Here is a 121,896-nt window from a genome sequence, read left to right as displayed (position 1 = left end):
GGACTAAAAAATGTTTTTTTTGTGTGATTTTTGTACTCGTGCATTTATCTTTGTAATTATGTAGTACATCTCCCTAAATAGTCTTAACATAATTTATTTTCTGTAAATATATAAGTAATATGATTTGTAATAAAATTTTCATTTCATAACATGTTTTTAAATAAGTACCTAAACTCATAAGTTTTTTTTATGCTAATAGCAAGTTAGGGCACATGGCAATAGTTTATAAAATTTTGATGTTATGTTCTGCTGATCTTTGTACTCTGCTCAAAATGTTTCACACCATGTAAACATGTCATCATTTTATTTATATTATAATATACTTATGTAAGTATCTTAAGATTATGTAAAATATTATTTTAATTGATAACATGTATTATTTGATGTATGTTTAATTGTAAAACGTGGCTTCTCCAATACCATTGTGTATATTTCACTATACAGGAATAATCTGGATTTGATGCAAATAAACAAAATAGCAAACCAAAACCTAACTGAATTAGCCCTCATTTCCTGCTCCTAAGACTGTTCAAGCACGTGTTTAATCACACACATTATGTCTCGTGCATGATTACAGCTCACTCTCATTGTATGCATAAAAAAATTATTTAGAAGAATACACAACACATATTCATTCCACAAATGATACATTTGACAGACTGTGTAATAGCATGCCATGAAGGATGATATCTACACAATTTTTCAAGAAGTTTACATATATGGATTTTAAAATATTTATTTGTACTTACTTGCTATTAAGTTACGTAATTCCATTAGTTATATTAAAATCCCTACATTGCAAATTAGAGTTACTGGACATTACATACTGAACATTGACTTGTGAGTAATGCAATACGCTGTGTTTTTGTACCAATGTTCAGCGGGGAAAACTTTTTCAGTTCAGTTAAAATTTATTGTTCAAAAGAGCAGTTACCGTTACATGCTATAGAACTGGTCTATTTTTCTGAAATTCGGTGGTGGTGTTCCTGATTTGGTGGTAATGCTAAAGTGCATAACTTAGTATAGTATTATGGGCATGGTCATAATTTCAACCTTTCTCATTATTCAAACAATAGTCGCAAATGATTTAGCATTGTTTGTTAATTTGTTATAAATTTGTTTTACAGACAATATTTTGTACCTATGCGTGGTGACTGTGGACTAGTGATGAGTTGATGTAATTATGGTTCAGAAATTATTTTAAAACACTTTAAGTAACTTTTCCTTTCAGCTTTAAATACCACTCTGACATGAACAAATAAGTTAGTAACAATTTTGCCCTGCATTAATTGTAGAGGGGGAAAATAGTGTTAGGTGCATCAGAATATTTTTTTGCTCCAGATATGGTTTTTTATTACCAGTTAGTACTGCAAAATAACTGCACTTCCTAGGTGTATTTCCACCTTTCCCCTTCCATTTTGTAAAATTTTTACAGTTTCCTTTGTAATTTCGGTTAAAGACCATTAAGATGTTTAATATTTTCTGTAGATCATAAATTATATATTAACCAAGTAGGGGAACCACACATAACTTAGAAAGTCACAACTTAGAACTGTCATAACTTAGAAAACTTGAAAAAATCCACGTAACTTAGAAACACACAACTTAGAACGATCATAACTTAGAAACACGTAACTTAGAAACACGCAACTTAGAAACACGCAACGCAGAACCACGCAGCTTAGAAACGTCATAACGTAGAACTGTCATAACTTAGAAAATTCTAAGTTATGTGTTTCTAAGTTGCGTGTTTCTAAGTTGTGTGTTTCTAAGTTATGACAGCACCCCACCAAGTAGTATGTATAAATGTGTGACAAAGGCCACTAGGAAACTAATTACGTATTAAAAATAAGACAGACATACATATACAGATCGGTACTTGTAGAAACTAAACACACGCACACAGTTTGGTTGACATTTTTGTGCGGAAGCGCGGTCGCAATGGTTTTGCTAGCTTAAGTGAGCTTCATCTGTTGAGTACCTAAATGTGTTGTACAAACTATGTGTTTTTGCTTTCTACAAGTCTGTGAGTACTTGTGTGTCTGTCTTATTTTTATTATGAAAGTAGTATGTTTGTTTTTCATGAAGATATTGTGACTGCTTGGAAAAAAGAAATCCTAGGTAACAACATACCTAGTTATCGTTGAAACAAGCAAACTGCATCTGTGTTATTGAAACTATACTGAAGTTCCTTTATTATGTCTTGATTTTCAAAAGTGAAAAGGTTATGAAATGGGAGGAAATGTGTTATCTCAATATATGCAAAATACAATCTAAATATAATGAAATGAAGTACGATGTTAAAAGGTTGCAGTGAATGCCAAATCTAAAACAGTAAGGGAAACTGTTAAGTCCAGGAAAATAGCTAGCGGATTGTAAGAACAATTTATTTGTGTCACTCTGCTTCCCAAAGGGTCACACTGAGTCAATGAACAAAATTTTTAAACCTTGCACCCACATGCTTGCACCTACAAATTTTGAAGAAATCTTAATACTTTTTTTACAGCTGCATTCTTACTTATAAGTGTTTTAAAAACAAACATCAATGTTGATTATTAATATTATTTTTTTTATCACATTACTTGGTAAGTTTTATAATTCTACTTTTTCTGATCAACCAGGCATTCTAGGTGGTGGTGGTCTGGAGCTAAACATTTTTGGGGACCTAATTTGGACAAAAAGTACTTTGGGTGGCAGCTTAGATAAAAACGTAATAAATATTTGGTATAAAAATTACAAGTTCAGAAGAAGAGTGCGGGAAAAGTAGGGCGAATGCTTGCCACCGGGCACTTCTGTACCCAATTGCAGCTATGATAATAATAATAATAATAATAATCATCCACAGCCTGGAACACTCCCCGGCATTCATTTGCTGATCATCCAAAGTACTACAAATAAGAGGAATGGAGGAATGAAATGGCCTGTAGCCACTGTTAAACAATTTTTTACTAGGCAAACTTTTCACTGCAATTTTATTTTGCGACATAGTTTAAGCTCTTGTTATAATTAGTTTCACAGAAATTGGTACTTTTACACAAACTGTTACTTTATTTTCGTAGCGGAAATTTTGTATATAGGAGAGTAATTAGACTACTGTGTCTAATTAAACACTACATATATAACTCCCAAAAAAAAAGCATTAAAATATTAGCATTACGAATCACGATTTTCAATAGCGCGTAGTTGACCGACGTTATAAAGTTATGAAAATAATCTTTCAAAACAATAACAAACATAACCTATCAAACATCAACATTAGCCATTTTCTTGAACTGTGCACATAAATTCTTTATAACGTTGGAAAAATGTTTTATAATACCTACATCTCTCATTGAGTTTTTAAAAAACGCTGCCAAGTATGTGTAATTATCATTTAAATGCAATTAACTAAAAAAAGGTTCATAAAGCACAATGTTAAAACCGGACCACTGTCTTGTGGCGCCAACGGCAGTTTTATGAACTAAATCCGTCAATAAGGGGGTCAAGAAAATACGCTTGTGTCCAGACCACGGCCTAAGAAGGGGAGGTCTGGACACTCCCCAACCCGGCCAGCATGCAAAAGTGGCACACCTAATGTCTCCGTAGTTCCGCTCCGCTCCACCAGCTGACCTGTAGCGCTGCTTGTTCTGCGGTGGTATTTTAACCTTTGTTGTTATGAACAACTCTACATAATAATCATTTAAATTTTCATTTAAATGTTAAAAATGCATTAATCTCCAGATATCGATACAGTATTAAATTGGATGTGTTTTTGTTTTATAAGTTTGGGAATTATTTCATAAATGAGGTACTTAAATTAGGTTACGTAGTATTGTTTCCACATTAGCATTGGCGGGAAGACGGGAACTTCATTGTGAGCAAGGAGCATTGATTGTTAGTAAAGAGAATAAGTGTGTATTATTGTAATTGTGAAAATGCTTAACCATTGTGTTGCACCTGGATGCAAAACAAATTATCAGGCAAAGTCGGACGAGAAAGTTGCGATATTCCGAGTTCCCAATGATGACAATGTTAGGCAATTGTGGCAGAAAGCAATTCCACGAGACAAGTTTGTCCTTAAAAGATCCCATTATGTATGCGAAAAACATTTTGTGGAAGACGACATTCTCACAAAAAAGGATCACAAAGATCAGTTCGGAAACGTCATTGGAATAGTAAGTTAAATTTTATTATTTGTATGAATGTAGTCTAAAGAATACCTACTTATTTTTGTATAGGCCCGACTTTTTAAAAAATGGAATGTATGATGAATTTTATTAATGACCAGCAAAACCCTGATAATGCCTGTTTGTAAGTAGTTTGACAATACACCATTTTTTATTAAAATACAAAATTTGCAAAACGAGTGCGGTCTCTTCCTTAAAAAAATTATAAAAATCCCAAAATACTTTTATTCAGTGCTCTAAACTTTCCTTTGTTATTTCAAAAGGCGGAGATACGAAATTCCAACTAGTTTAGGAGTAATCGCCGTTTGTAATTTACATTTCAATACCTGACGATGGCACTTATTTGTGTAGTAAGTAAATAATGTATTGTAAATGCAGGTTTGGTATTGTTATTCAAATTTAAATGTTAAAATATAGTGTAATTATTATTATTCGATGAATTTTAAAACTTACGTTTTAAAGAACGATGTTTGTTTATTAAGTAAAGTATAATTTATTTATTTATTTATTTATTTATTTATTCATTTCATTCCGTAGACCCCTTACAAACTGCTGGAGTTCTGGGATATGGAACATGTCAGTTTTATATACATTAAAAAATAACATATCTAAGATCAGCGCTTACACATAAACCCACAGCAATACATAAATACAGTAATCTATGTACAAAAGAATAACAAAAGTATGTATAGTATTTGATTACATATTTAGACACCATTTCACATATACATTTAGCTTGAGACTTTATTATATTTGACAGATTTATTAATTTTTTAATAGTGGATCTTCTTATTATATTATACAATATCAAATGTGAGATAAAAGTTATTGTGTTACAAGAAGTAGAATAAAATGTCAAACAGTTAGTATGTGAGAAATTCATCCACTGTATAGAATGTCTGAGATAAAAGAAATATTTTAAGGTTCTTCTGGAATTTTTTATTATTTTGTTTGCTTAGCTCTTTCAGACTCTCAGGTAACTTATTAAATAGTTTTATGCCTGAGAAAATTGCACCCTTCTGACTTAGCTTGAGTCTGTTAAGTGGCAAGTGGAGGTCATTTCTATTTCTGGTATTGTATGTGTGCACATCTGAGCTTTTTAAAAAGTAGTCAAAATTCTTTACTACAAATTTAATTGTAGAATATATATATTGTGAAGGAAAAGTAAGAATGTTAAGTTTTTTGAATAATGGTCTGCAAGAGTCCAGTTTTTTTGCTCCCGTCATAATTCTGATGACTCTCTTCTGTATAATGAAAATGTGCTTGCTATGGGAAGATTGTGCCCAGAAAATTATACCAAATGACATTATTGAATGAAAGTATGCAAAGTAGGCCTATACTTGCTTAAGTGACTCTAGGTTCATATAATGAGCCAAAGTACGTAATGAAAAGCAGGCTGCATTTAGTTTAGGTATAATGTTGTGTATGTGTGTGTTCCCATTCAAACAACTATCTAAATGAAGACCTAAGAATTTGGTATTCATGCATCCCTTTATGACTGTAACTCCGTAATTAACTTGCAAGTCATTATTCTGCACGTAGCTTGTGTTAAATTTAAGAAATGCTGTTTTTTCTAGATTTAATGTTAATTTGTTTGCTTCGAACCATATTTTTAAGTTGCGAAGCGTTTCATGTATATTGTTAGTTAGAGTCTGATGGTTAGCTTGAGTGAAAAGTATGCTGGTATCATCAGCAAAGAGAACTGCATTAGCTTTATCAGCTATATAACAAGGCAAGTCATTTATATACAAGATAAAAAGCAATGGACCAAGAATAGACCCTTGTGGGACACCACATTTGTTTACACCTACTTCCGAGAATATTTCACCGTTGTCTTGATCCGTTATGGCTACTTGTTGATATCGTTGAGTTAGATAGGATGTGAACCATTGTAATTCAGTGCCTTGAATACCATAATGATACAGTTTGTCTAGAAGTATCTTGTGGTCCACACAGTCGAAAGCTTTGGTTAAGTCGCAAAAAAGACCCACAGCCTTCTCTCTCTTATCTAGGGATTTTAGTACTATTGATGTTAATTTAAACGCTGCGTCATCAATGGATTTACCACTGCGAAATCCATACTGATCTTTAGTCAATAGGTTATTTGACTCAAGGTATTTAGACAGTCTTTTATGTACTAATTTCTCCATTATCTTAGCAAATGTTGATATAAGTGAAATGGGTCTGTAGTTTGACATTAAATTCGCATCATTCTTTTTATGGAGAGGTTTAACAATGGTAAATTTTAATCGTTCTGGAAAGATACCTGTTGAAAATGATTTATTAAATATGTTACTAAGAGGGGCACTGATCTTGTTGATACATTTCTTGAGTAGTACACTTGATATTTGATCATAGCCTGTAGAAGTTTTAGGAGCTAAAGAGTGTACAATTTCACAAATTTCTGTAGGTGTTGTGGGGGTAAATACAAAATTACACGTTTTTCTAGGCAGAGTTTGCTGCATAAGTTTTATGGGGTTATTTTTTGTCGACAGATTTTTGAATAGCATATCAACTATTTCTAAGAAGTAGGTGTTAAAAGCATTTGCTACATTTGTTGCTTCTACTAACGATTTCCCATTTACTATTACAGTAATAGGGTAGTTTGACTTAGGCTTGTTACTTTTACCAGTCATATGTTTAATTATATCCCAAGTAGTTTTAGCCTTGTTTTTTGATTTTGATACTAAATTTTGAAGGTGGAACTGCTTAGCTTTATCAATGACTCTGCTTAGTATTTTGCTATAATTCTTATAGTAAGATTTGAGTACAGCGTCATTTGACGTCCTGCAAAGCAAATACAGCTCTCTTTTCCTTTTACACGACGTTTTTATGCCTTTGGTTAACCACAGATTTTGATATCCCTCCCTCACCTGAACTAATTTTGGAGGGAAATTTGCTTCAAAAAGCCTTAAGAAGGTTGAGTGAAATAAATTAAACTGTAAATTTGTATCATTATCAGTGGATGTATTAATCCAGTTTTCCTTTTTTAAATCAGCTATAAAATGTATTACTGATATGTTATCTATTGCCCTTATTTTTTTAAGTTTGTTTTGTTTATTCCTTTTTTCCATTGTAAGTTCAATATTGTGCAGCTGTATAACCTGAGCATCATGATCAGATAACGCATTTATCAGTGGAATAACAATATATTTATCCAAATTTTGTTTTTCAATAAATATATTGTCAATTATAGTAGCAGAAGTTGATTGTATTCTGGTGGCAAACTGAACAGTGGGAGTAAGATTAAAGGATCCTAATAAGGAGTTTAAACGTTGTTTATAATGACTGTCTTCTAAATAGTTTATATTAAAATCCCCACAAATAATAGTTTCAATATTTGTCCTGATCTTTTTTAATAACAGCAGTTCTAATTGCTTTAAAAATATCTCAAATATTCCTGTTGGGGATCTGTAAACAGAAATTATCAGAACTCTCTTGGAAAGTAATTTCACTAAGGCTACAGTACATTCAAAATCTTTTTCAGCACAATATTTATCAACATTAACAGTTTCGGTTTTGATGTTGTCTTGTATAAAGATACATACTCCGCCTCCCGAGAATTTATTCCTACAATAGTGTGACACCAGTTTAAATCCTGGAATTCTAATTTGTGGAACTTGAATAGACTTTAGATGGTGTTCAGATAGACATACTATATTAACCTTAGTCTTATTTTCTACCTCAAACATGTCTAAGGCTTCAATAAACAAGTCAACTTTATTTACAATACTTCGAATGTTTTGATGGAAAATAGTGAGATGACTTTCAGGGGTCAGTCTGTTGTAGATCTGGCATTGACTGGTTTCATTTGTACATATTCCCGGCCTAAAAAATGTTTACTATTTTCATTTGACTTCTTTCTTATCACCCACTTATCGAGTAAGGTAGCCCTACAGGTTATTTTTTCTTTATCTAACACATCGTTGTTATTCTCCCTTATTACCCATCTATCTAAAAAGGTACACTGTTTGACATGTACTTTATTTTGTATACTGCACAACTGATTGTAGATCAATGATGCAATGTGTTGTTTTCCTCTGTTGTTTAGATGCTGACCATGCCTAGTATGAAGTGCTCTATCTAATTTACTTATATCAACATATTTTACATTGTTGAACTGCATGCATAAGTTTTGAATATTTGTATTTGTAACACTAATAGCAGCATTTACACAAGATGAGCTATCTAAATCATATCTAATGGGAAGACTCACTACAACTATAGTTTTGTTGCTCAAGGCTTTGAGTGACTCACTGAGGGTATGAACTGCTTCCATGCCTTGATTTTTGGCCACATCGTTCGAGCCACCAATTATCACCACATAGTCATAATTTTTTACAGATGCTGAATCTTCAAGAAAACCTTTCATTGCTTCTTTTAGAGGGGCCCCTGGTTTAGTTACACCAAATGCATTGATGTTATTACTGTAGTCAGATATCAGTTCAGATAAGCCTCTGGCATGACTGTCGCCGACAATTAATACAATTAATAATTTGGAAATTCGTCGTACAAGTTTTTTACTGTGTAGACAAAGTTTCAGATTGGAACAGAAACGTAAGAAAGAATTTTTTACAAATTAGAAATAGGTATGTGTTTTTGTTTTTTATCATCGCGTATTTTCACGTTTTTTTGTTATCTTAAAATAGATAATATAATAAAGCCGCTCTAATGAGATTTAATTGTTTCTTGGTTAACAAAAACTGTTAATTATCAAATATTGTTAAATGTTAATATTCGATTTATTATTATTTACGCGACGTCATACTGTACGCGTATGCAATACGACTCGATTCCTTGCTGTAACATAACATAGCAGGTTATGCGTTATCATAAGTAATGAGTACTGTAACGATACGAAAGTAACGAGTACTAATTGTTATAGTAACGAATATATACGGGTACATTTTATTCGTTACTTTTACACCTCTAGATTTTAAACTATCGTTGTATCGTATATGTATTATTTACCTCTTGTTTGTTTTTCAAGAGAATTGACAAATTCATAATAACGTCTAGTGATATATTTCCACCGCAAGACACCTAGCGCTAGAGTTGAATAGCGGACGTCGAATGAACTATGGAGACAGTAAGTGGTCACTTTTATCTGGCGAGTGTCCAGACCTCCCCTTCTTAGGGCCGGTTTCACCAAGCAGGTTTAATTTTGTTACAAAACGAGATTTACAAAACTAGATTAAGTATAATCGTAAGTTTAATTCCGACGTGTGTTTCACCATCGTTACACAAGTTTAAATTAATCGAGATTTCTAAAACTCGATTTATAAATGCCTTCCACATAAAAACACCCATTACCTAGCTAATATACCCGAATATCTGTCGGAGATACCCGAATATGTATTTTTTCCCCTCTTGTAGATGCAGCTTTTGGCCGAGCGTAATTTATGGTGGCCGCATTAACCTAAAAAAAAACTTTTTATTTTTTTGAAAAATTAGTAATATCGTGGAAATTGTCATATCGCATATAAACATGATTGGCAATGATGCAGCTTCAGCTGTAATTAAAGAAAAGCTACAAATAAGTCGAAATCTTTCGCCACATGAGAAGTCAGTTTTGTTAGATCAGTCTATGTGCAGACTGTTTCGACAGACGGAAATGGGTTCTGAAGTCAACTTCATCATAGTTTTCAAAATAATTACTCCTTTCGCGAATTGTACGAGGTCGACGCAAAAGAATAAAATCATCTCCATCCGAATCTTCTTCAAATATAACATTGTAAGCTGCTCGAGCCATTTGTTTACATACGTTAAGCGAGATTAGCTGCGCAAACTGGAAGAACTTGGACAGTTAATATAAAATCTCGCTTTACTCTGGAAAATCGAGATTACGCATGTGGTGAAACGCACAATCGACTAAACGAGTTTATATTGAAACTAATCGAGATTAATTTGCTTAAACTACTTTGGTGTAACCGGCCCTTAGACCGTGGTCCAGACCTGGTTTCTAAGACCGTGGTGAAGAGATAACATGTCGGCGCGCGCAAGACGCCGAGAGACAAAAAATACCACAATGTCCGAAACATTTACGAACAATCTACTCTACTTTTTATTTATTATCAGAAGAAATATATATTTTTTTTCAATTTTCAATTTAATTATAAGTTTCACTGTACCGTAACATTAATGTTTATTTTATTTTATTTCCAAAATTCGTTCAACAGATTCTTAAAAGAATATAGAACATGTCAATAAAGTCAACAAAAGTGAACAATACAAACAATCAAATTAATTAAATCATAATATCACATCAAATTAGTACTAATTAAAAACAAAAATATTAAATACATCAATATACAAACAAATCATCATAAGTTATTCTAAACATTATTATAATATTCATTTAATGTATAAAATGAATTTTCTAATAAATAGTTTTTGAGTAGAACTTTAAATAGGCTTGGGTTTTGCAACATGCTATTTTTTTTCTTTTAATTTAAAACCATTACTCAATATTTAACATTAATTTAATACTTTTTAATTTGTAATCTGATAATAATATTAAATAATGAACAATTACCTATTATTCTTTTAAGATTATAATTTTACGTAATTGTTTTACACTTACTAGCAGACAATTGGGTCGTATTTAACACGAACGCCAAAGGTTTTATTTCAGGGTTCGTAGGAGTAGGAGATGCAGCCCACGCGAACAGACCGTATGACACGATTTTTTTTTTTTAGAACATTTGGTGCTGTTTAATACATAAACAATTGTAATTTTACTTTTATATTCATCCTTGAATCCCATTTCTGAAGAATTAGATTCGTCATAGTTATGTTAAGTGTACACTTTCAAATAATCACCTTTCCCTGTGCTTAAAAATATGTTTTACTGAATGTTCTATGAGTAACTGTAATGTTCCGTTATGTCCCCGAGGGTAGGGATAATGACCTTACATGATTATGCTTTCGTTTGTGATGGGTGGAGTGTGAAGTCAACATTCCAAAGGCTTTCAATAAGTATTTATATTTGCTTAATCAGCTTAATATGAATTATTAACAGTGAAGCTTCTTTCTAGAATGGGCAGCTGAAAAGTTCACTATGTTAGAGATGACGCTTAGGAAAAGTAGTCTCTTCTGTTTGTTTTGTTCCGCGCTAAAAATTTGACTACCGGTACGTTAAAGTAATGTAGTTACGATGGAATCAGATAAGCGTATTAGTTGTACATTACCTAACAAACAGAGAAGTCGTATAAACATTCAGTCGGGAAGGAAAGAAGCCGGATCATCAGTTGCTGAATCCGCATCTCTAACCAAAATCGGTCAAGAAACGTCTGACGAAAGCACAGGCAACAGCAACCAGGTAAAATGCTGCATTCATATTAGTTTTATATAGTGCAACCTTTACTGCTTGTAAATGCCAATAACTCAGAGGTTCCCATGTTCCACTGAATAGATACTTAATTTCAAATAGGGACCTACAATACAATACAATACAATAGAGATTCAACTACCCACAGTGAAGAGTTGAACAGCCAGAAGGCTGGCTTGTTTTGTCAGCAATTGCCAGGGGAAGATGACCTCCGCAATTCTACATTGGTTTGCTTTTGCCTTTCATAACAACCAGGTAAAGGGACAATACAAAACTCATGGACCCGGAAAGGAAATTTTCCACAGACTCTGGCGAGAATTGATCGAGTGACCCTTAACTTATCAGCCAGAACCACTAACGGGACAACTGAGAGGGGTTACGGGGGTTTTGTAGTCAAATCACTTGCCTCGTGCCAAGGCAATCCAGGTTGTATTCCCAGAAATATTGAACTAGAATTTTTCGTATGTGGGAAATGTGTCGGATGTTGCCTTGAGCTGATGAATTTTGTCTTATGTTCTCCCATTCATTTATCTTACCAATGCATTCTATTAATGCTCAAATCACATCTCATCATACCTCATGGTCTCAAATGACACCAATGTTGATGAGACATTAAACCATAATCCATACATCCAATCTAACCACTGAGTTAACAGGTCAATCAGTAAATATTGCTAGAGAAGAGCATTGTTATAATTTGGCTACAGTACCTGTAGCTTCCAAAGAGTGTTATGATGGTGGGGTTGCGAGAGATTTCAGTTATTTGATCTCTGATTATGAAGTTAAGTGTTTTCCCAAAACTAGTCACATCAGTTCTTTTTTACATAATATGTTATACTGATAAGGTTTTCTTCTAATAGGGAGTTAATCAGTCATTCTTAAAGTCAATAACATTTCATACCTAAGTACCTAGAGAATTCTATGAAAATAATTGAAATTGTGAAGTTAAAGCAAAGAAAAACATTAAATTTTCACCTATTAAAAACATTTCATTCAGCTTCCATGGCAAGCATATGTTCAGCAGGCTATGACAGACGACAGGCCCAGTTTGAAACCAATCCGATGCTTCTAGGTGAATGAAACTGCAGCAAGCGATGTCCCAAAGTGCAAGATGTTACGCAAGAGATTCAGGGTCAGCGTGGAGATTGACATGATGTCCATCACGTTATTCCTCATGGGACTGGCGACCAGAATGTACAGGCTGGAGGAACCTAGAAGCATCGTGTGAGTAGTTTCCATGTGACGCTGTACTTAATCAATTCTTCGAAGTTGTTTCCCTCTAACTGTATTTATTTATTTATTTCCTTTTCAGTTTCGATGAGCTCCACTACGGGAAGTACGTTAGTCTTTACATGAAAAGGACTTTTTTCTTTGATTCACATCCACCACTAGGGAAGCAGTTGATTGCTCTTGTTGCATATTTGGCAAGTTTTGATGGTAAGTACGATATAATAATAAATTATGCCTGTTAGTAATTAAAAATTTAAGTATTATAATTTATTAGTATTAATATTTGGAAAGTATTTAAGAAATTCAATGTGAACTTCTAGTGACAACTGTTCTTTTCCTCAGATAATGTTCAAGCTTTATGGAATAAAGTGCATGACTCTTAATAGATTTTTTTTACCTGAAGTGTCCCTTCGTAATATGTTCTTAAAAAAATTGTTAATCAAGAGTATGTTTGGGTAAGTTAGTTGTGTTCGTGAAAGTCAGGTAAATTTTGTATGTTGTATTGAGGATTTCTTTGGCCTTAGTGTGAGGCCTCTTGTGGATCTGAATGTGTAGAGTATAGATCAATAAATTATTGTAATGCTAGACAATTTTTTAATGCGTAGGCCAGTTCAAGTTTGATCGCATCGGCAGCTCCTACCCGGACTCAGTTCCTCTGTTCGCACTGAGGTTCGTCCCGGCTCTGTGCGGGAGCGTGGTGATCCCCGTGGCGTATCACCTGATGCTGGAGTTGGGGCTGTCCCAGTGGACCGCGGTGCTCGCCGGCTTCCTCCTGCTGTGTGGTGGGTCACATCATCATCATCATCATCATCTCTTCCTCTTGATTTTCATCTTTATTTGTTATCAGATTCATCATCTTCACTATCATCATCATCATTATTGTAGAATATCCCGTCACCAAAAATGTAAATGGACACAATAACACCTATCTACACAGGAGAGGAATATTGAGGAAGGAATCAACTATTGCCGATAGTAAGAAACCACCCCAGTATTTACCTTTGGAGTGATCTCAGTAAATCGTGGAGAACTGAAATCAGGATGGCTGGCTCGGGAAAAGAACCTGCTGCAGCCTCTCCAGAGTGCGAGTCTATTGCCATGCCCACTCCGCCGCCTCGCTCCGTAGGGTGTTGCTGAAATCACGTATGCTAGCCATGGTTGCTTCCGTTGTTAGACCGTTCGCCTCCACACCAGGTGGAATCTTGGCTGTAAACCTGAAGGATCGGCACCTAGGAATGGGGTGGGTAATGATGCGAGCCTTGGTTTTTTTTTTTTTTTTTTTTGCTGGATGCTCCTGTTTCACCCAAAAATGCATTTTGTTACTGCTGTATCTCACCTTTTATACTCTCAGCCTTCTCTAATGAACTCTCTTGCCAATGTGACATTGAACCCAGTTCATCAAATGTCATCCGCAATCGGTTACACATTTGATTACTTACATTCAGCCACATATTTGGCTTTGGGCATCAATGCATAGCATGCGATAGCTACACCCATAATTCATATACTATTTACATTTATCTTTGCATGTACTAATTGTGCCACTTTGTTTTGCATAATTGATCAAATGATGATTGGTTTCAAAGCAGTTTCTTGAAAAATTCAATTGAAAAATGTGTGTATCTGATTAATGTAAATGAAGTTGAAAAATGAAAACTGTACCAATTTAATTTTTTTCAGTGTTAAATTTGTTTTTTTTTTTTTTCAAATAGATATTTAAATCATTTTTATAAATTATCAGCTGTATTAACTTTGTTGTATGATAACTTGTATTTGTATGGTATATTGTGTATTTACTTGAATTTCAATATTATATGGCTTATTAACTTGCATTTCCTTGTTACATGACTCATAACTGGCCTTTTGGTGTCATTTTAGTTCCATCACTATTCAATCCACTGTAATAAAGTCATGTGCTTTAACATCATTTGTAAGTGCAAAGTCTACTGAGTGGATTTGAAGGGAAAATTTTTTGGTTTTCAGACAATGCCTTGCTCACACAGTCACGCTTCATTCTCATGGAATCGATGCTGCTCATGTTCGCACTCTTTGGATTGTTGTGCGTGATGAAGTTTCGCCGTTATCACGCACGGCCGTACTGCTTCCAGTGGTGGGGGTGGTTGAGTCTGGGGGCGGCGTCCCTGACGTGTGCTCTTTGGTGAGTACTCTCGCGTCAGGCGAGACTAAATCAAATCCTCACTGTATGTGAAAAATGAACAGAAGAAGGTGTCTCATTTGTGGTTATTTTGCTTGACTGTACTAGTTTAACATACCACTGTGAAGGGTAAAAATTGGTTAGAGATACATCCGAACTTTAGCAAAATACTTGTTTCAGGACTACTGTTTTTACCTTTTAACATTTAAAATGTATGTGAGCTGTAATTGGTCACTGTGTTGAGTTGCCTGTGGGCTGCGAATGGCCCTGTGTAAATACTGTGTCAGAACACCTCGCCTTCAGTTGTTAATTGTTCTTCAGGATGGCTGCAACTAGGCTCACCAAAACGTCAGGCTTAACGCTCATTTCCAAGGGCATGATCTAACTCCTGAAGCCAAGAGGTAGTTGCACTTTATTCATCAGCTTTAACTCTCGTGTGGCAGGTGACATAGTTTAAAGATGTATGTATAATCAGTTTCCCAGTTGATGTTGAGATAATGGCTGTAATTTGAATGAAACAGTTACCTGAACTTTGTAGACTCCTTATCATTGGCTGTATGATAGCGTCTGTGGCCACGGTGGTCGAATGGTCAGACCATGAGCCTTTCAACAAGGCAATTAGGGTTAGATTTCTTGATTGTCCCGTAAGTGGCGAGCGTAGAGGACGTAACCCCGTGTTCTGGGGGGTTTTCTCCGACACTCCCGTTTTTCTCTGATGTATTCTGTCAGTGTACCGTCACACTAGTTGACATCTTATCCTTCTTAAATGGCAGGTTCTCGATGGCTGTGATTTTTAATGTGTTATGCTTATGTGGCGGTGGTATTGAGTTAAATCCCAACAGTTCGGCATGACTAAAGTTTACGAGCAATAAGTCGGTACCCAAGTGGTTCGGAGCCTACTAAAATCTTGGAGGAGATCTCGTCACTTTGAAGGCTAGGCTACATTTATAACAGCACACACACAGCGCACGCATACTGAAGTTGAATGTACACAAACAGATAGCAGAAGCCACATTGGAAAATAGTAAATAGCTGAAGCTTATGAAAATGGCATGCACACGGCACATAGACGGTTGTAGAACTTCTAACTTTTCTCTGTGTTGTGGACCCCTTCTTGTTCTTGGCCAGTCAGCTCATGCTACATAAGTGGTACAGTAGCTAATGATTATTTTAATCTGTGCATTTTAAATTTATAAAGTAAAATTAATTTGGAGGTGGTTTTTATTTGCCACACAATGCTTATCATTCGTAGTCGTTAAAAACTAAATAAAGAAATTAAATGCTTATATTAAGTAAATAATAAGTGACATCTGACAAAATTCAAACATTTCAAACTGAAAATTTGGACAGAAATAAGAGGGAAAAAACAGTTGGAATGTTTAAAAGTGCTTTGTTGTGTGCGATTTCAACTTCGATCTTTGTGCTATGCATGAGCAACCATGCTATGTAAATACTGTTTGCATACTTTCGCGAATGTAGCCTAAGCTTGAGCCTTTGTGCATAATGGGGTGATGTAAATCCCTGCCAAAAAGAAACAGTTTCTAGTAGAACTGTTCAGATACCTTTTTTTCCGACACCAATTCCCGATACCCCAATACCACTATGATACTACAATCTGCATTTACAATTAATTACTGGCAACACTACATGAATATATAATTGAAAAATAATTTTTTCATAAATATGTTTCTAATTTCATTTTTTATCAAAAAATAAAATTCAAAATAATTTTATTGAAAATTTTGCAACCCTTATTTATTAGGTAAATATTGTAATTTATATTTACTTGTAGTTAAATAATGCTAAGGTATTAATTTTTATGATATGCCTTTTAAAATGTAATTAAAACAATTCAATAGATATAAAAATATTATTAAAACTACGACTATTAATAATAATTCAACGTTCTGAGTATGTACTTTCTGATACTTCCAATACCTTGGCAATTCCTTGGTATTGGCCAGTATCGGGTGTCGGAACGGCCATAGTTTCCAGTGATGTAAATGATGAGGCTTCAGGTGGTAGCTCACGCGGTGGTTTGTTTCTCCAGCGTGAAGTACGTCGGGTTCTTCTCGTGCTGCCTTGGCCTGGCGCTGGTGGGGCAGGACTTCTGGCAGGTCCTGGGCAGCAGGCAGCTGTCGGACGGCGCGGTGCTGCGCGACTTCCTGGCCCGGGCGGCCGTGGTGGCGGCCGTGCCCGCCTCCATCTACCTCGCCGTGTTCTACGTCCACCTGTCCGTCCTCGGCCGCGCCGGGCCTCACGACAGCATCATGACGAGCGCGTTCCAAGCCAGCCTCGAGGTGATGCTAGAGAACAAGAAGTAGGGGTCTGCAAGTTAACATGCGAGTGGGAAAGTTTTCCTTTTTTTTCCATTACCAACATAGGTTTCCACAATTTAGGATTGATTCATATATGTTATACAATAATTTAATTTCTCCAGATTGGTAGGTACAGTACAACCCGGTTATAACATTCCCGTTTTTAACATTTTCCCGCCTATAACACCATAATTTCATGGTCCCGTCATTTCTCCATTTATCACAATGCTTTAATTTCCCGCCTGTAACAATATTAAAATTTCTACATTCCCGCCTTTAACGTTCAAATTTGCTTTGATAACTGCCACAATTTGCAGTATCCCTTCCTTCAAAGTCATAATTTAAAGTGAAACCATAGCTAGAAAATACAGCACGCATATACAAACATCAGATGTTTACATTTGAGTAGTTCACCATAGACGTGGTACACACGCACTCCACAACTTGCACCGGATCGACTATCAATATGGCGTCCTGTTCGCGCTTGTTAGCCTATGACTTGTTCCTTTATACTTATGATGCGCATTTTGTGCACTGATACATGGTCGGAAACAGTGCTACTGTAGTCTATGGTGCTGGTTTTTGTTTCAAAGGTTTAACACCTTGAGATGGTTAACTGTTCTTTGGATATATTCACGGCTTTTGTTTGTGGTTAACCTTTGCCGTAATTATTTTTTATTTATTGTAGTCACGGTCGTATTTAATTAAAATACGCTGTATTGAAATTTTATTCAGGTTTTTGTACGGCTATGATGGCCGATAAATATAAGCGAAAATATATTCTGTAGCTGAAAAAATTCAGTTTATTAACCAAGTGGACAGGAACCCCAACAAAACGCGTGTTGTGATTGCAAAAGAGTTGAATATTTCTGTTTAGACTCTGAACTGTATCGTACAAAACATTTTTTTTTTCTTTAGCATATTATTAGGTATTATCTATAAATAAAATTAACCAATTTTCCACTCTATTGCTGTACTTAGTGTATTACTCCTGTATTTTGTGTTGTTTTACCTATACTTTTTAATTTAATCAATCCACGCGTAATTTTTACAAAGTGAAGATGACTTCCTGCTTATAACATTTTCCTGCTTATAACATTTTTTTATGTTGGTCCCTTGGAGAATGTTATAACAGGGTTGTACTTTACTTTGAAACAGCAACCGTTTGTTCCTGTTAGTTGGTAGAAGGTAGCTTGGGTCCTACCCAACTCTCAAATGTAAAGTGAGCCATTACGCTATAAAGAAAGATCAAATGTATTTTTTATTTGGTTTTCTTCATGTAAAATTTGATTGTTTCTGTGAAAGTATAAATCATTGGGAAATTTTCTTGTTTTGCTGAAAAATTTCCTGTAAATTACTGGAAAATTCACATCTCTGTCTGCAAGTATTCTAAATATATTCGTAAATAATTTTATATTAAAATCAAAATTTTAAATCAAATATTTATATTATTATTACCAATGGATACATTTGGAGCACTTGGAGCCATTAATGCAGTTGGTGCAAGTGATACTCATTTGTAAACAAAACAAAAATTAAAAAAAAAAGTAACTTTTATGAAGCTTTTTATCCCGCTGCCTACCCGGTAGTTGAACTGGTGTGCTGATGTGCCAGGGTGCTAACTAATGCTATACACGATGCGCTAGTTCACTCAAGAGTTCTATTCTCAGCATTGTGATGTAGCCAAATGGCTGGGAGGCAGCAGCATTGTGATACGGCAGAGATACCCAGGGTATTGTAGCCTCCCAGGACATGGTATGCTAATGAACTACACATGATTTTCTGGTAGGAGTGTGGTTATTGAGACAGCACTCATACATGTGCTACTTGTGGACCTGGCATGTTCCGATATGGGACCGTCTTTCTGGTCGTTACTAACAGCATGAAGTATGCTTCACACGACTCACAATTGCGTTACTGCATGACCTAGGCCAGAGTGGCCTTAAATTAAAATTACAGAGGTGACTTTGACTAGCGTTGCGGCGACACGCTACATTGAATGAAAACACATGTGCGCATTATAATACCCTACAGAGCACGTAGCACCATGTGGTTACAAATTACTCTGAATAACATGTGCTGGGCACGCCTTGCCCAAGACACACAAAGGAATAGTAACAGTCACTAAAAGGCTGCATGCCATAAATTAAGGTAAAGCCACATGAGCTAAAACATGCCCTCTTTTTAAGATGGATGAAAGGCTTGCTTCTAGCTTCTGACGTAACCATTTTACAAAAGACACTTAAAATAGACTGTTACCTATTTGAACTTGACCAACATTCCCTGGACCCAGAAAAGTGACCTTCAGGCAGCTGAAATGATTTTGTCTTCAAATGACAAGAAAAGGTGAATAAAGACGAATACCTGATAAGTTGGGATTCGGTGGGAGTCCTTATATAATGTTGGAACTGTGCACATCATAACCGTTCAGGATACAAGTTGACATGTGATGAGTGAGGAGAGCTGGGGTTTGCACAGGGCGGGCTGGCGTCCATCACGCGTGGCCAGCCGCTGGAGGTGGCCCACGGCTCGCAGGTGACGCTGCGCCACACGCATGGTCGCGCCTGCTGGCTGCACTCGCACGCCCACATGTACCCCCTGCGCTACCCGGACAAGCGGGGCTCCTCCCATCAGCAGCAGGTCACCTGCTACTCCTTCAAGGACGTCAACAACTGGTGGATCGTGAAGCGGCCCCACCGGGACGACCTGGCCGTGTCGCTGCCCGTCGACGCCGTGCGGCACGGAGACGTGGTGCAGCTGGTGCACGGCCTCACCAGCCGCGCGCTCAACTCGCACGACGTCGCCGCACCCGTGTCCCCTCAGAACCAGGTGCGGCCCGATGGCACCGCATTCACCCACGATGAGGTTGTCTCTTAGGCTGTGTTCCAAATAATCCACTCACGCACTTGCACTCGTGCTCATACTCACACCCACAATTCCTTGCGTGCAAAGTGCATGCTCCATGCGTGCTCGCCATTTGGAACACAACCATACTCCAAAGTAAACACACCCATGTGGTAGACGGCGATGTGTGTTTATGTGTGGGTTTTGATTTGTGACAATGGAACACGCAGTAAGAGCGATTGCAGCCCTAATGGTAGTAGACCAACAACAGAGACGTTTACGACGGCAACGGTGTCAGTCACCGAGATGAACAGACAGATTTATGGATCTAGCCCCTTTGTTAGTCACCAGTTCAATAGGCGCAGACCTACAAAGTAACTACAATTATTACCTGCAGTTGATACACCGAATCTATGGAAACTAATATATAGAGATGAAGATATCCAAGTATACATGTACTTTAATTAATTTCTCTCTTCTAAGGGCTGAATCCACGAATAAGATCTTTTTGCAAAAACAATATCTTATCTTTAACGTTATTCATTAATTAGTCCAGTATAGTAGTTCAAAACATCTGTAAGCTGTGAAGTGGTCATGAACATCAGTGTAACAGAGATGCTGAAAATGAAAGGTGTATTGAAATTTGAATTTTTACTACCAACGTAATTAATTGTGACGCTGGTGACAATACACATTTACACAGACATACCCATTTACACTGCGTACTAAAATAATGAAAACGTGACAAGTGATTATCATTTACAAATATTCCAGATCAATATAGCTCATCATCTTTTTATTGATGATATTCGTAGTATTTAAGTTTGGTAGTTTGTTTATGTTAGATTTCAAACCAAAGATGTTTATAATACTCAGTCGAAGAGCAAGAGTTATAGGAACCTTTGGACTTAGAACTAATAGTAGCATACAAACTCAGTTTACAATTGGAGAGTGGACATTTATATAATTACTTTTATGAATAGCATTATTGGATTGAACTTATGACATTTCAAATCTGTGAGATAACACTTAATTCACCATAGTTTCTTTTGAACAAATTTGACTAATTATTTGTGGGTCAAATAATAAAACCATTATAAATCTTGTGACTGTTCAGTATCAAAGGTTAACACGAACTTTATGCAGTTTGGGATACCTTTGGTTGGGGAAACAAACCTCGTCGAACTGCTACACGATTTGGAATGCTCTGGAAAACCTTTCAAACTCCGTGGCTTCCTTCCTGTGCTGCTGGCTCTGCAACTGCCGAAGTCGAATGTTAGGTTACTCCTCCGGTCCTCTCCCTCTGAACTTGACGTCGGTAAAATTGGAGTCGTCGTAGTGGATGCTGCCTCGGATCCCGTCGTCCGCGATGTCTCCTCTAGTAGATCGACATCCTTCCTTCGCGGTGTGGGTCGGCATCTCTTCTTTCTTGCTTCACGGACATATTTGATTCTCTGGTATCAAGCTAATTAACGTTGCCTGTACCAATCGACGGTCTTGATGTCATGCTCCATAATTGGTCACTACCTCTTCTAATACTTAGTAGTACCGGGTTTCTTTAAATGTATCAATATTATTCCTGGTTTTAGTAGTTCATTAATTGCTACTAAAACTTTACACGTTGATTCTTTGATTCTATAATCTCAAATTACATGGAACTTATTAACGATGTATCTTAATCCCTTGGCCGTCGAAAGAACAATCCAAAACTAAGCTTCCAAATTTTTAAAAAAAATAAACATTTTAATTTTCCTTGTTCCGAGCTCATCGATATATCGCTTGAAATCGCAAATATAGTTTAAGCGGAATATTAATTGTGCCCTAGCCTCCAAGAATAATAATCTCTTAAGTGTTATCTCTCAGGAACAATACATAAATATAGTAACACCGAATTTAATGGGACAATATCAAACAAAGCATTAATAATTATTTTAATCAAGAAACATATTTATAGAAAGTAATAAAATTAACGTATAAGCTAGAGTGAAATATTCATAGAGAACAAAATTTGGAAATAATTTTCAATATAAGGCAAAGATAAAATTACACAGAGACTAAAATAAAAACATTTAAAAACAAATGTTTTACTTCTATGAGTGCTTCACTATGTACCTCTACAGAATTGCCCCTTCCAGAAATGTTCATAATGGACTATACATTGCTATAGGACTTTAAGGTTATTTCTCAAACTATATACTAATTACAAGCTTAGTCAATTTAAATGTTTTTATACATATCTTATGTCGACAATAGTCTCTTAGCTTACCGAACATTGACATCAACATGACACTAAATTCAAATGAATATTATTACAAACAAACATATAACAAACATTACGCTAATTCAATAAATATTTATCTACATGTGCAAGTGCATTGTCACCAGATATATGTTTTCAAGCGAAACATATGTAGCTATACCTGTCATTTAGGTGTCCACAGGAGTGTAATACTTCCTGAGCTGTGTGATGTTATAATTTCCCACTATTTGTTTAGTTTCTATATCTGTCAGTTCATAGCAATTATTACGTATTATATCAGTAATCATATATGGTCCGTCGAACAGTAGGAACAATTTTCTTGTGACGTATTTCCAAAATTGGCTCACAGGGTTGGTCCTCTTGAGTACCAATTCTCCGCAAACGAAATTCATTTTATATGCATCCTTCTGATATCTCTTGCGAAGTTCTGCAGTGGACCTCAATTTAGCTGCGACTAACTCTTCGGTTTCCTTCCTGATTTCTTCCAGTTCATTTTTCTCCTGTTCAGGAGCTTCGTCTTGAGGTTTAGGTATCATAGCTGGTGGAATGAGCAAAGACTGTTTTCCCGTGAGAGCTTCATACGGAGTGACACTGGTGGAACTGTGTACCGTGTTATTCAGAACACACTCTATAAAAGGTAACTTACACATCCAACTCTGTTGTGCGTCGTGGCAAAATGTTCGTAGCATGTTTCCCAACGTACGCATTTGCCTTTCAACCGGGTTACTTTGAGGGTGTCTCACTGAGGACATGGTGGGTATGATCCGCAATTTCTTTAACCCTTCTTGCCAAACTTGACTTATAAATTGTGTGGCATGATCAGAAATAATCACATCCGGGTGACCTACTTCTGCTACAAATTGCTTGACCTTTTGGAACACTATTTTGCTAGTGGCACAGACGATTGGGTACAACTTGGTGTATTTGGTAAACAGATCTACCATTACAAAAACATACTTTACACCTGCCGTCGATCTAGGCAAGGGTCCCAATACATCCACGGATACCAATTTCAGAGGTCTCTCAGGAACGATAGGCTGTAATTCTCCCTCAAGGTTCTGTTGTGCATGTTTCGCCTTTTGACATAAGTCGCACGATTTTGTGATTACTGCTACTGCCTTGTGCAGGTTCGGATAATACAACTGTCTACTTAAAGACTGAGTCAATTTCTTTGAACCAATATGACCACAGTTCAAATGAGTCTCCCATATAACAGTATTAATGTTTCCTTTCGGAATCACGGGTTTCCACTGTTCTTCAAACCTGGATTTTAATTTAGTTTGACAGAATAATACTCCCTCTTTGGAAACACAGTATTTATCATGGAGTTTGTGTGTGATTTCTGAGTTCTCTAATTTAGCTATTACAGTTTTACAAAATTCATCTTCGTTTTGCAACTGAGCTAAATTTTCAAAAACATTTCTGATAGTTACATTTCTTTTAATCTGTTGGGTTACTAAATTTGCTACCAAAAACTCTTTGGAATTCTTCTTCGACGAAACCTCATCGGATAAAACATCGGGTACTCGGCTAAGGAAATCAGCGACTATATTTTCTTTGCCTTTAATATGGCATATTTCAAGATCAAATTCTTGCATAAGCAAGCACCATCGAGTTAGTCTACTCCCAAAAATTTTACCTGTTTTCAAACACATCAGAGCTTGATGGTCGGTTAGTAGTCTGATGTGTTCTCCCAGAAGAAGGTCTCTAAACTTCTGTAATGCCCATATTATAGCTAGTGTCTCTTTCTCGGTGACTGTATAATTTCTCTCTGCTGTGTTTAACGTCCTGCTCGCCATCGCAACTGTACGCTCTACTCCGTCATCGTCTGTTTGAGCCAGTTTTGTGCCTAACGCATACTCGGAGGCATCTGTATACAATAAAAATCCTTTACCTAAGATGGGGTGATACAAAACTCGTTCTTCTAAAAATATCCTCTTGAGGCCTTCAAACGCTGCTTTCTCCTCTTCGTCCCATTTCCACATCTTGCCCTTTTTTAGCAAGTTGAACAATGGCACAGCAATTTTGGCTACCTGGTCGCTATAATTGCGATAGAAGCCTATGACCCCCAGAAATGTTCGCAATTGTTTTACGTTCTTCGGTGTAGGAAAGTTGGTGATACTATGTACCGTATTGGTCCGAATATAAGGCGACCATTTTTACATAAACGAGAGATGCAAAAATTGGAAGTCGCCTTATTTTCGCACCCAAGACGTCAGAACCGCAAACATTAGTTCCAAGCTGAAAGCTACAGTAGAAACATTGTTTAACAAAACGTTCACAATTTTTTATATTAACTAAAACTTTGTTACCTCACACGGGGAAAAACCATAAATCCACCTAATATTGCAGTAATTGACAATTGTTTGAAGTTGAAAATTAAAATATTTGTTCTTGAGTAAAAACGTGAATGTTGAAGCATCTCAAAATGGCAACCTTTTATTTCACAATTCATATTTGTACTTTGTGTATAATCGCGTGTTAACATTTACGGTAATTTCTCTTCAGATTTTTAACGGAAATATTTGTACTAAAACATCACAGTTATTTTCAGAACGATTGTTTACGTTTACAAACATTTCGGATGTAATGTTTGGAAATTCACGGCTGCCAACTGTCTTTCCACAATATTTCTTTGTTGTAAAACGAACATTGCCGAACACGCACGAAGACGCCATATTAATAGGAATTTGGTACGTTGCTTCAAAAGCTATTTTAATAATCCACTCTTTATTTATGTAAAAACCTTTCATAATTATAATAGATTATTCTTTCAAATTCATAGAACAGACTCTCTCTGTCAGAGAGTAATATGGACAAATATACGCGGTCACGTAACCGAAGTTATTCTTGGCCGTATGCTTCATCATGTCAGCTAGCCACTTGTTTTGTTCCGGCAAGATGCATTCTTTGTTTGCTTTTTTTACGTTTAACACACTACTAAATAGTAATACGCCTTGTTCTGTGGTAATATGTAGCTTAAGTCAAACGGAAAGTTAAATGCTGTATTTTAAGAGGGATTAATAGCCATTGTAAAAATTTTAAATTCGTAGATACAGTAAACTGTGAAAAATGAACAATCACACATTGGTGGAACGGCGGGGAACGAGCCCTAGACAAATAAACAGCTCTGAAGATGACAATTATGCAGCTTCATTAGAGTAAACATACGAAAAGATTTCTAGTGTAATACTTAAAAATGTAAATATTTTCTAATTGTTTTCTTTTGACTTTTAGGGTAGGCCATTCAAACTTATTTTAAATAAGTAATGTGATAAATATAAATTAATTGTTATACATAAATGCAAAAACAATTTATCAACACAAAATGTATGTCTAATGAATTTTCACATTAATTTATACCAAAAATTATTTTTACATTTGTTTGGCCTCCTGAAACTGCAGGTCGCCTTATATTCGGGGTCGCCTTATATTCGGGCCAATACGGTAGTTTTTCAGGTGCGGTGTGAATCCCTGTTGGAGTCAAAATATGACCTAGAAATGGAAGTTCTTGTCGGCAAAACACAGATTTTTTTAGCTTCACTATCATGCCTGCGTCACGTAATTTAGTCAGCACAATACTGATGTGTTCGAGATGTTCTTTGTAAGTGGATGATGTAATTAAGATGTCGTCTACATATGCACGTGCGAATCCCTTGCACTCTGGTCCTAATGTTTCATCTAGACAACGAGTAAATTCTGCCACGGCATTACACAAGCCGAAAGGCATGACCTGGAATACATATTGGTAGTTCTTAAATAGAAACGAAGTGTATTTCCTGGAGCTTTCTTCTAACGGTATTTGCCAGTAACCTGCTGACAAATCCAGGGTGGTTAAAAATTTAACACCATGGTACAAGCGTAGAATGTCATTCGTGGATCTAGGACTTTCCCTGTCTCGAACGGTGATTTTATTTATCTCTCTAGCATCCAGACATAAACGCACGGTTCCGTCCTTCTTCCTCACACAAAGAATGGCGTTAGTGAAAGGACTAGGTGCTCGTTTTACTACATTCCAGTCCAACATTAACTGCAAATATTCCTCTGCCTCGTTCAAAAATTTTGCCGGAATCGGATAAGACTTCTTATGGAAAGGTTCACCGGGTTTAACTTCAATGCTAGCCTGATATAGTTTGTTTAAACCAGGTTTTTCTGAGAACACATTCTGATAGTTTTTTAACACCTGAAGAAGCTTCTTCCTCCCTGAATCATCAACCATCGTAACACCATTCACAGCATTAATTAAATCCGATTCTGTCGCCACCAAATCTATTACATTATTCGTACATATTTTTAAGTAGGTTTTCTCCTTGTGAATTAAAGAAACACTTTTTTCTGAAACTTCCCAATGTTCCGCAGTCTTAGGATTTTCCGCATCATCCATGGCGGTTACCATCCATCCAGCGAAGTCTAAAACTACTTTATTGCTGCTTAGGAAATCAACACCTAAAATAACTGGTTTTGCTAATCCCTTTACAATCAAAACATTTGCGTACTTGTTTTTACCTAATCCTTCTACTTCTAACAAGGTCTGTCGGTTAATAATGGGGCTAGACCTTGACGTGACTCCCAGAATCTTCAAGCTTGGTACTGGCATTCGCGGTAATGTCACACCTGTGCTCTCTATCATTTCTACGCAATCTTCACTTATGCAGGATACTTCTGCTCCGCTATCCAACAAAACTGGAACTTTTACTCCGTTTAATGTTAATAGAATTTCCGGACATAGAGCTTGTTTAGACTGTATTTCATTTTCCTCTGGCTCGTTTAGTAAAAACTCGCGCTCATTCTCCTTGAACATTATCGTGTTTACATGTTTGGGTATTAATGCGTCTTGGCTGTAATTGTGTGCATAAGTGTTTTTAATTTTAGCCCCGGCAACATTATCGTTAGGGAGTGACGTGCGGAGCTGTGTTCCGCCATCCCCGATTAGTTTACCGTACTATTTCTAAATCCTTTAATTTGTTCAGGAACCCAATTTGCAACTCCATTACCTGTATTTTGCGGAATCACGAAAGTATTATTTCCTCCTTGGCTTTCCTCTGTTACTCCGTTTGCCTGCACGAGCGACCATTTTGTGTTGCCGTTTTCGTGGCTGGGTGCGATAAAATATGCATTGTTTACTCCTTGTCGTGCCTCGTGACTTGCAATAGTGAAACTGTTCCCTTTTCCTGATGGTATGAAAGTTCGTGCGTCGACACGATACTGACTTTCGGAACTGTTGGTGTTGGCTGTCGGCTGTTCTTTCGTGATTTGATTCTCGCGCGTATTCTCTCGAGCTACAGCTGCCCCTTCCTGACGTTTATCCCCAAATCGCGGTTCGTCTTCTCGGCGGTCCTGTCGTTTTTCATTTTTACGCCGGTAATTCTGGTAGTTTGTGTAATTACTATTATATCGGCGACCTCTGTAGCCGTGGTGATACCAGTTTTGTTCACGACTGTCTACATTTAACGTATGAACTTGTGTTGATTTTCGTACGTTACCATGTTCGTCGTTTCGGCTACGCCAGTTGTTGTACAGTGGCGCGGACGGGTTCGTGTTCTTACGTTCTTGACTTTCTTTGTGTGTGGCCGTTCTATCGAGTTTCACTAGTCGGTCGTAGGTCAAGAGTTGTTCCTTAAAATCCACTATGTTATTATAGTGTCGACCTGTGAGTTGAAGTTGATAATTAATAGGCAGTTGTGCTATAATCATCGCAATGAACTCCTCGTCCTCCATTCTGCAGTCTAAATAGCGAGTTCGCTCATACATCTCACTGATATGTGATTCTAGGTTCTGGAATTTGCGATTTTCAAATTTTTCGGAATGTAATTGTATTCTTAAATTACTCTGGATTCGGGTACTCCAAAATTGTTGTAAAAACGATTTTTGAAACGAATCATACTCGTGTACGGAGTCTTGCAATAATTCCCACCAAAAATAGGCAGTGTTCTTCAAACAGTGGCTAACGCATTTCAGTTTCTCCGCATCCGAAAGATTGAATGTTTTGCAATATTCTTCGAATTGTTTAAGAAAACGTTTTGGATTTTCTGTACTTTTTCCTGCGTAAGTCGGCACATCATCTAGCCATTTCCTAGCCGGGTGGTGTAATGTGAGTACCGGATCAGTAGACATAGGTATCGCATTATTACTTGTGTGGTTTTGTTCTCTATCGTTCATTAATGAATTGTTTATATGGGCATTTTCCCTATCTGGATGACACACACTAGTTGAGTTGGTGGTTATGGTAGGAGGTAAATTTGTATTTGGTCTGGTTTCTTTTTCCATTTCTCCTACCCTAGATTCTACTATATCCAACCTTCCTGCTAAATTTTCATGCACTCTGCAAACCTTATCATTCGTTGTTTTACCGAATAATTCTAATGTTTCGATACGTGTTCGCATACTGGAAAATTTCCGTTCCATTTCCTGTTGAGTTTCCGTTAGATCGTTTCTAATTTCTGTCGTTTCTTCAGATATCTTGCCTAATGTGGTGTGAAGGAATTGAACTAGGCCATCTAATCTATTAGCATTTTCCCGTTCTATCCGTTCCCGTTCCAGTTTTTCCTCTCGTTCCTTCTGTTCCCGTTCTAGTTCTTTCTGTTCCCGTTCTAGTTTTTCCTCTCGTTCCTTCTGTTCCCGTTCTAGTTCTTTCTGTTCCCGTTCTAGTTTTTCCTCTCGTTCCTTCTGTTCCCGTTCTAGTTTTTCCTCTTGTATAAACCGGAAAAGTTTCTCTAGAGTAGCTGTTTGTGTTTGGGGCAGATCCCTCATTTCGGCTTCCTGTGGTGACGCCATGTTAATGACTTCAGCGTTATGTAATTCTACTATTTCCCTAGGTTCTCTTTCAGGACTTGAATCTGAGCTATCCTTTTCTCCTCTCAGAAAGTAGGGTTCTCGACCTGTGTCTGACATGCTAAATAAATATTAATTTCTGTTCTGTGACTTGGTTGAATATTAACAACAATCCTCTATGCAAAATGTAATTTTTTGTCTACGATGTCTGAGTGGCAACGAATTTGGCTACTATTGTTCCTATCTGGCCTACACGTTTTGGGCGCCAAAAATCTGTCAGTCACCGAGATGAACAGACAGATTTATGGATCTAGCCCCTTTGTTAGTCACCAGTTCAATAGGCGCAGACCTACAAAGTAACTACAATTATTACCTGCAGTTGATACACCGAATCTATGGAAACTAATATATAGAGATGAAGATATCCAAGTATACATGTACTTTAATTAATTTCACTCTTCTAAGGGCTGAATCCACGAATAAGATCTTTTTGCAAAAACAATATCTTATCTTTAACGTTATTCATTAATTAGTCCAGTATAGTAGTTCAAAACATCTGTAAGCTGTGAAGTGGTCATGAACATCAGTGTAACAGAGATGCTGAAAATGAAAGGTGTATTGAAATTTGAATTTTTACTACCAACGTAATTAATTGTGACGCTGGTGACAATACACATTTACACAGACATACCCATTTACACTGCGTACTAAAATAATGAAAACGTGACAAGTGATTATCATTTACAAATATTCCAGATCAATATAGCTCATCATCTTTTTATTGATGATATTCGTAGTATTTAAGTTTGGTAGTTTGTTTATGTTAGATTTCAAACCAAAGATGTTTATAATACTCAGTCGAAGAGCAAGAGTTATAGGAACCTTTGGACTTAGAACTAATAGTAGCATACAAACTCAGTTTACAATTGGAGAGTGGACATTTATATAATTACTTTTATGAATAGCATTATTGGATTGAACTTATGACATTTCAAATCTGTGAGATAACACTTAATTCACCATAGTTTCTTTTGAACAAATTTGACTAATTATTTGTGGGTCAAATAATAAAACCATTATAAATCTTGTGACTGTTCAGTATCAAAGGTTAACACGAACTTTATGCAGTTTGGGATACCTTTGGTTGGGGAAACAAACCTCGTCGAACTGCTACACGATTTGGAATGCTCTGGAAAACCTTTCAAACTCCGTGGCTTCCTTCCTGTGCTGCTGGCTCTGCAACTGCCGAAGTCGAATGTTAGGTTACTCCTCCGGTCCTCTCCCTCTGAACTTGACGTCGGTAAAATTGGAGTCGTCGTAGTGGATGCTGCCTCTGATCCCGTCGTCCGCGATGTCTCCTCTAGTAGATCGACATCCTTCCTTCGCGGTGTGGGTCGGCATCTCTTCTTTCTTGCTTCACGGACATATTTGATTCTCTGGTATCAAGCTAATTAACGTTGCCTGTACCAATCGACGGTCTTGATGTCATGCTCCATAATTGGTCACTACCTCTTCTAATACTTAGTAGTACCGGGTTTCTTTAAATGTATCAATATTATTCCTGGTTTTAGTAGTTCATTAATTGCTACTAAAACTTTACACGTTGATTCTTTGATTCTATAATCTCAAATTACATGGAACTTATTAACGATGTATCTTAATCCCTTGGCCGTCGAAAGAACAATCCAAAACTAAGCTTCCAAATTTTTAAAAAAAATAAACATTTTAATTTTCCTTGTTCCGAGCTCATCGATATATCGCTTGAAATCGCAAATATAGTTTAAGCGGAATATTAATTGTGCCCTAGCCTCCAAGAATAATAATCTCTTAAGTGTTATCTCTCAGGAACAATACATAAATATAGTAACACCGAATTTAATGGGACAATATCAAACAAAGCATTAATAATTATTTTAATCAAGAAACATATTTATAGAAAGTAATAAAATTAACGTATAAGCTAGAGTGAAATATTCATAGAGAACAAAATTTGGAAATAATTTTCAATATAAGGCAAAGATAAAATTACACAGAGACTAAAATAAAAACATTTAAAAACAAATGTTTTACTTCTATGAGTGCTTCACTATGTACCTCTACAACGGTTATGTTGCATTGTCCAGGCGATAAACAGGAGACGGGTAACATAACCTTAATTATAACACGATCCTTGCAGCAATGATTGGTACTGGAGGTACACATTAAGACATTGCGTGTTGTTTAATTACGAACAGGTACGTACAATGAAACGTGCATTGTTCATTTGCCATTGTTTTAGATCAATAGTCCAGACGTAAATGTAAACAAACAATGGTTAAGATAGTATGCAACAAGCATGCATTCAAACGCACTCGATATGCGCACTCGTTCTCGTGCTCGCACTCGACTGTATGGAACAACACTCTCGTGACGTCACTTCCGAGAGAAAGTACGTGAGCACGCATGTTTACTAGGGATGGGGCGACCGAATCCAATATCCGCCGAATCCGCCGAATCCTAGGGATTCGAAGGTTCGGCGGGTCTGATATAGGATTCGTCAAAGGATTCGGTTTTTACTATTTACGGGAAAAAAAATACAGTAAAACTCGCTTACGAGGTCCCGCATGGTAGGTTTTTCCGTATAAAGCGTTTAAATTGTCCGAGGTCTCGTCATTTACGCCATTAAATGTGAGATATAATGTCCGTTAAAATTTTTTCTGAAACTTCTTGTCTCAAATAATGGCACACGTAAATATGAAGAAAAGATAATTAAAAACAACATACGAAGAAATATGGATGATGTACCATAACTACAGTACAAACCCAATAGTTATTTTAAGATAATTACCATAAAAAGAACTAAAGATTCTTTGTAGAATACCATAATTACTACAGAAGCATGATAGCTACCATATTTGCACTATAGTTACCGTAACAACTGAGATGTATATTTACCGTGATAGTAATGTATTATTTATTTATGACATATTAAATTAAAGAACATTGTTAAAAAAAAAAAAAAGGATGTTAAACTTTGATATGTACGGTTGGCACATGTTGCTAAGAAATAATGCGATCTGAAAGAATGCAGTACTACTACGAAAAGTGAAAATGGTACTCGTGGATTTTTAGGTTATGGCAGTCTCTTTCGTTTTTCAGTAATATCGGCCGAAAATTAACGAGCGTACTGTATCGGAAGTCGGCAGAAATGCCGATTCAACTAAATATTGGTAAAATCGGCTTCTTCAATACAGCTCTACATTTAATGACATGAGTAAACATACTTCAGACTTAAGGATATTGAAAAAGACTTAAATTTCCATGTAGGTTTATTGTGTGTGTGTGTTATTTTTGCAAGTGTAAATTGAATGAAGTAAAATGTTTTTATTTTTATTACTTTCAATTGATTAAACTTTAATGACCAGTTACAGATATTTGTGATACTAATTTTGAGGTTAAGCAATTTTACTAAAGCATTCCAGCCAAGCAGGTTGCCAGCGAGAGACGCTTCTCTTCTGCTGGAAACACTATCTCCAATCGTAGAGCTAATTTAACTCCTGAACGTGCAGAACAAATTATTGTTCTGAATGATAGATTAAAGAACAGAATTTAATACTCTGTGACAATCTCTCTCAGAATTATTGTGCTGAAAAGTGGAAATGTTGAAACAATGTGAATGTACTTTTCAAACAACATGATTTTTGGTGCTAAGTTTGTTGAAGCTCAGTAAGGACTCCAGAAAAATTGACAAGGATGAAATTTTTCCAAAGATATGTTACATTTACACAAACATATACTTGGTTATGTTAGTTGGATGATATCAGTTACTAATGAACCAATGGAAACAGGTAAGATTCAATGGAAAAATTTTTTATTTTTTTTCTAGCAGTGCAAAATGTAAACACACTCTGTGAATAGTTACCCAAAATTAACAAGCCCACTTCATTTTAATACTTTATTCAAACATTATACAAAGTTTAAGATAAAAATAATTTCCCAAAAGTGTAACTGTACCACAAAAGCTTGAGCTCGGCTTGAAGTAAAATTCTTAGGCTCGTAGACCTCTAGTTATTTATAGAAAAAATCCTAACCACTAATCTGTACTAAAACTGAAATTTCTCAAGAAAATTTTTTTGCCTTTATATATACAATTATACCAGAAATGTACCAAACTACATGTGATAAAGTCAAGGGACTTTTAGTGCAAGCAGAATACATCTCACTTACATTAGATATGTGGATATCATCTGTTAAAAGATTCGGGTTTGGGTTCGAGATTCGGCAAATCCAGTCTAGGATTTGAGTTAGGATTCGGATTCGAGGAAATCAGGATTCGCCCCATCCCTAATGTTTACCTATTTGGAACACAGCCTTACCTCCAGACTATCGTTAGTTACTTTGTGTAGAGTTTGGCTTTTACTGCTTTTAATTATGAAATAAAAAGTTATAATTTCTTGTTAGTTTTCTTCTGAATGAAATTATTTTCTAATTAATGAAATTTATCTTTATTTATTTTAATGTGAAACAAATAATATGCAAAATAATCTAACCAGAATACTCAAAATCTATGTTAAGGTTATGAAATGTTTAAGAGAGAGTACACCAATCCCTCACTTAGCACGACTAATTCGTTCCTAAAAATGTTCGTGTTAATCGAAATCGCGTATTCTGAAGCATTAGTCCCCATAAATATAAGGCTAAATTATTTAATGTGTTCCAAGATGTGTAGGGAAGTAATCTTTACATAATATAAATGCGTAGAATAATACTTGAAAATGCATATGTCATATCATTTATCTTTTTAAGCCTACCACCGAATACGTTAGATAAAGAAAACATGGCACAGTGTAACGGGAGATAAGTGGTAACATATTTACCGTCAGTCAGCAGGTTGGCTTGCCCGCCCAGGCGTGACCTTCAACACGCGCGCGCGTCTGTCTGCCTGCTGTTGCAAGCAGCTGGATCCTTTGTTATTACGTTTAAAACTTAACAAAATTAAAACACTTTTATGAAATTAAGAACCGGTTTTATATAACTTTAAAACACACAGCCATATGTAAACATTTAATTTGTTATGCACACCTCTTATAAAAGCGGCTATGTAAACAAATCAGTTAACAGATAAACAGATTTAGATTTTCCCTAGAGCACAAACATAACATTAAAATACGGGTACACTCCCTATTTAACGCGGTTGTCGGGGGACATAACTTTTACCCGCGTTGTTGCATAACCGCGATGTTTCGATGTGACCAAGGTCAAAAGGCATAAAACACCGCCTGTGTTCTAATAGGTCGGCAAGCACGCACAGTATAGACGGCCCGCCTTTGTGCGGACTTTGCATCCGCAGTTTCCACTAAACACGGGTGAAAAAATAAAAATAATAAAATTTAAAGATAAATATTAAATGTTGAATTGTTTTTATTTTTCCGCGTGCCGCGCACAGTTTGTCGCACGGCCTACGAGCGCGCCACACGCCGCCATACACACGTGCGGCACACAAGCTGCTGCTGCCAGTCTCGTGGTGTTAGCCACAGTATCTGCTTCGTCAGTGTCCGTAACAAAGTAAGTGCAGTGTGTGCGGTTACACACGATTCTGTGGTCAAAGTCTTCTAAAAAGAAAGGCCGTAGTGATACTTCAAACCGAATATGAATCGCAAAGTACCGAGTTTGATTGACAAAATAAAAATTCTAGATTTACTTACAGATAGCTTGTCTTTTGTAGAAGCAGGCCGCAGATACAGGAAAAAAACGATTCTAGCATTCGTACAATAAAAAATAAAGAATCGTCTATCGTGTCAAGTGGTTAAACTTTATTATCCATGCTTACAGTAAATTATAAATGGTCACATGTGGGAAACAAAAATTGCGCCAATTTAATTTTAGCGCAATCAGTGACGCCGTATTAAAAACCGTGTTAAACTTTGTCTTTACTTATTTCACCAAATGCTGTGTCGAGTTGCTGAGTGTGTGTGGCTCGGATCGGCAAGTGTTATATTCCCCAGCCTCTGTTTAAAGGTCGGGAGACCGCTACACATAAACATTTCCCGGACTTGTTTACTACCTCACGGCAAAAGTGGTACAGTATGGTTCACGTAAATATTGGACCACTGGGAATTCCTAGGCAAAGATTAAAAATACGCTAGCCGATTTACTTTACTATTTAATGTTAAAACATTATACCAAAGTAAAAAGATGAACTTGTATAATACAATGAATTACCGTACCCAATAATATTACGTCTGTAGGTTTAAGTTGTAACAAAACATTTATATACAGATGTCCAGTAAAGTACCAATTATTAAGATTCTGGAGTGGAATTTTAAACACCGGACTACCTGATTTTCGCCTTGTACGCAGGAACGCTGCTCAGTCAAGTGACTCATGCTCTGCCTGTGTGCTGCGTGAACACATTCCCTCCCCCACTCCCCCTGGTGTTTCTGCCCGCTCTAATCTCTACCTCTCTCCATGTTCTCGGCTAGCCTCTCCCTACCCAGCGCTTGCCGACAACCAAGTCTATCCAACATCAATCCCCAGCCGAGTCACGCTGGATAATGTCGCTGGATGGTGGGCTTTATCAGGTCCCCTGTCCGATGCTTCATTTGTGAGATAAAGCGAAGTTAAGAACTAGTGTTTCAGAAAATATCACTGGGCTGGATTGGACCATAATTTGAAAACCCTACAAGATAGAGGAATAATGTACGGAGATATCTTGTTTAGAATTTTACTGCGGACATTTTCTACACCTAGGCTTTTTTCTGCCCGATGCTTAGTTTGTTAGTTACAACGCAAAATTATCCTAATCGGCTGTCAACCATTTATTCCATTATTATTATTCATTTCTGACTGGGGGACATGGTTTGACCCGCGATATACCCGATTCTGCGATCAATCGGGGCGCGATATACCGGGAGTTTACTGTATGTACAATATGTACATATACAAAACATAAAAGTTAGTTAAATATTTTCTGGGGTGAAATTAACACTATCATCTTGCTTTTTTTTAAAAAACGTGTCCAATTTCATCTGCTTTGGTTTCTGTACGGTACGGCCTGGTCTGCAGCCGGGCATCAACGGTACGGCCTGGTCTGCGGCCGGGCATCAACAGTACGGCCCGGTGTTTGTTTATCTGCGTGCGCATCTCTTTCCCCTCGCATTCCAAACCACTCTTCCCCCCTCGAATTCCATACCTGACGTCGCGTCGTTTCCGAGATTTTTTTTAGCCTGTGGCGATTTCGTGCTAACTGAAATTTACAGACGTGCTATTCGAGACTAGGGCAGTAAAATTTACATCGTGCTAACTGAATTCGCATTAATTGAAGACGTGCTATGCGAGGGATTGGTGTATTGAAAATTGAAATAAAAATTGACGATTTTGGCAACGGTGAAATTTGAATTTATTTTTAAGTAATTTTATATTTTGAGTTAATTAATAATACATATTATTTTATTTGCGGTAGTTATACAGACACTGTCATATTATTTTTTAGTGTGTCTTACATTAAAAATAATCTAATATTTACTGCTGCTTAAAGGTTGTCTTATACTCTGGAGGATGCTTTTTAATGAAGGTCTTATAATATTCTAATCTGAATGATTTTCAAGGTAGCCTTATACTTGAGGCGGTCTGATTCGAGGTGGTGATGTATTAAAGCAGTCTTATTTATAGGCAATTTAATTTTAGTTTCATGTTCGCCAAATGTTAAGTTTGCCAGATGTTCCAGAGGTCTTATATTTGAGACCATATTATATTAAAGACTGATTTTGTGTCAAGGTTACAATATTTTTAAGGCTGTCCAGTGTGTGAGGTTGTCTTATATTAGCCATTTTTTTTATTCAATGTTGCGTAGTATTTGAATTTGCCTATTGTCGAGGCTGTCTTAGTTAAGCTCATAATATATTCTAGGTGGTCTTTTATTTGAGGCTATCTGATGATATAGTTAGTCTTTGTAGTAAACCAGTTTACTGCCCTTCCCACTTTATAAATAAGTTTAACAGTTTTATTATGTTTTATAAAAATAAATAAAACTTGATTAGGTTTAAATCATTGTGTAAATAACAGCTGTATGTTATTTTTATTTTAAGAAGTATTTGTGCATTTGTAACAGCAGGGTGGCCACCCGACCATGAAAATCGGTAAACTTTAAATTAGCCAGTAATTTAAACTAAACTAACTTTTACTTGGCACTGAAGAATTTGTTTAGCTGAAAATTTATTTTTATTGACTTTTAAAAACAAATTTCATCAATATCAAAAATAAATGTTCAGAATTTTTCAATTTCAAAAAATTATATACTAAATGTTTCCACAGTGCTTTCCTGGTATTAAAAATAATGCACTCTTAAAAGATTATTACTATCAATTAACATCAAAGTCAAGCAGTTATTGTGTGCTAGCCTGGGCTATGAACAAGTACAATCATATTGCTTGTAGTAAAGTAAGAATAAGCGTTAAAAATTAATTATGGATTAAAGAGCGCCAACTGTACATAGTAGAGGATAGTGGTAGTCACACTAATCAACATTTTGTATAAATGGATTGATTGCCTCTAGAAACTGAAATAGAGGTTTTTATTTTTTTCCTCAGGAAGTGAGCTGCTATATCGACTACAACGTGTCTATGCCAGCTCAGAATTTGTGGCGTGTGGAGATAATAAACAGGGACCAAGTTGGAGATGTGTGGCACACAATTGAGTCACTTGTGAGTATGATGTTTGGTGGATTTTTTTTAAAAAAAATATTTTGTTTTGTGCTGCTTGTGAACCTTAAAAAGTTATTATTAACCTATTATCAGAGCATATTTTTTACATAGTCATAATCTTATGTGTTGTAGTTAAGGTATAACTATCTATTATTTGTTGTTCTTATTTATTTTCAAATAAGTTTCAGATTTATAAGAAACACCAAAGAGGTATAGTTGGTCTCACTTAAATTCACTAAATTATGACCGACATTGTGGCAAACAAAACCGTACCTAAACATTTTACTTATCCCATGTAAAACTAATAGTGTTAGGTGATGAGTTGTTACTGGTTGAATGTTGTTTGGTTGCATGCGAATATGGAAAAAAAAAAATAGTTTTGAAATCTAAATTCATAACTTTTAGTATTATGAATAATTAATTTTTTTTATTTCTTATATTATTTATCTTTAAATTCTGTTTTTTTTATTTAGGTATATTTACCACCTTATAAATAATAATATACAGAATACATATAACAAAATATAAGTGCATTGTATGGGTGTGAAATGTCTATTGTTGAATTTTGTCTACTTGTATATGAGTGTCTACACATCTGTTTGAGAATTCATATTGTGCAATTTCCATGGGATGAGTGCACAATTATAGGCTACAGACCAATTAGTGTATGTGCATTTTCCACAATGCTTTAAAAAAATATTTGTACATGATTTAGTAAAACATAAGAATCTTAAATGTATTTAATTAATTTTTATTCACTTCCTTGCGAAGGTTATGCTATCATAGTGTGTGTTACATTATAATAATTTGTAATATTCACATTCCAAACCATTAGAAACGTACAAGTTACATTTATGTGAGATGTGCCAGTCAATAAATGTTTTATGTAAACTTTTTTTTTGGCAGAGTGCATTTGTCATGATGACTTTAAAACAAGGATCCAGGTAAGTGTTATTGATTGAGGGGACTGATCTTAAGTTTGATAATAAAAAAGCCAATTAAGACAGTACAAGCTTAATTATGACAATGAAGAAATAGTTAAAAAAAAAAAAAAAAAAAAATTCAAGCAAAAAAAAGATCTTGTACAACGCAGTGACAGACGGAGGAACTCAACGATGTTGCTAAACAGATGATCTGGACGTCACATGGACAGTAACAGTGGTGTACGTGTGTGTCTAGTGATGAATTTAAACAGGTATTCTGACAACACGATGATGACAGCAGACAAACACAGTAAACTTCGTAAGACACACATTCATAATGTTGCATGATTGTTGAGTTCCTCTCTCTCTGTCACTGTATCATCCAAGGTATTAATTTTTTTGCCTGTATTTACTTTTTTTTTTTTGCAACTGTTTCTTCACTGTCAGTTCACTGTGTTCATCTATGCTGTGATATTGTTTTGACTAATTCCTTCTGCAGATTTCTCTGTGTTGTTCTTTACACTTTAACTAGCAATGGTGTATGTACGAAATAATTATTCAAATCAATCTTTGCTATTGCAAGAACCATTCAAAGGCCGTACTTCATGAATGTATAGACAAGGTGATGTTTTGGTCCACGGTGGTTGAACCTGTTCAAGGTCCACCTGGTGCACGTGAACTCGAGCCAGGCGCTGAGGTTCAGTGGCAGGCAGCTGCCCGACTGGGGCTTCAACCAGCACGAGGTGGTGACGGACCGCATCGTCAACCAGGACGACACCGTGTGGAACGTGGAGGAGCACAGATACACCAAGTGTACGCGCCAGTTCCATGCCCGAGGCATTCTTAAAGAACTCCCCCAATATCGCTACTTGTACGAGACCACTCACTTAAACTTTCGTGGTGAAAATCAACAGAAAGATGCCATTGTTTCCAACATTTCAACTAGATATGTGCGAATGTCAAATTTTCATTGCGAAGCGAATAATAACTATTTGTGCGAATTCGAATCGAATGCGAATAGTTGCTTTTCAAAACCATAAAAAAAAAAAGTTTTTATTTTTAATATCAACTTTCAACCCCCATTAATACAGAGTGTAAAAATGCTCTACATTAAATAAAATTCCAGCTTTAATTTAAGTTCTATTTACAAACATGAAGCATGTAATTCATTTTGAAAAATCTCTACATAAAAACATGTACATGTACACAATTGCACATCTTAAATTAATCACTGTTCTTTTCAATCATCAAAAAGTTTTCATTGTTTTAAGTTTAATAAATTTTTATAACACTGGGAAAAATTATTTAACCCCCATGTTCAATTGGAGAACAAACAAAACGAAGTATGTTCTACAAATATTTAAAAATGACTAATACTATACACACACAAAACACCATTGAAAGATTTACACACTAGGCTCTTATATCCGGTCAACAGGTTAGCTTTTATTTCAAGTTGGCATGTAAAAACACCAATTGCTCGACATGCTGAGGTAGCAAGTTTTCTCTTCGTGCTGAAACAACATTTCCAGCTGCTGAAAAGAGACGCTCTGAATTTACTTGTGTGGAAGGAACCCCCAGATACTTCAGAGCTACTTTGGATAAATATCGGTACTTTGTACCTTCATTTTTCCACCAATTTAATGGATTGTCATGTCTGTTGATACGAGGTTCTTTTAGGTACCTCCGCACTTCTTCTTCTCCTTCATCATAATCTTTATTTTCTTGCATTGGAATACTATCGAAGACAGCCCATAGAGAAGATGTTGGTGCAGAGTTTGGAATGCTAGATTTAGCCTCTTGTACAGGATTGGAATCAGTTTTTAAACTTTTTATCTCTGACAAAAGAATGGCTTCCGATTCAATTGTAGATAGAAGCACTCCTTTAAATCTTGGATCAACCAACATTGCAGCACGCTGTAGGGGTTCTTGCATGTAGTTCGGAAATCTTGACTTTAGATTTTTATGCAATGCTCTTGCAAGTGTCATGCCATCTTTTTTGGCAGTGATGTGTGATTCAAGGTTACAAAGAAGACAGTGAAGTACTGGAATGATCATGGACAATGTTGGATAAGTGTTTCCACTCATTTCTTCTGTGGCTTCTGCAAGTGGTTGTAAAACTTGAACAAAGTTTTCAGCATGTTTCCATTCCAAGGCGGTCAGCATGTCTGTATCGCCAGAGTTCACGTGGTCGGCTACAAGAGCAGGTTTCATTTCCAGCAGTCTCTTGAGCATTTGGTACTCTGAACACCAACGTGTATCAATATGTTGAATTACTTCTAGTTTTGGCATGTTCAACTGTTCCTGGAATGTGTGAAGTCTTTTCCTAGCACGAGTGCTTCTTCGGTAATGACCAACTATACTCCTGGCCTTACTAAGAAGTGTGGTTGTACCCGGGCAATCATTCTTACTGTTTTCAATTGCAATTTGAAGGGTGTGAGCAAAACATGATCTGGAACCATCTTTAAATAATGACACAGAAGCCTGTCTGAAATTATGGGCATTATCAGTGATGCAGAATAATGGGATAGATGTCACTGCTGGATCAATTTCCCAGTCAATAAGAACATTTTTTATGGTAGTAGCCACCTGAACACTTGTGTGGGATTCATTTACAACAGTGTTACTCATTGCAAATGACACAGACGTGAAGTCAGGTCGGAGATAATGACAGGTAAGGCTAATGTAACTGTCAGTTGAGCGAGAAGTCCAGCCATCAGATGTAAATGCAATGGATGATATTGTTGGTAAATCTTGTACAAGCATTTTCTTGAGAGAGTGTTTTGTTTCCTCATAAAGAGCTGGAATATAATGTTCAGAAAATGTAGTTCTACATGGTACTGTGTATGTAGGTGCAACATTTTTGTGACCCATTAACTCTTTAAATCCACACCCTTCTACAAACTCATACGGCAAAAGTTCTGTTGCCACCATTTTGGCAATTTGTTTGGTTATGCTCTGTGCTTTAGGGTCGGATGGTGACATCTTCTGCGTACTTCTGAACATTTCAGTTAAAGTAGGCTGCAGCACTGGTTTTTTTTTTGCACAAGTTCCTTCAAGCTCATGAATTTTTTCTTTGTCTTTCATTAGTTCCTTGTACAACACAGCATGTTTTGCCTCCAAATGGTTCTGAAGTGTTGTTGTAGTGCCTGCAAGCAATATTAAAATTTTGTTGATGTGTCGCTCTTATTTTACTACAGTAAATAATTTCATTAGTACAACCAGTACAACTATAAAATGTACTAAATGTGTATTTAAATTGGAAAAAGTCGTATTTGCAAAATTTTAACCATCGGTAGCCTTGGAAAGACATAAAGGGGGATTAGGCCTTTCCATCTTGAAGTTTCTCATCTTTTTGCTATAAATATAATTTTGAACTATTTATCCCAATTTTTGGGAGAGCAAGCCATAAATCATATCCCCTAGACCTTCTATACCTTGTTGCAAACATGTATATACTAATAGGCTCTAGTCTGTTAGTGCTACGAGGCAATAACTTATTATTTCACACTGGAATACTCATACGACCAGTTCGCAAGTATTGGCTTCAACAATCAGCCAAAGCTAAGTGCTATGAAATGTAGAACCAAAATATTTAGCATGGAAGTTTTATTGTAAGCAGTATCAAAATATTTGAAATTGCAAGATGTTGAGGCCTAATTTCCCTTAAAATCTTCTCATGTTATGGGATAGGTATTCAACTGAAGAAGAAAAACTGATAGTAATTGTATTTTTGAGTTCCTCTCATTTTAGTTGAAAATTCTAGTAAACTGCATTGCTGTAATTGAAATATTTAACTGGTTGTTTAAGTTTTGAACATTTCGTTAGGCTCTGTTAAGTTATCTATTTATAAAATAGGTCATACTGTTCTAATCTGAATGAACCTGACATTGTCTGATATGCCAGCACTCTCCTAACCTCCTTCCCTTTCCTGGCATTCAAATTTCCCGCAGAAGTCATGTGCATGTGAGGGTGCCACGAACTACACCAAGAGGGTGCGGTCGATTCAGTGCCTCATACCCTAATTTCGATTTAATTATTATTACTGTAATTTTCTTTTAATAATACCTAGTGTTTTTTGTGTGAGTTTTCAGGTAATAGATTTTTTATTTCTGTTATGTACTGTCAGCTCGGTTGGTAAGCGCTGAGAGTGTTGTGTTGTCTATGGTTCGTCAGCAGCTGGCATCATGGCTGATAGCTCGTCAGATAACCTATGTAACCAATGTATCGTGTAATGCAGACACAGTGCGTGTAACAGGTACATAAAAATTTCATTGTTTCCTTTTTGCGTAAATATTAACTGGCCACTATAGACTCAGACTTGCCGAAGGCCTTTCATTAATAATAACTTTTATTGAAGTTATTTTTAAATTAATAATACCATGTTGGCTGTTCATGGATCACCAGAGTTAAATGTAAAAGGGTGTTTGTTTACTTGTTTTTTATCAAATATACCTCGGCGTGATTTGATTTTAAATAATGGTACCATCCGTTTCGGCGTGCAGCGCCAAGCCCCACATGGGTGACATCATGCCCAGAGTTCGAGTCTCACCCTGGTCCATGCCCCCTAGACACAGCAATCATTGGTTAGGTTAGCCTAGTTACAATTTAAGTATGGTAAATTGTTTGTTGGGTTAGCAACATTTAAAATACTTATTTATGGTTTTCAAGAAAAATAATAGCCTACTCAAAAACAACCATTGTCAGAATTGTTGATTTTTTTTTAGATGACTAACTTCTCTATGAGGGAAAATGTGAACAATAATCATCCTACAGATTACTTACTGTACCATTTTTTTGCTATTTTGTCATCCAAATCAAGTTGACTCCCAAACCAATTAAATACTAACAAAAATTTAGAAACGTGTTTTGGGGGAATTCAGTTTTACCGTATGTTAGAAAATTTGCTATTTAGACACTACCAATCCATGGCACACACAAATTTCTATTGTGGCACATTACATCATTAAAGCTTTAAACACCGCACGAAAACATTGTTACAAACGTCATGACGAAAATCTTATACAAAAAAAGGCAGACATGAAACTTTATTAGGTTAAAGGCATCTGAAAACGTACGAAACGTAAACATTCCACGAGTGGTTGCGATGGGACGTGTTTTACTTTCTTCTTTTTTTACGTTAGCGGTTGCATTGCGTTCGGTGAAGATACTACCATCCAAATAATAAATTATAACATCAATGTGTACACTATTCACAAATTATTAAACCCTTATTATAAAAAAAAACCTAGTTACATAACCTACCACGCGGACATTTGAACGACTGTTTGCAACAATCGCATTGTGCGGAGCAATCGCCAACATCTGTGAAATAATTCCATATTGCACTACGTTTCTTTCTTTTTGACGGTACTTCTTTCGCTTGTAATGAACCGTCTGCACCTTTATCCATTTTTAATTTCGTTAGATAAAATTATGAAAACCCACGGTAGTCGACAAATGCAGCAATTTAGTTGTGTTTACTTACACAACACTTTAGATTAATCGATAGTGACGTCACGTTCGAGCGATAGGTCGATCTTCCGAAGTTAACAGAAAATAAATCGCACGTGACGTCACAACTTGAATGATACGACGAAGCTTCGTTTAATGCGAATACTTCATATCGTTTCGAAGTGTTATCGAATATTAAAAAAACTTCGAATTCGATTGTACTATCGAAGCTTCGCACATGCCTAATTTCAACAGTTGTCATACAATAACTAGGGACAAAATTTGATGGTTTTATTTTCAGGCCAATTTCGTTTTTAAAACACATTTTGGTGTTATTTCTTAGAGCGAAATTTTAAAAGTTCTTTTATATTAGGTGCAGAACAATAGATTTGAATCAAGAAAACAGCTGATGGGAATATGGGAGGATTTAATTTCAGCAGCCTTAAAAGCACAAACATTAACTGTATAGTCATTTTTAGGGCCATGGATAGCAGTGATCGCTAACACGTCACACTCGTGTGGCAAGGGTTGTGGGTTCTTTACCCAGGGGGTTCGGACTAGGAGTCCACTAATTTTCGTGGTCCTCTAACCCTGCCTGAAGGTTTGGTCTCTTGCACCATGGTGGTTAATTTATTGTACTGTCATTGCTGTGACAATGTATTCTGTAAATTTATTAAGATAGTTCTCTTGTATTCTATTACGTAAGTGTTCATAATTCATAATAACATAAGTCTAATAAAATTTCTCTGACTTTTCCCTTACTTTCCTGACAATTTTTTTTTTAATACTTGATATTTTTCTTTTTTTCTTGATAAAATATATAAAACCCTTACTCAAATCATCTCCATTTCTAGTCTACAATTACATTTAAAAAAAATGAAAATTCAAACAGTACTTTGCAGATACCATTTTATAATGTGTATGATAATGCACTTAAACACCATTTGCATATAAAAAATAATGCTATCACAGTTTGGGTATTGGCAGACTAGAGCCTGTTTTACATTCAGTTCCTCTTCCTGGGAAATTTCAGTTTATTCTTTTCCAGAATTTCAAGTAAATTCCCTGACTTTCCTTGACGAAATACAATATCTCTTGACTTAGAAGAGTGTGGACAGCCTTCCTAAGAGACTTGTTTCCAGGTATGAAAGGTTGTTCTCCGTGGAGTGGAGCGGAGTGGAGTGATGGTTTGTTTGTTTTGCGCCGGCCGCAGCGGAGGACCAGAAGGACCGCGAGCGGGAGCTGGTGAACGCGGAGATGATCCCGCTGCGCGCCACCTCGCTCAGCTTCTGGGAGAAGTTGGCGGAGCTGCAGTACAAGATGCTGTTCACCGGCCAGGAGAACGTCCAGAACCACATGTACAGCAGCGAGCCGCTGGACTGGCCGCTGATGGCCCGCGGCATCGCCTACTGGGTCAGCCCGCACAGCAACGTGAGTCCCGTCTCTCTCCGCTTGATGCCCCTCCCCGCCTGTATGGGCGCACGTGCTGTGTGCAGAGCTTCAGGAGAAACCGCGTGATTTGAAAAACTATTCAAGATATCCTGTGTGGTGTCTGTTTACGAAAAGCATTTAAGAACGCGCTGAGGGCAGATAGGTGGTTCTGTTTCCGTATTTCTTTTTTTAAACTCATAATTTTAGGAGTCTGAAAGTGGCTAAAATGCGAGTTTTTAGAATAATTTTTTTGACACACAAACACTGGGTAAAGATTCTTGAAAGTACCAAACGGTCTTGCATCACACCTGTATCTACATTTCTCTGCCATCTAATGTTGAGGTCACCGCTTGGATTTCATAGTTATCCTATGCACTATGAGAAAGCTGCATCCCTTTGGCTTAGAGGTGACACTGCGCTTCAAACCATTATTGTAAAGAGTATATGTAGAATTTGTTTGAATCAGAATCAAATCAAAGAATCAAGTCCCAAATGTGAGAATTGAAGTTGGACTCGTAATATGATATTTTTGAAATCAACTCAACCCTAAATATTTAATGTTTCAATATGTTTTCACCTATTTAGCAACTGTGAGTATATTTTAAAGTGACTATGAGATATCCGGCCATGTGCTGCTCTAATTACAGTCACATTAAACTGTGTTCCAGGCGCAGGTGCACCTGCTGGGCAACGTGGTGGTGTGGTGGAGCGGAACGGCCGGCCTGGCGGTCTACAGCTGCCTGCTGGTGTTCTACCTGCTGCGGCGGAGACGCCAGTGCTACGACGTGTCTCCGGGTGAGAATAGCAGCACGCTCTGTGCAGCAACAAAGGTTTACTTTTGTAATTCAGGGTCAAGTGAAAAGTCTTAAATACAGCTTTCTGTGGTTCAGCACATTATGCAATTATAGAGACAAGATTACTGTATTTACTCGCGTAAAGGCCCCCTTTTTTTTCCAAATTTTCGAACCCAAAAAAGGGGAGGGGGCCTATAGATTTTTCTTTTTTTCAGATATGAAAAACTAACATTTAATAAAAGAGGGTGGAGTGGTGGGGGGGGGGGGGGAGAGAGGCAGAGGCGTGGCTTAACCTCCCTCCTGCCAGCTAGCCAGCCAACCAGACAAAGGAGTGTAGGTACCTGCTCCACCCACTTCCCTTCCTCCTTCACTTCCCCTCTACGCCCCTCTCTATTCCGTCAACACTGCACATCAACACAAGCCGGTGAGTCCAGTTTTCTTTATCTTTATGTCGTTTGAGATAGGACTAACTGCTTACGTCTGGCATGCCTCACAGACGGTCCTACTGAGAAGGGACAAACTATAATACCAGTCTTTGTATCACTGCCGCTTACAAAATCACCTCCCCCCCCTCACAATACATGGCTTGCTGTTTGATGCATGCCAAGCTGCCCTGCACTCAGATAAACCCAGAAAAAACACGTTTTTAAATTTTTCCTCAAAATGTTTACAAAAAAAGGAGGGGGGGGGGGCATATACCCGGCCTTTATGCGAGCAAATACGGTATATGGTGCATTGCGATTAAACCGAAATAACACACTGAAGAGCTGTCAATACACCATATGACACTGAAATGCAAATTAGCACACCATAAAGCAGCAAATGCAACTCAGATTATTAAATTAATTTGTATTATTCATCAAAACTCAAATTGAATCACAAAAACTTAATTTTTGAATACATTAAATTTAAATTCAATGAATGAATAGGTCTGTGCGAATATCAGCTTTTTTTGGTTCGATTCAAATTCAAATAGTAAGAATGAGAATTAGAATCACACTGAAGACATTTTTTCAAGTCATATGTGTTTGATGATATCTGATATGCTATCTTTGTGAACAAACAGAATTCATAAAAAATAAAATAATACAGAAATCTCCTGTTTTCAAAATGAAATTAGCATAGAAATAAAACCATAAAATCTTGTCTCGTCTAGTAATCCGACACCAATTGAGCCGCTCGAGTTCAGATTTTTTGGGTGAATTTCAGCTGTTGGCATTGGCCACCAAGTTGCATTACAGATCTGCCGATGTTTTCTGTTTTCTAACGGGTTTCTTTTCATAGTTGTTATCCCCCTTGTAACTAATTTCACATTCAGTTATCCGGCAAATTCGCTCATCCAGTATGGCAATTGTGCTAAAAATATCAGATTAAAGAGTTTTTATTTAAAAAAGTTTTGGCTGGTTTTCCCCCACCATGCTGTGAGATAGGATGAAATGATGATTCTTTGAGATTTTAATTAGAACTATATATAACTTGTGTAGTTGTTTTTGTAGTAACTCATATTACAAGACTTATACTGCAGAAAAAAAAAATTGTCCTCTTAAGGACTCTCTGACCAGTAAAATGTTAGTTTAATTGACTGCACGTAATTGTAGCATGCAAAGAGGTGGTTGGTTCAATAATGCCTATGCTAAGAAAATCCTGCTAGCATTGCATTCGTACAGAAAAAAACAACATAATTTTATGGTTAAAAGTTTCTAGTTGAGTCTGACTTAGGAATAGTGGATGACATTCAGGACTGGGGATTGCATAGGAGTCATCAGATTTAGTGATGGGTCGAATCCCATTTTTCCCGAATCCAAAATTTGAATTTGAATCCCAAACAGTACCTCGAATCCACCCCTCGAATCCGAATCCAGATCTCAAGGGTTAATTATAAAATAATTTATAAGTTAAGAGAAAAAATTAAACATTATGCAGAATTATTTAACTCTTTAAATTTTTATTTAAAAAAAAAAACAAGTATTTTGACATGGTCTGGATCAAGACGATTCCGTTTTGGTTCACATATGTTTCCTGCAGTTCTGAACAAACTTTCAGAGAACACTGTCGCAGGTGGTGAACACAAATATTTTTTGGACAGTTTATGTAGCCTGGGTGAACACGCAGACTGAGTTTTCCCGTATTCGAGGATGTTTATTTCTGGGTTAACTGTAGGATCACGTAAAAATCTGGTCACTTCATCAATTGCTGTAGAATCCGACTTGGTGGATTTAAGGCATTCAGGCATTATCTGTGAGTACAGTGATTCATGTATTCACGTAAATCTGAAAATGAAATTCAACATCCGACGGAACAATATTTTGTAGTTACCAACTTGACATTTGTTAAAAATCCCATTGAAGATAAACGCTTTCCTGAAATATTTAATGGAAACTGAAAGGCGCCATCTTGGCTTCAATGGTTTTAGGTAGAGATGTACGAACCTGCAAATTTTTAAGTCGAGTCGAGTCGAGTCGAATTATACAATAATTAGTTCGAGTCGATTCGAGTCGAGTTTGTAGATCATAAATTCAAGTCGAGTCGATTCGAGTCTGAATTTTTATTTGAATCTTTGACACTTAAGTTGAGCTTGAATATTTGCACTTTACTGCTAAGAGTCCTTAGACTGGCCCACGTAATCAAATATATTTAAAATACAAGTATTAATACAAATAATTCATTTAGAATAAATTCTTAACTGATATAATACAATTCAATAATTGAGGTATAGAGCATAGAAAAAAGTATTTTTTGAATTTTTAAATTTTATTTAACAAATATTGCCCAACTATGAAAATTAAAAAAATTTGATATCTCCTAAAGTATTTGGAATTTCTTATATCTGCCGGCTTTAATGAAAAGAGGAATTTTAAGAGCATATAATTAAAGTATTTTCAGAATTTTTAAATTTTATTTAACAAATATCGCCCAACTATGAAAATTAAAAAATTCGATATCTTATAAAGTATTTGGAATTTCTTATATCTGCCGGCTTTAATGAAAAGAGGAATTTAAAGAGCATATAATTAAAGTATTTTAAGTTTTTAACATTTTTTTTCGCAAATACCGCTCAACTACATATTTACCTTATTTTGGACCGAACGAGTTAGCTGCGGCCTGCAGCATTCACGAGTCAATAAAAAAATGAATATAATTTAGGCTTGTTGGCGCGAAGGTTAGGTTACGTTTCACACAATCATTAGAACATTTTTGAAAACTTTCACTTATGGGAAGTGTAAGGCCGTGCTACAATTAACGCAACATTACAATAAACGTTCCCATAACAAATATAATACATTTAAAGATTATTGCTACAACACTAACGCCGTTACGTTGCCGGCCAATCGCAAGCTGGCACTTCCAACCAATCCATGCTTTTGTATTTGTATTAAATAGTTACACTTTATAAAATACTTTCACTTTATAAAATACTTTATACTTCATAATTAATTTTAACTTGCCACTTAATTTGGATAGCAAACAATTATACAAAATGCACTCTCGCCGAACGTAATAGTGTAAACAAACACGGAAAAAAAATTCATGTTCGCCACCCTACACTTCCTAAAATTAGTGGAGCGCAGTTGTTTTTTTTAACTGCCATTTCGTGATTGGTGGCGTATCAGTCGCAAACATGCGCTCTGTAACACAAATATAACGCTACCGTTAATTTATTATTGTAACGTTGCGCCGATTGTAGCACGGATTTACTAAAAAAAAGTAATATTTGGGCCGATATTAAGATTATAAAATTTAATTTGTGTTTTGTTTATTAAAAATGTGTTCGTCTTCTTTGCTATGTGGTCACACCTGTTAAGTTGGCAATATGTGAAACTAAAATATAAATAATATGGCCGATTGTCGTCATTGTTTTTAAGTACGTGTTTCGGTCTTACGTACGTATTTTTAGTGTCGGCTGAAGTCACGTAAGGAGATATTAAGAATTGTAATTCAATTTTATTATATTTTATCATCGAGTTTTATCCAATTTCCTTTCGAGTTTCGCCCCGTCGAGTAAAATAAACTCGAATGCCGAGCCGAGCCGAGCTGATGCTACTCGCTCGACTCGACTCGAATTTTCGAGTCTCGGCCCATCACTAGTTTTAGGCCATAAGAAATATTGTCGTGCGTCTTTTAAAATTAAGCCTCACTAAAGCATAGTGATTAATATGGCCGAAGTTAAAAGTGACGAGGTGTTTTCTCTAGTTTACCCATTAAAATTCTTTATATTAATATAGTTATTTTTTGTGTTGCTCAAAATGATTGGCTAACAAATTCATTGGTTGGCCATCATGGAATTCTCAGATAATACATATTTTAACGTTGGTAGTCTACACAAACCAAACTTGGTCATAAAAAAATCATTAATAGAACGTGTATCAGAATATTTAAAATTGAATCGCGATTAAAATAATAATTGTATAATGTATTAATTTTTGTCATTCATTATTTCATTGTTATTACTACATGAGTGACCGTAACTTGTGATGAAAGTCGGCATTATTGTTGTATTACTAAGTATCAGATTCCTCTGTTAAGTTATTAAAAAAAAAAAAGATTCATATTACTAGTCTAGATCCTAAATGTGCTTTAATTTTATTTTTTTTAGCATATTCTGAGAATACATCTGTGATTTATGCCTTATTTAATGCCAATGTAGCGACAATGCATCCATGTTCATGAATATAAAGTAAGTTTCCCAAATCAGTACATGCTTCATAATTTTTTTATATAATAACGAATTAAAAGTACAATACAGTAGAACCTCGTTAATCCGTGATGCGCTAATTCGGGAATCGGATAATCCGGGACAATTTAAAAGAGCAGAAAAATAAAGAGAAGTAAAAATTGTCAGCGCTTAAAATTGCAAGCCATCGCGTGGGCCGCCAAACTCTGCAATGCTGTTTGTACCGACTCTTTGTGTCGCCCCCCCCCTTTCAGCTGTCACATTTGTCACTCTTTAAACTTGAGGGGGATGTCCTGACTTCTGCTTCCCGTCTCCCTTTGTTTGTTTCCACCCTCCAACACACGGCAGGCGCCTGGCGAGTGACGTGTCTGGCTGGCATTCGGCTGTTCGAAAGGGGTTGGGGGGGGGAGGGGGCTACCCAAGGGGGCTACCCAAGGGGGCTACCCAAAAATTATGTGTGCAAGGTCAGCACGATCTTATCTTTCTCTGTTCGGCTGTTGTAAATGACCGTGAACTAATGGCTAGGCAGTGCTGTATTTTTTTAAGCCGAGACACTAATTCTAAGACTGCCGGCCCTTACCGTGAACGGATTACGTATCCAGGTTTATTAATTTTTTTACAGGATTTAAATTATCCGGGCATCGGCGGGTCCCAATTAACACGAATAATGGGGAGTTTACTATTTTTTATCCATCTGCTGCCAAGGCGCAGTAAGCCTCGAGAGATGTTACATCACATGACCTTGGCCTTAACCCAGCTGCACGCCAGTGTCTGAGAAGCTTGACAAGACCTTCCAGGCTTTTAATCGCTAGTCCGTGAAATTCGGTAATCTGTGATTATCTCGGTCCCGACCATCATGTATTAACGAGGTTCTACTTTACCTCAATAGGATGTGTTCCAAGGAAAACGTAAACAGGCCAAGTAAATTGTAAGCATTTAAGTATTTAAAGTACTACATTTACATCAATATTTTTCCTCGAATCCCGAATCTTTTCCTTTGAATTTCGAATCTTTCGAATACTAGATATTCGGTGGGATTCGAGGATTCGACCGGCCCATCCCTAATCAGATTAAATAATGACAGTTTATTCTGTCTCATAGCCTTTTACCTACATGTTTATTAAATTTTTTCTGATATTTAAGGTGAGGCTCTCACAACCTCCTGTATAAAACAAATCAGTTTCTGTATTCCGACTCATTATTGAAGTAGTTTTTGGAGTCCCCTGTGCATCAGTAATAAGTATGTAGTCACCCACCATATGAGATGCGCCTTTCACGATTCTGGTGCCTCTACTCTGGGACGACGAGGGGTCGAGACCCCATCAGGGGCTTGGCGACCACCTCGCCACAAGGTAGCAGAGTCGCTGGTGGCATGGCCGAGTGGTGAGGAGCGCGGCTCAGGGGAAGTAGGCGCAGATACCAGTCCTCTTGTATTGCATACGTGACCGCAAGGGGGGATAATGAGCGCGGTGCTTATTGGTGGCGCGTGTTGAGTAGGTGGGAAGGGAGGTGAGAGGCGGCAGTTCAAGGTCACTCAGCAGCACTAAGCCGGGCTTGTATTGGAATGGTTACCATGCACCCTGGCACTAATAGAGATGGGTGGCCAGTGCTGCACCTGTGAAGAAGCAGGGGGGGAAAGGGGAGGGAACGATGGAATTGTTGTCTGTTGGTACTAGTTGGGTGCGTGACATACTCCACATGCATTATACATCTCTACGCTCTCAAATTGCTCACATTACCTTTTCATAGAAAAGTAGTTTGCATTGGAGTCTTGTTTCTTAGTTAAGGTCATACGGATGATTGTTTGGTTACTTTGCTTTTCGTACTAACTGTAGATTTTATTAATAGTTTATTGTGCCCTAATAGTTTGTGTTAATTCCAGAACTGTGGCACAACTTCACACTAATTGGAGAGGTGCTTCTGAGCGGATATCTGTTCCACTATCTGCCGTACTTCTTCGTGGAACGCACCCTGTTCTTACACCACTATCTGCTAGCTTTCACGTTTAAAGTGCTCCTTACGGCAGCATTACTTGAGCACTTGCATCATGTCATAAGGTACGTTGGATTATGGCTTTAATACAGTACACCTGTCCCTTGTAGTATTACTCTAGTTCGTTCCAGGAAAACAGAGTGCTAATCAAGAGTGTATGTTAATTTGTTTTCCAATCAAGTAAGTGTGCCTGTTAACTACCATTTAAATCAAGACTCTCTCCCATTAAAATTATTTACAGTACAATTATATGTTAAAATACATTTCAAGTACATAAAAGTAGGCAAGAACATTATTATTATTATAGCAGATATATTTCAGTTCTATTAAGAATTAAAAAATCATAAACTTAATGTTTTCTATTATGTATTGGAAGGATTATTTAACCTGTTAACGTAATTCCTGACTGTTGTTTACTAAATGTATCTGGAGCCATGGCATTTTATGTTGGTAAACATTGTTTTTTTTTCTTCTTTGCATACAAAATGCAAGCTAGTAAAAGGTTGCTAGAAATCAACATTTTGTGACTCCCAGCACCATTACTTTTTATTTTGAGCCTTTTTGTGGCTTTCCTGACCAGTCTTTCAGTTTCGTTACTTTTTCTTGTCCAGTCTTTCAGTATAGTTTTCATGACTTCCATTATCTGTGAACACACTACTATTGTAATTTCTTGGCTTGTTTAAAGATGGATCCACGTCAAGTTAATGACGGTCATGCTATCATTGCAGTCACAGACGTGAGCTGAAAAATTTTCTGCAGAAATCTAAGCACACAATTTGTAAGGAAAATTTTCCTTTTTTTCCATTACCAACATAGATGTACATAATTGAAGCTAGGTTGATATACGTTAAAGGGTAATTATTTTTCTGCCGAATTGGTAGGTATACCGTTTAAATGATTTTTTGTTCCCAGTCGGTAGAGCGTAGCTTAGATCCTACCCAAATCTCAAATGTTTGGTGATGAGACACTGTATGTTTAATTTGGTTCTGTTTGAATGAAATAGTGGTTTGTTTTGTTATTTATTTGTGTGTTTCGGTGAGTAAAATTTTCCCAAAAAATACTTTGTGAACTGACGTCACTGATCGTGGCGCGTGCTCCCCAGCCTGAGGCTGAAGCGGCGGGCGTGGGGCCTGCTGTACAAGGCGCTGGTCGCCGCGTGGCTGGCGCTGGTCCTGGCCGTGTTCCGGCGGTTCACCGCGCTCAGCTACGGCACGACGCCTTTAACCGCCGCCGACGTCCTGCGCCTGCGCTGGATGGAGTCCTGGGACTTCATTGTGCATCGCCAGTGAGAGCCAGCATCGCCTGCGTCCGCTTCTACCCGTGTCCAGGAGTCGTTTCACTGTTTCGGGAACCACTATCATTTTTCATGCAAAATATTTTTTGTGTTAATCTTTTGTTTTACATACTGTAATGAATGAATGGACTTGAATTAGATATTAATTATTTGTATTTAAATTTTACAAAACGGAAAGTTTTGATAAAGGAGTACATCGCTTTTTTTACAACCTTTTTTTACATATTATAAATTGCAGCTAATCATGTCTTTGTATATTAATTAATTATTTGTGTCAGTGAAAAGTAAAAAAAAAAGATAAGAAGTCTATTGACTTTTTCAATACCTCAGGACTAGGCTAAATAGATACAGTTTTAACAGGAACAGATTATTCTAATACAGTGAAAGCTCTTTAATCCAGGATGTTTGGGTTCCTGGCCATGCTGTGTTATTGAAAGTCAAAAGTTATAAAAATTATTGCAGTATGAGGTTATTTAAAATAGGTCTTAATAAGCTGATTTATGGCAAGGAAGATAAACAATGAAAAAAGTAAAAAAAAAAAAAAAAAAAATAGGTGCATGTGTATTTATGTAAGGGGCAATACATGCTCATGGTGCACATATGTAAATGTTTAAGGGTGTAATTAATAGGCTAACACTAAGTTCTGGGATTGCAAAAATAGAAAATAAAGTAGGTTTTCTATTTATATTTTTTTCAGACCAATGTGGTATTAATCTTAGCACTGGCACAAATATTTTACATTGACACTCATGTATGTCAGATGGTTTTTCTGATGTCCAGAGTTGAGTTAAAATGTGTACTATAAATCACTCATAATTTCTAATTTTACTTTTTGAAGAAAATTAAGGTTTTCCTCTCAATGATTGCCATAAATATTTTAAGGTCCTAACAGTGGCATGGTGTATTGAAGCGGTAGTGATGCTACACTGCACTGTCTCATGCTCATGCACACGCTAAGGCGTCAGACAAGAACAGTACAAGGCGATGTGGTAACGTGAAACATGGCTGCTTCTACGGAGCACACAGACAACTGTGCATGCAGTACTCGTAATTATATATTATTTTTGCTAGTGCAACAATTATGCGATAAAACATTGTGTTGTTAGAGTTGCATCATAATCATCCACCTTGAAGATATTCATTTCATACTGACAATGTAACATGCTCATTCATTTATAAACTGCAACACTCAATGATTATACAATGAAATAGTACCATTTCATAATGTGGCTGAGACAAAAACCCAAAGAATTTTGTGCACCTGGTTTTGGGACACTGATATAACAATGGAATAACATAAATAATGATGCAGACTATATTGAGAAATAATAATAGCTTTGAAGTATCTTTCTGTTGTGACTTAATGAGTTTCCATTGTAGGTGATCTCTACCACTGTGATGTACCACACCAGTATGAAGACCTTTTAATCATTCTTATAATCATATGTGTGTTTTGTTTTTGTACAAACTTACATTTTGGTGATGATGGCAAGCCTGTGAGCTCATGTAGGCTATGATTTAATAAATATGGAAGTAGATAAGTTACTCAAACTGACATGGGAATCAGTCTTGCCAGGTAGATGGGTTTGTTTTCACGGTTGAAGCACAAATTGTAAGTCCGAGTAGGTATGCAAGAAAACAAGATCTAATTACATTGTAGTTGAGTAAGATTATAGGAATAAAATTGAATCTCTGAAGAGCTTTTGAAGGCTCCTTTGTCAGAAAGTCTAATAAGCATTATAGAAGGTTGTTACTGTAATTTATTTCATTATTATTAGTGATGGCATGATGGGTAAAATTTAATTCAAAAAATTAAAAATTGAATATTGTTCTATAAAAGTGTAAAATTAATTCCTTACAAAATATCATTACTCATGTAGACTTTTTCTAAATAATGCTGTCACATCCTGCACTGTTAGCTCATTTTGTCCAGATAACTTGTTTTTCTCCATACTACTAGTGGTTGTTTTCTCATTCCAACACATTTGCCCTTCTTAGTAATCCATTTGTCTTTGTAACATTTATAAACTCCCGTACGAACAATTCAGAGCAACACTTAAATTTCCTTATATTTTACTAGAGTTATTTGATCCAGCAATCAAACTTTGATTAACTTATCTAAATGCCAATACACAAATATTGACAGTTCATCAGTTATTCTTACCTAAATTCTGAATCAGGGGTTTACAAATATTTGTGAGATTAAGATTGATGAGACAACATTTCATGTGTCATATGACATCTGAGGAAGTCAAGTTATTTCCTAATATAGCTTTAAAATAAAGTAAATAAGTTTACACAGGTTTTAGTACCAAATTCTCTATTTTCACACTATGTTGCACCTTACTACATATCAAAAGAATGAAAAACCTAATGTGTGGCAAGTTAGTCTACATGAAAATATTGTGTTTCCACACGTCACTTGAGATCGTAACATTTGTAATGTGAAATAAATTTCTAATTTCCCAGACCATAGTAGTTTTAAAGAACTTCAGCCACATGTGAAAGACTTAAACCAAATTTATAAAAATTGTAAATAACTACTAAATAAAATAGGGTGACCACTCTTGGCAGTATCTAATTTTAGGTTTTTCAAAGTTTTCTCATTAAATGTTCATTGTCAAATTTTACATTGAAATAAATTATAATTTTGTATATTGAAGTTTACAAGATTGTACATTTATAGTCAAATTAAATAAAGCATGAACACATTAAAAGAATAAAAAAAATTTCCCCATGAAGAGATTTAACAAATAATTGTAACTATTAAAAATCATAATTTTTTTTGTCCATATGCCTTCATCGAGGGCATTTACTAAAGACCAGTTTTGTTATTTCATAAAATATACTAGTTTTCAAATTTGTAATACAGTATTTCAGTTCCTTAGTTATTGCATGAGTATGATATGTTCCAGTGCTGTTAAACCAAACCTAAACCATTCCACCATTATTTAAAATTACCATGATAAATAAAAATTATATAATCTTACCACAAATTTTCAAAACCCCCCCCCCCCCCCCCCCACAGATAGATATATATTCAGAGAGCTTGAACAAATATGAAACCGTGCTATGTCAGGATTTACAATATAACTGCGCCAATACGCAAAACCTGTATAATGAAAAATGATGATACATACCTACAATATAAAGCATCTACATTAAGGGAAGAATTGGTCCAGTACTAAGGATCTGAAATTTGGGAGGAATATGTTGCAGAGACGTGCATCTTTGATTAATGATTACACTTGTATTTCTGTTATTTATTTTTCTTAGTATTTATATGAATTATTTTTTGCATTTTAACTATTGTTTATTTTTGATTAGGTAGTGAAAGAATAATAAAGTTATATAACTGTACATGTGAACAAATAAGATAAGACTGTTAACTATGTATGTATACTCAAATTTTTATGTTTTGTATATTATTACATTTCATGTACTGGTGGTTGTATTTTGTTTTCTTTATATATTTTTTTGAAATAAAACTTTTATTTTCATAGATCTTTAAGGTTTTTTTCCAGCATTATCCTTGAATTTTAGTTTTAAAAATCATTAATTTTAATTTTAAAAAATAATCGTGCAAAAATGCACAATTTCTTCTAAACATTTGGAAACAATGATAAAAAATGCATCATTCACATAGCTACTTCATTTTTAAGGAATTTATTCATAATACTGGCTAAATTTTTTGGGAACTGTACAATGTTTCTTAGACATAAGTTACGTTGCAAAATAAAGTGTAATAACAGTGTTCGGTCGTTGAAAACTTGCCGGGAGTGAAACTGTGTATCAAAAATATCCAAAACAGCATTTAATACTGAGACCTGATACTACTTGAGTCTGAAATAGTTTTGCATCACCCATCACAGAACTATATTTACCTAACAATTTTAAATGAGTAATTTTAACAAAGGATAATAAAGGTTAGGGGTTACTTGAGATTAGTCAGTGGCAAAACATAGTTTTTTTTTTTTCCAATTTGTATTTGATTCAGTTTTAAATACTTAATACATGTATACAATAAAAATATTTTTGACGTGACGTCTAATAAATCAATGAATGCCGGCTGCACGCACTAAAAAGTGTCCCCTTACACACATTGTCCCATTGTGCTGTGTCCCATTACGCTCATTGTACACTTGCACCACATCTATCTCCCTTCCACTCGATTGGAAAAACCATCGATTTGACTTTTTTGAGGCACATTAAACTAGAAACACTCCCATTCGTTTCCTACTTTTCCAATCATCGTCCTATCCTTAACAGAATAACACAGTTTGGAAGAAGTTAAATAGCAAACATGTATAAGTGTTATAGTTAAAATAATCTCTTTGTTAAAGTAATAAACATATTTGAATTAATGAGTGCAAATAAAAGTAAATTTATCAATTAAATTGTAGATTTCATTTCACTCTTTTGTATCCATATAAAATAGTGATAATTCAATAAAAATTATTCAATTTTATTCATAATAGTATGCAATCATTTCATCAATGTTTTGTTATGATGTTGTTACGTTAAACTATCGTCTGTAAACCATCTTTACAGACAACCAATTTTTTTTTTACATATTGAGTGAATATCACCTAATATGAGTATTCAATATTTACAATAAGGTTAGAACCAAAGTGTTTTTTTTGTAAAATAATTTGTAGATACCCAGATATAGATTTCAATGTATTAATAAAACCAATAAAATATGTATCCAGAGTGGCTGAACTTCAATTGGCAGGACACTTCACAATATGTAAAACTTCATCATAAATATAACTTCTTAAAACTCCAAAGCTTACCCTTTTTTTTAGTTTCATTTTGGTACTGGTAGCGTATCACTATTTATAATCATGTACATTAAATATCCACAAATGTATTTTTAAAATGTAAAATTTAACTATCATAATGTTTGTTAACTTTTCTTAACCTTACCATACCTGCCAACCGTCCCGCTTTAGGCGGGAGACTACCGATTTTATAACCTTTCTCCCGCCCTCCCGATTTGTCATTCAAATCTCCCGCTTTTTGGTTCTGTTTCTCTTGAAGTTTTTAATGCCGTAAATTTATAGTATTAATATGTTTATACCATTATTCCGTACAAGCGTTTAGTAACTACGGTTCATACCATAACGTGTGGTTATTTTAATAGCCTCAATGCCCACAATTGTTGGCTAAAACTCTTGGTTAAGCGTAGAAAGAAACGTAGTTATTTACGATAATTATGGGAGCTGTTTTGGTACACGTTCGTCATTGGTGTTTGTTAGCCAACCAGAAAAAGGTATCATTCAGGGGGGGGGGGGGGGGGGGGACACTTCATAGGGCAAGGCAATCACATTTTTCTAGTTGCTGTACAGTTTTTAGAGGTGTAAAAGTAACGAAAAAATGTGTACCCGTATGTATTCGTTACTATAACAATTAGTACTCGTTACTTTCGTATCGTTACTCGTTACTTCTGATACCGCATGACATGGCACATGCTATGTTATGTAACAGCATCGAATCGAGTCGTATTTCGTACGCGTACAGTATGACGTCGCGTAAATAAAAATAAATCGAATATAAACAATTAAAAATATTTGATAATTAACAGCTTTTGTTAACCAAGAAACAATTAACTCTCATTAGAGCGGCTTTATTATAATATATCTTTTAAGATAAGAACATAAAACGTGAAAATACGTGATTATAAAAAACAAAAACATACATAGTTATAATTTGTAAAAAATACTTTCTTACGTTGTTTCTAGAGCTGTAGCAAACCGTATGTATTCGTTACTGTGTAACGGGTGCGGCATCTAGTAACGAGTAACGAAACGTTACACACGAATGCATTTCGTTACTCGCATCTTTCGTATGTTTCACGCATGCACGCGCGTATTCGTTACAAAGAACGATGTTTGTTTATTAATAAAAGTATAATTTGGAAATTCGTCGTCCAAGTCTTTTACTGTTTATTAAAGGTATTGTGTGTGTAGACAAGTTTTAGATTCGAACAGAGATAATAATAATTAACTTTACTTTAAGTTTCCGCTTGACGAAACTAGGTATGTGTAAATTATTAAAACGAAACAAAATAAAAGTTTTGTGTAATTAAAATAGTGATGAGCATTTTGTTTTCATGCCCTACAGAATTTCCTCTTTTTAGGCTGTGTGTAGTCGCACGTTGAGGACAAGCACACAATACATTAATACCTAGGTACTGTTCTAAACGTCAATGAGTCTCAAATTCTGCTCAAACTTGCTACTTATGTACTTTAATTAGTCTAAATGTTTTGTATGAATTTTATTTTTAGGTCGAGAGGAAGGTGTTGGTAAAAATTTTGTATTGCGTATCCAAGTCTATCCCTTGATTTTAATGGCATTATCCTGTGGTAATGATTCTTGTTGTTTTAATATTAATTAAAACAGCAAGCATCATGTGCCACCGGATAAATCATACATGATCATGCCAACAGGATCAAGGGATAAACTTGGATACGTGATACGGAACAATTACCGAGGTGAGGGTTGCAATAAAATGAAGTGTCTTTTAAATTTTTATGTTGAAATTAAGGTTTTTTCTCCTTAACAATTGCTATACACCTGTCTTCAAGAAGTGAAGATACGGTAATGATTTGTACTTTCACCTAATCCATAAATAATTGATGCCATTGGTAACAGCTTCAGTTTTTGTGGGGAAAATTGTACAACTTAATGCAGTTAAATTTGCTAGAGGTGTAAAAGTAACGAAAAAATGTGTACCCGTATGTATTCGTTACTATAACAATTAGTACTCGTTACTTTTGTATCGTTACTCGTTACTTCTGATACCGCTGACATGGCACATGCTATATTATGTAACAGCATCGAATCGAGTCGTATTTCGCACGCGTACAGTATGACGTCGAGTAAATAAAAATAAATTGACGCCGTCCCCGCTACCTCCGATTATATAGACGTGATTTTGTTAGGTTCGTGTTCTCAGGGAAGGTTCGGCCTTGTGGCTAGAGGTAGGGGTCAACGCAGTAGGGCCCCCCGAGCTGTTGAGGCCACTCGGGACGCCTGAATAATAACACAAAACCTCTTCAGATAGTTGGTGAATTTAATACAGCACAGCCCAATACATGGTGCTGCCCGTTCTGGCCGTAACGGTTTGCCCGACGCGACTAGTCACACGCGCAGCTCACTTCCTCAGTGGCGGCTCACGATTCTTATGCGCGTGAGGGGCAGACTCGTATACGTGACGCGAAAGTTACAAAAGACACTGACATGGCACACGATATTTTGAAGCACAATACACTACACTAATACCTAGCTCTGGATAAACTGGGCTAGCAACACGTAGGCCCGTGTCTCCGGCGACTCTACGTGGTGACTAGGTGTGTCCCAGGGACTGAATCGTTATTAAGTTTGGTGGCGCACTGCCGTACGACGGTGATACATAAGCCCTGACATGACGAATTACACTTAGGCGAACAACTATTCCACTAACACATTACACTTGATAAACTGGGCTAGCAACACGTAGGCCCGTGTCTCCGGCGACTCTACGTGGTGACTAGGTGTGTCCCAGGGACTGAATCGTTATTAAGTTGGATGGCACGTGTTGCCTGCTGGCTGCCCCGTGCGGGCCAAAACTAAGTAGCCTGAAGGCTAGGTTGGGCGTGAAGCGCCGACGTACAAACACATACTCTCCCCACAGTACTTACGTATGACGTAAAACACTCATCTCGGAGCACTGATTGAATTAAGTTAAGTACCTCATGGTAAATTTAGGCCGACCGCGGAACTGTACAAAAGGTTGAAAAGAAATTACACTATGGAAAAATACATGTCGGTGAATGCAAAGGTTGAAGGTTCCGCGTTGCGCGCAGGCTGCCGGCCTGGTTGAGCTCTCGAAGGACACTAGCGGTGTCGCCGCGCGCGACCCCCCTCCCCCGCCAGCCCTCCCGCGGAAACGTGTGAATTTCGCGGGAAACTGAACCGGCCAGGTTCGGGACAAATCGCACATTGAAACATGATTTTGCAAAGACTTAATTATTAATTAATAAAAAATAATGTTTAATAAAATCCTGTGGAAAAACATAATTATAACAATTTGTTGTAGTGCGGCGGAAGGATATGCCACACCCGGCCGGATCCTTGCGCCGGTGTAGCACTCGTTGTATGGCGTTCGCCTCGACGCACGCACTACACTTAGCTGCGCGCACGGGCGCGTTCGGTGCACACGCTTCTAGGAGACGTTGATGAGGCATAGCGGTCTATGCGACATAGAGGAGCATTGGCGGTCGGCGTCAAAATCGAATATAAACAATTAAAAATATTTGATAATTAACAGCTTTTGTTAACCAAGAAACAATTAACTCTCATTAGAGCGGCTTTATTATAATATATCTTTTAAGATAAGAACATAAAACGTGAAAATACGCGATTATAAAAAACAAAAACATACATATTTATAATTTGTAAAAAATACTTTCTTACGTTGTTTCTGTTCGAATCTAAAACTTTGTCTACACACACAATACCTTTAATAAACAGTAAAAAACTTGGACGACGAATTTCCAAATTATACTTTTATTAATAAACAAACATCGTTCTTTGTAACGAATACGCGCGCGCATGCGTGAAACATACGAAAGATGCGAGTAACGAAATGCATTCGTGTGTAACGTTTCGTTACTCGTTACTAGATGCCACACCCGTTACTCAGTAACGAATACATACGGTTTGCTACAGCTCTAAAATTTGCCAGAAATACACATTGCCTGTGTTAATGATTAAATACTTCTGCACGTTTTTTTATGCATTAGTTTTGTTTGCGATTTGTAATGCAATTCGTTAGGTACCTACGAAAATCCTAACCTTAACTTCAATCAGCGTGATTCTACTAGAACAAAAATTGTTTCTTGGACATAAAAAAATGCAGCAATTTAATATAATCCAAAAATATGTTACATGTTATGCATTTTAACAAATGTTATGATACGTAAACAAAACATTTTTAACCGAAATGAGGTTAAGGCAAACACTGTACCGAAGGTAAGAAATTTACTTATTGTTTTAAAAATATTGCTCTCCTAAATCATTTTATGTTACGTTTACCGATATTTAGTTAATTTATTTGCTTATAAGGGAAAAAAAAATAAAATCAATATTTTTATAAATATTAATGCATGCACGAAAAAAGTCACAAGCTCACCAACATTCAGTTGAAGCTGCAAATTTCCCTACTATTCAAATTAGTGTTTTAAGCATATTAACTGCAAATTGTACTTTCTACGATCAATGTTGTATTTAAATTAAAATTTACTTATAATTTGATACGTAAGTCTTACTCCAGAAGGTACTTTATCTCGGTTTTAAGCCATTGCAACTTCGTTTTAATGTTTGTCAAGTTTGCGTTTTTGTATAGCAACTAGGGCATTTCTGAATAAAAAAAACGTAGAACTGCAATAGCATTGAGTGTCCACTCTGTACTAGTACTTTATTTACTCTATGGTATCATTTGTTTTCCAAGATGGCGTGTGTTGTCAACATTGAAAACTGTTTTTTCGGTGGTGGTGGTTTGAAATAAAGACAGACTGAATTAATGAGTTTATGATACCACTGTTTACATTCGTGCCCAAATTCGCTTCGGTTTGTAAGCCGGCTATGTGCGAATTGTTAGTTTGTGCCCGAACAAATTCGCCTTTGTTCGCGTCTGTGCTCACAGACGAAGTGTAGAGCTAGCATTATAGTCTTTGAATTTATTCAACGGTGTATTCATAAAAATATTATTTTGTGAAGCAGTTGCGTGATGAGTATTTTTGTTTAGTTGTAGGTCTACTCCGCAATAGGGATTTAATAGAAATGGCGTTAAGTAAGCCTACAGTGAAGTATCTTGCTGTGTACAAGAAGACACTCAGTGACGAATTTCCGTGCATTTTGCAATCTAGGAAAGGTGAACATGCTGCATTTTGTAAAGTGGTAAATTTCTATAAAATATTGATAATGACTTAGGACTTATTTAGGCATAGTAAATATCAAGAAACTTAAAGATGTTGATTGAAAATTGGGAAAAAAAATTTAACAATCTAGAATTAATGCACTTTTTTTTTATGGTGTGCACGTACTATGCCCTCTTTTTGTGGCCCTGCCTACCCTATATTTTGTAAATGGGAAAATCTTTCTCTTTTGAACTCTCCACAGTAGGCACGTGGAGACAATTATTAAAAATTGCAACTAGCCCAATAAAAATATTACAATTTCAACCAGCTGTTTTTTATAATTTTTACTTAGAAATATGCTTAAAAGCACTATTTTGCATCTTCAAAACAAAATTTTCCCGGGGGAGAACCCCCGGACCCCCCGCTTTATTGGGGGAACAAGTATTTACTCCACTAAAAAACCTCCCTCTTTTGGACTGGCCAAAGTTGGCAGGTATGCCTTACTATTTTAATTTGGTATTTGTATTTAAGAAAACTTTAATAATTACACTGGTCAATAGTGACTACCGTATTGGTCCGAATATAAGGCGACCATTTTTACATAAACGAGAGATGCAAAAATTGGAAGTCGCCTTATTTTCGCACCCAAGACGTCAGAACCGCAAACATTAGTTCCAAGCTGAAAACTACAGTAGAAACATTGTTTAACAAAAACGTTCACGATTTTTTATATTAACTAAAACTTTGTTACCTCACACGGGGAAAAACAATAAATCCACCTAATATTGCAGTAATTCACAATTGTTTGAAGTCGAAAATTAAAATATTTGTTCTTGAGTAAAAACGTGAATGTTGAAGCATCTCAAAATGGCAACCTTTTATTTCACAATTCATATTTGTACTTTGTGTACAATCGCGTGTTAACATTTACGGTAATTTATCTTCAGATTTTTAATGGAAATATTTGTACTAAAATATCACAGTTATTTTCAGAACGATTGTTTACGTTTACAAACATTTCGGATGTAATGTTTGGAAATTCACGGCTGCCAACTGTCTTTCCACAATATTTCTTTGTTGTAAAACGAACATTGCCGAACACGCACGAAGACGCCATATTAACAGGAATTTGGTACGTTGCTTCAAAAGCTATTTTAATAATCCACTCTTTATTTATGTAAAAACCTTTTATAATTATGATAGATTATTCTTTCAAATTCATAGAACAGACTCTCTCTGTCAGAGAGTAATATGGACAAATATACGCGGTCACGTAACCGAAGTTATTCATGGCCGTAAGCTTCATCATGTCAGCTAACCACTTGTTTTGTTCCGGCAAGATGCATTCTTTGTTTGCTTTTTTTACGTTTAACACACTACTAAATAGTAATACGCCTTGTTCTGTGGTAATACGTAGCTTAAGTCAAACGGATAGTTAAATGCTGTATTTTAAGAGTGATTAATAGCCATTGTAAAAATTTTAAATTCGTAGATACAGTAAACTGTGAAAAATGAACAATCACACATCGGTGGAACGGCGGGGAATGAGCTCTAGACAAATAAACAGCTCTGAAGATGACAGTAAACATACGAAAAAATTTCTAGTGTAATACTTAAAAATGTAAATATTTTCTAATTGTTTTCTTTTGACTTTTAGGGTAGGCCATTCAAACTTATTTTAAATAAGTAATGTGATAAATATAAATTAATTGTTATACATACATGCAAAAACAATTTATCAACACAAAATGTATGTCTAATGAATTTTCACATTAATTTCTACCAAACATTATTTTTACATTTGTTTGGCCTCCTAAAACTGCAGGTCGCCTTATATTCGGGGTCGCCTTATATTCGGGCCAATACGGTATTTTTCCGGCTTGTAAATAGCTATTTCTGATTCATTTCATTATGAAAAATAAAATGACAGTTACATTTCTGGTTAGCTAGTATTACATAGTTCTCAGCTTCAGCTCATTCAAGTTATAAGAATAATTTTTAAGCAATTTGACGCCTGGAGATTGTGTTGGCACATCTGAGCACAGCAGTGATGGGTTAAGGATAATTTTTGTAACTTTTAGGAAAATTTGTAGTCTAGAGATGTTAGCACAACTGAATGCAGGAATCATCAATCATGCTTGGTAATATTTTGTGAAATTTTTTATTCTTGTTTGTGACATTTGCTCTATATAGCTTGTTTCAGGTATTGATTATATTAAGTATCTTTTGTGTATAAATTTAAGATACTATTTATTCTGAAAAATCAAGTTTTCGCTTTTAGTTAAGGTTAGATAGACTCTAGGATGCCACATAACTGTCAAAACTCTTCTGACAATTTTTGTCATGTGTTTGGTGAGAGGATATTTTCTCTCCAGAAACAATGAATTACTCCAATCATAAAAACAGCACATCACCACTATTTTGGGATACAATTAGGAATCTGCAATACATGTGCCGTGAACCTACAAGGTGCAAATCCATGTGATTTAAAATCCAGTTTAAAAAATTTGACCGATTCTGGTGACTTTGTGATTGTGTCAGATTGTTGGGATCAAACCTACAACTAGACTTCTGTGAATATCAGTTTTTTTAGTTAAATCAAATACAAATATGAGTAGTGAATTATTCTCGAAAGTGAAAATCAAATTCAAATAGCAAGAAGAAGAAATAAAATTCCACTAAAAACATTTGTCACAAAACGTAACAAATACTAAGAGGGAATAAAGAAAATTATGTAGTGAAGTGGCTTTTGGAAAACTAGACTGATTATACTGTAGTGAGAGTTTGGTCAAGTCAACTACATGAATGATACGTAAAATTATTGTTAAAATTTTGAAGAATAAAATGTTCTTTGATGCAACAACCTTTTACTTTAGTTTTTATTCTTCTTATTTCCCTAGAACCATTTCCAGAGATTGTTTGTAAACCACAGAATACCGTGAAATCCAATCCATTTCACGAAATTAATTTTTAATGCTGTATTTGCAAAATGGTGATTATTCACATATTTTAACCCTCGTTATCAGCACATTTTAGTTGTTTACGGCAAAAGTGTACATATTTTCTTCAGCAATATTACAAATACATTTTCTATTAATTTCCTCTGAAATGTTGAACCATTATTTAGGTTTGTTTTGTTTTTATCTGTTTCATCATAGGTACATACATAAAACAAGTAGGCTGTTACTATGTCCATGGTGACATAGCTTGTGACTATTGATTTATTTGCCATTGCAACTAAAGCGTTAATCGGAAAGGAGTACGTATCTGTGTTTTGTGTTTTTATACACACACAATTTTTTACATGCATTCTTGCAGATGTGATTTTTCCAAGAGTTAAGGATGAATAGACAAAGTAAAAAATAAGCTTCAATTAAAAAATTTAGGTCTCTGTAAACTATTTCCCTGCAGTAAAAATGAAAATTGAAAATTTATAGTGTTTATAGACATTGTTATTTCAGGCTATATGTAGTAGTGGTTTATAAGAGATCACTACATTAATGGGTTTATTTATCTTTTACAGAAATAATTTAGAACTACAGAAAGCTTGAAGTGATTAGAAAAACATTTCTCCACGACAAAACTTATATCTTATATGCATTCTTTATGTGGAAATGCATCTAAAATTGATAAAATTACACTGCTTTTATTAAAAGTGCAATTGATAAAATATGAATGGTGTAACACTATTTCTTAACTAACTGATTTATAAACATGTGGTTATTGGTAAATTTTAATTTTTCATAAACAAGAGTTAACTTATTCCTTTTAATTTATGCTGAAAGTGGGCATGACATAAAATTAGAAAAAAAAATTGCCACATTAATACACAACTGACACATTTCTCCAAATATGCAGCTTTTGTATTCAAACACCTTTCAATTCAAAAAAAGTCCTTTAACTTGACGTGTCCATGGCTTCTTCAGACACATCAATGCTGATGGCAATCTCTTCGACTATCACTGGAACAATCTTCGTATTTAGAACTGCGGTGGTGCCCGTCTTGAAGCGGTATGTCCCTTGCCTGAAACGCAAAATTTGCACGACAGCAATTACAACCACTTCATATTCACACTAGCATAATCTCTGTAGCTACAGGACTCTACGAGGTTGAACATTACCTCTTTCCCTTGACATTGGCTTGATCGTAAGGACGCAGGTAACTCACTCCGCCACCAGCAGAGGGAGATCGAATAACGCAGATGTCAATGTTACTCCCTGATCCTAGATCATTGAAAATTCCAGCAGCAATTGCATCTCGCACAATTTCCTTACCTTCCTCTTCCTGCAAAAGCACAAAATAGAAAATTAAAAAAAAAAAAAAAAAAAAAAAAGTCAGCATGAACTTGTCTATGGCTTTTTACTTAAACAAACTATGTACAGTATTAAGCATCTGTGTTTACGAGAAATCAATTGAACTGAGAAGGTCAAAATAACTTTAAAGTTTAGATTTTGAGGTAAAAATCTTTCTTTGTAACTGCTTCAGGGTTACCTCAGACAAAAACATTTGGAAAACTGTAAAAAAAAAAAACTCAGGGAATTGAACAGGTGGTTTCAAAACTTGGAAAACACACATAAATTTACAAAATGTTAATTACCACACTGGATAAGTAATTTTTTTAATACTACGTAGTGTGTTTTTTATGATATAAAACCAGTCTATGTAGTTGACAACCAATCTGTTAACATTAATATTATACACAAGAACAAAAATCTAATTAATCAACTGTGTTTTGATTTAATGATATCAAGCCCAATCAAATTTCGATAGTCATAATGGTCATAATTAATAATGTATTTTTTTTTTTTTTTTTTTAGTTTTATATAATATAGTAATTTAATGTTACAGACTGGCTGGGCAGGTATCAATAGCATTGATGGAAATGATAACAGTTTAGATAAAAAAAAAATATGTGATACTGGAAGCGTGAATGCAAGTCACTTAATCCCACAAATACGTTTACACTGGAACACATCTCGTAAACAGTAACATCTTTAGAGACAAACACAATGCAGGAAAATTGGGGAAGGATTCACCAAAAGCACTGGGTATAACACCATCTTAGTTACTTGACCGGTGACTTCGGGAAAACCAGGAAAAAATGAAAATCAGGACTGGGGTCCCGGTCCCTGCTCGACAGAAGCAAGCTAGCAGCACTCACGGTCAGCTCCGGCTTCCACCGGGACTCGAACACGGCCATGGCGGCCAGGGACCCAGAGCCCATGGTCGCGTACGGCAGCTTGTCGGTCGACCCGTGGGGGTAGATGCAGTACAGGTGCGGCCCTGAGGGATCCACCCCTCCCAGCACGAGAGCCGCGCCAATGTGCCCCTTCAGCCACAGAGCCACAGAGCCACATGCACCTCGCACACACTTGCTTCCGGATAGTTGTCAGCATTTTCAAAACAATTAGTAACACCATAAATCTTTACTTAAAATACTTTAGTTTCTCTAAACTAGTAAACTAAAAAGAAGAAAAAAAAATAGTAACTAGTTCCCTAACACATTTCAACAATTCTGTGCTAAAAGTACTGCTCTCATAAAGTAAGCAAATTTTACTTTGGTTACATATAAGCTTCTGTGAATCCTGCTTTCTATATTCGAATCAAATATTAAATTATTCATGAAAATTTTACAAATATAATTCAAACATACAACAAAACTATTTTTTTCCAAAATAAATAAATAAAATAAAAAGGTGAATTGATGCAAAAATTCAGTAACAATCTACAGTTTAAAATGGTTACTTCACAAACTAAGTTACAAAATTCTATACATATTATAATTTTATTTATTTAACATGTTGAAAGTAATTTATATCTTGGGGAAAAGTAACTACATGGTTATGAAAAAAAAAAAATTGACCTAGTAAATTTCAGAGGTATCAGTGTTGAATTTTTTAATTTGCCTTATTTACTCTAATATTTTTCTTTGGATAAGTTTTTTCTTGTAATATCAAATCCTTGGAATACTAAGCAGGGGTGCAACAACTAAATTTCCAAAGGGGGGGGGGGGGGGGCAATATACCTTTTCATAAAGAATCATCGATCCCTCCTATTGAAGCGGGGGAGGGGGGGGTCCAGGGAAAAATTTGTATTTCAAGGTGGAAAATGGAGCTATTTAAGCAGTTTTATTATATAAAAATTGATTACACAGCACTTTATTTGCCCCCGTTTGCCCCCACTTCAAGGTTTCAGAGGGGGGGCATAATACCCTTGTTGTTGCACCCCTGATACTGAGGTTAGTATTTGATAATTAACAATGGTATAAAGTATAACGGCAGGCCCACCTGGTAGCGGAACAGCATCTGCTTGAGCAGGCGGTTGGCGACGACCACGGGCACCACGCGCCCCGTGTTCAGGCGGTGCAGCTCCAGCTGGGAGGAGATCATCTGCGTGGTCATCTCCGTGTCGGCGGCCGTGCCCGCCCCGCAGCAGTACATGTTGCCGGCCAGGTAGTGGATCTTGGAGCAGTTCTTGTCCGACACGATGGTGTCCTCGGTGGCGCGGGTGTCCGCCCCCAGGATCACCCCGTCCTTGTAGACGATGCCCACGATGGTGGTGCCCGTCTTAGTCGCCTTGGGCGCGGGGAACCCTCGGCCTGCCAGGTGGGCGTTCCTGGGATCAACCAGCACAGACACCACTCCATGTACTTGAATTATCACTTAGAATGGGAAAAAACACACATGGTCCCGGCCATTGACATAAAGTCCCTTTCTTTTTGAGAACAGTCTCTGCTATGCTATTTAAGCACAACATATATTTACGTCACTATAGCAAGCAAACTAGGCATTCTCGCATGGCAGTGGCCGCTCACTGCACAGGCTACCTAAATTGGCCTATCAATACAGTTTCAATCACAAAACACCCTTTAGATTACGTACCAGACTATTTTCGTCATTAATAACCACACTTAACACAAGTAGTACCTACCAAAAAAGATGCACAGACAGAGTTAAAATGACGGTAATGACGTTACTACAGAGCTAATTGACATCAATACAATATTTCATGTTATGCTTATAATATTAAAGTAACAAATTAGGTCTCCTGCCTCATAATAACTATCCCAGAAGTAAGCACAGGAGTGCTTCAAAACAAAGGATATATAAAAAAAAAATTTTTTTTAAATCTTAATTTTTTTCGAATAAATGTGTAAAGACACACTCTGATACTCTAAAGTAGTTCAGCAGAAATGACTGTTTTAATGGTTAGGTTAGGTAAAACAGTTCAATCTCATTTATCAGTTTACAGTTGATAGAAAATTATTGTTGGCATTACTTGTAATGCAAATATAAAGACATAGGCCAATCTTTAATGGAAAACAGTCTCTGTGATGCTAAAATAGCAAGAAATAAATTTACATTACTATCGAAAGAACAGACAATCAGGCCAATATCTGGTTGAAAGTCTCGGCTACGCTAACAAAAAATAAAGTACAACATGGCGACAGCTAAGTGATTTCACCGAATCCAGTAAGAATTTTAAAACACACTTTTCAGGGTGAATAAAAAATGTCCGTACAGAAAAGAAAACAAACTAAATTCTGGTTTCTTTTTTTGAAAGCAGCTCAATTTGAAATTTAAAGAGCTTATATTGCCATCCAATAAAACAGTCAACTACATAAAAGTATCACAATCATATTAGATAAAATAATTAGGAAAAACATTAGGAACTAAAAATAAAATGCATTTTTGAATTTTCAAACAACATGCAAATGTCCTGTTCTAAGAATTCAACATCATGAAAATCATATCCTTGTATGAACATGACTACTGTAAAATAATTCTACTGCAGCTAATAAGAAATAATAGAAATTGCAGTGCCATTTTACATAGTGATTGAGAAGAAAGTATGGACACAAAAAATTCATGTTTAATTTTTTGTTTGCCTTTATTTTGTTGCACCTCTGTGTTCAATATTTACCAAAAAAATAAAAATAAATTTTTTTGTAAAAGCAGCAACACTAGAAAAGTAATTATCAGATGTTGCGTCTCTTTACAATGGAAAAAATAATAAGAAAAAACAGTTTTCACACACTACACACTTGCTAAATTTACCCTGAAGGGATGGTTTCTTATTTCCTAATAGTTTGTAAAAATAATAGTTTACAGCTTACATTACTAAACCAGCATCTGATGTCGTCACGGTTTCAGGGAACAAGAAGTAAATAAAAATGGAAGATATGTTTTTTAAGTACCTAACTTACTTAAGATGTTCTGAAAACATGGTTTAATTCCTACTGCTTCCTTAAAAATAACAGTTTAAAGCTTACATTACAATACCTGTGGTTTCACACTGCTAATGCCCTTCATTGTTTACTCGCGATTGTGAATCGCTTTGTTTAGCACAACTGTAGCCAACTATGGAGAATTAAAAATATGATAATTCTTCCATTTCATATATTGAAGTTTATCCCTGGATCTTGAAGGCTTGATCCCGATGGCATGATCCTGTTGGCTTGATCCTGTGGTACATGATGCCTACTGTTTTAATTCAGTATGCGGGAAAATCCTGAACATAAAATAAATATTGTCTTATAATAATGAATTACGATCGAAAGTCGAATAAAAAGAATTTTTTTCAACCTGCAATCATAATTCTTTTTTATTTCACAATTTATTTTAGTGCAGAATCCTCTGACGTACTTAACTAAAACATAAAATAGCAAGCAACATGTACACAGGACCAAGCCAACAGGATCATGCCATCAGAATCCCAGGATGCCGGCGATTGTGTGAATACACAGGTATTGTAATGTAAGCTGTAAACTGTTATTTTTTCACAAACCAGTAGGAATTAAGAAACGTTCCTTGCAGAGTTAATTTACGAACGTCTCTAGTACCTATATGGAAAACATTAATTCCTATTTATTGCTGGTAAGTACAAGTATTTCGTAAAAGTACAAGTATTGTAATATAAGATATATAAATTTGAATTTTTTCACAAACTAGTAGGAATTATGATTATGAATTATGATACTCCTTGGGAGTACATTTATGGACGTGTGTAGTGTGTGAAAATGTTTTCCATTTTTTTTCATTTCTGTTCTAAAATGCCGCAACGTCCGATAGTTACCGAACCTCAACCATGTATGTACCCTAAAACAAATGTGTGTTAAGACCCTTTAATGCAATCTACGCACATCAAAACTACCTTAACTCTAAATTACCAGCAACCTCTATGTTCTATTGGCCCGAAAAAAATTAAACTAAAGCTGTATCCGAATAGTGGCCTAATGGATCCCTTAGCTAAGGGATCCATAGATAGTGCATCGTAATGGACGCGGCCATCTTTGAGTTGTATCCGAATTCTCACAAGGGATGTCGATGCATCCTCTCATGCGTCCACTAAGTCGAGATTTTTAGGGATGCGACTCTCGCATCCACTGATATGTCCATACATCCCTTATCTTTGTTATTGTGAACATAACCCTTAAAGAGCAAACGGTAAATATGTAGTTCAGCGGTACTTGCGAAAAAAAATGTTTAAAATCTGAAAATACTTTTATTGTATGCTCTTCAACTTCCTCTTTTCATTAAAAGCGGCGGAGGTAAGAAATTCCAAATACTTTAGGAGATATCGAATTTTTAAATTTCATCATATGTAGTTCAGCGGTATTTGCGAAAAAAAATGTTAAAAATACGAAAATACAATTATTATTATATGTTCTTCAACTTCCTCTTTTCATTAAAAGCGGCGGAGATAAGAAATTCCAAATACTTTAGGAGATATCGCCGTTCTTATTTTGCTATACAAGACCTGTGTAATCATTCGACTGCCGGAATTTTTTTTATTGCCATGTGTATGTGAATGCCTAATTAATGAAAATGGTCGATTAGGTCAGGTCAGTTACATTATAACTATGTACTTTAAAACAAAGCGTACATTAAAAATAATATGAATTAATTTCAATGGTTCTTTAAAGTATTTATAATGTAACTGACCTGACCTACCAAACCGGGACAAAGGATGAACAGTAACAACTCACGTAAAATTTTTATGTTACTTATTACTTGCGCAACAATATCCAAATAACAAATAAGACTTTAAAATTAGAAACGTTAAAAACTCACCAAAGTTGTAGGCAGTAATTAAACACCGGGTAAATATGTAGTGTACGGATTAGCGCCAAAAAAAATTGCACAAATATAAAATAACTTTCATTATATGCTCTTTTACGTCCTCTTTTCATAACCGCCTGCGGAGATAAAAAATTCCAATTACTTTTGGAGATATCGCCGTTCTTAATTTGCAATACAAGCCCTATGTAATCATTCAACAGACGCCATTTTATATTTTGCCATGTGTGTGTGAATGCCTAAATAACAGAAATTTTCCATTAGGTAAGGTTTGTTACATTATAAATACTTCAAAATAAACGGAAATTAAAAATAATATCAATTAATTTTACTTGTATAGTTTTAAGTATTTATAATGTAACTGACCTGACCTAACAAAACGGGACAAAGGTAGATTAGATCAGGTCAGCTACAGTATAAATACTTTGAAACTGGACGGACATTAAAAATAATAAAAATTAATTTTAATGGTTGTTTAGTTTTAAAGTATTTATAATGTAGCTGACCTGACCTAACAAACCAGGACAAAGGATGAACAGTAGGAACTCACGTAATTTTCTTTTTACGTGATGTAGTCGTTCAACTACGTCGCGAAAAAAAAATCATACTTGTAAACAAGCAACAATAGAGAACGCGGGAAGCCTACGATTCACTCATCCTTCTGGACATACCCGAATACTCACGTTGGCAAGCCTTCTTTCAACAGACGAGAGGCAAACGCCCAATTGTGCATCTCCTGTTTTTTTTTATTGTAAATAAATATACAACTCATGAAAACTAATGGTCAATTAGGTTTTGTTAGCTACATTATAAATACTTTAAAACATTGTGGATGGTTGATTTGGTTAGGATAGCTACATTAAAAATACTGTGAAATCATGTAATCGGTTTCCTAGCGCTGGATAGCTACATATTAAAAAGTTATTTGCTAAGCAACCATAATATGATTTTACAGTTTTTTTAATGTAGCTATACTTACCTAATATAACCAACCATCCACAATGTTTTAAAGTATTTTGAATTACTTCTTGCTAATTTTAAGAAAAGAAGGCTTGCCAACGTGAGTATTCGGGTATGTCCAGAAGGATGAGTGAATCGTAGGCTTCCCGCTGAATGCCGCATCAGTGCACAGCATGAAAATTAAAAAATTCCATATCTCCTAAAGTATTTGGAATTTCTGATCTCTGTCGGGTTTAATGAAAAGAGGAAGTTAAAGAGCACAGAATAAAGGTATTTTCGGAATTTTATATGTTTTTTTAACAAATATTGTCCAAATATGAAAATTAAAAAATTTGATATCTCCTAAAGTATTTGGAATTTCTTATCTCCGCAGGCGGTTATGAAAAGAGGACGTAAAAGAGCATATAATGAAAGTTATTTTATATTTGTACGATTTTTTTTTGGCGCTAATCCGTACACTACATATTTACCAAACACAGTTTTAAACAATAAATGAACTAAATGATCATGTATTGGTTCATTTGAATTCTGGCCTATCACGAACAATCACGTGACATCACTATCCAATAAAAAAAATAGATACTCGTAAACAAGAAACAATGGTGAACGCCACATGAATGCACTGGTATTGTGATGAAATTAAAAAATTCGATATCTCCTAAAGTATTTGGAATTTCTTACCTCCACCGCTTTTAATGAGGAAGTTGAAGAGCATACAATAAAAGTATTTTCAGATTTTTAACATTTTTTTCCGCAAATACCGCTCAACTACATATTTACCTCCACATTAGTACAATGACAGCCAACAGGTAGTGCTAGCTGTAAAACAATTCGGATATCGTACATCCTTTAGAATGCATCCTTTAAACTGTGGGTGCATTTGTTTAGGGATGTAGGGACTTGAACTTAAAGGACGCATGCCTAGGTATTCGGATACAGCCTAAGTTTATTCCTAGAATTTGTGTAGTTATGGCTGTATGTTAAATTTATACATTTAGATTACCTTCTACAGTTTTCGAAGGAAAATCCAGGAGTAGGAATTTCACAAGCGACTGCTGTTGCCATCTTGCATACAAATTATTAACTAAAATAAATCGTCACAACTTACGAAAATCCAATTTAACAAAATCAACAACAATTCACAAATTCTCAAACCTTGCGTGACTTTCGATTCCACAGTAAACTTCATAGACGGAAATAACATCAAAGCGTCACTACCAATGAATATTTGACAAAGAAGAATTTACAGACGTAGCGCTGTATTTACAGGATTAGGAACTAAACGAAAATGGCGGTTATAGAGTGGTCAAGGCGGGAGTTTCAAACTCCTGTATTAAATTTTTCGTAAATATGTCTTTATGGTAATATTAGTAAAATACAAAGACATTTTACCTAGACCGATATTCCAAAACACAAAAAAAAAAGTTTAGATGTTTTATATGCTACACCTGTAGACTGACAGTATTCCAAGTGCACGATAGGACACAGTCAGTTCCTTATTTTTAGGGCACCGATTTTGAAGTATTATCCATTGCCAATCTGTTGCCCGAATTTTGTGTATGCGCAAAGCTCACCTTTCCTTTGGTTTTGACCAGATGATGAGCCCCGCATATGGCACATTAACTCATATATATATCGGGTAATGTACCAAAAGTATTGGTGTGCCAAATAAAACTTTATGGTATCTTAACTATTCTGAAATACATTTCATAGACTATAATGGTCATAACAAGAAATAATTGTATCATAAAATATACTTGAGAAAATTAGAATAGCACCATTTAATTCGTGTGATGGTGTTATTATCTCCAGGATTTTTGCCATAAAAAGTATATCGATGGTTGCCAAACGTCCGCAAGAATTTGTTGGAACCAGTTTCTAACTGGGCACCATTTATAAAAATAGTTGTGCTTTTCTGTTTCCTACCTTGGGTTTCGGTTATGACACATTCTTGAATACAGTCAGCGAGTTAGGTTATAGTTGTAGTCCCGACAAGCCATTGCTTATTTTCTACCTTACCACAATGTTTTGGAATACCACTCCCTAGTCTCAGGGTTCCTCTCCGTTCGTATCCAATTGCTGGGTGACCATTCGCTCGTGTGAAAGGAGCTTAAATCCATGTACCACTGAGGCATTCCTTATGCCTGATAATGCCATTTAACACAGTCTCAAAGAACACCATGAATACACTACACTAAAGGTGTCCATTAACCACAGTAGTCTGAAATTGTTGTTGGTGACTCTGAATTTGTCTAGGATAGCCCGACAGTAGTCAGATGCAGTGCAGCACTGCAGCATGCTGATGCAAATACTGGGACTCGAGCTTTGACTTCTGCCCAGGGCAGTACGATGTAAGACTCATTTTCGGCATGAAACAATAAGATAATTGTTATCCTTGAAAAAAAAATGGTTTCTTTTTTCTTACAAAAAAACACTGTCAGAATTGTCAATAGTATGCCATATGCCACATGGGTGATCATACTGATTAATTAAAAATGAAGGTCTAGACATGGCTGGTGCTGAACAACGATCACCGATGGCAGTTGTTACTACTGCGGGTGTATGTATAAGCTGAGTTGTTAGGCTTCCTCTCAAAATGGCATGGGGATTTGAAGATGCAGTTAAAAAGTTTTTTGTAATAATAATAATAATTGAAACTAACATTCAGTTAAGCAAGAAAATAAAGTTCCTCCCCGGGACTCACACCTGCTTTGAGTAGAAGCCCGGATCAGACAGACCATTAGACATACACAAGGCTGGTACTTCCCTGACAAAAACAAGACATTATGTCACCGAGTATTTGATTAAGAAAATGTATTTGTTTGTATTTTCCTATAAGAAACAAACATAACTGGAAAAAATTTAATAATATTTATTTCACTTTTACACAAGTTAAATTATTGTTTTTTTCCCTGCATATCACAGTGTGGGAAAGTTTCTACAGCACTCTGAATAACTGGACTCGGACTATGAAATTTCCCAGGGCGAAAGATGTCAATCATAATCACACTAAAATAAATAAAAACAGTTATCACATACCATTTGTAAATCTAAACATATCCAAAAGGGCATTCTTACTCAGCAAACAATCTGTACAATAAGCTACCTTGACATTTCCAAAATAATAATAATAATAATAATACACTTTTTAATTAAGCAGCTCTTCATATAACCGAATATATAACCAAAATAAATACATTAGAATAGGCCATTCTTTCTGTTCTGCCAGTGAATATATGTTTTAAAATTATAACAAATTAGATGCTACCTTATTTTTTATTACATGTCGAGTTTGCAAACCAGCTAAAAACGCTTCCGAGCTATGAATAATTTTTTTTACGCATAAATTATTTTTTATAATACATTACTCTTGTAGGTACGACTTAAATAACCGTTGTATGGCATGACCAGTCCTAATATATTTATGAAAAAATAAATATTACAAAAAAAAAAACTACACGAACGCACGAACATAGGTTCATTTTGTAGTGAGAATTTAAATTGAAGTTAAGGGCGCGGTTACACGGGACCCTGAACTACTTCAGGTGAACATGTTTAAGTAAACACGTTTACAAACGCGAAAGTGTACGGTTACACGGTAGTTGCTGAAAAGTGTGTTCAGCTCTAAAACCGATTGTCTACTGTCAACGAATGTCTGTTGTTGATCTCTATTTTGTATCCAGAAAACGCGGGATTTTCACACTTGTTTATACAGTATTATCAGCAGAAATTGAATGTGTTTTCATATTGCTCAACACTTTTTTACAAATCGGGAATTCAAACAACATGCACAGTAAAACAATTTAAACTTATTTTTTATTATTGTTTGAGCGAGAGTGTTAAGTTTTAAGATAATTAAGGTCAGGATCAATTTTAAAAAAGTATATAATTACCTTTTGATATTTTTTTTGCATTCGGTAAAATATTACCCTAACTTGTGCCAGGAACACTTTCCATCTTGAATTTCTGGAAAGAACTGTTTATATTCTAAACAGCCAATCAGAGGCTAATGTAGAAGATATGTCGATCTGAACTACTTTGCCAACCTGTTTAAGTTAAATGAGAAATGGCCTCGAACGAAACATGTTCAGACTGTGTGTAACCGCACTCAACAGCTGAACATGTTCACCTGAAGTAGTTCAGACTCCCGTGTAACCGCGCCCTTAGTGAGAGATTTTTATTTTGCTAAGTTCGTCAACAGTTCTGACATTCGACAATAGCAGAAGATGTAAACTGATGTAAACAAAAATATTTGCTTGGATAGAAAAGTAATTTTTTTTAACGTTTACATAATTTTTTTAATAATCTATGTACATCTGTTCTTTTCTTATCTAAAATATTTAAAAAATGAAATATAAAATCAAAGTATCAAGTTTTATCGTTATTTTCTGTTGTATTTGTGTGTTAATTGAACAAGCATTTGCATCTGCTGGCGACCAATCACCTTATTATCAGAAATGTGTTTCAAAATGTACAAGAACACATTGTTCTTCAGACGGGTGGAACTTTTTGTCTAGTGTTCAGCCTTTTCACCTTCAGCTTACTTTGTGGTCGTGTGCTGAAGAATGTAGGTACAATTGCATGTGGAAGACTGTTGATGCCTTTATGGAAAGGAAATGGGATGTTCCACAGTTTCATGGTCGGTGGCCTTTCATTAGAATACTTGGCCTCCAGGAACCAGCTTCAGTTTTCTTTTCTTTTTTGAATTTTTGTGCTCATTTCTACATGTTGAAAATATTTCGAAGAGAGGTTCATCGTTCAAGCCCAATGTTTTGGTTGTGGCACATATATGCTGTAGTTTGCTTGAACGGCTGGTTTTGGTCCTGTGTATTTCATACAAGAGATTTCCCATTCACAGAAAAAATGGACTATTTTTGTGCATTTTCCATGGTCCTTTGTTCTTTTTATTGCATGTGCGTGAGAATTTTGAATGGCCGAAGTAAATTTCTGACAGCTTTGCTTAGTATATTTTGTTTGTTCCTTTTTATTCACCATATAACTTTTATGTCTTGGGTAAAATTTGATTATGGCTACAATATGATGGTCAATATTACTGTGGGTGTTTTAAATGCCCTAGGTTGGTTAGTTTGGGCCATGTGCAACAGGAAAAGGATGCCATATTCTTGGCTTTGCGGGCTGTTTGTGATCTTAGTAGGGATTTGTATGCTGCTTGAACTTGCAGATTTTCCACCTGTTTTATGGTTGTTTGACTCCCATTCATTATGGCACCTCGGAACAGCTGGATTACCTTTAATATTCTACCGGTTTTTGATAAATGACTGCAGATATTTGCTGAAGCAAAAATATTTGAATGAAAAAAAACTTCATGATAGTTAATTTTTAATTTTTTCTTATATGATAACTTTTCTTAGAATATGCATTTTTAATTAATTTATATAACAAATGTTTAGTTTCAATTATAATTTATTATTAAGTGTGGGGTGCAATTTCAAATTTCAAATTTAAGAAGTATTCAAATTTCTTAGACTGTGTAAGTCATGATGAAATTTACAAAGTTCTTCATTCATACCAAAATTATTATAGGCTGTTGTTTAACGGTGATTGGTGTTGTTGGTGTTGCTGAATAAGGTAATAGTGGTAAGTCTTTACAAATTTTCTACATGTGTTCGTTATTTTATCTAGTTCACATAGTTTATTTTTTTTAGTTATTGTAGTAAATTTTGCCACGTGATAATTATGTAGAGAAGTGACTTATAGAATTTTTTAATTCTTGGTGTTCAAATTGAGATGAAATTTTTTATAAGAGTGTAAACCAAATCTTTTAAAATATGGTTATAGTAAATAATTATTAAAGTATTAATTTTTTTATGTGTTTCGAATATTGAGTTGAGAAAATGTACTGCACATTTGATAAATTTTTGGTAAAAAAAATTTTTGAATTAAATTTTATGAATGTAGTGTGTACTGAGTGGCTAATGTGCATTTAAGGTTTTTCAGACAGTCCTATAAAGTATAAACAGGTACATAGGTTATACTTCATAAATTCGAAAATATACACACACAAAAAACAGAATATCTTTTTACAGCCAGGTTGAGCAATTTGTATTTGATGTAAGTACTCAAGTTTTTAACTAATAACTGTTTGTAAAGAACAGATCTACAATAACATACCTAAAATGTAAAGGATGGTTTTTCGACATAGTCTTTGATCTTGCTGCTAAAAATGGCACCACATTGAAACACAGCATGATGAGTAGAGAGACTGTTGTGTTGCTTTTTTTATTATTGATGTTGCCATTGTGCTTGCGTGTACCTAAACAGTTGGAACGTGATAAGCAATAATCAAAAAAATTGTCTTGTACTGTAAGTATGTAAGCCAGGCAGTTTATGCATGTTTTGTTGGATAGAGTGTGGACATGTTTTTGTTCTCCCCTCTGCACAGAAATGAAATGTGGCTGAACAGAAATGTGCGCTGGTGCCTCCTGTTTCTTTGCGCGGTGCTTCTTGTTCTGTGGGTGTTGCGGCCCCAGGACTCCTTTGCGCCTGCGCTGTCTTCGCAGTCGTCGTCACCAAAGGCGCAAAGGAGAAGCAGCATGTTCAGCGACTTTGACAATTTGTCGGGATCGCAGACGGCTATCGTCCCGAACATCGTTCACTTCATTTTGTTTTCGAAAGACACCCTGGACTTCACGTCGTTTCTCAGCATGGTGTCAGCTCTAAAGGTAGTGCATTTTATAAATATATTTTACAGTAAATTTAACTAGCTGCTCTAATAGAATATGCTGCAAGTTCACCCTTAACTATTGGTTGATTTTCAAACATCCCTGCCCATGATGAATTAAGCATCACTTTTCTCATTGCTTAAAAAATATCAAGTTGTATATAATGTTTCAACGAGCAGTTTGTATCTATCACACTATTAATGTTTGCAATTAAGAAACTGATGCATCTGGCTGCTGTTCATACGTGCTTTTAAAGTCTAGTAAAATAAAACCTTTTAAGTAAACTACAGAATATGTGTGCCTCATTGTAATTGCTTTCATCAGGGCCACATGTTTTAGTTTGACGCTCTTGTGTCCGTTAAAAAATCTACACCATAGACTTTTATAGGCAGAGTCACTAACTACTTGGCTTATGTGCTGACTGTTAATTGCCCTTAAGATAACTCTAACAAGGCATGCCAATATGTCGGGCACTTCAACATTTCCATGGACCTTGCCTTAATCCAGAAGCTAAGATGTAGTTCTATGCAAAATTATCATTACAAGGTCCGTTTTTTAAAAAGAATTTTAAAAGAGAGTGGTTCATCAGTGAAGATATTCTGAAATTAAACCTAATTTTTTCTCATAATCTTAATTTGGATGGACGTGGTTATGAGGGAATAGGAAAAGTGTTTCAAAACCTGATCAAATCAGGGTAATATTGATCTTAGTTACAAACATTCAGAAATTTGTTATGTTATATAGTATCTTAATGTTTAATTTCAGATTGTTTTGGTTAGAATTTTATCCTTACCTGTTTTTATTCTAATATTAGGTAATTAAACTTAAGGGATGCAAACAACTGTGTATTAATTTGAAGTACAATCAGTTATCTGTAGTCTTTTGCCGTATCACAATCAATAATGTGTCATTTTAAAATTTGATGAAACAGATATAAATTAATTTTCTTTTTGATACTTGCAGAATTTGTGTCAATGGCGTTTGTCCAAAATAATGATATAAATCAGTCTTCTCCATTGCAAGAATCATTCAAATAACTTATTGTTAGTAATGTTGATGGAAATGTGTAGGAAAATATTTTATAATCGATTCTTCAGGTTATGTGTGTGTGTTAAAATGCGTTTCAGTACTAATATGTATGTATTGAAATTCATCTACAGCCAGATGAGGCGGGAGATATGTTGCACGAGGAAATCGGGGTAAAGTCAAACAAACTGACGTGATGCGAGAGTGTAGGCACCCCAACGAGCATGGTGTGACGTCCAATCAGGTGCAGCGACCGGAGAAGCTGCTGATCCACACGGACAGTGCCAACATCACGGGCCGCTACTGGGATGCCTTGAACGCGGTGCGGGTGGCCAACACCAGCGTCCAGGTGGTACGCAGGGACCGCCCCAGCCACGTGTTCGGCCAGCCGCTCAGCTCCGTGTACCACGCGTCGGACGTCGCCAGGATACAGCTGCTCATGGAGTGGGGGGGGGTGTACCTGGACACGGACGTGCTGGTGCTCCGGCCGCTGGACCGCTTCCTGCGCTACGAGATGACGGTCGGCTGGCCGCCGGACCAGTTCATCGGCACGCAGGTACGGACGCTACATATTTGGTCACGACTCCCGGCTAGGAATATTGGTTTTCGCGCCTGCCACTCATTCGTCTCTCGTGCATTGTCAGTGAGCAAGTACCACTCGCCGACTTGGTAGCTCGCTAGCCGGCGTGGTCCGGTACGGTCAGGAACACAGGCTGAATAAATTTCTGAGGCACACTATTACAGCCACTCTTTCATAGGTGGGACCGGGACCAGCGACCCCCTACAGGACGTCACAGTTGCCGGTCATTTTGCCTCTGGTCGACCAACAAAAATGATGTCGTTTTCCACTCGAAGTCATCTTCAGGTGACTGACTTCTGTGGCGGCGACTCCATCTGTGACTACAATGTTGCGATGCGACAGATCCAAGATTTACTGTCGACTGACTCTTGAATCCTTCTGGATGCTGAATGACAGATATTGCCGAGGCAGGCCTGCAGTTCGTTCTAGTACAACCTTCCCTCACGTGTGAACCAGAACTGAAGTGTTCACATGCCTGAAATCAATGTGTTGACCAATTTAGAGCTGTTCTGCATGGGCTTTATCATCTTATAAGACACCCACTATACTACTCACCTTGCGAGCATCTTACGTTTGTACGAGTTTAACACCTGCTTCAATATGTGTACCTCTGTCTGTGAAGTTTTACTTCAAACACTTGTGCATTTTTTTGTTGCTCCGAAGATCCTGATAGCGCACAGAGGCGCGAGGCTCCTGCCGCTGTGGCTGGACGGATACCGCAAGTACCACCCCAGGGACTGGTACTACAACGCCGGCCAGTTCCCCACCGAGCAGATCCTGCTGCCGCGGCCGGGGCTCGCGCACCGCGTGCCGCACCTGTTCGGGGTGGACAACCTGTCCAAGTTCCTGTACGGCCCGGCGCGCTGGCCGCGGTGGAGGGCCTTCTTCACCCTCCACCTGCTGGCCCGGCACCCCCCAGCGCCGCGGGCCGCCGACGAGGGCTTCGTGCGCTCCTACCGGACGCCCTTCGGCGAGATCGCCCGGTGGCTGCTCTACAAGCTGCACCCCAGGGTCGCATTCCAGAGGCGAGACGTGACTGCCTCTCGGTCGTGACTGCAGAGTGGTCGATGTACAAGCTACGACCCGGGGTCAAGTTCCAGGGGTGTGACGACGTGACGACCTCTCGACCATAACGGTCCCTCGCACAGCCGGGTGAAGACTTCATAATCGTGCCTGTGGAAATGGATCCTCTTCTCTTTTTTTTTTGGTGGCAACTTACACATGATAAAGTAGTGTTTTCGGTATGAAACTTACAACTTTGTTAGCACAATCACCTGGATCCGCGTGTGCCTTCAAGTGACCACTGTGGCCAGGATGGCGATTGTAGACTGAACTGTTATTTTTGAGTAGGGGGACAAACCTGTGCACCTGGAGCAATCCCACTTGCTGATGCCATACTCTCCCACATGTCCCTTGCCCGAGCCGTGAGATCGCAGTGCCGGGAGGCGAGTGGCCCTAAGCTTTGTCTTTGGGAAGTGACTTTTATTACCTTCATAGCTGTTGGCTGATGTTCGTTTACTTAGTATGTCATCAAACATCTTGGTAGGGACTGCAGCTTCACATTTAATTTAAGTTTTTATTAATAGCCTTAAACAAGATTTTTATTTAACATTTTAAGTGTTTACTTATAATGCTAGCTGTTTTTATGTCTATTCATTTTTATATCTCACAAAATTACGACTTAAATACTAAGAACAGTTCATAGACGAGCCATATATATTCTATAAATTATTTATTTAAAAAAGAGAGCATTGTTTCAAGGTAGACTCTCAATGATCCATCGCGTCCGTTTGCTGTCCATCTGTCTGTTAACAAGCCAAGCAATTCACAGTGATTTGTTCATCTGGATGGCTGCCAACTGACTAGAAAGCTTAAATTGTTGATAAAGTTTCTAGTAAAGGTTTATTCATTTGACGATCATGTATGCTTAACATGCTCGAAAATATTTATTTGAATATACTTTTAAGATACTGTATGTTATTAATTACACTTTTATGTGTGTGTGTGTGTGTCAATTTTTGTTTCAAATATAAAACTTAAAATGTGTTAAAAAGCAAGTTAAAAATAGTAATATGGAAGTAGCTAAACAAATAAGCAAACTATAAAATCTTTTAATATAAAGGCAATATGTTTCAGGGATTTTTGAGGTTATGATTTCATCTGTACATCTGTCAAATTTAAAACTTGTTAATGTTTTGTGCTGGACTGAGGGCAGAATTTTTCTTTGGTCATCTGATTGGCTGCAGAACATGTGATTGATTGACGGGTGGACGGTACAGATGGATCATTGTGAGTCCAGCTTTATTCTTATTTATATATGTTTATACATGGTTCACAGAATGAATGAATTAATTAATTTAGGTTGAACTTCTTGTTACATCATGGTCATTGGAGACAGTGAGGTGTAATGAGAGTGGAGCATTGATGTAATGAACAGTTGAAGGAAACGGTAGAACTCCGAGAAGACTCATCAGCTTGCAGCAACGTCCATCACGTTTCCCAACAAAAATTCAAGTTTGAACCCGCCAGGAGAAAAATGATTTCAACCATTCAACCACCATGGTCATAACAAGAAATAATCGTAACCTAAAAGGTACTTGAGAAAATTAGAAAGGCGGTTCCATTTTCGTGCGATGATGCTGCTATCTCTAGGATTTTTTCCGTAATGTTTGTATAAATGGTTGCGAAACATCCGCTAGAATGCATTGGAATCAGTTTGTAGCCTTGTGCAGGGCACCGTTTATCAAAACTTTTGCTTATCTTACACATTACTGGAATTTGGATTGGACTTGTTCTGGAATACGGCCCGCAAGTTAGGTAACGGTTTTATCCCAACAAGACAGTGCTTATTCGCTACCTTACCAGAATCTCTTGGAATACTACCTTTAAGGACTGCTTAAGTGCAGATTTATTTATCCTTTAGTTAAAAATTATTAGTTAAAATTACATGTCATTAAACTACACCATAAAACAATAAAACTTGTGTTGTAAGTGTTTTTTTAAATTTTTATTTATTTATTTTCAGAATGTTATAAATGTGTGTTTTGCAGTAATAGGGTTTGTGCTAACGTGATTTCAGTGGAACTACTTTCAAAGGTTACTGAACTTTTACAGCTGTACAATACATCACACTATTCATGGTTGTGAAGCATATGTTTCATGTGAATCTAGCTTTTACTCTAGCTAGAGTGTAGCTGTTAAGATAACTGTTCACAGTTCTGTTCCGTGTTACACATTACAACCACTGTATGTGCTCATGAATTATATGTAGTGTAAATTTATGTGCAAAACAGCATTGTATGTGTGTGTTTTATGTGAATTAAAGGCGCCATCTGGTCGTAGTGTATGTGTGTTAGTGAGACGGGATGACAAGCACAACGCTCACTAGTATTTCTAGTGCGGTGTCGCCTCTAAGCGCAAGGCTGTGAACTCGTGTGTAGTCTTCTTGTCGTGCATAGAACAACTATGAAATTTGAGTGGCGACCGTAAAATTATATGGCGGAGAAATTAAGGTAAAGGTGTAAGGCAAGACCCTTAAGTGCTTCCAGGAGTTTGTACAGCTTGTTTTACTCCTACTAAACATTACTCCCAAAAACATGCCTTTTAGCCATTTTCACTCTTCTAGAAACACAGTTCAAAAACTTATTACGAAATCAAAAGTACAGCAAACTCTTAAATGCTTTTCTTAAAGAGACCTCACTCGGATATTGGAATAATTTTGAAATCGCTTTGTTTTTCCTGTAGCTCTGCACACTGTATGTGTGCCCAAGCAGATGGTGCTCTTAAGACTGGTCAGCTGTATATATGAATTCTTATTTATATTTAAATTTAGTTTTTTTTGTATTTTGAATGAATGTATAAAAATGTCCAACAATAAAAAAAGGTGCATATATATATATATATATATATATATATGAACTACAAAGTTTTTATTTATTATTGAAGGTCAATAATGGAAATTAACAGTCATACATACTTGTTGGAAGGCGTGTAGGAAAAACACATTTTTCTGTGGAAGCGTGATTGCAATCTGTAATGCCTGTAATATCGGCTACCTCAGGTTTGTGACTAGTAAACCTAGTGGATATTTTCTTTAAAGTCTTTAATATAGCTTCTTAGTTCCTATCTCACAGAAATGTGCACCAAATGATACTCATTCTTATGACTAAAATAATTAGTTTTGAAAAATATTTTTGAGATTAAATTGATAAGGTTGGAAAACTGTAAAATTAAATAATTAAGTTAGAGACTTCCTGCAAAATAAATTTACAGGCTTAAAAAAAAAAAATTTTTTTTTAGTACCATCTGTTTTTGTTCACTTGTAAACATTGCCACATATGTATCACTCACTACCTTATATGTTATCTGCGATAGGTTATATTTCAAATAAACCATTTTTTTTTAACATTTTTATTTATAATTCTGGAAATACTTAAATGCAAGAAGCAGATGAATCCACCACACAGTCGAGTAGTTATTTCATCTGTTAGTATTGTATTAGCTGTGTTTAAAAAAATTATTGAAATAGTGCAAAAATTTTAAAAATAGTCATATGTAATATTAAAACACATTTGTTCTTTTGAGTAATTTTAAATCCTTTGCTTACTTACAAATTTTAATTTCTCTTGTGTGCATTTTGAGCATACATGTGATGCTCATTATGTTTGTCTGAGACAAATTGTTTCAGTTCTTAGCTTCTTCAGTTTGTCGAGCATTTCATAATCTTTAACATGGAGTTTGCAATCTTTTGTGCGGACACTGCTTGAAAACAATTTTATATGTTTGTACTGACTTGATAAGTAATGGTGTGTTGCTTTTCCTGTAGTTACAAGACGACTAAGTGATGTGGTAGGCGTATTCAGGGGCGTAGCCAGGGGGGGGTTTTAGGGGTTAAACCCCCGTCCCCCTTAGCACCAAATCTTTAATTAATTTCTTATTCATCAAACAAACAAATTTCATATAAAAATTAATAAAATTTTTACCATTACAATATTTAAATTTAAGTACCGAAAACTGCTAAAAAAGCACTATTTTAAGCCTTAAAATCCAAATTTTCCCGGGGGAGGACCCCCGGACCCCCCGCTTTAATACAGGGGGGGGGGGGGCCATGCTTCATAACACCCCCTATATACAAATCCTGGCTACGCCACTGGGCGTATTCAGTATATGTATGTATGACACACATGTTTTAGGCGTGACAATGTAGCAATGGCAAGGTAAAAAAAATTGACTTCCAACATCATTACAGCATGTAGTTTCCTAACAATTCTTAACTCCATGCATAAAACTAACCAAAACAAACATAGCTTACATAAGTACTACCTATATATCCACAGTTACTGACAATCAGTGGCGTAGCCAGGATTTGTGTATGGGGGGTGTTAAGAAGCATGCCCCCCCCCTCCCCCCCGGTATTAAAGTGGTGGGTCCGGGGGTCCTCCCCCCGGGAAAATTTGGATTTTAAGGTGTAAATATTGCTATTTTAGCAGTTTTCGGTTCTTAAATTTAAATATTGTAATGGTAGAAATTTTATTAATTTTAATATGAAATTTGTTTGAGTGGTGAATAAGAAATTAATTAAAGATTTGGTGCTAAGGGGGGGGGGGGGGGTTAACCACTAAACCCCCTCCCCCCCCCCCCGGCTGCGCCCCTGCTGACAATAGTTCCTGCAAGCATCATATGTGGTATTTTGACATATTTAACTCATATTAATTTACACAGTTTTTTTACAGCTCTGAAAAATATTTTGGATTTAAATTAATTTTTAAAATTACAAATAAATATATTTAAATACTAAATAAACATTGGCGGCTCGTTGGGTTCGTTATCACGGCATTGGATGGCGAAAGGCAGCCCGGGCGAAGACTGGCGCCCAGCAGGAAGCAGTTTCGTCGGCGAAGGCAACGCAGGGGATCCCGATGTGCTGGAACAATGCGAAGTGTGTCGAACTGCTGCTGCGCGGGCAACGTAACGCAACAGCGTCGGCAGAATGTGGCGTCTTTCTACTGTCTTGGGCCATCCTCGCGAGAAGTGTAGACTTTGAGCAGTGCGAGACCTCCAACCCGAGGGTTTGGGATACCCTCCCCCCCCCCCCTTCCCCACCCTGGAAATGAAAGGTAGCAGTTGAATACATTCCGAGTAAAGAAGAAGACCGAGATGAAGCAACGCCAGACTGCCTGGACCATCGTACTTCAGCAGTTAAGAGCCAGTGAGCACTTGTCCACTGCTGTAGATCTCTCCGGAGCTGAGGCATTAGCTAGGGCGAAGGGAATATCTGCAGCAGCACATTTTACTGGCATCTGAGCGTGTTGATGAGTGTAGTCGCCATGCGCCTCTGGTAGAGCGACCCAGGATTACTCAACAAATTGATGTGGGCCGAAATGCCCAAGTTCCCGACCCCCCGCACGGCAGCCTTTTTTGTGCCCCACCCAACTCTTCTCACCTGGGCCTTTTCCCGCTCATCCAGTAGTGACCTCTTTTGCTGTAATGCATGTTAATTGAACCTCCATGACCCGGCTCAAGGTTTACCATGTGTGTCTGCAGGTTTTTGCCAGGGCCACAGTAGTTAGCTTTGGCTTGGGTGACCAAAGGGACCATCAGCCATGGCCTCAATTGCCGCCATGACTGGCCACAAACCCCCAGTATGCACAGCATGAACGTCACCTTTAACTTACAGGTAAATCTTAGTCTTGGACAAAAAAAAATATTGGTTAACCAAACAAACCGTAACTGTATAAAGGCTAATGCTAGAAGATTCTTTATAGCTTGAAAGGAACACGCAGAGAGATCGTAAAAATGCCATTATACAGTGAGTGTTGAGAAACAAAATTATTAATAACGCATCAGTAGCCTAAAGCCGGAATTACAACATACCCAACGGGTCCGCCAGCCGCTGAGAAATTTACACCTGGAAGCCAACAACTCACATAGTGAGGAGAACCTGACGAACAGTTCCGAAGTTCACTGAAGGTATCTTTCGCTCGTGCAACTTCAGTATCAATATTTTTTGACGTGAAGTCTAATAAATCGATGAACGCCAGCTGCACGCACGAAAAAGTGTCCCGTTACGCACATTGTTCCGTTACGCTGTGTCCCGTTACGCTCATTGTACGCTTGCGCCGCATCTATCTCTCTTCCACTGGACTGTTTATAAAGTAAAGTGAAAAGTAATGTGGTTTTCATTGCTTATTACAACAATTTCGGCAATAATGGTTAATTATTCTTGCATTTTAAAAATCTGATTACTAGTATAATTTCAAGTATTTATTCTTTTATTATTAAAATAAAAATGATTCAATTTTATTCATAAAGTATGCAATCATTTCATCAATGTTTTGTTATGACGTCACGTTAAACTATCGTCCGTAAACCGACTTTACAGACAACCAATTTTTTAAATGTAAAGGCGAGGGTAAAATGTTTTGAGTGCTAGATCTAGAAGGTGTGGTCGATTGCTAGAATTAGGTCTCATTGCTATAATTTGTACAAGAAACTATAAATTCTAACCGTCAGTGAAGCAGAAGAAACAATTTCGGGATATTTGGTTACACAAATAGCACATAATAATCTTTAACTCTAAAAATTATGATGTCTAAATAGATGAGATATAAGCTGCAGAGAAAATGCACACACACATTCACTCTCTCACACATACCTACTCAAGTACTCAGCATAGGTCAATGGTGGATGCCGGCTTTTTTTTTTTTCAGTTAGAGAACGGGTTGGAAAAAGGAGATCAAAATATAGTAATAAATATAAAATTTGAACACGTTTATTTAAAAAAAAAACTTATTTTACTATTGAGACTACAGTAGTAACAGTATGTGTCGTGCAATCTTACATAGTAACATACTGTCTTCACTGATATAGGCCTATTTGTCAATTTTTTTTATAACTTCAGGGGAAGATATATCTCCCCTTGCCTCTACCCAGCCCTTGCATTCGCCATTGTATGTAAACATAAAAATATATGATAAATCTGTATGGGTTGAAACAAAACTGTGTAGGTAAGTTGAGAGCAGTTGATTGAAGTGTGAAACAGCAAAGTACTGAATTTAATACTGACTTTGCAAGACACGTTTGCTTAAAAGTAAATCAACTTGCATTCAGGAAGAGCCAGGTTAGAATTCTAATCAATTGATCCTTGTTTCTGTTTTCCACGTGTGTCTGAAATCGCTCCCGACAAAGTTGGGATGGTATCTTATTATAGGCCATAATTGATTGCGTCCACAATTTTGCTGACCGGAAAATTATGGAAATTTATCGAGCTTAACGCTTTGTTGACAAAAAAGTCAATATGGTGAACTGTGATGAGCTGCTAACGGAACATAAATGAAATTAGCCTTCGCCGGGTTCGAACCGTGGAAACCAAGTTCCATAATGTAAGTGCCTCGTTTATTAAAATTTTATTGTAAGTTAATTGTAAATAAATAATATTTTTTATACATTTTAATCTTTTTCATATATAGTTCTTGAGAATAATTAAAGGTTGTCAATACAGCGGAAATGTTGTCATCCAAGAAAGCTGAATTCAAAATGGCGGAAAGTTCTAAAATTCGAAATGTCGGCTGTGACGACATAAACTCCTATGGGGAAATTAAAGATGAAACCAGGGTCAAGGTAAAGGTCAAAGTTCATCGTTATCCAATTTGTGTCGTAGCGTCATAATCCAAGATTGACACCGGAAACAGCTCCGCACCCGGCACCCAGTTTCCTGACCGGCTATTATATAGTACTAGCTGTCAAAATGTTGCATGAGCGTTCGTATAAGACCCTGTTTTATCATTTCAATACTTAATTGCTATTCAATGTCGTTAAACGAGTTCAAGTTGAAACATAACGAAGGCTTTGAGGTTGGTGATGCAGAGGTGAAACGCTGTACTTCGAACTCCAGAGGATCCGAGTTCTATTGTAGTTGTGGCCATCCTGACTTAGGTTTCCCCGTGGCTAGCCTGAATATAACTTTAAGGGAATGCCATGGCTGATTCCTTCGTCAACGTCACTTATTTGTGTAGTTAGTTGTGTGTATCCTTTTGTAGTAAAAATAACATCCACTGCCGGTAACAGGACGTTAAATTCCACATCAACAACAACAAAAAAAATCTTTGCTGACAACGAGGACTTCAGAGAAGAGCACAAACTACGTGACAACGGCGAATCCAGGAAGGGGTGGGGGTGTGCGAAGGAGAATCTCCCCCCTCACTCACCCTCCCGTTGGGGGGGGGGGGGGGGGGGAAGAGAGAGAGAAACACAAAGCAGAAAATATTTCTAAACAAATTAAAAAAAAAAACGAACAAATTGGCTGTTGGTTTAAAATAAACGAAATACAGAGACACTGCGTCATTTTCGAGAAAACTTCCATGAAAAAGGTTGAATTCCGAAAAATCTACCCGCCCCCATATTTCATTTTTTTTTTTTTAGCTGGATACGCTCTTGTAATTTACACAATGAAGAGTTTTTTACCCTAAAAAAATAATAATTTTGTGTATTTTACATTTATTTAAATACGAGTTACTTTTTAAAATTATTTTGATGAACAAATTTATGTATCGATAATTTCCCACCACCATATGATAAATAAATATAAACAATTCCCACTTCCACCAAAATTGCAAAAATATTCATTTATTTCCCTGCTATGCGCACGATATCTCTCCCACGCACACGACCGTTCTGCGTGTTGCTGTGAATCAGCGGGTTTAGAAACATGACGGTCAAATCTAGTGCACACAAAATACTGTTACTGTTACTATTTTTTTAAAGTTATGCTTTATTGGCGCGTTACAGGTGAAATTTAAGTGAGCGACGGAAATACAATTAAGTGCGCGTGCATCATGGACGTAAGTTTAACACGACTAAGTCTAATTAATGCGCATGCGAGTTTCTGCCGTACCCACGGGCCGAAGTAGTCCAGACAACCGATCGCGTGTGGTGGCATTGACCTGTATATATTCGCAAACGTGAACATCGAGGGACATTCCAAGCATATCGGTGTGCCGAATAATTTTTTGCGATAGCGAAAATTTTATAAACTCAAAATTTACAAAAATAAATTATTCGAATATTGGATTATATACTGTAGGTAACAAAATAATTTCAAACTGATTGTTTTTGTGTTTATTTAACTCAGAGGTTAAGAGCATGTTGTCTGACTATGTTTAAATCCTACTGTAGATAGTTACTTTTTTTGTTTAGTTGTATAACTCACTGTACATTTTAACACTACAGTTTAGTAAAATTACGAGAGTTTTAATACATGGTTTAATCCGTTGGTTTGATTACAATCTACAACTGTTTCAACAAATTTAAATATCAATGTCCACTTGTGATCTCGAAAGATCACCCAATCCCGCTTTCCCACCCCTTATACCTTAATTTTAGTACCTCTTGATGAAATTTTGCACAACTGACAAAAAATTTTGTATACAAATATTAAAAAACAAAAGTATAATCACTGTCTACATACCACCCCTTTAAAGAATGTTAGTTTTTCTTGATGAAATTTTGCACACTTGGCATTCAAAATAAGACAAAAAATTCTGTCTTTATTTGATTTCGAAAATGACTACTCCTATCCTCCAGCTACCAATAGTTTGAATTTCTGAAATAAAACATTTGCTTCAAAATTTGTAATTGAATGTTTTTATCTCTAAAAAAAGTATCTTTACACTCCATAAAGCACACGCAATACCGGGTACTTCAACTTAATAGTATATATACACATAATTAATATATACACATAATTAACTCTATAACAATTTTTCTTTAAATTATTTTCTGTCACAAAAGTTATCAAACAAAATATTGATAATTTTTGTTGACTATTAATTTCCAAATAGTTTAGTGCATTAAATCAAAAAGAAGAAGAATTTCTAATGCGCGTACATTAGTGTACCACAATTTCTGATGTGTAACATCTTAACTCTCGGTATATGGAATTTGGTTGGAGTAATTTCGTGAATGCGACGGAAGTCAAGGAACGGAAATGTGTAACAACTACAGTGCTTCCATATGTAGCGAATGGCGCAAACCAAAGTTCACAAACACAAAGGGAAACTTTATAGTATTAATTTTTAAATGAATCTTAACAAGATGGGACGTATTTTAATAACATTCCTGGTCGAAAATCAGGCCCAAAGCCGGAGTTATATGTAATTTTTTCAGGTCTTTTTCGCTTTTATCGGAGCTGTTTTATTACATAGTTTAAAATTTCGGTCTGCTAATCAAATTATTCAACAGTCAACGTTGTGGAGTATTGTGTGGTGTTTATATCCTGAAAACAGCAATTTTTGTTTAATTCGTGTTTTTGTCATTTGTGTTTTTTTGTAGTTTTCTTCTACAGACATACATGTGCTTAGCAATGGCGTATGTCCAAAAGCTATTATCAAGTCGTAACCTCCCCAGCATTATTTTAAAGAATTCTGCGTTAAATGTAGTGTTTTAGTTTCGTATTATATTTCAACATGAGAACACATGAATAAGCTCGTTACCGAGGTTAGATGTTACACATCCAGGGCCGGCGCGTCCATATAGGCGAACTAGGCAACCGCCTAGGGCGCCAAGTAGCTGGGGGCGGCGCAGCACGACACACATAACAGCTCATATCATATGTTTAACTATTATTGAAACTAGATGAAAATGGATTTTTGTAACAGTTTGGAATGTTTATATTGATATAAGTAATTATTTAAAGTCCACGGTGACCTGTTTATGATTTGTAATAAGTAAAAAAGTAAAAAAAAAAAACACAAGCCTGCTTACATTTGATTGTTGACAAAATATTAGGCTTACGTGATGTATTTTGAGGCAAGGAAAATTTTTTTTGGGGTGTCCGGCCGGGGGTGTGTGGTGGGGGGGGGGGGGGGGGGGGGGGATTACGGTTTTTCGCCTAGGGCGCCAATTCACCTTACACCGGCCCTGTACACATCACTGGTGAGTTCTGAAAGACTTGCTCACATTTTTTTTTAAATTGCTAATCCAGCATAATCCCTTTGGCTCATGTTGGGATGGCACCGGAAAATCCAAACCCGTCGAGTGCCAGGAGGCCTATCGATCAGCCTCCAAGCGGAGTATCGACCACAATTGGCTGGCTTGGGACGGGAGAACTTCTTCCATTAGGCCCGGTATATAAACTACGCAAGAAATGCAACAACGTAAGAAACGCAAGACGCGAAAATTTCCACAACCACATTTTAGAGTACGTTCCAGTTTATAAACTACGCCAGGCGCGATAACGCAACGCAAGGATTGTTCAAACTTCCAACTTTCTTCCGCTTTGCTTGCGTTTTCGACGGCCATATTGGAAGCGAAGTGTTCCGAAAACGTTATGTTTTTTTTAAATTCTAAACTGCCATTTTATTTATTAAACTTTCGCACAGTGAAAGAAAATAACACTTGTAAACCGTATCATTGTAAATTTCATATGTTTCCATATAAATAGGAATTAACAAAGGAAGCCCGGGGAAGAAATTAGTTTTCAACTGTTTTACAATTTCAAGTTGTCAGGTTGGTGAGGTCCTGCGACATGCGTGCTAATAAACGACCGTGATTTTCTTGCATTAATTGCGTGTTGCGTTTTTGCGTCGTCGCAACCCTTGCGTAGTTTATAAACCCGACCTTACCTTGCTGATTGTGTGATTTGTGGCTTGCTATGATGCTTTCAACAAAATTTTTTTTGAGAACCTAAATCTAAAACTGACTAAAATCTTAATTAACATTAAATACGTAATTTAATATTATTAAGAACAACATCAATATTATAGTTTGAATCCAAAGAGGGGAAATAGTTCTGCTTCTTGATTTATAATTAAGAACTTTTTTTATACATAAAACTGAAATATATAATATTTTTGAAGCGATAATTATTTTGAGACATTTGAGATTTAAGTTAAGTGCTTGTGTTTAACACCCAAATTGAATAAAATTTTATTAGTTTAAAGAACACTTTTAAATACAAAACTTCATTATTCTAATTGCTAGACAGATCAATCACTGTCTAATCACCTAAAATATTTAGGATATTATTATTAAAGATAAAATATAAACTTTTTCGCATACATCTGTATAAAGAACCTCAATAAGTCCTAGTGTTTGCAAATCACTTAACGAAGTAAACAAAATTAAAGTCTAAAAGCTACCTAGTCAAACCTGATTATGAATTTAATCGGAATAAGTTACCCGGAAGACAAATTGAAAGGGGGACAGAACCACACACACACACAAACGCATACAGTAAGTTATTTGATGTAATCAGATACTCGATACCTTATTCTTGTTCGTAAGGATTTTTTTTTGTAAAAAGGGAGAGATACTAAGTAACTATGTATAAATATAAACTTTGGGGTTTTAAGCCTAACCAGGTTAACGTGGCAAAATATTTAGTATTATGTTGACTACTGGGTTACTTACTCACAATATTGAGTCACCGATTAATTTTTTTTAGGTTGAAATCGAAATGTACACATGAGCGTAATTCCTTAGTTATAACGCACCTTGAGTAATAAATTATATATAATTTAAACGTACTTTGCTGACGACCATACGGAGCGTGTGCGGTCAGGTATTGAGTTGGCCGCCAACCCAACACGGGCGCTACCTGGTGCCCGGCGAAGACACTAACAAGGTGCCGCCATAAAAGTATCGTAGGCAAAGAGCTTCAGCGGGAAAGCGAAACTCCCTCGCACGTAGGACGGCACGTCAATATGAATGGGAGCCAGTCCCGCGACGCGCGGGAGAGAGGAGGTGTCTTCGCGAGAGATTGTCTTTGCCTCGAGTCTGTTCCCCGGGTTTTGTTTGTTGTCAGGTGCGATGTGACGTCGGAAGTGGGCAGGTGGCGAGCGAGCGAAATGTCATTCGGGTCAGTTGGCAGCGGGGACTGAGTGCTATGTTGTGATCAGCTCGTCGGGTGGTCGGATCGTCAAACCCACCCTCCGAAGCCTGGGCGATAATGCGCGAAAGGTGAGCTTTTGCATGGATAACAATGGTCGTGCTCCTTACTCGCTTAACCTATAAAGTTCTTAGTTATTGCCAACAAAGGGAAAAGGAACACGTCTGAGTTAATTTTAAACCTGTCACATTTTGGAAAAATTTGAAGAAATATTTTATTGCTTTATTTCCGTAGCAGTTTCTCCCTAAAGTGAAAAATAATTGTAAGTGTTACGTGCTGTGAAATGGTCATGCGCTGCTAATTTCACGTTGCATTTTACTTTGTGATTTACTAGTAAATTTTCACATTTGCCAACGGCGCAGCGGTCTAGGGGGTAAATACTTGCTTGCAGCCCAGACGCTAGGATTTTGATTCTCGCAGTGTCTCCCTGTTTTTTAATAATTAAACTTTTTCAATAAATATTAGTTTTAAAAATATTAATTTAAATATAATAATTTTTTATGTATTTGTATATTTTATTGGATATTACTTTATATAAAATTATGATAGTAATAAATTTCAAGTATAAAATAATAATGGGTATAATAATAGTTATAAATAGTGCTTATAATAATGGTGATATATAAATACATTTTATTCATAATTTTTTTTGCAAAAAACATAAATGAAAACACAGTTTTTTTTTTTTTTTTTTTTTTTTGGGATCCTGCACAATTAATAAAATATTGTTTTCATGAACCTATATCCTTTTCAAAATATACTTAATGCATTCAATAATAAACTGGCATGTTTGTTCAGTGTTTTCAGAAATATAAAGAGTGATCAAACTGTAGAAAAATTATATACAATAATAAGGTAAACAAAAGAAGTGACCCCGTCATTATTTTCAATAGAAACGCAACTGCTTGGATCAGGTCAAAACCGGTTTCAATCGAATATTTTGAAACTGTTGAAATGGAATATTTTATAACTTTTAATTACATTTCGAATGACAAGTCATGAGAATTTTTATTTATAGTTATTATTATATCCATTATTTTAAATTTGAAAAATTGAATTATTACTGTAATAAAATAATTTTAAAAAGTTACCTTCAGCCAAAATGGAAACCCGAGCATCTGCACGCGAATCAAGCATGGCCGCTGCGCCTTTTGCTGGAGTGAAGCTTTTCACTCTTAGATTGCAGTACATGGCTTATGGCGAGCGCTGTTGCCAGATCTCTCACACATTACGAATTTCAGGAGATGTGTATATTTGGAATTCTGATTTCACCAGAAGCATTTTAAGAACTCATATCGTAATTGAAAATATTTTGTATGATCGCGCTCATAAATTTGTAATAAATCGTCACTTTGTTTTACTATTAACTAATAACAAGAAACCGTTTTCACACATACATTGCTACGAACTCATACGAAACACTAAAGTGAAATTACAAAGCCAACTTGATAAAGAAATTAGTAACACATGCATTTTAATCACTATCACTACCTATGCCCAAAGTCGATATCCCTTCCACAATAGTGGCACAGCGCTGACCAGAAGAATGGGGTTGGGACGATGGATATGACTGGGATGGATTTTATGAGGCCAAATTTATACAAAATCATTTTCTCGTCATCTTGAAGTGTCAGCTCTTCTTCCATTTTTTTCACCTTTTCTACATATTTTTTCCAGTTTTCTTTTGATACGCTTGGTCATTACCTTGCGTTATTAAGGACTCCGTATCACGTGTCTTGAAAGTTGTGTTGTGTAATCTTACGAACGATTTCACTTAAGCCCATGCCATTTCAATAGGGTTGAGCTGGCAATGATTTGGGGGCAAACAAAGTACAGTTCGTCCTACGCTTTTGGCTATTTCTTCAAGTTTGTTATGCCTCCCCCCCCTCCCTCCTGTGTGTAGCAGTTCCCGCTTTATCAGTCTTGCATCATGAGCATATTCAATGCTTATATCCTCCACACGCCAACGTTGAACGAGAGTCGGTTCACACATCCTGCTGTTGTATGATGCATTATAAAACATATCCCTATGGAGTGTCTGGCAAAGGTTTTTCGGCAAACCACTGTCCATACCCGTCTGCAGTTATTTCATCGTGAGCGTCAGCTGTGTTCTTATTGCACAAAACCGTCCTCATTCCATGCTCCACGTCATGTATGAGGTTTAAGGCTTTCAGTAGCTGCCTATCGAGCGCTCTTCACTGCTGTCTTTCCACGCATTTTCCACACTGAGCCGACATTTCCCCACGACTCATCCGTGTAGATAATTGGCTTTCGTATAACCCTAAACATTTTTACTTCTCCGAACTATGTCCTCGCGTTTTATAAATGCTGCCATGTTTTATTTTCTTGAATACTCAAGCCCAGTGTCGCGAAGAAACCTTTTCAGGGAGGTATGAGAGAAATCTGGCAGTGATTCGTCACTTTTAACTTTTTCTAGAAAAACATAAAAGTGTGCACGATCCGCCTAATACACTCTGTAAGTTAGTTTATGGGAATTTTTCTGTTTGCCTTTCCTATTAGGTTTTACTTTGCCAGACATTCTTAGGGTACCATGTCGCTGCGTTTTCGTCTTAAGGGCATAAATGGTTCGTTCAGAACAGCCAGTTGCTTTGGAAGCTTCCTTGATTGCATTGTTCACTCTCGTGTTTTTTTTTTATAAATACTCAAATACTTCCAACACAATCTTGTGCTCCCTCCCTCGTAGCCTACCAATGTAGATTCATTTTTGGGGTTCCGTCTTAAATAGTTCACATTTACGTAATTTTCATTAAGGCATAAAATAAAATCACACATGTGAATAAATAACCCGTCAAAAGTGTAACTGTATCGAGTCACCGGACACAACTTGTCGCTTGATCGCGAGACACGGTACTAACTGGCTGGGTGGTATTCAGAAATGCGTGTCAAACGAAATAGATGAACTAGGGAAGCCTTCATCTTTGAACTTGCTTGCAGGACAGAACCTCACTTCTCCGAACACACGGCCATGTTCAAGCAGTTTCAGAGCGAGCTATGAACACGAAAACTCTAGGAGCAATTATGTTGGTGTTGCTTTTAAAAAACAAATCCCATTCATTGTGAAAATTTTTAACGGTTTCGACCCCCATATATCTTTAATAACAAAAAAGAAAAACCTTTGCCGAAGATCAACTTTTTAATGTTCATAATGTTTCTGGTGTTCAAAGTGAAAGTTATTTTCTTAAGTTTTTCTGCTCCTTAAAATGCAATTAAGCACGCTAAATATACATTGCCTGTGATGCGTAGTTTGATGCTTTACAATATGAAACTTTGGGAAACTTCTTTGCGGACGAGGGGAGGGAGAAAGTACCGTTCACATAGGACAGCCACTTATAAGTGGGTGTTCTTGAAGTACAAGCCCGCTTGTCCTGAGTTTCAGCTCCACTCCTTAACTGCTTGACCATGTAAACACATTTTTTGCCCTATTTTTACTGGCGTAACACACCTAACCTGCATTTTACTTGTAATAAAAAAAAATGCGAGCGAATATTTCAGTACCCGCCAGAGATGTTTAACATCTAACCTTCGCAACGAGCATTTTCACGTGTTCTCACGTTGCAAATAATACACTTATAATACGAAACTCGGTCACGAATATTTAAATTAGGATTCTTTAAAATAATACCGAGCGTGATAAATATACGCAAATTGTGTTCTCGACTACATTTCTGGACGCGAATAGTAGACTACGTAGTTTTTGCAACCACCGCTCAGAATTCGCTGTCGATTATCGAATCATAACCTTTTGCAGAGCGAAATTTAAAACTATATAATGAAACTGTTCAGATGAAAATCTAAAAAAGAACTGGGGAAAAAAACTTAGCACAGGCTTTGGACCTGATTTTCGATAAGGAATTTTATTGAAATACTGCCTATTTTTGTTAAAATTCATTAAACATAAGGTTTCCCGTTATTTGTTCTTTTCCTCCGACTTCCGTTCCATTCGCGAAATCACTCCAACTAGTTGCCGTATAACGATAATTAAAATGTTACATATAAAAAATATGGGGTGTGTCTGTGTCATAGACACGGCCGTGTGTTGTACGTGAATACGTGTACGTAACAGGTAATATTTTCTATACAAAATATAAAATACTTTTTTATTTATTATTTTAACACCATATATATTCACCGTAACTATTTTACATTAATGTTTTATGTATGCGATCGTAAGATTTTGACGAGAGCTGACGTTTGAAACTCAAACGAACGTCGTCGTAGCTTCTCCGAGTCAAAAGTTATACTAAACGGAAATCTCGAAACGCAGCATAATGACCTCAAAATGGCGGCGCTTCCACCTCCACCGCGCGCGATGCGTCACAGTCCTCACTTAGCGTAACGAATTATTTGATCCTTTAGTGGTGTGATTAAATTTTGGATGGAGGTGATAGATATGTAGTTGCGACACCAAACTGTAACCCCCCCATTTTGTTATCATTGTATTTTTTTTTGAATTGCCTCCCACTATGGAAGCAATTTTAAAGAAGTGTTCACGTCAAAAAACCAGTGAAGAAGCACGAGCGCGGGTTCTTCGGGGCCTGACTGCTGTATAGGCGACCACGGCGCTGCGCGGGGCGCCTTGTATGGCCCTGGCGACGGCCGGCCGGGCTAGCGGAACTAGTCGCCACTCGGACAGCTCATGACCGACTTCACAGCGGGGCGCCACTTCGCTATACAGTCTTCCACTTCTAGTTTGCAGTGGAGAGGGCCGCGGTTGCCAGACCAACAGCCTGCCTTCTTTACTTCGTGTACCATCGTCAATTATAATCAGCTTTAATGTTTGAACTTAGCTATTTTTTAAAAATTTTCTAAGACCATAGAATAGTGATATTAATATTATTATTACAGTTCTAGTCATTCTGAAAGGGGATTTTTTTCTAAACACACATTATTATGTTGTATAGTAGCTTGGCTTCTCGGTTGTAGCCGTGTCCTTGGCAAATAATTCACAATTCGTCGGTGAATTATTCGCCAAGGACGCGGCTACAACCCAGAAGCCAAGCTACTTCAGTCAATGGCCGTTAAAGCCTGCGAACATTATTATGTTCTATAGTCGAACAGCTGCAACATTTTTTTTAATATTAAATAATAACAAAAAAAAATTGTTAACAAACACAGTTGAACCCAAGATGGCTTGCTCAGCTACGAATCATCATTAGTAAAAATTGAATATTATCTGATAATGCTCTTAATGAAATACAAGTTAATGTATTTTGCAAATTCTCATTATTTTTTTTTACAATTTACAATGTTTGTGATACATTTTCTTTTTTTAATTTTTTCATCGCTATAAAGTTGTGTGTAAAATTTTGGTGCTGTTTGGCGTATATCTGGCAACAGATCACACCGAAACAATACCCTAGGGAGTAAATTACCTTTAGAATGTACACTGGAAACCAAGGATGAGACAAGCTATAGCTGTCGAAGAGCATAGAGTCCACTAAGAAGTAGGCACATAAGTGTAATTCTGAAAACAGTCCCACTTGTGAGTGAGAAGTAGACACAAATAGATTTATTTTGAATGCAAAGGTGTCGAAAGATGCACTAATATTTCCCCCCCTCCTGTATTCAAATACATTTTCAACATAGGTTGTTTTTATAGGAGGCAGGATTAATTTTAGAACCAATTGAATGATTTATTCATGAATATAAATTTTGAAAGGCTGGCAGTGTTTATACTGTCGTCTAGTAAACCTTTTATTAAACGGGATTTTTAGTGCTACGTCAACTACTCGTTGGGTGAAGCACTGAGTAGGGGCTAGTAAATGTCACTTTAAATAAACGGATACATGTTTTGTTTTTCTGCACGCTACAACATAGTGGACTTGGAGAGCTTACGCGAGTCCAGCTAAGCTTCCTGCGCTTTCCCTTAAGGCTGTGCTACATTCGCAACAGCACGCACGCAGCACGCACGCAGCACGCACGCAGCACACGCGCACAAAGTCGTCCAGAAAGAAAAAAAAAGGTAATTATTTTTTGAGTTGCCCACCAGACGTCTGAGGCCGGCACTCTGCAGATAGCCGCACTTGCTGTTTCACACACAGCAACACTCATATTTTTTTTATATCTTTTAAAAAGTGCTTTTGAATTCTTCAAAAAAAAAAAATATGGCGTTAGCTGAAAATATTTTTTCATTACGTATGTCATCATAATTCATTAAAGGTTATTGCATGAGAAGATTCACACGCAATGTAGTTTTACAAGAGGTTCTTCATTTAAAAAAAAAAAAAACAATTTTTTTCCAAATACTTTTTTATCGTTACATATCACAAATAATTTTCATTTGCACAATATTAAAAAAAATTGAAATTTTAATCAATATTTCGTGTGTATTAAATTGTTTGTTATATTCATAATTTGTCAACGGGCGCCTTAGGCGCCTTACAGCTAACAGGTAAAATATATTTAGATACCTATGCTCATTCCATGTTTTTCTTTACAAAATAGGTTTCATATGCATAATTCACAAAATTATAAAGTTATAAAACTGAAGATTTAGACATAAGTAGATGAGAGAAGAAATACAGTTGAGTTGGGATGTTAGGAAACCAGTTAGCTGCGCTGTGTGCGAATGTAGCTTCGACTGGTGTGCGAGCGCTAGTGGGTTGTTTGCGTGCTATCTGTGACGTGATGCGGCCTTGACTTGACGACTGCACCTGTTATCGCAACAACGAAGCAGGAAATTGCGGCGGCCTCGTCGCACGCTTCAGTTCTCCTCGGCAGGAGGACACAACTCTTCATCGAGAGTTCGTATGATAATATATAAGTATAATAATAAATATGTGAGCGAGTCTTTCAGTACTTGTCAGATATGTTTAACATCTAACCTCGGTAACGAGAAAATTCATGTGTTCTCATGTTGCAAAAGTAGTATATATTGGTCAGTCCTGCGCCAGGCTTCAGGCTGAGGAGCAGAGGAGCCAACCACCATCTTGGATTGTGACGTCACGTTGGCCATTTTGGAAAACCTTGACATTTGACCTTGACACTTGCGGCCATCCTGGCTCTGCCATCTTGGATCCGCCATCTTGGATCCGCCATGTTGGATCCCGCCATCTTGGATCCCGCCATGTTGGATCCCACCATGTTGGATCCCACCATATTGGATCCCGCCATCTTTGATCCGCCATCTTTGATCCGCCATCTTGGATACCGCCATCTTGGATCCCGCCATCTTGGATCCCGCCATCTTGGATCCCGCCGTATTGGATCCCGCCATCTTCATTATAGTCTTTGGGTTTGTCACCAGCTTCAGAGTCACTGTCGCTATCATCGTAGAAGTCAGTGACTTCACCCAGATTATGGTAAGAATTTAAAATCGTTGACGTCAAAGCTTCATCGTCTTCAATAGTCCTTTTTAAGAGTCCATCAGTTTTACAAAGAACAGAGGATATAACTGAATCCGACTTGAATTTATTTTCACTTTTCATGTTAGATGCTTCCATTGTCTTCATCAAAGTCCTTCAATTTAAGTTCTTTGCTGAGATCAGAATAGCTATGAACAAAATCTCGTTTAAAACTAGGAAAATTATTGGCGCAATGCAAAACACTTCTTCTTTAGAATAGTAACTACATCGTAGTTCTCTCTTTTGTAAGCAGGCTTGGCGTTATAAGTTCTGTCATGTATTTTTAAGCTCTCTATTCGCGTAAATCACTTGCTACAACGAACCCAATTTATCATTTTTCGAAGCGGATTTTTAACACAGTCGTTCTTCTCGCTTTGTGTACCATTCTTTATCAAGATTAGTTCCTCTCTGCAGAACCTACACCTGTGTCCTTTTGATACAGCTGCAGACATCGAACATGGATCCATATTAGTCACCGATATTAATAGCAGATGATTACTGAGAGTTTTATATTGGAACCATTTTAAAATATAATTTTTTAAATGTTTCGTCAATTAGAGTTAATTTATCTAATGCAAGTAACTTGCTGCAAATAATTCCTATTCCCGCCAACAGATATCACGTGTTGTGTTGAGGTAATTCTTTTTTTTTTTTATGTGGGATGCGGGATGCTCAGTCACGTTTGCAAGAGAAGGAAGACTTCGCTAGACATCAAGAATAAGGAATTTCGTCTTGCATTATAGTGTTTCTCAGCTTTTTAAAGGCATAGTATTCGACTGAGTAATTAATATATTTTTATGTTTGGATTCCACCTAATTTAAATACTGCAAGTTCTGATATAGTAAAAGGAATCCAGCAATTTATACGGAACTCTAAATAAAATTGCATGCCTCATTAAGTAAAAAATTATGCATGCAGAGATTGATTTCTTAGAAATAACCAGAACGATTCGGAGAAAATCAGCAGAAGTCCCGCCAGGAATAACCAGGAGAACACGGAGAAAAACTTTCTACGTAGTTCGGTTTCCTGCGAACCAACCGGTCTTGTCTCCTATCCTCTCCTCTTGCAGCCATTCAGTAACTAAAAACCCCACACACCAAATAGCACTGAAACACCATTGTATCAACTACGCAATATTGACCAAATAAACACGACATAGAAGTTGTATGTGTATATATATCTATATCTATAATATAAAAATGAATCGTAAAATGTGTTGGTAAGCGCATAACTCAACAACGCCTGGACCAATTTGGTCAATTTTTTTTTAAATGTTCGTTGAAGTTCAAAGATGGTTTTTACGGCGAGAAAAATTAGAATAATTGCCGGAAAAACCCTAAAACCAGCCCTTTTCTTTTTCCCATACATAAGTTTTCTAATTAAAACGAGCACTCATTGTTGTTTAAACAATGTAGGTATGTTCCTAACGTCAAAGAGTCAATTTGCACTTTATTACCTCTGTACAAAGTTCAATCATATCTATCAAAACAGAGTGCGTTGGAGCACAGATTAAAAAAAAAAATCGAATAGTTCAATTTGGTCGGCTTCGCGATATTATTTCATTTGTTTTACTTTAAAATTCATCAGTTTTCAAGTCATTACATCAGTCAAACAAAACCAGCGTTACCAAAAGTATTTCATAAGTTTAATTTTTTATTATTTCATTTCCCTATTTTAAATACGGCTTGAATGATTTGACTCCAAGTCATATCAAATTTTAAAAAAAGTTGAAACAACAACAACAACAAACTGTCAATGTCAGTGTTTTTTTTTCCTTGGATTTTAGGTTACCTACCCTAATGAGTTTGCTTTTGTCAACTTATACACGAAACAAATTCTTACCTATATAGTGTTTTGTGCAGTGTTTATTTACCTATGATCGCTAATTATTGCATGTGACAAAATAATCTATAATATAGATATGCCTCCTATTAGACGAATCAATTTAGGTAGAAGAACCCGAAATGCTACAAACCAAGCTAATTACCGATCTAATCATGCACTACAATGAAAATAAAAATAATTATGTTTCACATGATTAACAATAAAGAGATTACTTATTTTTTTATTTATCTTTTTATTTATATTTTTTATTTAATTATATTTCTTATTCACAACACCCTATCACCAGGGTGACGGTTCTGTTCAGGAGAATTTTTTGCCCCGACTATAAAATATGTAGGAACAAAAAAATGTCACATTACAAATCATTTTGACAGGACTTTATTGCAATTTAATTAGGCAGTACGAAGTCTGCCGGGTCAGCTAGTGTGTGTGTGTGTGTGTGTGTGTGTGTGTGTGTGTGTGTGTGTGTATATATATATATATATATATATATATATATATATATATATATATTTCAAAGGAACTTAATGTACAATCGAGCTTAAAGTTTACTACTAACAGAAATATAAAGCTAATTTAAAATTTTCACTGTACCTGTAAAATATGTGAAAATTTGCAAGTTTCACGCAAGCGGAGAATTTGTTTGTTTTATAAAACAGTGTTCTGGCACAATAATAGGTCCTTTATTTTGTACTGAAATGAATATTTGGAAAAAAATTTTTATTTATAACAACTCTCACTGATTAGTAAATGGTTAAAAATTTTCAATGGCGCGTAGTAATTTTGACATCTACCATTGCGAGAATAATTTTTAGAATAAAATATTAAAAAGTATGTCGGTAGAATAATCAAAAAAGTAAATATTTAAATTGGATTTTGTGTATTTAACCCTAAAGTAAAAAAAAAACTGTATTGAAACCCTAATATTTTTATCTTTTAAAATAAAATAAATGTTTTAGAATTTAATTCTAAATTAAATTATTCCCGCTAAAATTAGTGTCAAAGTTACTCTGTAATAATATAATGATAGATCTAATTATACCTAAATCTCACTGAAAGTTACTACAAAAATACACATTTGATTTAAATTGAATACCAAATATAATCTTCGTGGTATCAGAATATTAATATTGTTTTAAAGTACACGCGACTTAAAGAGTATTGTGTGTTCTTTTTTAAAGTGAGTAGTTGTTAAAAAAAAACTTCTGCATATGTAACATTTTTCTGTTTCTGACTTTTTAAGATCCACTCTGCTTGTTTTTGCTACATTTATTATGTATTTTATTATATTTTATTTTAGACCTTAGGCCATACATGTGTTTTTACACGGTGATATCTTAAACATCACACATCGGTAATTTGTTACAATAGTTCTGAACTAATTATACAAATGTACACAATCATAAACTAAAACAGTACCTAAAATGGTTATGATAGAGGTTGTACAAGAACATGCTAATTATTAATTATTTAAACCTTAAAAACATTTAGAAGAAAAAGGATTTAAAAAGTGTTTTAAATTGATAAGATTTTAGTTGAGATTATTTCACTTTGAGACATAATGATTAGAAGTTTTAATAACATTCTTAAAGCAAATAGTTAAAATCCCCATTGTTAGGTTTCATGTTTTAGGAGTTTGATGTGTGCATTTTGTTTATGACGTTTTATACGTGTGAATACGTGAATTAGTATTTTATGATATTCGCATATTTAATACATATACAGCATAGAATTGTACTTTATGTAACGGCACGTTAAAGTAATAATCTTACCAACCATCTGGTGGCAAGCACATCGCAGATGCTATAAAACCACAACTTAAACTGTTCTGCAATTTCACTGGCTAATAAAACGCGGTCGTTAAGGAAGTTCAGACATGGTTCAATTTCCGACTGCCCTATTCCGTCTGTTCCCCCCCCCCCCCCCCAACCATCTGGCGAAGGCTTAAAGGCACATCGAAACAGACGAAGTTGGCATGAATAAAGAAATAAGCGGCCCAAAAATAATTTTTTTCCCTTCCAAAAGTTAACTTTCCTGACTACTTCGTTTTGATTTACAGCCCAGTGCTCGTAGTTTGACTTCGGAGTTGACATTTCAGGAGACTGCGCATGCTGTGACGTACTTGAAGTCATGTTCTTCGTCACTATTGCCATGTTGCACTCATGCCCGTGCAGGGGCGCAACAACAGGGGGGGGGGCAAGGGTATTTTGCCCCCCCCCCCCCTCTGAAACCTGAAGTGGGGGCAAATGGGGGCAAAGAAAGTGCTGTGTAATCAATTTTTAGATAATAAAACTCCTTAAATAGCACCATTTTCCACCTTGAAATACAAATTTCCCCGGGGGAGGACCCCCGGACCCCCCATTTCAATAGGGGGGATCGATGATTCTTTATAAAAAGGTATATTGCCCCCCCCTCCTTTGGAAATTTAGTTGTTGCGCCCCTGTGCCCGTGGACTGTTAGTAAGCACTTGCAAATATTTTAATTAGGTGGAATCAAAACAAAAATATATATTACTCAGTCGAATACTATGCCTTTAAAAAGCTGAGAAACACTTATCATGCAAAGACGATCTTCCTTCTTCTTGATGTCTAGCGAAGTATTCCTTCTCTTGCGACCGTAAGTGAGCATACCGCATCCAGTATCAAAAAATATTTACCTCAACACATGCGATATCTGTTGGCGGGAATAGGAACTACTTGCAGCAAGTTTCTTGCATGAGATAAATTAACTCTCACTGACAAAATATTTAAAAAAATTACATTTAAGTAATGGTTACAATTTAAAATTCTTAGTAAACATCTGCAGATAGTCTCAGTATTATATATTTGTGGACAGCTTGACGTAAAGTTGGTGCCCATACATTAGTATTTCGAACTCAAATTTTTCCAGTAATTAGTGCTCAGCTAGTGCTAATTTGTGCAGTAATAAACATAATTATGTGTTAAGTAAATAAAAAAAATTATAGTACTTTTTATGTATCAGAAAAAAAATGTCAAAAGATGGCACCCACCTATGTACGATATAAATTCTCTGAAATAGTTTCTCTTCATAAGACACGACAGTTGCGTCGTTTCGGGAACTGACAATGTTTTCCCGTCATGAGGCACAATCTGTCAGTCTCTTCGTTCCTGATGGCTGGGGAACAGATGCCAGTTGCCGAAAAGTCGCTACTGTTAGTCTGTGCTGTCGTTGTGCTGTCCAGAATATGTGTTTTGAGTTTCATAACTGGGTTCGCAATGTGTGTCGCTGTGTTGTTGTGGCGTGCAGATTATCTGTGTCGTCCAAGGTGTTCGTTTGTCTGTACTACTGTCTTGTCGTTGTCGGCCCATTGTGTTCGTTCAAGCCGTCATGTATTTTTTTTTTTTACCCCGGAATTCTCCGTGTTGTCTCCGCATTCACACGTTTGGACATCGGCATATTTTGGGCTTGTTTTATTTCTGTGTGTTTGTGCATTTCATCTTTCTTGTCCGTTATCGTGGTTTCTCTGTGGCATGCAGTGGAAACCAGCAATGGTGCATGTCCGTAAAGATGTTTAAAACGTTTTATGTTGTTGCGTTCTCAAGGCCGGTCCTGGGGACGCGACGCCCAACTTCCGTCGCTTCCAGGCTGGGGACGACGACCGTCCGTCGCTGCAAGGATCCTGTCCATCAATCTACCGCCTTCAGCTTTTTTTTTCCCCCTCTCGTGGACCTTGTTTTCATGCCCCGCCTTTACGAAAGTGTGGGGACGGTTTCTCCCCGGGCGCCGATTGCTGCATGCAGATGTGGCACGGTTTATCCGGTCTCCTACCGGCGGGCCTACGACATCTCGGCTGATTTCCAACGAGGAGGTAATAACGTTAGGAAGTGTGTGTGTGTAATATTTGCTATTTAATTTTTTATTTTGGATGTAGACCGTTGCTAGTTTGCACTTTGTGTCATAGAGATAAAACCGAAGAACGAACAAAGAAAGGATAATTAAAAAGCATGTTGCAAACAAAGCCACAACCAACCGAATGTGTGGACAACACAGAGAAATCTGTGAAAAGAATTATAACAATGTCACAGTACAGACGAACACAATGGGCTGATAAAGACGAGAAAGTTGGCAACAAAAACAGTAAATACCGACAGAAAAACAACACAGCGACAAAAAAAAAGACGAACCCATCGATGATACTAAACTGACAATCTGGACCACACACTGGAAATACAGACACGCACATACAAACCCACCGATTAAATCACAACAAGTATTCTGACACAACTACGACAGAGCAGACGAACGCAGCAGGCTACCCAAGACATTTCCTGAAAGTCGCAACGGTTTAGTATATATAAAAAAACATTATGTGTTCGTCTGTGCTGCCATCTTTGTGTTGTCCAGAATGTCTGTATCATTTGGTTCGCTCTCACTGTTTTTTACAAATTGGTTTTGTCTGTTTTTACTGTTGTAACTGTCTCGTCGTCAGCCGACGTGTTCGTCTGTGCCGTGATATTGTTCTGACATTTTTCTTCCACAGAATTCTCTGTACCGTCTGTACATTTAACAGCTGACATCGGTTGGTTTTTGGGCTTGTTTTATGTGTGTTTTCTTTGTCTGTTCGGTTTTTCTCAATAGCATTCAGTGCCAACTAGCAGTGGCGTGTGTGTGCAAAATAATGATTTAAATCAATCTTCCACTTTACAAAAATCACTCAAAGAACACAGCAAATATATGTTACTAATTGTAGTCGAAATGAAAACTAACCCCATCTGGATGGAAATACTTTAATTTCTGTTATAGTGAAGTTTTAACGGTAATTCCTTACCGATTTGCTATTACAGTAAACACATTTACTTTATCATGGAATTATTACAATTCTTTCCAGGCAGTTCTTTTCAAGCTATTAAACTAACCTCTAGAATTAGCCCTTATGCAGATATATTTTGTTTTGATATCCAAAATGTCTTTACGTTGGAGAAGATTGATTGATATAAAACCATTTCGTGGACATACGCCACTGCTGAGTTCCACTGAACTTACAAAGTTTTGGACCAGGAACGGCGTGTGCCCGTGTGAAATGGTTTTAGTCGCCACATGAATCAGACACCAACCACTCCACGAACGAACGCCTCCGCGGGCCACAGTGCCCGAGGTGGGTTGGCATGCCTGCGGGCCTGCGGGCGGCCCTGTGAATGGTTGCCTGGGCGCGTGTTGGCAAAGGAGGAAATAGGTGAAGATCGGGAGGAGGGGGGAGGGGGGAAGTGGGGTTTGCCGAAGTGTTGCGTGTTACGGCGCGGGCGGTCGATACCGAAGTGGCTCCGATACTGCGCGCCCTGAAAACATTGACCGCGCCACGCGGTGTCCCAACGCCGGCTTCAGGCGAAGATGGGAGCGCGATGTATAGAGTTTTCCGATCGGTCTGACCCGGTGTCTTCGTCGCACGAGTGTGAATCAACGGGCGCACGAAAGTAATATGGCGACAAGCGTTACGACGAAAACACCAGTGTAGCTCCTTGTCGGTATTATTTAATTTTTTTCCCCCCTGGGTCTCGGTCGTATGCCTCGAAGAGCAACTACGGAAACGGTGGCGGTGGCGCTGGTTGCAGTCACATGGCGGGAGTTTGCGGGCTCGATTCTAAAACCAGAGTCGACCCAGATTCATGATATTGAGCGTTTAATCTGCATCCAAGTGGTTCTGACCCCACCTTAGTCTTGGTGGTCTGTTAAAATATTTACTGTCAGTATATTATGTATGGCATTTTATATGTATATTAGTATGAATAAAATATGTGTGTATATGGGCGAAAAGCTGCAGGATTCCTTGGAAAAGGAGGGGGGGGGGGGCGGGGTGATAACGTTTATAATTCCCATTATACAGTTAAGATTTTGAAAGCAGATAGAGGCTCTTATTTCCCGGAGGCCCCCTGCCCGCCCGGGCTCTACGTCCGTATGTGTGTATTACAGCTTTAATATATACAACATTGTAATTAGTATATGTACATACTAGCTGTAGTACTCGTCACTGACGGGCTAGATTTTCGTTTCGTCGCAAAGCGTTATGATGCACTCGGTCCGGTATTCATCTATATCGCTATCCGCGAAAGGAACCAAAGGGAAAAAAGCTAAAAAATAAAATAAATATAAATATAAATTACAGCACAGATGGACATAGTGGGCTTCGTACGACAAAAACAGTTACGACGTCAGGCACAAACAAGACACGAAATTGTTTTGAATCAATCTACCCCGTTGCAAGACACGTTGAAAGAACGAACTCAAGTGAGTAACCGTCCCAGCATTTACAAAGATTCCGGGACACCAAGAAAAAAAAAAAAAAAAAAAAGAATCGGGCATGATCTGTCGAGGATTTAGTGCAGTGTCTTACCAATGCGACATAACGCATGGAGCTTAAGAGTGCTGTAATCAACGAACAATGATCACACACGATCAGTCCGATCTGTCAGTTCGTACTTATCAGTTGGAACTGAACAGCTGTAACTGCCATGTGTGAGCAAGGACGGTGGACTGATCAGTGGGAACTGATGAACTGACGAACTGATGGCTTCCCATCAGATCGAACTGTGGGTTCGAGAGTCTTCAGTCCAAACTGCCGTGTGTGGTAACAGCGTTTCGCCAGTCCAAACTGTCAGTCCAAACAATCAATCCATCAGCTGAGTGTCGTGGCAGACACGATTGTTTATACTCTTTGGTTTCTGTGCTATTTCCCCCTTTTTCTAACTAAAAGTGAAACTACAGTTGCAGCATCCAAAGTTTCTTCCGTATTCTACGATGAAACGATACATCCAACAGCAACAGCAACCGCAAGACTGATTGTGTGTGAGGGAGGTTTCAGTTCCGCCCAAACTGTTCGTGTGTGCACGGGGTTTTAATTCAGTCCAAACTGGGAGCTGGACTCATCGTTTGTGTGTGTGTGCTTAAAATTGTTCCTGTGTGCTGCACCCTCCCGCAGCAGCAAGTGAAGTGCAGAAGCTTTGCTGCAAGCTGAGGGCCTGAGGTGCCCGCCTAGTCGGTGAGGCGGGATGGATGATAAGTGCGACGCCCGCTGGTGCTTCTAGCGCGGTGTCGCCTCTAAGCCCATGGCTGTTGACAGGCGCGCAGTCTTCTCGTCGTGCATGGGACAACGATGAGATTTGAATGGTAACCTTAACAGTGTATGACGGGAGAAATGAAGTTAAATGTGTAATCCAAGCCCTTTCGAGTGCTTTCAAGAATCCGTACCGTGTGTGTTTTTCATGCATAAAAGTTATTCAGAAAAAAATCACGCGTTTGAACCTTTTTTAACATTGCCCTAAAAATACAGTTTGAAAATAAAATACTACGTTTCAGTCCTCGGCATATTCTTAAATGCGTTTCGTAAACAGACAAAACTCTGATATCTTGGGCACTTTTTAAATCGCGCGATTTTTCCCTGAAGATATGCACACCGTATTTGTGCCCAGGAACGCAGGACCCTTAGTATTTTAAATATCAAATACTGTGGGGTTCAATCCCTCTGAAATTTTAGTGGGTTTATAAAAAGGGGGGTGGGAGTAATCGAAATATTCCATCTTTGGTTTAAACAGTTTTATGGTCATTACAAACAAATAAATACCTGTCGTGCGACTGTCAAAAATTTGGCTACGTACGTTAAAGCGTAGTGCTATATATTTTAATGGAATTCCTGAAGTCAAAAGTGACTAGTTACTACAAACAGTTTATCCACTGAAATAATTGGCGTTTAGTATTTCAATTATTTCTGGACATGACTACAGCTGTCAATCTACACTATATTATGGACTTTGTAAATCTCTTAATGTGTTATACTATCCCAAAAAAACAAAAAAAAACAGCAAAATTTCACAATTAAACAGTAAGAAACTGTTATAGCATAAATCTGTTGAAACCAACATATAGTATTTTTTTGGAAATTATAGTCTCTCCTTAACTGGATCTTCGTATAAATATACCGTATTTGGAATTCCGAGTTTTTTTTAAAGTGTCATTAAGCAATTGCGTTGAGTATCTAACAAAAAAAAAAGAATTGAAAGTGGAAATTAATTCCATGAATCCAAAATTGTATTAGTATTTTAATGGCTGGTTTACAAACTTATTAAATCAATTTTTTGAACTCTTAAAATTTGTTTCTCTAACCGCAAGTAATCACAAAGCTGCAAAACATCCCTTACCCTACAACTTAAAATCTTAAAACAATAGAAAACAACTTTTTTTCCCTGGGCTTTTATTAATAATTCATATTTATCAAGAAATTGTCAACAATTTGATCTAAACTGTTTAGGTAGGCATACTTTCTTCTACTGTGCGAATGATTAACATGTGAAAACGTGATTAGTATGTTAAAAACATCGTGATCTTCTATGGAAATAAAAAAATCTGTAATTTTATAAAGTTTTCGGAACACTTTACACTAAAAATGGAAGGCGAAACGCAAGAAGTTGGAAGTTGGCCGATTCCTGCGTTACGTTTATGGGCAATGCTTATTTTTTAAACGACTATTTGAAAACGTCTTTTTTTTTTTTGTGTTTCGTGTGTTCCCTGCGTAGTTTATAAACCCGGCCTGAACTCCCACTCAAAGATGTGTCGGATCGCGCGAAATCAAAACCATTCACTGGGAACACGAAAAGCTCGGCTTAGTACGTATTCCCCAGCCTCTGGCCGTAGCGGCTTTGGAACCACCCCCCCCCTTTTTTTTTTTTTCGTTTTCGGTGGCACATGCGTAGATACACATGGGAAATGCGGATCAGAACGGCTTCATTTCCTATTCACAGTGAACTGTTAACTCTTCGGAAAGTACACAGGGAGAGAAAATGTATTCGTGTTATACGCTCGCTTCTCGTATTGAGGCTATGCGCTAGGATAATGTGCTGCGAAAATTTCACACTTTTTTTTCTCTCCTGCGGGCAAAAACGTTTTGTACGAAAAACTTACAATCATGTAAATTACTAAATAGGAGGGATTTTATGTGAGAAAAGTACTTATGTCCTTCCTTTGGTGTGGGTGTCGTCGTGTTAGGATATAATAATTAATTTTAATACGTGTATATGAACATAGCCTTCAGATGTAATTACTGTATATTAATATAATTATCCTTTACGTTTGTAGTAAATACAGGATAATTCACGAGGAGTTATCGCCACTCACGTGGCTTATTTGTAACATCATTTGGAGCGAAACGTGTCACATAAAAATGTCTGTATTATTTCCAGTATTATCGGGGTATTTCGACAAATTATAAATGCGGTACAATGTATGGAGTAGGATAAAAGACCTAGTTCGTCGAAGTACTGCACTAACATGCATCACGCATGCCTCCACAGTAACCAGAGACAACCGTGTGCATCCACGCAGAACAACTCTAGCGGTACACGGTATACGGCATTTGATAGAAGTAATTCTGTGAATGGAACGGACATGTGTAACGCGTAAGTACGGTGCTGCCTGGATGGCGCCAACAAAAGTTCACAAAGCCAAAGGGAAATTTTTTGTACTATTAACGGTTTCATGCATTTTAACAAGATTGGCAATACCTATTTTTAATACAATTTCTTGTCAAAAAAATCAGGCCGGGTTTAGTATTATTCCAAGTCTTTTTCGTTTTTATCGGAACTGTTTAATTATATGGTTTAGAATTTCGGTCTGCTTATTAAATAATTTAATATTCGACGTAGCTGCTCCGGCAGTGAATTATAACGGCGGGTGCGGAAAATAAATGTGATTCGCGTTACGGAATGTGGTTGAAAACACAACTTTCTTATATATTTATCACACACGGCATTTTTTTTCTACGTTACTTTTGGGTCCGAGTTTCGTATTATAAGCTAATTTGCAATATGTCAATACATGAATTTGCTCGTTACTGAGCTGAAGATAACCGTCAAAACATCAGAGTTGTGTTTCAGTGTGTTGTAGCAGTCTACCTCAAGATATTTTTAGGCATGGGAAAAGCTGCTGTTCAGTTACCTCGGGTCAGACGCCTATATAATCCATCTTCGTGCATATCTGAATTTATTTTAAAAGTAGAAGGTGGGCTAGGCTAGGCTAGGCTAGGCTATGCTATGCTATGCTAGGCTAGGGTAGGTTAGTTGTGTTACATTAATAAAATTCTCGCCGAAATTCGTTTATAACTTTTTTTTTTTCCCGGGAGGGTGGGGTTTCGAATGTGTAGTCTAAATGATCGTAACTAAAAGGAAGGTTTGGTTAGGTTTTGTCAGTTACATAAATAATATGTAAAATTGAGCTTTAATGCATTGAAATAAGTTCGTTCTTCAGTTTTTGAGATTGCGGTTTTTTCTCGTTCGCGTTCAGAAACTCAAGTAAAGTGACAGGTTGGTCAGGATAGGTCACGCGATATTTGAACTACTTTAAATGGTGAAAATATAATAATTATAGCAAACTTGTGTTTTTGTTTCCAACCACGATGTATCACGAACGAGTGACGAACTTCGGGTGTCTTCTGGGACTGATCGTGGGAAATTGAATCTTAAGGTAATTGCAGACAGGCCAACCAAATGTTGGCAACTGTTTGACGGCTGTTGGCAGCATGTTTGTTAGGCCCAGCAACTTGCATCTGAATACATGTTTTCAGCAGTGTTGCGCGTCTAAACCAAAACCAATTTCGTGTCCAAACCAAAATAATTTACATTATTTTATAACTTAAGAAAACAATAAAAATAAACACCTTCCTCAATCATACTGCGACTGCCCTAGAGCTGTTTCCTGTGAGAGAGCACGTTATATATTGCATCGGAAATTGTACCACCTCCACTTTTATTTTTCTTCACAATATTTTTCCGTTTTCGGATAAATTGGGTTTTCAGGGACGTAATTTTCTTCGGATATTTCATCTGCATTTTTTTTAAAGTGCAGAGCCATTTTCGACATGTCATATTTGTAGTTTCTTATACGGTATTCTTTGCTTTTGATGTCCCACAATTCGGGAGCAACTTTCAGAATTTCAGTTAGCTCTATCACCAGCTCTTTGGTTCGTATCATGTTTTCTGTAACAAACAATAAAGCAATTTTAGAACAATAAAAATTCGCACAAATTATTAACGTACCCACTAGATTTAATAAGAGTGTGATGAAAATCTCGCTATCAACGCTATTTGTTAAGAACAATGTACAAACCGAGCGTTGTTTTTCCATTCGTAATGGAGAACACTGCTACAAGCAACAGGCGACAAATTTCCTTGATGTTGATGAGTATTCATCAACAATTTGCTAGTCAACATTTCTTGGGCCGGTTTGTTCTTGCCTCTAGGCTCTCCGTACCCCGTACATTATTATACACTCTTGCGTTCAACTCGTGTAGCAACGCAAGCGGCACAGACTGCTTTCCATTTAACACTTAATGTAGCAGGAAGAGCAGGGAACATGAAACGCACGCAAATGAAAGTGGACAGGCAACTTCGTCGGGATACATTAACGCCTCTGTAATACCTCTCCGCGTTTCTTCCAGCTTCGTACAATTTCCTCGTCAGCTGGGGATCGGCCTCTCTCTCTCTCTCTCTCTCTCTCTCTCTCTCTCTCTCTCTTGTTCAAGGAGGGAGTCACACCGTGACGTATTTAAAAAGGGAAATTTCTTCAAAACACATTCTCCTTGTGGGCCCTCTCTAAATCTTGGTGCGTGAAGAGTCGATGGAAAGCGCGTTAACGAATATAGTTACGAGGCATCTTGCTTAGATGAGCTATTTCGAATCCAACGGAACATTCCAATAACATTCTAAAGTCGGCTTGCGTGATTGATTCACATTTTACACGAAAGTATACATCCAAACGAAGAGACCAAAATTTCTATGTATCATACTCATTATTCGAGAACGAAAGTTTCGCTCGTAATTCGAACTCGTCTCAGGGAAATGGGAGAGCCCACATTTGAAAGTTTTCATGGGCTAGATTGTATTAAATTTTGTGGAAGCCCCCTACGATAAGGAGAAAGGAAGGGGCAACACCCCCTCCCCCAAAAAAGTAAAGATTGAATATTTTCGCAACTGGTATAGGAAAAACAATGATGTAATTTTTTCCCCGCATTTTTTGTGTGTTATTCCCCGAAATAATAAAAAAAATCAATAAAATTAGGTAATATTTAGTTTTTGTGGTTACTGGATGAGAATGTATAGTTAGCATAGATTATTGTCAGATACCTCATTCCCAAACATATATTATATACTATGTATAAAGTACTATTTATTATAAAAAAGGGGAAGTGTCCGCGTTGCACCACGTGCAAGGGAATTACAGTGCGAACACTGTTCGTATAAGACAAACACCACAACTGCCCCTAAACTCTTTGCTGCGAAAATGGGGGCTTGGAACCCCCCCCCCCCCCATTTTTTTCCTCGAAAGGGTCAAAGGTTGCCCAAAAGCCAGCAGAAAATAATTTATCATCGTCGGAATCATCACTCGAATCCCACGGCATGCGTCTCTCCGACATCACGAACTAGAATATCCCGTCTGGCCATCTGGCGCAGCGAACATAGCAAACACCGCAAACACAGCGAACATCGCGAACATAGCTTAGCTTATTGCGTAGCCTTGACTTTACTCGGGCACTTCTGCTTTGTCTTGTCCCAGTACCTCGAATAGTTATCTGTTAACAGTTCCCTGAATAACTTTACTGTATTAACTGTGCACATAATAAGCAGGATACAATAAAATAGTCAAATTGTTAAATATTCAATTTATTATCTTTGTCGTTTATAAAAACTGTGCTTAAATGAAAAATCATTTAAAATATAAAATTATGCGCCAATTTTGGTAAGAAATACTCAGTATTATTTCGAAAAACGTATTTCGTAAATGCAGCAATAACCACATAGGTCAAAGTTACATATTCTTGTAGTATTAAAAACTATTTCTTGGTGTCTGTTTTCGAGAAGGAATCTTTTGTAAAATTACAGAATTTTTTCCCCTTGTATTGTTTGAGAGCAGTTTCATATGTTAACGCCTGTCTTGACTGGAAGAAAACACTTGTATAAAGTCTGGATCGTAAGCTGCGTGGCCGGAGTCGATGACATGTTCTTGTCTGTGGAGCTGAAGCCACTTCTGTGTCTTGGACCTGGAAGCCTAGAAGTAGTTGAGAAGTCAAAAGGGTTCCGATTTAACTGTAAAGCACCACTGAGTAATTCCGTGAGAAAATCTAACACTGTAAAATAAGATTTGTACTAATACAGATGCAGTAAATTTCCCTCTCGCTAATTCCAAATGTTTCCATTGATCCCTCAGTAATTGCAGGCTTATGAGGTCCCCAATTGGGTCGCTGAAGGCGAGCATAGCTGTTGGGCGGCAAACTTTTTATTTAAAAAAAAAAACTTGTATTTTTTTTTCTTTTTAGATTTCTAGTTTCGAATAGTTTTCAACAAACTTTATCAGCATGCATAACTATATATTTTTTTGTTTAGCTTATACGTGCTTATTATGTATACATTGTTTTACAGAGAAAAAAAAAAATCAAAGAAATGTTTTCATGGTCGTTTTCTAGAGATGAAAAAAACGTGTTCCGCAATATTGGAAAGGGGCGGCAGGTGGTGCAGAGTACTGTACATTATAATCTCTCAGTGTACTGGCAAGGCCAAAAACGTTTACTGCGGAGCACGCGCTTGCTGTGAACGTCCATCTTTGGTCTGGTAGGCTGAAAACCTGGAGCGTTGTTTGGTGACTTGGCTCTAACCGTGGCCACGTCTGCATGCTACTTGGTGACCAGGCGAAGCATTTTTTTTCCCCTTCAGCTCATGGCCTGCGCTATGTTGGTCAGACAACCAAAACATTGGCTGAAGTATGGTGTTTGCGTTGTGGAAACAGTTTTGAATGAGTTGTAAGGTCTTGTGTGCATCCAGTGGGTCGTTCGTGTAGTCCCACCCGGTAGCTCCCTGCACGCCATTGGCTAGTGGTCGCCGCGCGGCGCAAAACTGTGGTGTCGGCGTGGTGCCGGGAGAGTCGGGAGGAGGCAGCCACTGGGAGAGGAAGGACTTGCGCTCATGACGCCTCGCTCGCGGGTGGACCCACAGTCGCGCGACACGCGGTGTTTATGTTTAGGAGCAATCCTAATAAATGGGTTCAAAAGTACGTAATGCGCGTTATTATTCACTCGCCTTCGGTAATTCCCGATAAACGGCACACCCCCTCCCCTTGTCTGTTGGGGGCGGGCGGTACACCAGGGGCGGTAGCACTGTGCCGAGGCACGGTGACCAGGACCCGTCAACGGCAGCGAAGACGAGCCGTTACAGAGTGTATTTTATGGACGTTACTGCGTTTAAAGACGGAGACTCTTAACTCACACTTGCTAAACGTTATCAGATGTGGCCGAGCACCGTTCACGCAATGTTTTAGGTGTTTCGATGTGGCGATGGCGAGTGGAGAAAAATAAAGTAACTTCAACTACGCAGCAGCATGCCGTATCCGGACAAACGCTAGCTCCGTGGCTCCAAACAATCCGGGGGTGATGTCATAACCTATAAACACACAATTTATAAACACAAACGTATGAATACTCAAGATATATATTTTTCGAAGTTACGTGGTTCTAACGTGTGATAGTTATGTGTTATGTGTATCTAAGATACTATGTTTCTAAGTTACAATGTTTATAATTAAGGGGCCCGCCTCGTCAGGGGTGTATGTGTGTTAGTGAGGCGGGATGATAAGCGCGACGCTCGCTGGTATTTCTAGCGCGGTATCGCCTCTAAGCTCAAGGCTCTGAACTGGCGCGCAGTCTTCTGGTCGTCAATTGATAACTGTGAAATTTGTGCGGTGACCGTATTTTTATATTACGGGGAAATGAAGATAAAGGTATAATGCAAGTCCCTTAAGGGGCCCGCCTCGTCGGGGGTGTATGTGTGTTAGTGAGGCGGGATGATAAGCGCGACGCTCGCTGGTGCTTCCAGCGCGGTATAGCCTCTAAGCGCAAGTCTCTGAACTGGCGCGCAGTCTTCTCGTCGTCACAGGATAACTGTGAAATTTGAGCGGTGACCATAACATTATATGGCGGAGAAATGAAGATAAAGGTGTTATGCAAGCCCCTTAAGTGCTTTCAAGAATCTGTACTGATTGTTTTATGCCTAAAAATTACTCTGAAAACACGCGTTTTAGGCATTTTAACGCTTCTAAAAATACAGTTTAAAAACTTAATCCGAAATTAAAAGTACTTTTCGGTCCTCAGCGAACTCTTAAATGCTATTCGTAAATAGGCCCCACTCGGATATCTTGAGTAGTTTTGAAATCGCGTTGTTTTTCCTGAAGCTCTGCACACCGTATGTGTGTCCAGGTAGGCGGG

General features: G+C 36.8%; 4 protein-coding genes across 9 annotated transcripts; 2 read left to right on the top strand and 2 right to left on the bottom strand.

Moving 5' to 3' along the window:
- Positions 1-3,640: 3,640 nt before the first annotated feature.
- Positions 3,641-57,340, top strand: LOC134537796 (protein O-mannosyltransferase 1). 2 transcript variants are annotated; one of them, XM_063378604.1, is made up of 13 exons: positions 3,641-4,154; positions 12,569-12,720; positions 12,809-12,933; positions 13,332-13,508; positions 14,710-14,884; positions 16,932-17,181; positions 19,678-20,028; positions 37,642-37,755; positions 39,338-39,491; positions 45,346-45,563; positions 46,232-46,358; positions 52,912-53,086; positions 54,124-57,340. In XM_063378604.1, the coding sequence occupies exons 1-13, from the start codon at positions 3,915-3,917 to the stop codon at positions 54,308-54,310; spliced, it is 2,445 nt and encodes an 814-aa protein (XP_063234674.1). In that variant the 5' UTR covers positions 3,641-3,914; the 3' UTR covers positions 54,311-57,340. The 2 variants fall into 2 exon arrangements, with proteins under 2 accessions (XP_063234674.1, XP_063234675.1); XM_063378605.1 differs by lacking the exon at positions 3,641-4,154 and adding an exon at positions 10,607-11,487.
- On the bottom strand, positions 39,665-44,372 carry LOC134537797 (zinc finger BED domain-containing protein 4-like). The gene is made up of 2 exons (XM_063378607.1): positions 43,944-44,372; positions 39,665-41,827 (listed from the first exon to the last, which is right to left on the bottom strand). The coding sequence occupies exons 1-2, from the start codon at positions 44,089-44,091 to the stop codon at positions 40,125-40,127; spliced, it is 1,851 nt and encodes a 616-aa protein (XP_063234677.1). The 5' UTR covers positions 44,092-44,372; the 3' UTR covers positions 39,665-40,124.
- A 10,603-nt stretch (positions 57,341-67,943) lies between the features above and the next one.
- On the bottom strand, positions 67,944-76,506 carry LOC134537795 (proteasome subunit beta type-7). Its single transcript, XM_063378603.1, has 5 exons — positions 76,264-76,506; positions 70,509-70,836; positions 69,383-69,550; positions 68,342-68,505; positions 67,944-68,244 (listed from the first exon to the last, which is right to left on the bottom strand). Exons 1-5 carry the CDS (start codon positions 76,323-76,325, stop codon positions 68,118-68,120), a joined length of 849 nt encoding a protein of 282 aa, XP_063234673.1. The 5' UTR covers positions 76,326-76,506; the 3' UTR covers positions 67,944-68,117.
- Positions 76,507-78,798: 2,292 nt separating this feature from the next.
- LOC134537793 (uncharacterized) lies at positions 78,799-86,890 on the top strand. 5 transcript variants are annotated; one of them, XM_063378600.1, is made up of 4 exons: positions 78,799-79,528; positions 81,664-81,943; positions 83,214-83,525; positions 84,213-86,890. In XM_063378600.1, the coding sequence occupies exons 2-4, from the start codon at positions 81,671-81,673 to the stop codon at positions 84,600-84,602; spliced, it is 975 nt and encodes a 324-aa protein (XP_063234670.1). In that variant the 5' UTR covers positions 78,799-79,528; positions 81,664-81,670; the 3' UTR covers positions 84,603-86,890. The 5 variants fall into 5 exon arrangements, 4 of the variants coding, with proteins under 4 accessions (XP_063234670.1, XP_063234672.1, XP_063234671.1 ...); XM_063378602.1 differs by lacking the exon at positions 78,799-79,528 and adding an exon at positions 79,545-80,858; XM_063378601.1 differs by lacking the exon at positions 78,799-79,528 and adding an exon at positions 79,745-79,827.
- The last annotated feature ends 35,006 nt before the right edge of the window (positions 86,891-121,896 follow it).

This window comes from Bacillus rossius, chromosome 12 (genome assembly GCF_032445375.1).
Source record: "Bacillus rossius redtenbacheri isolate Brsri chromosome 12, Brsri_v3, whole genome shotgun sequence".
NCBI classification, from domain to species: Eukaryota; Metazoa; Arthropoda; class Insecta; order Phasmatodea; family Bacillidae; genus Bacillus; species Bacillus rossius.
The sequence above is the reverse complement of the archived record's forward strand: the minus strand, read 5'-3'. Positions and strand labels throughout refer to the sequence as shown.

Bases quoted from the DNA above. Each gene is read 5' to 3' on its own strand.
- LOC134537796 (XM_063378604.1), top strand. From the start codon at position 3,915: ATGCTTAACCATTGTGTTGCACCTGGATGCAAAACAAATTATCAGGCA. The intron at 45,564-46,231 runs GTGAGTCCCGTC...ACTGTGTTCCAG, and splicing joins GGGTCAGCCCGCACAGCAAC to GCGCAGGTGCACCTGCTGGG. The intron at 46,359-52,911 runs GTGAGAATAGCA...TGTTAATTCCAG, and splicing joins GTGCTACGACGTGTCTCCGG to AACTGTGGCACAACTTCACA.
- LOC134537797 (XM_063378607.1), bottom strand. From the start codon at position 44,091: ATGGATAAAGGTGCAGACGGTTCATTACAAGCGAAAGAAGTACCGTCA. The intron at 41,828-43,943 runs GTAGGTTATGTA...TATTGCTTGCAG, and splicing joins GTCGTTCAAATGTCCGCGTG to GCACTACAACAACACTTCAG.
- LOC134537795 (XM_063378603.1), bottom strand. From the start codon at position 76,325: ATGGCAACAGCAGTCGCTTGTGAAATTCCTACTCCTGGATTTTCCTTC. The intron at 70,837-76,263 runs GTAATCTAAATG...GGTTGATCCCAG, and splicing joins TCCTTCGAAAACTGTAGAAG to GAACGCCCACCTGGCAGGCC. The intron at 68,245-68,341 runs GTAATGTTCAAC...TTTGCGTTTCAG, and splicing joins GCCAATGTCAAGGGAAAGAG to GCAAGGGACATACCGCTTCA.
- LOC134537793 (XM_063378599.1), top strand. From the start codon at position 81,638: ATGTTTTTGTTCTCCCCTCTGCACAGAAATGAAATGTGGCTGAACAGA. The intron at 81,944-83,213 runs GTAGTGCATTTT...ACGTCCAATCAG, and splicing joins GCATGGTGTCAGCTCTAAAG to GTGCAGCGACCGGAGAAGCT. The intron at 83,526-84,212 runs GTACGGACGCTA...GTTGCTCCGAAG, and splicing joins ACCAGTTCATCGGCACGCAG to ATCCTGATAGCGCACAGAGG.